The sequence below is a fragment of the Stegodyphus dumicola genome, chromosome 8 (assembly GCF_044657685.1).
Source record: "Stegodyphus dumicola isolate Sdum_Otavi_A_Nest chromosome 8, ASM4465768v1".
Lineage (NCBI taxonomy): Eukaryota > Metazoa > Arthropoda > Arachnida > Araneae > Eresidae > Stegodyphus > Stegodyphus dumicola.
Window position 1 is genome coordinate 13,618,007 of NC_140775.1, and position 144,179 is coordinate 13,762,185.

A 144,179-nucleotide genomic window follows, 5' to 3' on the forward strand; every position below is an offset into this window, starting at 1 on the left:
AGTTCTCGAAAATGCATAGAAAGTTTCTAAAATGCAAACTTATATATACAATTATGGGAAAATGGAACACTTATTTGGGTGTAATTTTATATACTAAAGGGGTTATTCCTCATTAAATGGATACTAGTAAGGAATATTTAACTGATATAATGAGTATTTATGAATACATTTCTGTATTCGAGATGGATGTAAGTTAAAATATTCGAAAATATAGCGGAGGTTTTGGTAAAATATCTCTAACTGTTTCTTTCTTTGGTTCCTTGCTTAACTATGCGTACGTTTGTAATGATATATGTTGTGTAAAGGTATGGTAGTGTTTCACAAGATTTCGTTCATAGGAGAATAAATTGGTAAATAAATTAACAAAAACTGACACTTACGAAAGAAAATCCTACTATAAGAAACTAAAAAATAGACTATATATGCAATGCCTAGGGAAATTTTAGTTGGAACTTAACTAGGTTCAAAGAAATGTGTTAACATTATGCGCTAGAAATAAAACTATATCAATAAAAAAAATTTTCAAGAGCTGAAATGATAACCCATAGGTAAAATAGATGGTCATTCATCTCTGATTCGATACTAGAAATGTTTATCTTGGGAATTTCTTTTATACGTGTAACGTAAATAATCGTTAATTTCACATGAAAGTTGCAAATGAACCTAGAAATATCCGTACTTAGTGCAGGAAAAGATAATAAAGTGAAAATTTGCATAGTCGGGACATTGAAAGTGATGTAGGATGCAGTCAGTTAGCAAAATATATTGAATTAAACGATATTTATGCGTTCAAAATAATAAGAAAGATTTCTGTATGAGTACATGAAACAAGCGAATATTGCTCTAAAATTATGAATGAAAGTTGAAATTTCATTCTGAAAATTCGTAATCTATCAAAATAAGTTAATGAGAATCGAGATTCAAAACCGAACATTGGTAACACTGAAGAGCCTAAAAGTATGCGTCCAGGTATAAATGATGTAAAAACTTTAAGATAATACCAGAATATGAAAGAAATATTAAAGTTAGAAAATGTGAATGAGGTTAATAATGGTGTAAAATAGAAGAATTAGTCATGGTAACAATACTGATAAATTGTAGAATTTCCAAATTAAAATAGTAGTATAAAATATAGACTAAGTAACGGCTATTCATGCATTGAATATATATTGGTGCGTGCGTACGGGTTCGTTATGAAATGAATGCACAAATCCGATGAAAAATGAACAAAAAATTTATTATTATCACAACAGAAATGCTTAAATTTTCTCAAATTATCATGCAGTATCACAATATCTCACAGTAGTTATCTTTTAACTACTTAAATGTACAATAGAACGTAATTCAAAACAGCTAAAGAACGCTAATCCGCGAATTCGCTATAATAAACAACGGCAGTTTTCTAAACAACAACAAACTAAGCAGCTACTAGAAACTGAGATGTTTTCCTCCTTTTATAAGATTTTACAATCACGCGCTAGAATTTTCCAGTACTTTCTCGAAATCAAAAAGAGATATTTATTTATTTAATGCACGCGCTCTTGTATTTTCAATTTTCCGGCTTAGCTTTCTTTTAATATTCGTCACGCGCTGCACTGCGCGAGAAATAAAACCATTTAATTTATAATTAAACTAACATTAGCTTTTTAAATACCAAATTCGTAACACTGCCCCCTTCCCAAGGACTGCACGTCCCGGGCAGTACAATCCCTGGACAGGAAGCTAAACTTACAACTGTGGCATAAAAATTACATTACAATATAAAACAACATGAACAATAAATGCAATAACTAACTTAAACAAATCAAATGCTATCAAATACTAAATACAAAACAAATACTAAATACAAATCAAATACTAAATGCAAACCAAATACTAAATACAAATCAAATCAAATACACATTTAAAAACAAAAAGGACCATGGTCTGATACTATTTACAATTATTTACATTACGTACTATGGCCATAGCAATGAGCTAACCTGTCGTAATGAACGACTTTAGGTTTAGAGTTCGAAGACTTACGAATCATGACGTCATTCAGTCTCTTCAGGACTGTATATGGACCATCCGAAGGTGACTGTAATTTAGGACTGAGTTCTCTTCGTTGAATCGGGTTCCACAACCACATCTTGTCTCCTTGTTTGAATTTATGTCCAGTAGCTCTCGTGTCGTATGTGGTCTTCACCTTCTCCGTCGCCAAGTTCACTCGCTTTCGTGCGGAACGGTGCATAACTTCAAAACGGGCCTGGACATCTTGGATGTGTTCCTCAGGCGATGAAGGAGCATCCGTACGGCGATCAAACAGGCGGTCACAAGGCAGACGAAGGTCTCGACCGAAGAGCATCTGGGATGGAGAATAGCTGGTAGTCTTGCGTTTCTTTTTGGCCCTAGTACGATTTCGGCAGCTTCCTGAGCTGGGTCTTTCGGACAAGGCGTCGGCATTTCTAGGTGAGGATCCCTTTTGAGGATGGATAGTCATGCCATCAGATGCTGAAAGCAGTTTGTTGTTTTTCAAGTCTAGGGGAAAATTGTATTTCCTTAAAAAGTCCAATCCGAGTATGCATGGATCTGTGATATCCGCCACATAAGCGGTGTGATGGTAGGCGGCACTTCCAAACGTGATGTTCACGTTTAACTTCCCAGCTATCTCGATCTTGTCACCAGACGCAGTCTGAAGCGTAACACAGGATGGCGTCCAAATAAGTTTATCTTTAAACTGTTCAGCTAAATCTTTCCTAATGATGGTAACATTAGATCCTGTGTCAATGATCATATTGCAAGGAACTCCATCGATATTCCCATTGATGGACAGTCCGTTATTGTTGCCACTCACTATAGAGATCTTGAGCGCTTTAAAACAGGGTTTTTCATTATCTAGCAACCTCCGTTCCTTGATATGGTCATTAATTTGTTTCCTGCGTTGTTGCTCAGAAATTGTCTCAATTTTCGTACCCTGGGGTGTTCTGCAATTCTTTGGTACGTGGCCTTCAGCTCCACAGTTCCAGCACTTTGGTTTCTTGTCAGTCCTTTTCCTTCCCGTGGCATTTAATTGTTTGTTTAAATCGTATGCCTTATTTTCCGTGCTCTGGGGAGTTCTGCAGTTCCTTCGTAGGTGGCCTTCAACACCGCAATTCCAGCACTTTAGGGTCGGTTTCGTTTCACCACTATTCCGTCTTAAAGCATTCACTGGTCTTGTCAACTCATCCGTTTTATTATCCGTGCCCCGGGGTGTTCTGCAATGCCGTCGTAGGTGACCTTCAGAACCACATCTCCAACATCTTACAGCCACTTTGTTCTCATTGCTACTTCGTATCAAAGCATCGACTTGTCTGGATAAATCATCTAAACGAGCCATCAATTGGTTCCCTGGGTCGTGGACTCGCACAGCTCTGACTGGGTAGCGATCTCTAAGAGTTGCTTGCTGGGCTGCCTCCAATTTCATAGCATACACTAAAGCGCTTTTCAGATCTTTAACATCCGCCATTCGCAGTGCTTTCTGTATTTCAGGGTCCCGGATGCCATCGATGAAATATTGCAGGGACAGGATTTCCCTTGTTTCTGTCGGGCACTCCGAAAAGGCGTGATGTGACAGCCTTTCAACATCCGTGGCGAGCTCCTGAAGCGTTTCGGTGAGCTTCTGTTGACGAGATTTTAATTGGAGCCTGCTGTAGTCTTTTAAACATTTCTCGCCGAAGCGCAGCTCCAAAGCGCCGGATAGAGCTTCGAAATCTAGCCTTTGATTTTCGGGAAGCGTCTGTAGGATATCCGCTGCGTCTGCTCTCAGAGAAGCGGCGAGATGACACCCCTTAGCTTGGGAATCCCATCCATTCGCATCCGCAACGATAGAAAATTGTGTCCTATACACCTGCCAGGAGGTCTTCCCATCATATGAAATAGTTTCAGAACGGAACGAGCAGGCATCGATAAAAATTTGAAACCTTCAGAATTGTTTCCTACCGTCGCTATGCACTTCTTTAGGCTGTCAACTTCTTTGGCGACGGCAGAAACTCTCTCTTCTATATGTTCTTTTACAGAAGAAATTCTTTCTTCTACTTGTTCTTTTACCGAAGAAACTCTTTCTTCTATTTGTCCAACTTTAGTTTCAACCGCGTCTATTCTGCCTTCCATAGCCTCAAATTTATTTTCTATTACGCAGGTAATTTCTCTTTTCATTTCGTCCTGACCTGCTTTCATCTCATTTTTAAGAGATTTCATCTCTTCCTTAACGGATTCCTGGCCCAATTTCATTTCTCCTTTAACGGATTTTTGACCAGCATCCATTTTCTCTTTAATTTCTTCTTTAAAAGATGTTTGGCCAGCTTCCATCTTTTCTTGTACAGCTTTTATATCTTCCTTAACGGAGTTGACGGCTCCTTCCATCTTTTCTTGGAAAGCAGCAAATGCAGTCATCATTTGCCTGAATTGTTCTTCCATCGCTCTTGTTATTGGCATTCAAATCCCACTTCTGACACCAAAAATTGTTGCGTGCGTACGGGTTCGTTATGAAATGAATGCACAAATCCGATGAAAAATGAACAAAAAATTTATTATTATCACAACAGAAATGCTTAAATTTTCTCAAATTATCATGCAGTATCACAATATCTCACAGTAGTTATCTTTTAACTACTTAAATGTACAATAGAACGTAATTCAAAACAGCTAAAGAGCGCCAATCAGCGAATTCGCTATAATCAACAACGGCAGTTTTCTAAACAACAACAAACTAAGCAACTACTACAAACTGAGATGTTTTCCTCCTTTTATAAGATTTTACAATCACGCGCTAGAATTTTCCAGTACTTTCTCGAAATCAAAAAGAGATATTTATTTATTTAATGCACGCGCTCTTGTATTTTCAATTTTCCGGCTTAGCTTTCTTTTAATATTCGTCACGCGCTGCACTGCGCGAGAAATAAAACCATTTAATTTATAATTAAACTAACATTAGCTTTTTAAATACCAAATTCGTAACAATATAATAGTTATTCGGTTGTAAAATAAAATGCTTAATTGTAAACTCTCTCTCTAAAATACTAAGTGTAAATCTCTATGTTTAAGACATTTAAATACGTAAATTTAGCTGAACTAGTAAAATCAAATGCGTGATTACAATCGGAAATTATAAAAAAGAGTTAAAATTTAGAGTATGTTGGAAACTGGGAAGAGAAAAAGTGTCAGAGAAGTATTAAAATTACATCTAAAATTAATTGAAGTTCATGTATATGGTAGGAAAATATAATAAGCAAGTTCAAAATTAGAGTACTTTACAAATTATGAAGGTTTGAAATGTACGGTTTTGTTTGGTTTATTTAATTATGGCAAAGCACACTAGGGCTATCTGCCTAAGGGGAGGGATGCCTTCGTGGAGGACTTTCTAAGGAAAACTAGCTCGTATACACGCACTGTAAAAAAAAATCTGTAAGTTACTAAGAAAAGTCGTGGAAATTGGGATGCCATGGACTATTTGAGTAATCAAAACAGGAATATTCTTAGTAACTTTACAGAGAGTATACCTGTAATGGTTACAGATGTTTGACTTGTAATGTTACAGGAAGATATTCTGTAGGCATAACAAAGTCGTGTAAGTATAACATGGTTTTCATATGTGATTTACCAATGTATACATCTGTAAAGATTACAGGAAATAATAGTGTAAGTAGATCGTAATTTTTGTATGTGGATTACTAAAGGGAATATTTGTAGATTACAATTGCTGTATTATACTTAATGGTTTTTTGGCTATAAATTAGTAATGTTCTAGAATTCGTCCTTTTCTCCCGCTGAACACTGGTAGTTCGGTCCGAGGTTCAAATCCCGCGAATGGGCTGGTTGCATGGGCATTTTCGTGGTTTTCACCATGTGTAACGTGTATATAAGCAAGTTTCCCTTCGAAAGTCCTCCACAAAGGCATTCTTTCTCTTAGGCAGATAGCCCAAGTGTGCTTTGCCATACTTAAATAAACTAAACCAAACCATTCTCCTTTTCCCCAACTGTGTAATATAAAGAGACTGCAATTGGATATGATTACTGTTTTGCACAGGCACTACACTATAATTCAATAAACTCAGGAACAATGGACTGTATTATATCTCACTTTAATTCTCATTAATTTACATCGTTCATGGCCACTCGAAGCCACGAATTCTCTCACACGCTCTTAGCTCACAATCTCGTGTCACAAACTCCAAGAGCTCAAGACGCATGCGCCGACGCTAGTAATGAAATGCGCGCGCAGGCGCAACATACCGCCCGCCTTGACATGATGTAATCATTCAAAATTAGATCTTACAATAAAAAATTACACAGAGTGACAATACGAAATACAGGTAAATAATTGTAAACATCAAATAATAACATCAACAAAATCAAACTACTATAATAAGAAAATGCAATAATTAATTACAAACATACTTTTTGTTTAATTTGGCATAGGTAAAAGACAAATTTTATTAATTGATCTCTTAAAAATACCTCCTTTCGTTTTCACTGAAACTACTCTAACCTTATTGTCTTTACCTAAGAATATCTCTACGATTCTGCCAAGAGGCCAATTACATACAGGAACATTATCAGTCTTTAAAATTACCATAGTTCCAACCTTGACATTGTCTTTTTCAAAGAACCATTTAGTTCTTCCTTGCATTGCACTCAAATAGTTATTTCTCCAATACTTCCAAATTGTTTGCACTATTTTAGTCAATTTTTTCCAGCTCTTTAATCTATTATCGTTAACGTTTAAAATATTAGGTTCTGCAATAGCCGTGATAGGTCTGCCTATCAGGAAGTGACCTGGTGTCAAGATATCAAAATCCTCTGGTTCACATGATAAAGGTTGCAAGGGCCTAGAATTCAAAATGCCTTCAATTTGAGCAATTACTGTAAGAAACTCCTCATAGGTTAGTTTCAAATTGCCTACTGCGCGTTTCAAATGAAACTTAACAGATTTGACACCTGCCTCCCAAAGACCTCCATGATTGGGAGCTCTAGGGGGAATGAACGACCAATCAATACTCTCACTCGATAAATAATTACCTAATTCATCATCTGGTTTGCTGACTAGCCTATTCAATTTCTTTAATTCTGCGTTACTACCAACAAAATTGGTTGCGTTATCTGAAAATATGCGTGCACACTTGCCTCTCCTGCTGAAAAAACGCTTTCAGGTTGCAATAAATGCTTGACTAGACAGGTCTGTTACCAACTCAAGATGACAAGCTTTGGTAACAAAACAAACGAAAATGCACACATACACCTTGTTAAGGCGACCTTTTCTCTGATGTGGGTATTTTATAAAATAATGACCAAAAAAATCAACTCCAACACAATTGAATGGAAAATTCGGGCTGACTCTTTCTTGAGGGAGTTGACCCATAAGTTGTTGACAGGGCACTGGTTTTGCTTTGAAACATACGACACACTCATGTACTATTTTTCTACAAGTGTTACGCCCGTTTAAGGGCCAAAACCCTTGTCTAACAATAGACAGTAAGCCTTGTGGACCAATATGCATGTATTTCTTATGAAACATCACAATAATTAGATTAGTCAACTTATGATTCTTTGGTAAGATTATAGGAAATTTTATATCAAAATTCAACTTACAATTAGCTAATCTGCCTCCAACTCTTAAAATTCCATATTGATCTAAAAATGGAAAAACACTTCTTACCTTGCTATCTGGAGGTACCTTACCCTCCTTTTCAAGGCTTGAAATTTCTTTTTTAAATTCACTATCTTGAATTAGCTTAATCAGTTTAAGTTCAGCTAATTTTAATTCTGAGCTCTGAAGAGGACCTGAAACCTTATCCTTCCCCTTGCAGTTGTTTACAAACCTAAAAATAAAACTTAAAACACGAATAATTTTAGTGTAATTGTTACTTAAATTTAAGAAATCCTCAATGAAAGGGTTAGCTTTCACATTAAGAAAAATATTAGAGTCACTAAGGATTTTAAGTTCGTCTGGAAAGTCCTTCACAATGACTTCCACCGGAATCTCTCTATTTGGGTAGTCGTCGTATCTCAGGAACAGAGGGCCTTTCCACCACATATCATTTTGTAGAAGTTTACTTTGATCCAAGCCTCGGGATATAAGGTGACTCGGATTCTCCTTTGATGACACATGACGCCATTGATGACCATTAGTCAACTCTTGAATTGTTGTCACTCGATTTGCAACAAATGTCTTCAACTGGTAAGGCTCCTTTTGTATCCATGAAAGCACGATCATGGAGTCACTCCACAGATAAACGTTGTTCACAGAAATCTCTAATGCAGATATTACTCTAACCATCAACCTTGCAAGTAGGACTGCCGCACAAAGCTCCAGTCTCGGAATAGTAACTCGTTTAATAGGCGAGACTCTGGATTTACTCGTCACTAGCCTTGTCTTCACTTCTCCATCTCTCGAACGGCACTTGCAATATATGGTTGCTCCGTATGCTACCTCAGAGGCATCTGCAAATCCATGAAGTTCCACATAGTCTACTTCTGCAATAAGAATAAACCTTCCAATTTCTATTTTACTTAAAACTTCCAGTTCAGTAGAGAACTTCTTCCACTCATCAGCTTCCTTTTTTGGTAGTGATTCATCCCAATTCAGCTTTAACAACCACAACCGTTGGAGGAATATTTTGGCTTTACTTATGATTGGCCCTAGTAAACCAATCGGGTCAAACAATCTTGCAATTGTGGACAATATTTGTCGTTTGGTAACAACTATGTCATTATCGAGTTTCACTCTAAAACAGAAACAGTCTCTTCTAGACCTCCAAGACACTCCAAGTGTTGTAGATTCTGCTTCATTAGGAAAGGAATAGGAGTGATCTTCCGCAAGTTCAGCATGATTACTGCACCACTTGTGCAGTGTCATTCCTGCACTCTTCAGTATTGCAGTTAACTGAAATTTAAGTTCCTTAGCTGTACTCAAAGATTCCGCTCCACTAAGCACATCATCCATATAAAAGTTTTTAAGTAAGACTGGCGCAGCTAATGGAAATTTTGGACCTTCATCAATCGACAATTGTTTAAGAGTTCTCATAGCTAAGTATGGCGCACTAACTGTACCGTAAGTCACAGTATTAAGCTCGTAGATTTTCACAGGTGCATCATTTTCTTTTTTCCACAGGATTCGCTGCAAGCATCTCTGTTCAGGGTTAATTTTAATCATTCTATACATTCTTCTAATATCCGCCGTAAATGCGAATGGGTACTTTCTAAATCTAAGCATGATTGAAAAGAGATCATCTTGAATAACCCCTCCATTACGTTGTAAAGAATTTAGCGAAATTCCATTTGATGTTAAACATGATGCATTAAACACTGTTCTCAATTTAGTTGTTGTTTTTTGAGGTCGGTATATCCCATGATGTGGCATATAGTACACTACCCTAGGCTCATTTTTCTCTTCAACCTCAGTCATATGCCCTAGCTCTTCATATTCCTTTAAAAAATCCTGATACAGACTCAAATATTCAGGGTCTTTAACTAATCTTTTCCATAGGGAATTTAATCTCTCAAGGGCAACATCTTTTGAATTTCCTAAGCAAATAGGATCTTCCTTTAGTGGCATTGTTACAATGTATCTCCCTTCTTCATTCTGCTTATGAGTTTGCACATAATGTTCTTCACATATTGCTGTTCCTTTATTTTTTGGAATGGCTGTTTCAACATTCTCTATTTCCCAAAATTTTCTCATTGTTTGTTCTAAGTCATTAGATGATTTCATTAACCCACAATGTACGCGGCTCTGTTCTGATGTAACGCTTCCCGACACTATAAACCCGAACACGCTGTTTTGTAAAATAAGACCCGTGTTTTCATAGCGAATTTGTTCAGATTTTAATATCTCAAAGAAAACCTCAGCTCCTAAAAGCATCTCTATACGTTCTGGAACATTAAAATTCTCATCAGCTAATTTTATGTTACAAAAATCCTGCATTTTAATATCAATTTTCCTTGAAGGAATCAAGTCTTGCGTGATTTTTGGTACTACTAATAAGTCTAAATGTCTCATGTAACTTTTATCTTTATTGCTAATGCATGCCGAAACTCTTTTTCGAATTGTAAACAAGGAATCATTTAATCCGGAAATCGCAATGTTTACCTTCTCATAATCAAAGTTGAATTTATTCGCACAGTCTCTGCTTATAAACGATGAAGTACTGCCGCCATCAAGTAATGTTTTGACTGGATGTAGCTTACCCATACTATCACTAATAAAGCAAATAGCCGTGCTCAGAAGAACACTTTTTTTGGATCTGTTTACACTAGTCGCTGTAAGTAGAGTATTACCGCTGTTAGGCAGAAAGTCTGGCGCTAGGGGGGAAAGCACACTGGAACTACTCGCTGTTTCGTTTTTATTTTTTTCCTTCTCTTTCGATGATTTATTTTCTACCGGAAAATGCAATGTCATGTGGTGTCTTTTCCCACAAACGGAACACGAAAACTTTGATTTGCAGTTTTTGACGGAATGATTTAATGCTAGGCAATTAAAGCATAATTTATGACTTTTGATGATTTCAACCCGATCATTCACCGGTTGTCTCAAGAAATTTGGGCATTTTGCCAAAAAAATGATTTTCCTCACAAAGAACACACTTTAATCCTTTTACATCGGCAAGGAATACCTTTGAAACATTTTTCGACGTTTTGTAATTGTTGCGAGGTTTTTGAAAACTGTCCACACTTGCGGCAAGGGACTTTCCGCGAGATGTGAAAAATAAATCTGCTTCCTTTGCCATTTGTTGAGGCGGAAACCAACTTTCAGCTTGCCTTATAGAAATATGGGCTGACGTTTCTCGATCTAATGTTTCAAACAACTTGTCTGATATTATTAACTGCTTCAAAGTTTCAAAATCAGACACTTTCCTCAATTTTAAGTAATATTCGAAGTTTGTGGTTAATCGCGACACGAACTGCACATGGGACTCATTTAGGCGTTGAGCCTTTTTAAAATTTTCTAAAACAATTTGTGGTGTAGGTTCGAATTCTTTTAAAATAATAGCTTTTACTTTTTCATAGTCACTTAGCTCCTCATCTCTAATATACACGATAATGTTCGAAGCCCGTTCCCCTAACAAGTTTAACAATATTTCCGCTTTAGATTTCTCAGGCACATTTTTTGTTGCGAAAGCTCTTTCTAAAGACGAGAAAAAATAACTCCAGTTTTCAGGTTTACTCGGAACCTTCAATGTTAGTGTTCTTATACTTTTAATAAGAGAATCTAAGGAATCGGAACTTTCTCTTTTATTTTCGTTTTGATCGTTATTAACACTTTTGGTTTCAGCTCGCAATCGAGCAATTTCAAGTTCTGTTTTACATCTCTCTAATTTAATTTGTTCTAACTCTAATACTTTAGCTTCTTCAGATTTACGATGCTCTACTATGGAATTACCCAACTCTATTACCGAATTTGGATCGGATTTAAAAGCTTCACTACTTTTAATCGCTAAATTTAAATCTGTAACAGTTATCTTTTCACTTAATTCTATATTCAGTTCTAAAGCCAATAGCTTTAAATCCTCTTTAAGTGCACCTTTTATCAACATTGTACTCTTAATGAAATAACACAACATAATAAGTAATTCTTCTCAATTACTTAAACACAGTAACACAGTATATAAATTTTCTCAAAACTCTTACACAGTATCTCAAAATAACAAAATGGCACTTTATTCTTAAATCGAAACTGCTGACTTACTTATTACTTGTATATAACTCATAATCCATAGATCTCTGGTTTATGACGGACCACGATGTTTTGCACAGGCACTACACTATAATTCAATAAACTCAGGAACAATGGACTGTATTATATCTCACTTTAATTCTCATTAATTTACATCGTTCATGGCCACTCGAAGCCACGAATTCTCTCACACGCTCTTAGCTCACAATCTCGTGTCACAAACTCCAAGAGCTCAAGACGCATGCGCCGACGCTAGTAATGAAATGCGCGCGCAGGCGCAACAATTACAGTAAAAAATATTTTAATGAAATTGTTTCAATAAACAATTCTAAATAAATATTTTTTCAAATTCTAAAGAAAATTACAGATAACAATGAACTTAAATTCAGTTATTACAAGCTATCCAAAATTAATTATTTTCATGCTTAATTGCGTTATTAATTTAAATTACAACATATAATTCTTTTAGGCATAAATTCTTTTTAATCTCTTCTGGTACTCACCATTAATTGAAATAATAGATTAATTCATCGAAGTAATAGATGACAGTTGTGCAGGCATTCTGCCAGATTTAAAACTTAATTATTAATAAATTACATCCTTCTCATTGAATACAAAATTGCAGAATTAGTCCTAAATTTAATTTTTCAAGTATTCCTTCTACTAAAACATTTATTGCCTACTGGCAGCCAGACAGTAAGCTGAACACTAGCATTTGGCTCTAGATTCAAATCCTAGAGAATGGGCTGCCTGTGTAAATGTTTGTGTAACATGAAGTTTTCCTTAAAATATTCCTTTCCTTGGACAGATGGCCTTCTCTTGCTTTGTCATATTTCAAATAATCAATTCAAGCATTTAATATAGGTATGACTTCATAACTTCGTCCCAAATTCTAACTGAAAAATTGAACAGAATCCCTTGATACTGTGTCTATAATACATGATGAATATAGAATGATCTTAAAAATGTAAGGAAGAAAATATAACTTATTTGGAAATGCCTTGATTCCTATAATTATATTTTTCTCTGCTATGCCTAGAAAATTAAGAAAAGTAAACTTAAGAGTGTAAAAACTGAAGATAAAGAATTCAAGCATTATTAATTGATATGACAGTATTAATAAACTAACAATTTTTAATGAAAAATTGCTGATGCATAATGGTTCCCTAAAATTTTAATTTTCTATCCTACTGTTAATTTACAAACATAATGGAACTAATTTATCACTATAATCAAAATGACTCGGATTTTCTTCCTTTAACTGATGTCAAAAATACGATGATTATTTCAAAATTCCTGTGGATGATTTAATTGTTCTCAAAATTTTCTGTTCATTTATTAAATGCTTCATGAAGAAATAAATGAGCCTAAATAGATTGTAATATCAATGAACATTTTTAATGACAGAGAGTAACTTAAACATAGTTGCGTACAGCAGAGAAAAAAAGGCGAAAAAGTAAGAATAGTTTACATATACATACATACGTAATAAACAGTTACGTCATCATTCACCGCGCGGATAAACGCGAACGGCGCATGCGTCAGGAGAAGCTCTCTTAAGCTAAACGTCGTATTATAATTTATGATACAACAATCCCCCTTTCGACGTTTGGCGGCTGAAAAAAAATAAACATTAATCATTTATAGTTATTCCAATTAATTTACAGCACTTAGAATGTTTCGAAGCAGTCAATGTTTTTGTCAGTACATCAGCAGGCATTTTCTCTGTTGGCACATATTTAACGTCTATTTCATTTCTTTCATAAATTTCACGAATGAAATGATGTCTAATATCTATGTGTTTAGTGCGTGAGAGATAAACAGCATTTTTCATAAGCTCCTGTGCACCTTGATTATCACAATATATAATGGTTGGATAATCAGCAGTAAAATTTAATTCTTTAAGAAAACGACGTAAATAAACTGCTTCTTTGGCACTTTCTGAAAGACTGATGTACTCTGCTTCAGTACTTGATAATGCAACAGTTTGTTGCTTTCGTGATTCCCATGTTATCGGATTTCCAGCTAGCTTGAATAGGTAACCTGTATACGATTTTCTAGTATTAACATCAGACGCCCAGTCGGCATCGGTATATCCAATAAGTGCTTTTCCAGTCTTTCGAAATTTTAAACAATAATTTTTAGTTCCTTTTAAGTATCGAAGAACGCGCTTTGCAGCCAACCAGTGTAATTTTCCAGGATTGTTATTAAATTGGCTCAGGTGACTGACGGCATATGTAATATCCGGCCTAGTAAACACAGAAAGATACATAAGCGAACCAATTAGACGGCGATAAGGTACATTGTTCATTTCTTCCTTTTCAATTTCAGAAGGACGCATTTCTTTACTTAATTTTACACTAGGATCTAAAGGAGTTGCTACTGGTTTTGCATCTTGCATACTAAACCTTCGTAGAATATTATCAACATATTTCTGCTGAGATAAACTAATAGAATTATTATTTACATCTTGATTAAATTCTAGTCCAAGACAACAATGAAGTTTGCCTAAATCTTTAACATGAAATTCTTTAGAAAGATAACCTTTAAGTTCAGCATATAAATCACAGCTATTTGTTGCTATTCTTAAGTCATCCGTATATAAAATTAGAATTAACTCACCTTGAGATGTTTTCATCCTGTATACACACTTATCTGATTGTAATGGTTGTAATCCAAAGTTTTTGAGTTTTTTGTCTAATTTTTCATACCACTGTCGTCCACTTTGTTTCAAGACTTTTTAAGACATAAAGAGACTTTTGCAAAGCATAAACATAATCAGGATTATTTGGGTCTTCAAAACCTTTAGCTTGTTCCATGAAAATTTCTTCTTTTAAATCTCCGTTAACATAAGCCATAACAAAATCTAGTTGATATAACATAAGGTCTTGTTCAGCACTGTATGCAATCACAGTTCTTATAGAACTTGCTCTGGCTACTGGAGCAAAGGTTTCATTAAAATCAATTCCAGGTTCCTGTGCAAATCCTCTAGCAACCAATCGAGCTTTTCTCTTTTGAACTGTTCCATCTGCATTATATTTCGTTCTAAGAACACAGCGACATCCTATTACCTTTTTGTTGTGTGGTCGCTTTACTAATTTCCATGCACCATTTTTAACAAGTGCTTCATACTCACTTTGCATAGCCTTATGCCATTCTTCAGCATAACTTCCATTTAATGCTTCTTCTAATGTCCGATTTGTATCTTCTTCAGCAATTTGTGCTTCTTCCTTTTCTATGTTTATATTGTGGTACTCCTTTTTTGGTCTTCCTGGCTTCCCAGTGTTGACTTTCTTTGGACGACCTGGCCCCCTTTTAATCTGCATTTCAGGTAGTGCTTCGGAATCAGAATCTTCATTATCAGATGATTCAGCAGATGCTTCTGCCATATTTGAGGGGTCTTCTGTTATTTCATCAGCCGATATCTGCTTTACATTCAGAGGTTCTTCCTTCTTTTTATCAGGAATATTTTCGAGAAATAAAACTTCTAAATCTTTATCATAATTAGTACAGTTTTCAAATTCATCAATGAATCTAACATCTCGGCTTATAACGATTTTTCTGGAATTTTTATTCCACAGCCTGTATGCTTTCGATTCATTTGAGTATCCTACAAATATATGTTCTTCTGAACGAGGATCGAATTTCCCTTTAGACCTTTTATTAAGTACAAAAACATTTCTGTCCGAATACTTTGAAGTGAGATACAGTTGGCTTGATGCCAAAAAATAACTCATAAAGTGCTTTGTTTACTCCCAGGCTTCGATTCGGGCAACGATTACGAATATAAACAGCACAGTTCAAGGCTTCAGCCCAAAATGATTGGGGAAGATTACTTTGTAGTAACAAACATTTGGCCATTTCAGTTAAAGTGCGGTTCATGCGTTCAGCTCTCGAATTCTGTTGAGGAGTCATTGGTGCAGAGAATTCTCGTTTAATCCCGCATTCTTGAATATATTTATTAAATTCTTCCAGCGATATTCGAGACCGTTATCAGTCCGAAGGATTTTTATTTTCTTTCCTAGACGATTTTCGACCGCAGCTTTGTATTTAATGAATGCATTTTTCACTTCATCTTTAGTTTTAAGAAAACTGACTTCGACATAACGCGATTTGTCGTCTATGAAAGTAACAAAATAACGCGAACCAGCATGGGATGGGACTCTCATAGGTCCACACAAATCTGAGTGAATCAAGTTCAGTAATTCATCACTTTGAAATTTTGATTCTTTTTGAAAAGGTTGCACAGTTTGTTTACCTCTGATACAGACTTTGCAGTCTTTTAGAGATTCAGTGTTATTAAAATTTAAATTTCTAACCATGTTATCAGACCTAAGTCTTTTCAAATCAGACTCATTTATATGACCTAATTTTAGATGCCACTTTACAAAATCACTTACCTGTGCTATTGCAGCTGTTTCAGTGCTTGGATGTATATAATAAAGATCACCATGACGAATAGCCTGCACTAGTATAGATCCATTTGGTTCTATTATTCTAGCATGTTGTTCTGTAAAAATCACTGAACGATTATTTGCAGTAGCTTTAGATGTTGACAGCAAATTACATTTTAATTCCGGAACACATAACACATTTTTGAGCGTAATTTTAATTGTCTTATTTCCGTTAGGTACTGTTATAAGGGCAGTTCCAATTCCTGTAATTTTTGCTGTTTTGTTAACTGCTAACTTTATGGTTGAATTCGTTCGAGGGTGAAATTCTGAAAATAACCTTCTGTCATTGCACATGTGAGATGTACAGCCACTATCTAAGCACCATGAGGAGGTCTTCTGATAAGCATTGTTTACTGCTAAACTAATCTGCTCTTCATAATTAGAAGCCATCATAGAACCTTGATTTCCCTTATTTGATTGCGCATATTTTCTATCAGCTATTTTCTTTCTGCATTCAGATGCCTTGTGCCCAATTTTCGAGCAGTAATTACACTTCAAGTTTCGAAAATTTCTTTCAGCTGGAAAATTTTTGTTTGAATTTACCTTCCATTTTTCATTTTTCTTCTGTTCTTGATTTCTTCTTTTATAATCAGTATAGTATGCCTTCTGTGAATCTTGAGACGTTTTCCCTTTTCTTGCTTCCCATTCCTCTAACATTTTGATTTTCAAAGATTCGGGACTAGGTAACTGATCTCTTGATTCGATGGCGCATCTAAAATTTTCAAAATTTTCTGGAATACTATAGAGCAGAAGAATCGATAATAAATCATCAGCTATGTCAATTTCCATTTGTTTAAGCTTATCAACTATTTCGAAGAAATTATTCAAATGTTCAGACATTGTTTCGCTTTCCACCATTTTTCTAAATAAAAGCTGTTTTAATAATGTAGCCTTCTTCGCAGGTCCTTTCGATTCATATACGGCTTTGAGTTTATTCCACACAGCATTTGATGTCACACAATGCTTTATATGACACAATTCACTAGGATTAATAGCAAGAATTATATCTGCGCGAGCTTTTTGATCAGCTTGGAGCCATTTCTTTTCGTCCTCGGTTCCTTCAGCAGGTTTTAGCGCTTTACCGGTTACATAATCCCAATGGTCGTTTTTAATCAATACTGCTTCTATTTGTAATTTCCAACTGTCAAAATTATCTTTTCCGAGCTTTTCTATAGTAGTCAAATGCGACATAATGTAATACAGTCTCTTACAGCCAGAAAAACAAGATTGAGCGCTATAAAAATAGGCTTAACTGAACGCTGATCAGTTCTTACCGTTGATTAGACGTAACAGTTCTTGCACTGAATTAGGCTTAAGAGTTCAATGCTCGAAAACTTCAAAATGTTCATTTTAAAATAGGTATTTTGCTAATTAAGCACAGATGAAACGTTCCTGGGCCCATAACCATTGAAGAAATAAATGAGCCTAAATAGATTGTAATATCAATGAACATTTTTAATGACAGAGACTAACTTAAACATAGTTGCGTACAGCAGAGAAAAAAAGGCGAAAAAGTAAGAATAGTTTACATATACATACATACGTAATAAACAGTTACGTCATCATTCACCGCGCGGATAAACGCGAACGGCGCATGCGTCAGGAGAAGCTCTCTTAAGCTAAACGTCGTATTATAATTTATGATACAACACTTCAGATTAATGTTTTTGTTATCATCATTTCAAACTACTTTTTAAATCTTCGCGAAAAATGTTTAAATCTTCATTCTACAGAATTACATTTTTAGATAGATTTTTATGGAATAAAAAATTCTGTAAGATAATATTCATTCACACAAGATATTAACTTAGTATTTGCTCACGACTTTACAAGTATTCGATGAAGCCTTTTAGTGTAACATACAGGTTACACAAGAAAGCATTTAATTTTAATGTAATATTCCATAATCATATACTTTATTTCAAAAAATATCGTATTCTGAAAATAGATGAAAATATTGGATATTGCAAAGTATTTCACTCTTAACATAATACAGCTGGCGTGAAGATCTATAATTAACACTCAATTCATAATAATAAATTTCGTTATACATAACTACATATTGCAAGATTACATTTAGACGACAAAAACTATTAAAGATAATATAAAAGATCTATTTGGTTCCAGCAATTTAATGCAGAAATGAAAATACTTTTAATACCATATAGTAGTGGTTCTCAACCATTTTACCTTTGCTAGATCATGCCTCTCCTTCTTACCCAACTTGAAAAACAGAAAAGGTATGGAAAATGTTGATATATACAAAAACAGATCTTATGTTTAAAATAAACAGGAAAAAAAAAAGTCTTATCCAAATGCTACAATGAATCTTCTATTGTAGATCTTGAAAATTGTACACACTGTGAAAAATGAATGTGACAAACAAAAATTGATTTAATTTTGAACACAATTCTTTTACATGCATATCAGTGAACACTAGGGGGGGGGGGGAACTCTTTATTCCAATACCCAGAATATAGAAACAAAAATAGGTTTATTTTTATTTGAAAACTATCCAAAAGGAAAATAAAATAAAAAAATATGTAAAATTTATAGATTATTCTTGTTATTTTTAATTAATCATAGTTGTGAAGGAGCAGTCCTCTTCTTCTTAGGATTCAAAGCATGGCTCCTAAATAAAGAAAAAAAATCACATTCGTTAGAAGTACATAACATATTCTAAATTTGTTATGTGACATTTTAATTCTGAATCTCTTCATAATAATTACATTTGCAAATGCATTTGCACATATTCCAAATGATTTAAATCTTTTTTAAAATTAAATTTCAAACAAGATTCCTTTTGGTCCTTTCATGAAATCATAAATTGCATGTATCATCCATTTTCGAAGCAAAAGCAGTACAAATTTAAATATTTCATTTTGCAGAAAATAATTTGAGATTTATTAGATATTTACTATATTTATTTGTAATATAAAATAAATCTTTAAAGTAGTTCTAATAATGATCAGATTTTTTTTTAAGATTAATTTCTCTAGAAATTGAAATGTATTAAGGTAGCATTTCTCAACCTGTGGATCATTCAGCTTGCCCTTGTGGTCCTCCGAAGTTTCCAAAGGAGACAAAAAATTTAGTTCAAAAATCTCAGAGTTTAAAAATTACATATGACAATCATCTATCACCTTTCCTCGTCAGATAGACATTTTATGAAATTTATTATTGGTTGCCCTACCTACAGACTTCACACTCAGTCTTAGCAATAAAAGATGGATTTAAAGCACCATAACTGTGGTACTTCTTACCATCATATATCCAAACATAGAACAGCCATGCAAGAATTGCAACTCATCCTTCGCATTAATAACCTTGAAATATTAGAAATATAACTTTTTTTCAATGGACTTAAGTATAAAATATAACGGATTTTAATTATATATTAAAAATATAAGTGTACTAGTAGTAATATATGTTAAAAAAATGCTTTCGAAGGGAACAGCAGCAAGGTGATTCACAAATTATGATAATTCACATAACCTCTATTCGAAAAAAGTTTGAGAAATGCTGACACATGAAAATTAATTAAATTATGGTTAATACTGGTAATTTCAGCCGTATGCTTCAAGCTTGATCAACATTAAAAAATTCTCAGAAAGTGTTAGATATAAAACGACTTTTCCACATAATATGAATTTATACGTAACAGCATTTAATACTTAGCTCACTTGGAAAATATACAAAATTTTGAAATGCATGTATATGTTTTTGCATCTAATGGTTCTGTGAGACTAAAGGTGCATCCAAGAGATAATAAGAGGTTTTGTTAACAATAACAACATTTATTTACAAGAAAATATACGAAAATTTCAATCAATTAGAGATATATTATTAGGCATCTCTGCCTTCCATGTCCTACACCTTTAGTATCCTGCCTGCCACTGACTATTAGGACGAACGCAGCGCCCTCTAGTCAGAATGACTCCGGAAATACGTAATACTCCCCACCTGAACTCACTTGAGTTCACTTACCATTGAATTTTAACTAAATTTACATTCAGGAACCATTTAAAATTACAAGAATAAAAATATAAATAGCATATTATATCAAATACAAAGCTTCAAAATTATTCAGTGACTTAACATACAAAAACCAATTACACTTTTAACTTCCAAAGAAAATTGTTCAAATATCAAGCATTAAAATATAAGCACAATTAAACTATAATTAATACACAGATAGAACATTAACAGGTTGCAACTCAATTAAACTAACACAATTAAGGATTAATTTCCAAATTATACACAAGTTGTACTGAGCGTTTTATTTGTCCTTTAGGAGTCTGAATAAGAAGAGAACGAACTTTTCCATCTCTTCCTGGATATAGCTCTAAAATTTTCCCCATCATCCACATATTTCTGGGATAACGCTCATCATTAATCAAAACAATATCATTCACTTTAAATGAAACTATTTTACCTGGTTGTGGAGAAATATAAGCTGGTCTTAGATTAAGTAAATATTCCTTTCTCCACCTGTTCCAGAAGTGATTCAAAAGTGTTTGCTGATATTTATATTTCTTTACCAAAGAATTCCTATTAACATTTAAATTTTCATTTTTATGTTTTATTACAGGTAAAGACACCAACCTTTTACCAATAAGAAAATGAGATGGGGTGAGTGGAGAGGGTTCTGAGGGTTCGTTGTACAGATACGTGATAGGCCTGGAATTAACCAGAGCTTAAATTTCCGAAAAAACAGTTTCCAATTCCTTCAAAGAGAGAGAGGATCGTCCAACAATTTTAAGCAGGTTTTAACCGTCCGTATCTGTCTCTCCCAGAAACCTCCCCACCATGGACTTTTTTCAACTATAAAATTCCAAACTATACCTTTAGAAGCAAACAAATTTTTAACTTGATCATTATCTATCTGATTCCACCATTTTTTCAATTCACTATTTGCTTTTTTAAAAGCTTTGGCGTTATCAGAATATATAGTGGAACATAATCCTCGACGAGAAACAAATCGTCGGAATCCTAACAAAAAAGAATCAGCACTTATGTTAAGAATTACTTCTAAGTGGATAGATCTTGTTACTGCACAGCTGAATATAAGTAAATAACACTTTGAATTAAAATCACGAACAAAAAATGGTCCGGCAAAATCCACACCGCATACATCAAATGATGGATGCTCTTGAATTCTATCAGGCGGTAAAGGGGCAACCACCTGCATTCCAGATTTCACTCTGAATCGTCTACAAATCAAACAGTTATTTAACACTTTTTTCACAAATTGACGACCTTTAACAATCCAGAATTGTTCTCGTAAATGTGTTAAAGTTGCATCAACACCTAAATGGCACATTTTAGTATGAGAATCACAGATAAGTAGTTCAACAAATTTATCATTAGATGGAAGAAGCCAAGGATGTTTGGCTCGCATATCGTTACTTGAAAACTGTAAACGTCCCTTTAAACAAAGTAAGTTATTATCATCAAGTTCAGGATTCAAATTAAATATGCGTGAACTCTTATCGATAGTTCCTTTAGAAAGAAGTTGGGTAACTTCTGTACTATAATGCTTGAATTGAGTAGCTTTGATCCAAAAACGCAAAGCTTGCTCGAGTTCTGGAGCACATATAGGTCCATTTAATTTTGTAGAATTAGGTTTAGAATTGTGCACAAACCTTTTAATCCAAGCAGTAACACGTAGTAATCTACTTAATTCGCTGAAGTCATTAACGTCCAGTAACGACGACATAGGTAAGTTTCCATTAGCTGAACTGGTTACCATGGAATTAACCAGTGCAGTCCGTCGCTCTTTCACTATAACGCGTTCATCACAGATGTCATTAAAATGTTGTAGCGATTCTTGAAGAGGCCACGAGTAAAGCGGTTTAGACAACCAAACAGGGCCTGACCACCACAGAGAACCTGTAAGAAATCTCCTAGCCGATTCTCCTCTAGTAGTAAGGTCCGCGGGATTGTCGGAGCCACTGCAATGGTTCCAACACTCTGGTAGAGTCAGCGACTGCACTTGAGCTACTCTGTTGGCGACAAATGGTTTCCATTGTTTAGAAGATCCTTTCAACCAATGAAGGACGATTTGGAGTCGCTCCAAAAGAAAATTTGTTTCGCGAAATTAGGAAATAGACCTTGTAAATAATTTCCTAAACGTGCAGCGAGGAGAGCTGCCATTAACTCTAATCTTGCAAGAGTCAAAGTTTTTAAAGGAACAACTTTACTTTTTGACATTATAAAGCTCACTTTGATTTGGCCATTGTAATTCACGTACCTTAGGAAAGCAACAGCCCCATATGCCTTGGGACTGGCGTCACAAAACACATGAGGAGAAACTTCACTTATTTCTACACTTTCAAAAAACCTTCTTTCAATAGATACTGATTCAAGTTCACAAAGTTCAGAACACCAGGTTTTCCATTTATTTTGGAGGTCACTTGGCAAATCTTCGTCCCATTGCAGACCACGTTCCCACATCTCTTGTAGAAGAATTTTCACAGTGATTACAAAGGGACTGATCAGTCCACATGAATCAAATATCTTTGAAATAACTCTCAAAACGTGACGCTTGGTGATTCTAGCATCTATGGAATCCCTAACATCTCTTAAATCTAATTTAATTTTATCCTCAATCGGATCCCACTTCAATCCCAATAAACCTGTTCCTTGCCCGAAGTCAGTATTTTCCTCATATCAGTTTTCATTCCAAAGTTTATACAATTCCGGACAATTAGTTTTTAATTTCCTCAAATGAAATCCCGCTGCTTTTAATATCTCTGTTGCCGTAGACGTCAAATGATAAGCATCTTGAACGGTATTGGCTCCATAGCAGAGATCATCAACATAAAGAAAAGAATTTAACATGTCATAACATTTTGGATGATGTTCCTTAAATTTCTTAATGTGAAATTTCAAAACGCAAACCAAGGAAAATGGCGAAGTAGTTAAACCGAATGGGAGACGATTTAAATGAAGAGTTTCGGTTGAATCACCTACCTCTTCGGGAAACCACAAAAATTTAAGGTATTTTCTATCTTCCTCCGCAATCTCTATCATAAGAAAAGCTTTCTCTAAATCTCCGCAAAATGCAACTTGATATTCTCGAAATTTAAGAATCATGTCCAATAAATTTGCATAAAGATTTACTCCTGATTCTAGAGACTCTTTAAGAGATTTATTATTTTCATTAGCCTTACTGCTACAGTCATAAACAATTCTAACTCGAGTTGTTTCCTTGTCATCCCTAATTACCGCTCTGTAGGGCATATAATATCCTGAATTTTTATCTTCATTAACACATTTTCCCACAATCTCACATTCTAACTGATCTGATATAATTTGTTTATACTGGTCATAAATTTCTTGATTTTTATTTAGTTTTTGCTTTAACGAATCAAAACGCTTTTTCGCAACCTCATAATTAGAATTCAACCCAACTGCAGGTCCCAAGTTTTCCTTCCACATCAATCTACAAACGTACCTTTCCCCATTAAATTCCAGAGAATTTTCAAATTTTTCAATCAATTGCTTGTCCCATTCAGAAAAGTTTTGTTTGTCTGACTGAAATTCTTCTATTTCCCAAAATTTTTTCAAATCGCACAAAATGGAAGAAGAGTCCATGACTAAACATACATTTTCATAATTATTAGTCAATTTATTATTTCCTTCCACTCCCGCTAGTAACCAACCGAAACAAGAATTTATCGCAGTAATGTTTTCATTTAACTTTACTCTATCGTCATAAACAATATCCCAAAATGAATCGCATCCGATAAGTATTTCCGTCTGACAGTCGCCAGAAAATGAATCAGCCAAAGGTAAACCTCTTTTCTTCAACGCATTGCGAATAGATACATCAGGAATTTTCAAGGACAAATTAGATATATAATCCGTTATGACAGCTTCTAACTCGTACGATTTCGAACTTTGATCCCTTTTGCGCAACGTCAATGAAACGATACCGTATTCCTTCTCACGTGCTATTTTGTCTCCGAAAGCAAAAAATCTATTCTTTCGTAGCGTATTGGCTTTAATTTTAATTCTTTAACTAATCGAGATGAAATAAAACTTCGATGACTACCATTGTCTAAAATAACATTAGTTAAGACTGAATTTTTATCCGAACAGGCTAAAACTGTACATGTTTGTAAAAAGGGCTTATTTTTGGTACATATATTACTATGAGACACAGAAATATTCTCGGCGTTTTTATTAGATTTAGATTGTGAGTCATTCAAAACAGTTTCGCTTTCCACTTGCTTCTCACAACCTCTCGTCTTAACATTAACGGGGTTATTTTTTCTACACACAGACTCATGATGAAAATTGCTTAAACAATTTTTACACGATATTTTTGCCCTACATACGCGAGACACGTGATATTTTTGAAAACAACACCAGCATCTAGCTTCAGTCCTAAGCTTATTTATTTTTTGTTCTACATCCAATTTTTTACAACTTACGGAATCGTGATGACCGTCACAGAATAAACAAGCATTTTTTATTTGTGTATTTAACGCTGAAGCGGTTGATATATTTTTAGGCTTTGAATAGTTTTTCTGATAAGTTTGACCACTTTGATGATTTTGGGAAAAGGATCGTTTTGTTTCGTAACTTTTTAGGGGGCTCATCACAGTTTCGGCAATTTCCCTAGATTCGACTTCATTCCTCAAAAACGTAATAATTTCCGAAACCTCACAATTCACTTCCCTGTTTCGTTTTCGGTGAAAATCTAACACCAAATCTTGTGGTAGCAACTTCAATAATATTGGATTCAATAAATGCCCATATGAACCCTCAGTTACATTTAGTGAACGCAAATTTCTTATATTAACTTCTATTTCATCGTATAATTTACGCAGACCCTTAACATTAGACGAACTTCTCACGGTTTCTAGGCTTAATAATTTAGTCATGTAAGAATTTATAATAGAATCAGTTCTACCATATCTTTGTTTTAAAAGCTCAAGACATGAGTCATAGTTTTTCTCATTTAATTCAAAACCCGCAACAACGTTATATGCAGGACCAGAAAGAAGAGATTTTAAATACTGGAATTTTTCAGTTTTCGTAAGTGAATTGTTTGAACCGATTGCGCTATCAAAACAGTTTAAGAATTCCATAAATTTGCCAGAATCACCATAGAATCGCGAAATTTCTAACTGTGGTAATTTTAAAGCCGTAACAGTGTTTTCCGAAACACTAGATGTGTTAAGAACTGAAGAAGTCCGCTGAACATTTTCTGCTGCTAATTCTTTAATTTTGCTCTTTAGTTTAATCTTAGCTAACAATATTTTGTCCTCGTATTCTTCCGAAGCTTTTAATTCACCTTTAAATTTTTCCGGATCGTCTATGAGTGCTTCCACCTCTAAATCATGGCTTTTCAAGATCTGCTCTTTTGTTTCTAATAGTTCCAATAGTTCTGATAATGAACTTACGTCTTCGACGGCTTCATCAAGCTTCTGCACTCTTTTAACTAGTTTAGTAACACTAGCGCGAACGTTACTTCTTTTTTCAATTATTTTCTAAAGCTTATCCATATTAACTCAGAATTTGTGAGTTCAAAAGATCTTACCTCCACAGTCCAGTATGCAATGTTACGTATCCAAAAGCGTGCGTAAAGTATCCAAACTTCTCAGAAATATAATCCAGTAATGATGACTAATTACTTCCGGTATTCCACATTCGCGGACAAGATGCACCAATTTTGCATCTAATGGTTCTGTGAGACTAAAGGTGCATCCAAGAGATAATAAGAGGTTTTGTTAACAATAACAACATTTATTTACAAGAAAATATACGAAAATTTCAATCAATTAGAGATATATTATTAGGCATCTCTGCCTTCCATGTCCTACACCTTTAGTATCCTGCCTGCCACTGACTATTAGGACGAACGCAGCGCCCTCTAGTCAGAATGACTCCGGAAACACGTAATATATGTATCAGGCCAATAATCAATGAACATCAATTAATACATGAACTTCAAAACTTACACAATTAACACATGAACAATGATGTTACATGCATTCATCCTCTGAATTAACTAGTCAGTTTGGGTATTTTCTGTCTTAGATGTCGCAAAAATTGATTGTGGATTTCATATTTTAAATGTTCCTCTCATAGACATTTTAATACTTGTATTTTTTTAGATAGAGTATCATCTTTAGTTTTACAGATATTCATCTGTTCACTAATTACGATTAAGTTTTACAGCCAAAACAGATGATACCTGATTATATTAAGTGGTATTTAAGACAGAAACTTACTTACTGGTAATTAACACAGTTGCTAGAAAAATATTACATAGTGAAAGACAGGGTACAAAGTCAGAATCTGAAAGCTTATTGACTTACTAAGTTATTTAATGCTTGAAATATTTATGATTAGATAATATCTTTTACATCACCGATATCTAACACTGATATGATATACTTTAAGTATAAATATACAGTAAAACCTCTCTATAACCTTCCATAATTTTATACAATTTTGATATTTAATGGAGGTGGTTACTTCACAAAGCATGATTCTCAGTGATAATTAATATGATAATTAATATCAATGTTTGTATCACCAGAATACTTGATATAGTCACTTAAAGAGGTATAGTTGCTGAGGAAGGCTTTTCTGTACTTCAAACAATGATTTACATATTTTAAAAAGTATATTTTTCAGACACTGTTATTTAAAAAGTTTATAACTTTTACTCTAAATAAAAATTTGATATTTTTATGCTTAAGAGTCATTCATTTAGTTGTAACTTACAAGAAGATATCTTAAATGCCTAAAATGTTTTAATTTATGAAAATATCGATACAAAATGAAGGGTGCCCCCTGTATTATCAAGGGAGCGCAAGTTTGTGCAATTCTCTGATGTTTTCTTAAGTGAAAATAGATTCTTTGGTTCCACACTCTGTTCGCTCCAAGGAGGTTAGAATAGAAGGAGGGAGGGTTCGCAGTTTCCTCCACTATCGGGGAATGAAACTCCACGGAACAAGCGGCGTCCATGTTTGTTACTTCAAAACATTGCAATACGGTAGTGAAACGTACGTGTTTGTAAGCTGTTCTATGCATGAATTTTCCAGTAAAAATATGTTAAATTTGTAATGAAATGCTTCGCTATTGTTAGTTTTTTGTTTTAAAGTTATAAAGATGATATTTGTAATTTACTAAGTACAGAAAATCATTAAGAAATATTTCGAAATCTAAATGCATGTGCATAACATTAAAGCCTTTACAAATTATGTTTCTGCATAATTTCAAGAATTTGTTTAGGTTTTATTAGCAACTTCTCTGGTATACTTTCCAATTGTTTCTTTAAGAAGTGATATTTCTGATTTATTCGCAATATTATTATAATTTATTAAAGAATCATTTTTACCTGAAATTAATAGCAGATAATTATCTAAAAAAATGGTAACATGTTGCTTTTTTTTTAAATGAAAGTTTTAAATAGATTCTTTTCACAATCAACAATCTTATATCAACAAGAAAATAAATATTAATAAAATGAAACAGATTTATGTGAATTCAATGATTTCAGTTTATGCGCGTTTTATATTTATGAATCTCAAAGAAATTACCTTGAATTAAGCTGAATTACAGAAATATACCTATATAAATTTTTGGATATATCTTTTCACATGTTCAATTGTGTAAATATTTTACTTACGTTTATCGCTATACTGCCCAGAAATTTGTAAGCTTATGCAAAAACATTTAACAACAGAACAGTTTATCTTGATCAAATGCACAAATTATATTCGTAACAGTTCACAAAACTTAAGAATGAATAATAATTAATACATAAAGAAAAGCGTTGCTTTATTTAACACCTTTACAATTCATGAAAATAGTAACAATTGATTTCTTACTTTTCATGAAAATTATAAAACGAATTATCTAAGCGTTAAAATTATACAGCAAGCATATAATCCTAGCATATATCATTGTATGTTAAGGAACGAAGATACCAGCTGTAAGCAAAAACATTAAAATGTATTGTATTTAACATGTTTCGATTATTATTAAGTCTTTTTTGTCACATCTGGAAAGAAAACAACATGACATTGTGACATTTTTTTAACATATTTATGAAATTACATAAAAAAAAAAAAAAAAAAAAAAAAAAAAAAAAAAAAAAATACGAGTGAACAGTAATCCCAGGAATATTTTTCGAAAATCTATTTGTGCATCCATATGCAATATAAGCAGACATGCTTCAAAAAGAAAAGGAAAAAAAAAAAAAAAAATGTTACAATTACAGACTTCCTTGCACAAGTCACAGTGATAACAGTAACATGGCCGCCAAGCTTCACCGTTTGAGTTGAACCTTCCCTCCTTCTATTCTAACCTCCTTGGTTCGCTCGCAGTATGTCATTTCCGGTTTTGGGAAGGAATCTCAAATGATAGAATAGCTAGTAAACGGAAATCCTCGTATTGCAATTTTCGTAGTCGAGTGTTTACAAGCTAATTTGATCAAACATCTCTGATCACTTTAAAACAAAACGGTCCTTTCACTTTAAATAAAGGGCCCTTTTCAGAGCCAAGTGTTCAATCTGATGAAAAAAATCAAACTAATTCGGATATTTCTACGCATATGATTACATCAAACAAGTTTTTATGCGGGCGTGGGAAATTCTTTTTTTTTTTTTTTTCAAATTTAATTTGAAGAGGCATGTAATAAAATGCCATCCAACGGATGAACACATAATTGCAGTCTCTAAATTTAAAAGTATGTGAAACATCCAAACTCAAAATATGTGACTCTAGTTGTAATGGTGATCACATTTCAACTAAGAGACAGTATAAATGTCTTTTGTGTAAAGGAGATTTTGAAAATGAGTTGATAAATGAACACTTTTTACAAGTTCATGATGTAAAACTTGAAGCATCAGAATTAAAATTTGAATCCTATGAAAGTTTTCTTGAATGGAAAGATGATTTAGAAAATAAAACAAAGTCGAAATTTATAATACATGTATCTGAAAACCAAATGCCACTGGTACAGTTACATATTTTACATGTCACCGTTCAGGGCATTTTCATTCACAGAGTTCTGGAAGGCGACACATAAAGCTACTGGGCAGTAAAAAAATTAATGCTTATTGTCCTGCGAAAATAAAATTGGTCAAATCAAACGAGAGGAATACTATGCATATTTCCACGGAACACATGTAGGCCATGAAAATGATATGGATCACCTTTTTCATTCAAGTAAGGATAGAACCTTTATTGCATCAAAAATAGCATCAAAAGTACCATTTGAAGCAATTTTGGGTGAAATTCACGATTCCATATCTGATTCTGGCCTCGAACGATTGCATCTAATAACAAAAAAAGATCTGAAAAGTATTGAACGAAGTTTTGATTTAGCTTCCCGTGCAGTAAAGCATAGTAATGGTGTTGGCGTATTTTATTATGCCAAAGCACACGAGGGCTATCTGCCTAAGGGAAGGGATGCCTTTGTGGAGGACTTTCTAAGGGATACTGGCTCGTATACACGTTACACATGGGGAAAACCACGAAAACGCCCATGCAGCCAGCCCGTTCGCGGGATTCGAACTTCGGACCGAACTACCAGGGTTCAGCGACTTTACTGCTCGACCGCTGGTTGGCTAAAGCATAGTAATGACTATGTGAGGGTTGACATGTGGGTGAATGAAATACTTAGTTCACAGAATTCATGCGTGTTATATTATAAGGCACAGTGTGTACCCAGGCAGCACGTCTCCAAAAATATACGTATAATTTTGGTGAAATAAGGGTATGGTATTTTTTGCACGTTACTTTTACGAAATTTATACGAATGAAAAAGACTGAAGTTACTGTTGACTCTTGATCGTTATTTTCCACACGTTATTTTTACGAAAATTATACGAATCCGAATGTACTATAGGTTTTACAGGTTTTGGCTTCCCTGTTCCGAGAACTAGCTCACTACAGGTCGACTCTGCCTTCGGGCACGTCGTGGAGGTTCAACCATAGACCTGTTATATACTAGACGGAGCATCGCCATTCAAAACCGGGTGAAAAAGTGGCACAGGAATGAGCTGCAGGAGTTTGGGCATGAAATGGAACTGAATCCAGACTTTGGCGTACTATCGCCATGGCTGGCGATTTTTTCCTCTCTTTTCTCTCAATTCGAAATGCGAACTTGGAAAGACGTCATTTCGCAGAAGCTGCCGTTGAATTTGCAGAAGAGGTTAGATCGATAAACACCAGCCAAAATTAATAATTTCCCTAAAATTGGACACTTTATTTTAAAATTTAACTTTATTTTAAATTTTAATTTTAAAAATTTAAATAATTTTCATGCTGTAGAATAATATTTTGCAATATGTCCATCGGCGTCTACAAAATTTAAAATAAAATTTAAAAAAAACTGGAGAGAACAAACTAAATAATAAATAATAAACTAATAGCAAACTAAAAAATAAATAAGTAAAATAAATAAATAAAAAAAGAAGGCCTTTTTAGTACTTAGGACAGAATAAAAAATAAAAAAATAGATAACATAAGAAGAATGAGTGAAAACAGAAAATAGTACAAAAAAGAAAATTTAATATTAATACGAAAAGGAAATTTAATATTAATACGAAAAGGAAATTTAATGTTAATACGGAAAGGAAATTTAATGTTAATACGGTGTATTACAGAGAACTACAGAGTAGGCAAATCAAAGTGAGAAAGATTAAATAAAATGAACTAAAAATGAATGTCAATATAGCAGATATAAGTTAAAAGAAAGAGAAAGAGTGGTAAATAATTAAATTATGAAACAAAAAGGTGGTAAATTAAGACTTCCTTTTACTAGCAAATATATATATATATATATATATGCACGTTGCACAATGTAGTCGCACTTATTTTAAATAATTTTAGAAGGTAAAATTTAAATAATGTTCATTATTTTTAAAAAGAAACTTAAAACTATTAAAGTTTTGAAATTTAACTGCTATATAATTGCTATTTTCTGAATACTTAATTCTTAATATTTGAATAAATGCCAGAAACATGATATAAGAAAGAAAATACGTGACTGAAGGTAAACAAATTTGTTATATTTGGATGCAAGAAAAGGGGATAAAATAAAGTCATTCATGTCCCCCCCAAAAAAAACATAATTTTATGCAGTTCTTATACAGTGTTACATTAACATTACCAAGTATTAAATACATACATTACTACTTCGCACATGTCCGCATGAGCAAACGCATACAAAGAATATATAAACAAACGCGTTCAAAGCAGTCTGTTGGCGTATAAAAAATGTCGCCAAAGCAGAATACTAAACTAATTAAAATTATATTGCATTACTAAAATTTTAACATTTTTTTCAGAAAACAGTTATTAGAAACATACATATATATTAAGATACTTTTATTTAAAAGTTATTTCAAGTATGCATATATTATATAAAATTAGAAAATCTATTTTTTATTAGAAAAAGACAAGTAGAGTGGATAAAAAAACCTCTACATTTTATAAAATTAGGTTTTAAAACATTAGAAAAAGCTCAGTTGTGAAATGTTACTCCCCCATCTTTCACATATCTGGAATTACATCCATATGCGGAGCACGAAAGTATCATTTTTGAAGTCCGAAACAATGCGCTTACACGCAAAACACTTGCTTCTCACAAATTCTCCATAGAACTGTAATGGTAAGGAAGATCCGCGGGAAATACGATTTGGGAAATGTTCCAAATGTCACGTGGTTCGCATTCCTGTTCCCCTTCAGGGTTGCCGTTTCTCTCTCTAATACATTACAGCTCTAAGGGTTCAACCTCCACTATTACCCTCCAGCAGAGCCGCGCGCCACCTGGATACGTCACCAGGCAGCACCGGTCGTCAATTGCTCCTGCCAGTCGCTCGGGCGAGCCCGTCGCAGCGGGACAATACCCAGCGACCCCGGGGGAAATCCCCACGGGTTACTAGCACCACGCTGCGCTAGGACGTGCCAGACTCCGAGGCCGGCCAATAAGTGACCTTTCCCAGAGCCTTCAGAACCACCAAGTTCATAAATTTTATACCCCCGTGGCCGAGACTGCCTAGGTACAGAACCTAGCCAGTAGCTTCGCAGAGTTCTCTACGTCGACCCCCGGGGGGGAATCCGAATGTACTGATAAAACTACCGCCATGATGGTATATTTTATTCGTCACTTTTACGCATATTATACGAATCCGAATGTTCTGAAAGAAACTACTGCCTTTATGGTATATTTCATTCGCCACTTTTACGGATATTATACGAAGTCTAAAAAGATTGAAAATGAAGTTTATTAATTCAAAATATTTAGTGTATTTCTGGCATTTCACTTTGTTTTCCTTGTCACGAACATGAAAAAAGGGGCATTCATATATGAGGCTAAAATTTTTCTATAAATTTTAACATGTGAGCTAAATCTTTACGTGCATTTTTACAAAAAATTATATTTTCTTAATTCAAACATCTTCAAAATAACTTATTTATTTTCTTATATCAAATTTGTTATTTTTATTCATATCAACACTTACATTAATTTACACAATTTAATTTCTTTTATGAAAATCCTATTACCCATTTAACTGGAATAAGCTGTATATTAAATTTGTGTATTTACTGAGTTTGGTATAATACTCGCCTTATTTGATTTAGCAAATGTGGGCAATTAAATTGGAATAAGACTAGCAAATCTTTCATGTCGAGGAATAGAATAATAAATACAGCAGAAGATGCTCGAAAACGTTTAACTTCTTGAACAATAGTTTAATGTAGACCAAAGGATCATTAATTATAATCAAAGGTATACTAATATTTTTATTTAATAATAATAATAATAACTCTACGAAATTGCAAGCTGAATCCTGATATTTTATATATATTTCAGTTCCTTTAATCTTTGTTATAAAAATCATATGAGGCTAATTTTTTTTTATTTTGTTTAATGTACGGATAAAATGATATAGCGATTTTAGTAATTTTTATATGAGGAAAAAATTAATAAATAATGTAAATAAATAATTATATTACATTTTATATTTTTCCTGAAACAGTTAAAGACATTCTTAATATGGAGATCTACAGAATAAGTACAAGGGTCCAGTTAAATGAACTCAAAATTTGCATAGTTAATTTTACGCTAACTTTTAAAAATTAACCGGATTTACGATTATACACTGAGCATGCGCATACACAGACATTTCTATTTTTCGTAGAAAAATTTAATTATTACTTTAATACAGAGATGCTGTGAATATAAATTTATATAATGCAAAAGTAAGTTTATTTCATATGCTAATTTAGAGGCTTAATATGTTTAATTATAAAGAAAAAAAAAGCGTTGCAATTCTTGTTCACTGACCAATGGCAAAGCAGACACTTTCTACCACCAAAGAATCTGTCTGTTACTTACAGATTCTTTGCTTTCTACTTCCGGTTGTGGCGGGATATTTGTGAAGTCAGCACTCAGCAATGGCGGTCGAAAAGAATGGTAAAGTCGCAAAGAATACTGTGTGTTCGTGGATTGGCGTTTGTGACTGAATCCATCGAAGTTACTAATTATTTGAAGAAAGTAAGTGAATATTTTATATTTTCAGTGTTTAATACTCGTACTTTCTTCACCTATATAAAATTTTATAAATAACGTCTGTGTAGGAAATGCGATTTTCCATGTGTTGTTCTTTTGTGTACGTGCCTAATGATTCATTTTCAGGATTTGGTACTGTTAAATTTTGCACTAGTCTGTTTCTTACTGTTTGTGTCACTCCTTTTTGTATGTGTCTCACCTTTTTATAGTTATATTATTTTTACTCAAACGTTTTAATATTTATCTTAAAGCATACTGTAATTAAGCAGGAAATAGCTTTTAATGGAAAAAGAAAGGCAATATTAACATGACTAATTGTTCAGAAATCTGTTATGGAAATGTTATCTACCTTATGCCAAAAAATAAAGCATGTAACTTTCATTTATTTATGAAATTCAAAATTTTTTATTTGCTTAGTGTTTTCCCTAAAAATAATTTAATTTCTTATTTTTGAATTTAGTTTTATAAATTTGCTTTAATATATAATCTTTAACTCAAAAATATTGTGCTATTAAAAAAGGAAATTTTATGCCATAGAAACACAGGTACTTTGTTCCAAATCTGTGTTCATTTTTTTTTTATAAATATACTGAATTTTTATGCACTTGTAATTACTGAAATATATCCTTTCATGAATAATAAATAAGTCCTAAGTCCTTTCATGAATGCATTTCTTTTTTGTTTGTTTGATTTTGTTGTTTTAAAAGATCTCCATACTTAAAGAAAGAAAATAAATTAAGAATGCTTTACTTTCAGTTTTGAATAAATTTATTACTATTTACTGCAGCTTCAAGTTTCTCTAAACATAATTTTCGAAGTCAAAACTTGATAGTTATGTTGATTATTAGACTTGCATGAAAAAATTAGTATTTGATCTAAAATACCTTAAATTATTTGAATTATATTTTACTAAATCATATATTTTGATATAACTAGATAGTTAAAAAAATTAAAATTGTAAATGTGCAGAAATGCTTATATAAAACCAAGAAATTGTTTATATTTTTGTTGCATTTTCCCTTGTAAATTAATTATATATATATGTAGTGCCGATCGCTTGGAGCTGTGATGAAAACCAGATGCCGTGACGTCATTCTCTCTACGAGCTGCGAAGGCGCCAAGCAAAAATTAGGGAAATTACCGTTTTGAGATGATAGACGATTGACGTGAAAGCAGAGACGCTGCTTCTGTTCAAAAAAGAACTTTGACGAATCATTACTTGTTTAATTCTCTTAAATGTTAAATTTATGTAATAATCGTTTGTCTAATTAAAATGTCTTTCGTTAATTAATTTGTTCATCGTTTAAAATCCCCACAAAAATTTTCTCAGAAGTGGGATAGCAATTAAGCACTCGAATGAACTGTAGTTTTACCTGCTTTCCTGGATTACTACCGGTTTTGAAGAATAACTGTTGCTGTGCTGGACTGTTTTACGATGTATAATCAACTATGCTTCGAACAAAAACCTCATCAAGCTCCTAGGAATGTATGCTGATTTACCTGAACTGAAACTGCGTAATAGTGAGTAAATAGTGTGCGGCTCTATTAAGGACTGGAATTAATTTTAATAATACTGAATGTCAAGTGTCAAGACGTGAATTGTGGCCAAAAATCCATCGGACATAACCTGTTTCTACTCGCCTTTTGTCGACACCATTTGTGATCCATTGGATGGTATGGAAGTAATTTGTTTCGTTTCTGTTTCCGGATTATAGAGCCAGGAACATCGTGGATTACCATTATATGAAGTGAGTGATTTTCTCAATTTTATTAACTATGTTTCTAATTGATGTGCCGGGAATGGAAGATGTCCTGAAAAGTGAAAAAGCGCATAATATAAAATTATTACACAAAATAATATTTAACGATGTGGGCGACAGAAATAATCGAAAAAGGTTAAGACAATTTAATGGTTTCTCTTTAGCAGAGAATAGTAAAGAACTTAATGAAAAACTCGAAAAAATCAAACAAGATTTTCAGGCTTATGAATTAATTTCCATTGCCAATGTTTTATGCATTGATAGCTCTGGCGCACAAGATGACTTAGCAACCCGAATTGTTTCTTATCTGAATAATTTAGAATTGCTTAAAAATAATGTAATTTTAGAAGAAAGTGAAAACGAAAGTGATTTAGAGGGTGTGGATGGTGGGGATAAAAATGAAGTAGATGATAATGTTCGAGATGAAACGAAACTAAGAAACAATTCTGGTGCCACAGTGAGACAACTTCCTTCCCAATGTGCTAATGATAATATTCTTAGTACAATTGAAAACAAGTCGAATGTATTTCATAACTGTAGTATAAATGTTACTATTGAAGACATCAAATCTTTTGTTGCTCAATTTGATGGCCAAAGCCACGAAAATGTCAGTAGTTGGGTCGAAAGTTTTGAAGATGCAGCTACCATTCTTCAGTTAAGTGATTTACAAAAACTGATTTTTGCTAAACGCCTGATGACAGGCAAAGCAAAACTATTTGTTCTTAGTGAACCAAAGTTGAACTCATGGCAAGTTTTTAAGAATGCTATTCTTGATGAATTCCGGTCTAGCTGCAATTCGGCCGAACTGCATGAGTTATTATCAAAACAAAAAATGAAGAGCAATGAAACATTTGATGAGTATTTTTTAAATATGAAAAGAATTGCTAAAAATGGTCAAATTGAAGATGTTGCTTTAATACGATATGTTATAGATGGTATACCAGGCTCCGCGTTTAAAAAATCTTGCTTGTATGGGTCACAAACATTAACTGATTTTAAGAACAAATTGAAGCTTTATCAACAGATATGTGATGATGAAGAAAAGTCGCGAACGTCAAAAACAAAATCTGAAAGTAAACAAAAAATTGAATCTAGACATAAATATGACACAAAAAATTTTGTTAACCAAACAAAGCGTAACGTAACCGATAGTCGAGGAACAATTCCTGAAATTAAACGTAATACAACCTGTTTCAACTGCGGTGAAAGCGGTCATATTTCCAAGCAATGTGTTCATAAAGATAAGGGAGTCAAGTGTTTTAAATGTGAAGAATTTGGGCACCAAAGTTTCGAATGCTCAAATACGAATTCGAAACCAGAAGTATCAACCGTGAATATTGATGTAGTCTCGAAGTTGACCAAAGAAGTAAAAATTAATGATGTATATATAACCGCGTTAATAGACACAGGAAGTCAAACTACTTTGTTATGTAGATCGACTTTTGATAAACTGAATATCGAAGGCCTCGTGCCCGTAAGTTCAACGCTGAGTGGGTTGGGTAAATGTCAAGTAAAACCTCTAGGTTTCTTTAAAGGTAATATTAAAATTAATGATTTCCAGTGTACTGCAGATATTTGTGTTGTAGACAACAATGTAATGACACATGAAGCCATTTTAGGCTTAAACGTAATATTAAAAGGTGAAATATTAATAAATGAAAATGGGGTTACCATAAAAAGTAAGTCACAGAGTGTAGAGAAAGTAAATATTGTATCTGTTTTACCTGTTGACCTAGCTAGTAACGAAGAAGAAATAAACATTGCACCTAGTGTTCCAAACTACTTTAAAGAGACTGTTCAACAGCTAGTTTCGAACTATATGCCATGTAAGACCAAATCTACGGACATACAGTTAAAAATTTTCGTTAAAAATAACGAACCAGTATCGCATCAACCGCGTAAATTACCGTTTGCGGAAAAGAAAATTGTTGAAACCCAAATATCCGAGTGGCTAAAGTCAGGAATTATAGAACAGAGTTCTTCGGAATATTCCAGCCCATTGGTCATCGTTAAAAAGAAAGACGGGACACCAAGAGTTTGCGTTGATTATCGTCGTTTAAACAAAGTTGTCGTAAAGGATAGATTTCCCCTTCCCCTGATTGAGGATATCCTAGACCGCCTTCAAGAAGCACGTGTTTTCAGCACTATTGATCTCAAAAATGGCTTTTTTCACGTGGACGTCGAAAAGGAAAGTCGGAAGTACACATCATTTGTTACGCATGAAGGACAGTACCAGTTTTTGAAAGTGCCGTTTGGACTCTGTAACTCACCAGCTGTATTCCAGAGATTCATAAATACCATTTTTCGACCGTTAGTTAACGATGGCATCGTTTTGCCGTACATGGACGATATCATCATTTTGTCCGCCTCATACGAAGAGGGAATCGAGAGGCTGAGTCAAGTTTTAAATCTAGCGAGTGAATACGGATTGGAAATAAATTTTAAAAAATCGCAATTCTTAAAGAAACGAATTGACTTTTTAGGTCATGTCATAGAAGAGGGTAAAATTTTCCCATCCACTTTGAAGACGCAAGCTGTTATAAATTTCCCTGAACCATCTAATTTAAAACAGATCGAAAGTTTTCTTGGGCTGACAGGGTATTTCAGAAAATTTATTAATAAATACTCTATAATTGCCAAGCCACTTAGTGACCTGCTAAAAAAGGGTAATAAGTTCGAATTCGGTGAAGAACAAAAGATCGCATTCAATCGTTTGAAATCAGCGCTAGCTGAGAAGCCTGTACTTGAAATTTATAACCCTAATTATGAAACCGAACTACACACAGACTCCAGTATAGAAGGATATGGGGCGATTCTAATGCAGAAACCCCCAGGTGATAGCAGTTTTCACCCCACTTATTTTATGAGTAGGAAAACCTCTGATGCAGAGAAAAAGTACTCAAGTTACGAGTTGGAGGTCCTCGCGATCGTAGAAGCACTGAAAAGGTTCCGTGTTTACCTTTTGGGAATTTCATTTAAGATAGTGACGGACTGTTCAGCATTTCAACGGACGATGGAAAAAAGAGATTTAGCGACGCGTGTTGCTCGTTGGGCTCTGTTGTTACAAGAATTCGATTATGTTATAGAGCATCGTAAAGGTGTTAGAATGCCACATGTAGATGCTCTAAGTAGAGCTCCTGTAAACGTCTTATGCATTTCTATTGAAAATATCTTACCTAAATTAAAACTTGCTCAAGAAAATGACACTGAAATAAAAACCATTAAGGAATTATTGAAAACCTCAAGTTATGAAAATTATTGTAATAGAAATGGCGTACTATACAAGTTTATTGACGGTAAAGAATTGATAGTCGTACCGGAAAGTATGCAGACTGAAATCATAAAAGATGCTCACGAGAAAGGGCACACCGGTATCAAACATACAGAGAAACACCTGGATGAATACTATTTCATTCCCAAACTTCGGCAGAAGATAGAAAACGTTATCGCAAATTGCGTTCATTGCATCTTAATAAATCGCAAAGCAGGGAAAAAGGAAGGATTTTTACATCCGCGATTCAAAGAGGACATTCCGTTGCATACTTATCATATAGATCACTTGGGTCCTCTGGAAAGTACCCATAAAAACTACAAACACCTATTAGTAGTGGTCGACGCCTTTACTAAATTTACTTGGATTTATCCAACAAAATCTACGACCTCAGCCGAGGTGATAGCGAAGTTAGAGAATCAGAAGGCCATTTTTGGAAGCCCTTGTCAGATCATTTCTGATAGAGGAACGGCTTTCACATCCAGTGAGTTTTCTGACTACTGTGCTAAAGAAGATATTAAACATCATCTGATCACCACAGGCCTGCCGAGAGCAAATGGACAAGTCGAACGAATCAACCAAGTCATTATATCAGTATTAGCGAAACTGTCCTTAAAAAAACCAACCGAATGGTATAAACACACACACGAAGTTCAGAGGACGCTTAACTCAACATATCAAAGAAGCATTAACACCACTCCGTTCGAATTACTCTTCGGTACTAAAATGAACAGTAAGGGCACCGATCAGCTTAAAGAGCTGATAGAAAGTGAGTTTCAATCTCAATTCGAGTCTCAAAGAGAAGAATTACGAAAGCAAGCCAAGAGGCAAATTTTCCAAGTCCAACAGGAAAATAAAAAGACATATAATGCCAAAAGAAGACAAGCACAGCCGTACAAAGTTGGTGACTTAGTGGCAATCAAAAGGACTCAATTCGGACCACACTTAAAATTAAGAGCGAAGTATTTCGGACCTTATAAGATCAAAAAAGTTAAGGGTGGTAACACCTATGACGTAATAAAGGAAGGATGCCATGAGGAGCCCATACGCACTACCACATGTGCCGAATTCCTCAAGAAATGGACGGCACCTTAAAATGTTTCACGAACACTTATTTCTGTTATTGTATATTCTTGCTTGTTGCTTTGTTTGTTTGTTTTTTTTTTTGTTTGAATTTTGCAGTGTCCTGGAGGGCCAGTCCACCCTCGGATGGCCGAAATGTAGTGCCGATCGCTTGGAGCTGTGATGAAAACCAGATGCCGTGACGTCATTCTCTCTACGAGCTGCGAAGGCGCCAAGCAAAAATTAGGGAAATTACCGTTTTGAGATGATAGACGATTGACGTAAAAGCAGAGACGCTGCTTCTGTTCAAAAAAGAACTTTGACGAATCATTACTTGTTTAATTCTCTTAAATGTTAAATTTATGTAATAATCGTTTGTCTAATTAAAATGTCTTTCGTTAATTAATTTGTTCATCGTTTAAAATCCCCACAAAAATTTTCTCAGAAGTGGGATAGCAATTAAGCACTCGAATGAACTGTAGTTTTACCTGCTTTCCTGGATTACTACCGGTTTTGAAGAATAACTGTTGCTGTGCTGGACTGTTTTACGATGTATAATCAACTATGCTTCGAACAAAAACCTCATCAAGCTCCTAGGAATGTATGCTGATTTACCTGAACTGAAACTGCGTAATAGTGAGTAAATAGTGTGCGGCTCTATTAAGGACTGGAATTAATTTTAATAATACTGAATGTCAAGTGTCAAGACGTGAATTGTGGCCAAAAATCCATCGGACATAACCTGTTTCTACTCGCCTTTTGTCGACACCATTTGTGATCCATTGGATGGTATGGAAGTAATTTGTTTCGTTTCTGTTTCCGGATTATAGAGCCAGGAACATCGTGGATTACCATTATATGAAGTGAGTGATTTTCTCAATTTTATTAACTATGTTTCTAATTGATGTGCCGGGAATGGAAGATGTCCTGAAAAGTGAAAAAGCGCATAATATAAAATTATTACACAAAATAATATTTAACGATGTGGGCGACAGAAATAATCGAAAAAGGTTAAGACAATTTAATGGTTTCTCTTTAGCAGAGAATAGTAAAGAACTTAATGAAAAACTCGAAAAAATCAAACAAGATTTTCAGGCTTATGAATTAATTTCCATTGCCAATGTTTTATGCATTGATAGCTCTGGCGCACAAGATGACTTAGCAACCCGAATTGTTTCTTATCTGAATAATTTAGAATTGCTTAAAAATAATGTAATTTTAGAAGAAAGTGAAAACGAAAGTGATTTAGAGGGTGTGGATGGTGGGGATAAAAATGAAGTAGATGATAATGTTCGAGATGAAACGAAACTAAGAAACAATTCTGGTGCCACAGTGAGACAACTTCCTTCCCAATGTGCTAATGATAATATTCTTAGTACAATTGAAAACAAGTCGAATGTATTTCATAACTGTAGTATAAATGTTACTATTGAAGACATCAAATCTTTTGTTGCTCAATTTGATGGCCAAAGCCACGAAAATGTCAGTAGTTGGGTCGAAAGTTTTGAAGATGCAGCTACCATTCTTCAGTTAAGTGATTTACAAAAACTGATTTTTGCTAAACGCCTGATGACAGGCAAAGCAAAACTATTTGTTCTTAGTGAACCAAAGTTGAACTCATGGCAAGTTTTTAAGAATGCTATTCTTGATGAATTCCGGTCTAGCTGCAATTCGGCCGAACTGCATGAGTTATTATCAAAACAAAAAATGAAGAGCAATGAAACATTTGATGAGTATTTTTTAAATATGAAAAGAATTGCTAAAAATGGTCAAATTGAAGATGTTGCTTTAATACGATATGTTATAGATGGTATACCAGGCTCCGCGTTTAAAAAATCTTGCTTGTATGGGTCACAAACATTAACTGATTTTAAGAACAAATTGAAGCTTTATCAACAGATATGTGATGATGAAGAAAAGTCGCGAACGTCAAAAACAAAATCTGAAAGTAAACAAAAAATTGAATCTAGACATAAATATGACACAAAAAATTTTGTTAACCAAACAAAGCGTAACGTAACCGATAGTCGAGGAACAATTCCTGAAATTAAACGTAATACAACCTGTTTCAACTGCGGTGAAAGCGGTCATATTTCCAAGCAATGTGTTCATAAAGATAAGGGAGTCAAGTGTTTTAAATGTGAAGAATTTGGGCACCAAAGTTTCGAATGCTCAAATACGAATTCGAAACCAGAAGTATCAACCGTGAATATTGATGTAGTCTCGAAGTTGACCAAAGAAGTAAAAATTAATGATGTATATATAACCGCGTTAATAGACACAGGAAGTCAAACTACTTTGTTATGTAGATCGACTTTTGATAAACTGAATATCGAAGGCCTCGTGCCCGTAAGTTCAACGCTGAGTGGGTTGGGTAAATGTCAAGTAAAACCTCTAGGTTTCTTTAAAGGTAATATTAAAATTAATGATTTCCAGTGTACTGCAGATATTTGTGTTGTAGACAACAATGTAATGACACATGAAGCCATTTTAGGCTTAAACGTAATATTAAAAGGTGAAATATTAATAAATGAAAATGGGGTTACCATAAAAAGTAAGTCACAGAGTGTAGAGAAAGTAAATATTGTATCTGTTTTACCTGTTGACCTAGCTAGTAACGAAGAAGAAATAAACATTGCACCTAGTGTTCCAAACTACTTTAAAGAGACTGTTCAACAGCTAGTTTCGAACTATATGCCATGTAAGACCAAATCTACGGACATACAGTTAAAAATTTTCGTTAAAAATAACGAACCAGTATCGCATCAACCGCGTAAATTACCGTTTGCGGAAAAGAAAATTGTTGAAACCCAAATATCCGAGTGGCTAAAGTCAGGAATTATAGAACAGAGTTCTTCGGAATATTCCAGCCCATTGGTCATCGTTAAAAAGAAAGACGGGACACCAAGAGTTTGCGTTGATTATCGTCGTTTAAACAAAGTTGTCGTAAAGGATAGATTTCCCCTTCCCCTGATTGAGGATATCCTAGACCGCCTTCAAGAAGCACGTGTTTTCAGCACTATTGATCTCAAAAATGGCTTTTTTCACGTGGACGTCGAAAAGGAAAGTCGGAAGTACACATCATTTGTTACGCATGAAGGACAGTACCAGTTTTTGAAAGTGCCGTTTGGACTCTGTAACTCACCAGCTGTATTCCAGAGATTCATAAATACCATTTTTCGACCGTTAGTTAACGATGGCATCGTTTTGCCGTACATGGACGATATCATCATTTTGTCCGCCTCATACGAAGAGGGAATCGAGAGGCTGAGTCAAGTTTTAAATCTAGCGAGTGAATACGGATTGGAAATAAATTTTAAAAAATCGCAATTCTTAAAGAAACGAATTGACTTTTTAGGTCATGTCATAGAAGAGGGTAAAATTTTCCCATCCACTTTGAAGACGCAAGCTGTTATAAATTTCCCTGAACCATCTAATTTAAAACAGATCGAAAGTTTTCTTGGGCTGACAGGGTATTTCAGAAAATTTATTAATAAATACTCTATAATTGCCAAGCCACTTAGTGACCTGCTAAAAAAGGGTAATAAGTTCGAATTCGGTGAAGAACAAAAGATCGCATTCAATCGTTTGAAATCAGCGCTAGCTGAGAAGCCTGTACTTGCAATTTATAACCCTAATTATGAAACCGAACTACACACAGACTCCAGTATAGAAGGATATGGGGCGATTCTAATGCAGAAACCCCCAGGTGATAGCAGTTTTCACCCCACTTATTTTATGAGTAGGAAAACCTCTGATGCAGAGAAAAAGTACTCAAGTTACGAGTTGGAGGTCCTCGCGATCGTAGAAGCACTGAAAAGGTTCCGTGTTTACCTTTTGGGAATTTCATTTAAGATAGTGACGGACTGTTCAGCATTTCAACGGACGATGGAAAAAAGAGATTTAGCGACGCGTGTTGCTCGTTGGGCTCTGTTGTTACAAGAATTCGATTATGTTATAGAGCATCGTAAAGGTGTTAGAATGCCACATGTAGATGCTCTAAGTAGAGCTCCTGTAAACGTCTTATGCATTTCTATTGAAAATATCTTACCTAAATTAAAACTTGCTCAAGAAAATGACACTGAAATTAAAACCATTAAGGAATTATTGAAAACCTCAAGTTATGAAAATTATTGTAATAGAAATGGCGTACTATACAAGTTTATTGACGGTAAAGAATTGATAGTCGTACCGGAAAGTATGCAGACTGAAATCATAAAAGATGCTCACGAGAAAGGGCACACCGGTATCAAACATACAGAGAAACACCTGGATGAATACTATTTCATTCCCAAACTTCGGCAGAAGATAGAAAACGTTATCGCAAATTGCGTTCATTGCATCTTAATAAATCGCAAAGATGGGAAAAAGGAAGGATTTTTACATCCGCGATTCAAAGAGGACATTCCGTTGCATACTTATCATATAGATCACTTGGGTCCTCTGGAAAGTACCCATAAAAACTACAAACACCTATTAGTAGTGGTCGACGCCTTTACTAAATTTACTTGGATTTATTCAACAAAATCTACGACCTCAGCCGAGGTGATAGCGAAGTTAGAGAATCAGAAGGCCATTTTTGGAAGCCCTTGTCAGATCATTTCTGATAGAGGAACGGCTTTCACATCCAGTGAGTTTTCTGACTACTGTGCTAAAGAAGATATTAAACATCATCTAATCACCACAGGCCTGCCGAGAGCAAATGGACAAGTCGAACGAATCAACCAAGTCATTATATCAGTATTAGCGAAACTGTCCTTAAAAAAACCAACCGAATGGTATAAACACACACACGAAGTTCAGAGGACGCTTAACTCAACATATCAAAGAAGCATTAACACCACTCCGTTCGAATTACTCTTCGGTACTAAAATGAACAGTAAGGGCACCGATCAGCTTAAAGAGCTGATAGAAAGTGAGTTTCAATCTCAATTCGAGTCTCAAAGAGAAGAATTACGAAAGCAAGCCAAGAGGCAAATTTTCCAAGTCCAACAGGAAAATAAAAAGACATATAATGCCAAAAGAAGACAAGCACAGCCGTACAAAGTTGGTGACTTAGTGGCAATCAAAAGGACTCAATTCGGACCACACTTAAAATTAAGAGCGAAGTATTTCGGACCTTATAAGATCAAGAAAGTTAAGGGTGGTAACACCTATGACGTAATAAAGGAAGGATGCCATGAGGAGCCCATATGCACTACCACATGTGCCGAATTCCTCAAGAAATGGACGGCACCTTAAAATTTTTCACGAACACTTATTTCTGTTATTGTATATTCTTGCTTGTTGCTTTGTTTTTTTTTTTTTTTTTTTTTGTTTGAATTTTGCAGTGTCCTGGAGGGCCAGTCCACCCTCGGATGGCCGAAATGTAGTGCCGATCGCTTGGAGCTGTGATGAAAACCAGATGCCGTGACGTCATTCTCTCTACGAGCTGCGAAGGCGCCAAGCAAAAATTACGGAAATTACCGTTTTCAGATGATAGACGATTGACGTGAAAGCAGAGACGCTGCTTCTGTTCAAAAAAGAACTTTGACGAATCATTACTTGTTTAATTCTCTTAAATGTTAAATTTATGTAATAATCGTTTGTCTAATTAAAATGTCTTTCGTTAATTAATTTGTTCATCGTTTAAAATCCCCACAAAAATTTTCTCAGAAGTGGGATAGCAATTAAGCACTCGAATGAACTGTAGTTTTACCTGCTTTCCTGGATTACTACCGGTTTTGAAGAATAACTGTTGCTGTGCTGGACTGTTTTACGATGTATAATCAACTATGCTTCGAACAAAAACCTCATCAAGCTCCTAGGAATGTATGCTGATTTACCTGAACTGAAACTGCGTAATAGTGAGTAAATAGTGTGCGGCTCTATTAAGGACTGGAATTAATTTTAATAATACTGAATGTCAAGTGTCAAGACGTGAATTGTGGCCAAAAATCCATCGGACATAACCTGTTTCTACTCGCCTTTTGTCGACACCATTTGTGATCCATTGGATGGTATGGAAGTAATTTGTTTCGTTTCTGTTTCCGGATTATAGAGCCAGGAACATCGTGGATTACCATTATATGAAGTGAGTGATTTTCTCAATTTTATTAACTATGTTTCTAATTGATGTGCCGGGAATGGAAGATGTCCTGAAAAGTGAAAAAGCGCATAATATAAAATTATTACACAAAATAATATTTAACGATGTGGGCGACAGAAATAATCGAAAAAGGTTAAGACAATTTAATGGTTTCTCTTTAGCAGAGAATAGTAAAGAACTTAATGAAAAACTCGAAAAAATCAAACAAGATTTTCAGGCTTATGAATTAATTTCCATTGCCAATGTTTTATGCATTGATAGCTCTGGCGCACAAGATGACTTAGCAACCCGAATTGTTTCTTATCTGAATAATTTAGAATTGCTTAAAAATAATGTAATTTTAGAAGAAAGTGAAAACGAAAGTGATTTAGAGGGTGTGGATGGTGGGGATAAAAATGAAGTAGATGATAATGTTCGAGATGAAACGAAACTAAGAAACAATTCTGGTGCCACAGTGAGACAACTTCCTTCCCAATGTGCTAATGATAATATTCTTAGTACAATTGAAAACAAGTCGAATGTATTTCATAACTGTAGTATAAATGTTACTATTGAAGACATCAAATCTTTTGTTGCTCAATTTGATGGCCAAAGCCACGAAAATGTCAGTAGTTGGGTCGAAAGTTTTGAAGATGCAGCTACCATTCTTCAGTTAAGTGATTTACAAAAACTGATTTTTGCTAAACGCCTGATGACAGGCAAAGCAAAACTATTTGTTCTTAGTGAACCAAAGTTGAACTCATGGCAAGTTTTTAAGAATGCTATTCTTGATGAATTCCGGTCTAGCTGCAATTCGGCCGAACTGCATGAGTTATTATCAAAACAAAAAATGAAGAGCAATGAAACATTTGATGAGTATTTTTTAAATATGAAAAGAATTGCTAAAAATGGTCAAATTGAAGATGTTGCTTTAATACGATATGTTATAGATGGTATACCAGGCTCCGCGTTTAAAAAATCTTGCTTGTATGGGTCACAAACATTAACTGATTTTAAGAACAAATTGAAGCTTTATCAACAGATATGTGATGATGAAGAAAAGTCGCGAACGTCAAAAACAAAATCTGAAAGTAAACAAAAAATTGAATCTAGACATAAATATGACACAAAAAATTTTGTTAACCAAACAAAGCGTAACGTAACCGATAGTCGAGGAACAATTCCTGAAATTAAACGTAATACAACCTGTTTCAACTGCGGTGAAAGCGGTCATATTTCCAAGCAATGTGTTCATAAAGATAAGGGAGTCAAGTGTTTTAAATGTGAAGAATTTGGGCACCAAAGTTTCGAATGCTCAAATACGAATTCGAAACCAGAAGTATCAACCGTGAATATTGATGTAGTCTCGAAGTTGACCAAAGAAGTAAAAATTAATGATGTATATATAACCGCGTTAATAGACACAGGAAGTCAAACTACTTTGTTATGTAGATCGACTTTTGATAAACTGAATATCGAAGGCCTCGTGCCCGTAAGTTCAACGCTGAGTGGGTTGGGTAAATGTCAAGTAAAACCTCTAGGTTTCTTTAAAGGTAATATTAAAATTAATGATTTCCAGTGTACTGCAGATATTTGTGTTGTAGACAACAATGTAATGACACATGAAGCCATTTTAGGCTTAAACGTAATATTAAAAGGTGAAATATTAATAAATGAAAATGGGGTTACCATAAAAAGTAAGTCACAGAGTGTAGAGAAAGTAAATATTGTATCTGTTTTACCTGTTGACCTAGCTAGTAACGAAGAAGAAATAAACATTGCACCTAGTGTTCCAAACTACTTTAAAGAGACTGTTCAACAGCTAGTTTCGAACTATATGCCATGTAAGACCAAATCTACGGACATACAGTTAAAAATTTTCGTTAAAAATAACGAACCAGTATCGCATCAACCGCGTAAATTACCGTTTGCGGAAAAGAAAATTGTTGAAACCCAAATATCCGAGTGGCTAAAGTCAGGAATTATAGAACAGAGTTCTTCGGAATATTCCAGCCCATTGGTCATCGTTAAAAAGAAAGACGGGACACCAAGAGTTTGCGTTGATTATCGTCGTTTAAACAAAGTTGTCGTAAAGGATAGATTTCCCCTTCCCCTGATTGAGGATATCCTAGACCGCCTTCAAGAAGCACGTGTTTTCAGCACTATTGATCTCAAAAATGGCTTTTTTCACGTGGACGTCGAAAAGGAAAGTCGGAAGTACACATCATTTGTTACGCATGAAGGACAGTACCAGTTTTTGAAAGTGCCGTTTGGACTCTGTAACTCACCAGCTGTATTCCAGAGATTCATAAATACCATTTTTCGACCGTTAGTTAACGATGGCATCGTTTTGCCGTACATGGACGATATCATCATTTTGTCCGCCTCATACGAAGAGGGAATCGAGAGGCTGAGTCAAGTTTTAAATCTAGCGAGTGAATACGGATTGGAAATAAATTTTAAAAAATCGCAATTCTTAAAGAAACGAATTGACTTTTTAGGTCATGTCATAGAAGAGGGTAAAATTTTCCCATCCACTTTGAAGACGCAAGCTGTTATAAATTTCCCTGAACCATCTAATTTAAAACAGATCGAAAGTTTTCTTGGGCTGACAGGGTATTTCAGAAAATTTATTAATAAATACTCTATAATTGCCAAGCCACTTAGTGACCTGCTAAAAAAGGGTAATAAGTTCGAATTCGGTGAAGAACAAAAGATCGCATTCAATCGTTTGAAATCAGCGCTAGCTGAGAAGCCTGTACTTGCAATTTATAACCCTAATTATGAAACCGAACTACACACAGACTCCAGTATAGAAGGATATGGGGCGATTCTAATGCAGAAACCCCCAGGTGATAGCAGTTTTCACCCCACTTATTTTATGAGTAGGAAAACCTCTGATGCAGAGAAAAAGTACTCAAGTTACGAGTTGGAGGTCCTCGCGATCGTAGAAGCACTGAAAAGGTTCCGTGTTTACCTTTTGGGAATTTCATTTAAGATAGTGACGGACTGTTCAGCATTTCAACGGACGATGGAAAAAAGAGATTTAGCGACGCGTGTTGCTCGTTGGGCTCTGTTGTTACAAGAATTCGATTATGTTATAGAGCATCGTAAAGGTGTTAGAATGCCACATGTAGATGCTCTAAGTAGAGCTCCTGTAAACGTCTTATGCATTTCTATTGAAAATATCTTACCTAAATTAAAACTTGCTCAAGAAAATGACACTGAAATAAAAACCATTAAGGAATTATTGAAAACCTCAAGTTATGAAAATTATTGTAATAGAAATGGCGTACTATACAAGTTTATTGACGGTAAAGAATTGATAGTCGTACCGGAAAGTATGCAGACTGAAATCATAAAAGATGCTCACGAGAAAGGGCACACCGGTATCAAACATACAGAGAAACACCTGGATGAATACTATTTCATTCCCAAACTTCGGCAGAAGATAGAAAACGTTATCGCAAATTGCGTTCATTGCATCTTAATAAATCGCAAAGCAGGGAAAAAGGAAGGATTTTTACATCCGCGATTCAAAGAGGACATTCCGTTGCATACTTATCATATAGATCACTTGGGTCCTCTGGAAAGTACCCATAAAAACTACAAACACCTATTAGTAGTGGTCGACGCCTTTACTAAATTTACTTGGATTTATCCAACAAAATCTACGACCTCAGCCGAGGTGATAGCGAAGTTAGAGAATCAGAAGGCCATTTTTGGAAGCCCTTGTCAGATCATTTCTGATAGAGGAACGGCTTTCACATCCAGTGAGTTTTCTGACTACTGTGCTAAAGAAGATATTAAACATCATCTGATCACCACAGGCCTGCCGAGAGCAAATGGACAAGTCGAACGAATCAACCAAGTCATTATATCAGTATTAGCGAAACTGTCCTTAAAAAAACCAACCGAATGGTATAAACACACACACGAAGTTCAGAGGACGCTTAACTCAACATATCAAAGAAGCATTAACACCACTCCGTTCGAATTACTCTTCGGTACTAAAATGAACAGTAAGGGCACCGATCAGCTTAAAGAGCTGATAGAAAGTGAGTTTCAATCTCAATTCGAGTCTCAAAGAGAAGAATTACGAAAGCAAGCCAAGAGGCAAATTTTCCAAGTCCAACAGGAAAATAAAAAGACATATAATGCCAAAAGAAGACAAGCACAGCCGTACAAAGTTGGTGACTTAGTGGCAATCAAAAGGACTCAATTCGGACCACACTTAAAATTAAGAGCGAAGTATTTCGGACCTTATAAGATCAAGAAAGTTAAGGGTGGTAACACCTATGACGTAATAAAGGAAGGATGCCATGAGGAGCCCATATGCACTACCACATGTGCCGAATTCCTCAAGAAATGGACGGCACCTTAAAATTTTTCACGAACACTTATTTCTGTTATTGTATATTCTTGCTTGTTGCTTTGTTTTTTTTTTTTTTTTTTTTTTTTTTTTGTTTGAATTTTGCAGTGTCCTGGAGGGCCAGTCCACCCTCGGATGGCCGAAATGTAGTGCCGATCGCTTGGAGCTGTGATGAAAACCAGATGCCGTGACGTCATTCTCTCTACGAGCTGCGAAGGCGCCAAGCAAAAATTAGGGAAATTACCGTTTTGAGATGATAGACGATTGACGTGAAAGCAGAGACGCTGCTTCTGTTCAAAAAAGAACTTTGACGAATCATTACTTGTTTAATTCTCTTAAATGTTAAATTTATGTAATAATCGTTTGTCTAATTAAAATGTCTTTCGTTAATTAATTTGTTCATCGTTTAAAATCCCCACAAAAATTTTCTCAGAAGTGGGATAGCAATTAAGCACTCGAATGAACTGTAGTTTTACCTGCTTTCCTGGATTACTACCGGTTTTGAAGAATAACTGTTGCTGTGCTGGACTGTTTTACGATGTATAATCAACTATGCTTCGAACAAAAACCTCATCAAGCTCCTAGGAATGTATGCTGATTTACCTAAACTGAAACTGCGTAATAGTGAGTAAATAGTGTGCGGCTCTATTAAGGACTGGAATTAATTTTAATAATACTGAATGTCAAGTGTCAAGACGTGAATTGTGGCCAAAAATCCATCGGACATAACCTGTTTCTACTCGCCTTTTGTCGACACCATTTGTGATCCATTGGATGGTATGGAAGTAATTTGTTTCGTTTCTGTTTCCGGATTATAGAGCCAGGAACATCGTGGATTACCATTATATGAAGTGAGTGATTTTCTCAATTTTATTAACTATGTTTCTAATTGATGTGCCGGGAATGGAAGATGTCCTGAAAAGTGAAAAAGCGCATAATATAAAATTATTACACAAAATAATATTTAACGATGTGGGCGACAGAAATAATCGAAAAAGGTTAAGACAATTTAATGGTTTCTCTTTAGCAGAGAATAGTAAAGAACTTAATGAAAAACTCGAAAAAATCAAACAAGATTTTCAGGCTTATGAATTAATTTCCATTGCCAATGTTTTATGCATTGATAGCTCTGGCGCACAAGATGACTTAGCAACCCGAATTGTTTCTTATCTGAATAATTTAGAATTGCTTAAAAATAATGTAATTTTAGAAGAAAGTGAAAACGAAAGTGATTTAGAGGGTGTGGATGGTGGGGATAAAAATGAAGTAGATGATAATGTTCGAGATGAAACGAAACTAAGAAACAATTCTGGTGCCACAGTGAGACAACTTCCTTCCCAATGTGCTAATGATAATATTCTTAGTACAATTGAAAACAAGTCGAATGTATTTCATAACTGTAGTATAAATGTTACTATTGAAGACATCAAATCTTTTGTTGCTCAATTTGATGGCCAAAGCCACGAAAATGTCAGTAGTTGGGTCGAAAGTTTTGAAGATGCAGCTACCATTCTTCAGTTAAGTGATTTACAAAAACTGATTTTTGCTAAACGCCTGATGACAGGCAAAGCAAAACTATTTGTTCTTAGTGAACCAAAGTTGAACTCATGGCAAGTTTTTAAGAATGCTATTCTTGATGAATTCCGGTCTAGCTGCAATTCGGCCGAACTGCATGAGTTATTATCAAAACAAAAAATGAAGAGCAATGAAACATTTGATGAGTATTTTTTAAATATGAAAAGAATTGCTAAAAATGGTCAAATTGAAGATGTTGCTTTAATACGATATGTTATAGATGGTATACCAGGCTCCGCGTTTAAAAAATCTTGCTTGTATGGGTCACAAACATTAACTGATTTTAAGAACAAATTGAAGCTTTATCAACAGATATGTGATGATGAAGAAAAGTCGCGAACGTCAAAAACAAAATCTGAAAGTAAACAAAAAATTGAATCTAGACATAAATATGACACAAAAAATTTTGTTAACCAAACAAAGCGTAACGTAACCGATAGTCGAGGAACAATTCCTGAAATTAAACGTAATACAACCTGTTTCAACTGCGGTGAAAGCGGTCATATTTCCAAGCAATGTGTTCATAAAGATAAGGGAGTCAAGTGTTTTAAATGTGAAGAATTTGGGCACCAAAGTTTCGAATGCTCAAATACGAATTCGAAACCAGAAGTATCAACCGTGAATATTGATGTAGTCTCGAAGTTGACCAAAGAAGTAAAAATTAATGATGTATATATAACCGCGTTAATAGACACAGGAAGTCAAACTACTTTGTTATGTAGATCGACTTTTGATAAACTGAATATCGAAGGCCTCGTGCCCGTAAGTTCAACGCTGAGTGGGTTGGGTAAATGTCAAGTAAAACCTCTAGGTTTCTTTAAAGGTAATATTAAAATTAATGATTTCCAGTGTACTGCAGATATTTGTGTTGTAGACAACAATGTAATGACACATGAAGCCATTTTAGGCTTAAACGTAATATTAAAAGGTGAAATATTAATAAATGAAAATGGGGTTACCATAAAAAGTAAGTCACAGAGTGTAGAGAAAGTAAATATTGTATCTGTTTTACCTGTTGACCTAGCTAGTAACGAAGAAGAAATAAACATTGCACCTAGTGTTCCAAACTACTTTAAAGAGACTGTTCAACAGCTAGTTTCGAACTATATGCCATGTAAGACCAAATCTACGGACATACAGTTAAAAATTTTCGTTAAAAATAACGAACCAGTATCGCATCAACCGCGTAAATTACCGTTTGCGGAAAAGAAAATTGTTGAAACCCAAATATCCGAGTGGCTAAAGTCAGGAATTATAGAACAGAGTTCTTCGGAATATTCCAGCCCATTGGTCATCGTTAAAAAGAAAGACGGGACACCAAGAGTTTGCGTTGATTATCGTCGTTTAAACAAAGTTGTCGTAAAGGATAGATTTCCCCTTCCCCTGATTGAGGATATCCTAGACCGCCTTCAAGAAGCACGTGTTTTCAGCACTATTGATCTCAAAAATGGCTTTTTTCACGTGGACGTCGAAAAGGAAAGTCGGAAGTACACATCATTTGTTACGCATGAAGGACAGTACCAGTTTTTGAAAGTGCCGTTTGGACTCTGTAACTCACCAGCTGTATTCCAGAGATTCATAAATACCATTTTTCGACCGTTAGTTAACGATGGCATCGTTTTGCCGTACATGGACGATATCATCATTTTGTCCGCCTCATACGAAGAGGGAATCGAGAGGCTGAGTCAAGTTTTAAATCTAGCGAGTGAATACGGATTGGAAATAAATTTTAAAAAATCGCAATTCTTAAAGAAACGAATTGACTTTTTAGGTCATGTCATAGAAGAGGGTAAAATTTTCCCATCCACTTTGAAGACGCAAGCTGTTATAAATTTCCCTGAACCATCTAATTTAAAACAGATCGAAAGTTTTCTTGGGCTGACAGGGTATTTCAGAAAATTTATTAATAAATACTCTATAATTGCCAAGCCACTTAGTGACCTGCTAAAAAAGGGTAATAAGTTCGAATTCGGTGAAGAACAAAAGATCGCATTCAATCGTTTGAAATCAGCGCTAGCTGAGAAGCCTGTACTTGCAATTTATAACCCTAATTATGAAACCGAACTACACACAGACTCCAGTATAGAAGGATATGGGGCGATTCTAATGCAGAAACCCCCAGGTGATAGCAGTTTTCACCCCACTTATTTTATGAGTAGGAAAACCTCTGATGCAGAGAAAAAGTACTCAAGTTACGAGTTGGAGGTCCTCGCGATCGTAGAAGCACTGAAAAGGTTCCGTGTTTACCTTTTGGGAATTTCATTTAAGATAGTGACGGACTGTTCAGCATTTCAACGGACGATGGAAAAAAGAGATTTAGCGACGCGTGTTGCTCGTTGGGCTCTGTTGTTACAAGAATTCGATTATGTTATAGAGCATCGTAAAGGTGTTAGAATGCCACATGTAGATGCTCTAAGTAGAGCTCCTGTAAACGTCTTATGCATTTCTATTGAAAATATCTTACCTAAATTAAAACTTGCTCAAGAAAATGACACTGAAATAAAAACCATTAAGGAATTATTGAAAACCTCAAGTTATGAAAATTATTGTAATAGAAATGGCGTACTATACAAGTTTATTGACGGTAAAGAATTGATAGTCGTACCGGAAAGTATGCAGACTGAAATCATAAAAGATGCTCACGAGAAAGGGCACACCGGTATCAAACATACAGAGAAACACCTGGATGAATACTATTTCATTCCCAAACTTCGGCAGAAGATAGAAAACGTTATCGCAAATTGCGTTCATTGCATCTTAATAAATCGCAAAGCAGGGAAAAAGGAAGGATTTTTACATCCGCGATTCAAAGAGGACATTCCGTTGCATACTTATCATATAGATCACTTGGGTCCTCTGGAAAGTACCCATAAAAACTACAAACACCTATTAGTAGTGGTCGACGCCTTTACTAAATTTACTTGGATTTATCCAACAAAATCTACGACCTCAGCCGAGGTGATAGCGAAGTTAGAGAATCAGAAGGCCATTTTTGGAAGCCCTTGTCAGATCATTTCTGATAGAGGAACGGCTTTCACATCCAGTGAGTTTTCTGACTACTGTGCTAAAGAAGATATTAAACATCATCTGATCACCACAGGCCTGCCGAGAGCAAATGGACAAGTCGAACGAATCAACCAAGTCATTATATCAGTATTAGCGAAACTGTCCTTAAAAAAACCAACCGAATGGTATAAACACACACACGAAGTTCAGAGGACGCTTAACTCAACATATCAAAGAAGCATTAACACCACTCCGTTCGAATTACTCTTCGGTACTAAAATGAACAGTAAGGGCACCGATCAGCTTAAAGAGCTGATAGAAAGTGAGTTTCAATCTCAATTCGAGTCTCAAAGAGAAGAATTACGAAAGCAAGCCAAGAGGCAAATTTTCCAAGTCCAACAGGAAAATAAAAAGACATATAATGCCAAAAGAAGACAAGCACAGCCGTACAAAGTTGGTGACTTAGTGGCAATCAAAAGGACTCAATTCGGACCACACTTAAAATTAAGAGCGAAGTATTTCGGACCTTATAAGATCAAGAAAGTTAAGGGTGGTAACACCTATGACGTAATAAAGGAAGGATGCCATGAGGAGCCCATATGCACTACCACATGTGCCGAATTCCTCAAGAAATGGACGGCACCTTAAAATTTTTCACGAACACTTATTTCTGTTATTGTATATTCTTGCTTGTTGCTTTGTTTTTTTTTTTTTTTTTTTTTGTTTGTTTGAATTTTGCAGTGTCCTGGAGGGCCAGTCCACCCTCGGATGGCCGAAATGTAGTGCCGATCGCTTGGAGCTGTGATGAAAACCAGATGCCGTGACGTCATTCTCTCTACGAGCTGCGAAGGCGCCAAGCAAAAATTAGGGAAATTACCGTTTTGAGATGATAGACGATTGACGTGAAAGCAGAGACGCTGCTTCTGTTCAAAAAAGAACTTTGACGAATCATTACTTGTTTAATTCTCTTAAATGTTAAATTTATGTAATAATCGTTTGTCTAATTAAAATGTCTTTCGTTAATTAATTTGTTCATCGTTTAAAATCCCCACAAAAATTTTCTCAGAAGTGGGATAGCAATTAAGCACTCGAATGAACTGTAGTTTTACCTGCTTTCCTGGATTACTACCGGTTTTGAAGAATAACTGTTGCTGTGCTGGACTGTTTTACGATGTATAATCAACTATGCTTCGAACAAAAACCTCATCAAGCTCCTAGGAATGTATGCTGATTTACCTGAACTGAAACTGCGTAATAGTGAGTAAATAGTGTGCGGCTCTATTAAGGACTGGAATTAATTTTAATAATACTGAATGTCAAGTGTCAAGACGTGAATTGTGGCCAAAAATCCATCGGACATAACCTGTTTCTACTCGCCTTTTGTCGACACCATTTGTGATCCATTGGATGGTATGGAAGTAATTTGTTTCGTTTCTGTTTCCGGATTATAGAGCCAGGAACATCGTGGATTACCATTATATGAAGTGAGTGATTTTCTCAATTTTATTAACTATGTTTCTAATTGATGTGCCGGGAATGGAAGATGTCCTGAAAAGTGAAAAAGCGCATAATATAAAATTATTACACAAAATAATATTTAACGATGTGGGCGACAGAAATAATCGAAAAAGGTTAAGACAATTTAATGGTTTCTCTTTAGCAGAGAATAGTAAAGAACTTAATGAAAAACTCGAAAAAATCAAACAAGATTTTCAGGCTTATGAATTAATTTCCATTGCCAATGTTTTATGCATTGATAGCTCTGGCGCACAAGATGACTTAGCAACCCGAATTGTTTCTTATCTGAATAATTTAGAATTGCTTAAAAATAATGTAATTTTAGAAGAAAGTGAAAACGAAAGTGATTTAGAGGGTGTGGATGGTGGGGATAAAAATGAAGTAGATGATAATGTTCGAGATGAAACGAAACTAAGAAACAATTCTGGTGCCACAGTGAGACAACTTCCTTCCCAATGTGCTAATGATAATATTCTTAGTACAATTGAAAACAAGTCGAATGTATTTCATAACTGTAGTATAAATGTTACTATTGAAGACATCAAATCTTTTGTTGCTCAATTTGATGGCCAAAGCCACGAAAATGTCAGTAGTTGGGTCGAAAGTTTTGAAGATGCAGCTACCATTCTTCAGTTAAGTGATTTACAAAAACTGATTTTTGCTAAACGCCTGATGACAGGCAAAGCAAAACTATTTGTTCTTAGTGAACCAAAGTTGAACTCATGGCAAGTTTTTAAGAATGCTATTCTTGATGAATTCCGGTCTAGCTGCAATTCGGCCGAACTGCATGAGTTATTATCAAAACAAAAAATGAAGAGCAATGAAACATTTGATGAGTATTTTTTAAATATGAAAAGAATTGCTAAAAATGGTCAAATTGAAGATGTTGCTTTAATACGATATGTTATAGATGGTATACCAGGCTCCGCGTTTAAAAAATCTTGCTTGTATGGGTCACAAACATTAACTGATTTTAAGAACAAATTGAAGCTTTATCAACAGATATGTGATGATGAAGAAAAGTCGCGAACGTCAAAAACAAAATCTGAAAGTAAACAAAAAATTGAATCTAGACATAAATATGACACAAAAAATTTTGTTAACCAAACAAAGCGTAACGTAACCGATAGTCGAGGAACAATTCCTGAAATTAAACGTAATACAACCTGTTTCAACTGCGGTGAAAGCGGTCATATTTCCAAGCAATGTGTTCATAAAGATAAGGGAGTCAAGTGTTTTAAATGTGAAGAATTTGGGCACCAAAGTTTCGAATGCTCAAATACGAATTCGAAACCAGAAGTATCAACCGTGAATATTGATGTAGTCTCGAAGTTGACCAAAGAAGTAAAAATTAATGATGTATATATAACCGCGTTAATAGACACAGGAAGTCAAACTACTTTGTTATGTAGATCGACTTTTGATAAACTGAATATCGAAGGCCTCGTGCCCGTAAGTTCAACGCTGAGTGGGTTGGGTAAATGTCAAGTAAAACCTCTAGGTTTCTTTAAAGGTAATATTAAAATTAATGATTTCCAGTGTACTGCAGATATTTGTGTTGTAGACAACAATGTAATGACACATGAAGCCATTTTAGGCTTAAACGTAATATTAAAAGGTGAAATATTAATAAATGAAAATGGGGTTACCATAAAAAGTAAGTCACAGAGTGTAGAGAAAGTAAATATTGTATCTGTTTTACCTGTTGACCTAGCTAGTAACGAAGAAGAAATAAACATTGCACCTAGTGTTCCAAACTACTTTAAAGAGACTGTTCAACAGCTAGTTTCGAACTATATGCCATGTAAGACCAAATCTACGGACATACAGTTAAAAATTTTCGTTAAAAATAACGAACCAGTATCGCATCAACCGCGTAAATTACCGTTTGCGGAAAAGAAAATTGTTGAAACCCAAATATCCGAGTGGCTAAAGTCAGGAATTATAGAACAGAGTTCTTCGGAATATTCCAGCCCATTGGTCATCGTTAAAAAGAAAGACGGGACACCAAGAGTTTGCGTTGATTATCGTCGTTTAAACAAAGTTGTCGTAAAGGATAGATTTCCCCTTCCCCTGATTGAGGATATCCTAGACCGCCTTCAAGAAGCACGTGTTTTCAGCACTATTGATCTCAAAAATGGCTTTTTTCACGTGGACGTCGAAAAGGAAAGTCGGAAGTACACATCATTTGTTACGCATGAAGGACAGTACCAGTTTTTGAAAGTGCCGTTTGGACTCTGTAACTCACCAGCTGTATTCCAGAGATTCATAAATACCATTTTTCGACCGTTAGTTAACGATGGCATCGTTTTGCCGTACATGGACGATATCATCATTTTGTCCGCCTCATACGAAGAGGGAATCGAGAGGCTGAGTCAAGTTTTAAATCTAGCGAGTGAATACGGATTGGAAATAAATTTTAAAAAATCGCAATTCTTAAAGAAACGAATTGACTTTTTAGGTCATGTCATAGAAGAGGGTAAAATTTTCCCATCCACTTTGAAGACGCAAGCTGTTATAAATTTCCCTGAACCATCTAATTTAAAACAGATCGAAAGTTTTCTTGGGCTGACAGGGTATTTCAGAAAATTTATTAATAAATACTCTATAATTGCCAAGCCACTTAGTGACCTGCTAAAAAAGGGTAATAAGTTCGAATTCGGTGAAGAACAAAAGATCGCATTCAATCGTTTGAAATCAGCGCTAGCTGAGAAGCCTGTACTTGAAATTTATAACCCTAATTATGAAACCGAACTACACACAGACTCCAGTATAGAAGGATATGGGGCGATTCTAATGCAGAAACCCCCAGGTGATAGCAGTTTTCACCCCACTTATTTTATGAGTAGGAAAACCTCTGATGCAGAGAAAAAGTACTCAAGTTACGAGTTGGAGGTCCTCGCGATCGTAGAAGCACTGAAAAGGTTCCGTGTTTACCTTTTGGGAATTTCATTTAAGATAGTGACGGACTGTTCAGCATTTCAACGGACGATGGAAAAAAGAGATTTAGCGACGCGTGTTGCTCGTTGGGCTCTGTTGTTACAAGAATTCGATTATGTTATAGAGCATCGTAAAGGTGTTAGAATGCCACATGTAGATGCTCTAAGTAGAGCTCCTGTAAACGTCTTATGCATTTCTATTGAAAATATCTTACCTAAATTAAAACTTGCTCAAGAAAATGACACTGAAATAAAAACCATTAAGGAATTATTGAAAACCTCAAGTTATGAAAATTATTGTAATAGAAATGGCGTACTATACAAGTTTATTGACGGTAAAGAATTGATAGTCGTACCGGAAAGTATGCAGACTGAAATCATAAAAGATGCTCACGAGAAAGGGCACACCGGTATCAAACATACAGAGAAACACCTGGATGAATACTATTTCATTCCCAAACTTCGGCAGAAGATAGAAAACGTTATCGCAAATTGCGTTCATTGCATCTTAATAAATCGCAAAGCAGGGAAAAAGGAAGGATTTTTACATCCGCGATTCAAAGAGGACATTCCGTTGCATACTTATCATATAGATCACTTGGGTCCTCTGGAAAGTACCCATAAAAACTACAAACACCTATTAGTAGTGGTCGACGCCTTTACTAAATTTACTTGGATTTATCCAACAAAATCTACGACCTCAGCCGAGGTGATAGCGAAGTTAGAGAATCAGAAGGCCATTTTTGGAAGCCCTTGTCAGATCATTTCTGATAGAGGAACGGCTTTCACATCCAGTGAGTTTTCTGACTACTGTGCTAAAGAAGATATTAAACATCATCTGATCACCACAGGCCTGCCGAGAGCAAATGGACAAGTCGAACGAATCAACCAAGTCATTATATCAGTATTAGCGAAACTGTCCTTAAAAAAACCAACCGAATGGTATAAACACACACACGAAGTTCAGAGGACGCTTAACTCAACATATCAAAGAAGCATTAACACCACTCCGTTCGAATTACTCTTCGGTACTAAAATGAACAGTAAGGGCACCGATCAGCTTAAAGAGCTGATAGAAAGTGAGTTTCAATCTCAATTCGAGTCTCAAAGAGAAGAATTACGAAAGCAAGCCAAGAGGCAAATTTTCCAAGTCCAACAGGAAAATAAAAAGACATATAATGCCAAAAGAAGACAAGCACAGCCGTACAAAGTTGGTGACTTAGTGGCAATCAAAAGGACTCAATTCGGACCACACTTAAAATTAAGAGCGAAGTATTTCGGACCTTATAAGATCAAGAAAGTTAAGGGTGGTAACACCTATGACGTAATAAAGGAAGGATGCCATGAGGAGCCCATATGCACTACCACATGTGCCGAATTCCTCAAGAAATGGACGGCACCTTAAAATTTTTCACGAACACTTATTTCTGTTATTGTATATTCTTGCTTGTTGCTTTGTTTTTTTTTTTTTTTTTTTTTTGTTTGTTTGAATTTTGCAGTGTCCTGGAGGGCCAGTCCACCCTCGGATGGCCGAAATGTAGTGCCGATCGCTTGGAGCTGTGATGAAAACCAGATGCCGTGACGTCATTCTCTCTACGAGCTGCGAAGGCGCCAAGCAAAAATTAGGGAAATTACCGTTTTGAGATGATAGACGATTGACGTGAAAGCAGAGACGCTGCTTCTGTTCAAAAAAGAACTTTGACGAATCATTACTTGTTTAATTCTCTTAAATGTTAAATTTATGTAATAATCGTTTGTCTAATTAAAATGTCTTTCGTTAATTAATTTGTTCATCGTTTAAAATCCCCACAAAAATTTTCTCAGAAGTGGGATAGCAATTAAGCACTCGAATGAACTGTAGTTTTACCTGCTTTCCTGGATTACTACCGGTTTTGAAGAATAACTGTTGCTGTGCTGGACTGTTTTACGATGTATAATCAACTATGCTTCGAACAAAAACCTCATCAAGCTCCTAGGAATGTATGCTGATTTACCTGAACTGAAACTGCGTAATAGTGAGTAAATAGTGTGCGGCTCTATTAAGGACTGGAATTAATTTTAATAATACTGAATGTCAAGTGTCAAGACGTGAATTGTGGCCAAAAATCCATCGGACATAACCTGTTTCTACTCGCCTTTTGTCGACACCATTTGTGATCCATTGGATGGTATGGAAGTAATTTGTTTCGTTTCTGTTTCCGGATTATAGAGCCAGGAACATCGTGGATTACCATTATATGAAGTGAGTGATTTTCTCAATTTTATTAACTATGTTTCTAATTGATGTGCCGGGAATGGAAGATGTCCTGAAAAGTGAAAAAGCGCATAATATAAAATTATTACACAAAATAATATTTAACGATGTGGGCGACAGAAATAATCGAAAAAGGTTAAGACAATTTAATGGTTTCTCTTTAGCAGAGAATAGTAAAGAACTTAATGAAAAACTCGAAAAAATCAAACAAGATTTTCAGGCTTATGAATTAATTTCCATTGCCAATGTTTTATGCATTGATAGCTCTGGCGCACAAGATGACTTAGCAACCCGAATTGTTTCTTATCTGAATAATTTAGAATTGCTTAAAAATAATGTAATTTTAGAAGAAAGTGAAAACGAAAGTGATTTAGAGGGTGTGGATGGTGGGGATAAAAATGAAGTAGATGATAATGTTCGAGATGAAACGAAACTAAGAAACAATTCTGGTGCCACAGTGAGACAACTTCCTTCCCAATGTGCTAATGATAATATTCTTAGTACAATTGAAAACAAGTCGAATGTATTTCATAACTGTAGTATAAATGTTACTATTGAAGACATCAAATCTTTTGTTGCTCAATTTGATGGCCAAAGCCACGAAAATGTCAGTAGTTGGGTCGAAAGTTTTGAAGATGCAGCTACCATTCTTCAGTTAAGTGATTTACAAAAACTGATTTTTGCTAAACGCCTGATGACAGGCAAAGCAAAACTATTTGTTCTTAGTGAACCAAAGTTGAACTCATGGCAAGTTTTTAAGAATGCTATTCTTGATGAATTCCGGTCTAGCTGCAATTCGGCCGAACTGCATGAGTTATTATCAAAACAAAAAATGAAGAGCAATGAAACATTTGATGAGTATTTTTTAAATATGAAAAGAATTGCTAAAAATGGTCAAATTGAAGATGTTGCTTTAATACGATATGTTATAGATGGTATACCAGGCTCCGCGTTTAAAAAATCTTGCTTGTATGGGTCACAAACATTAACTGATTTTAAGAACAAATTGAAGCTTTATCAACAGATATGTGATGATGAAGAAAAGTCGCGAACGTCAAAAACAAAATCTGAAAGTAAACAAAAAATTGAATCTAGACATAAATATGACACAAAAAATTTTGTTAACCAAACAAAGCGTAACGTAACCGATAGTCGAGGAACAATTCCTGAAATTAAACGTAATACAACCTGTTTCAACTGCGGTGAAAGCGGTCATATTTCCAAGCAATGTGTTCATAAAGATAAGGGAGTCAAGTGTTTTAAATGTGAAGAATTTGGGCACCAAAGTTTCGAATGCTCAAATACGAATTCGAAACCAGAAGTATCAACCGTGAATATTGATGTAGTCTCGAAGTTGACCAAAGAAGTAAAAATTAATGATGTATATATAACCGCGTTAATAGACACAGGAAGTCAAACTACTTTGTTATGTAGATCGACTTTTGATAAACTGAATATCGAAGGCCTCGTGCCCGTAAGTTCAACGCTGAGTGGGTTGGGTAAATGTCAAGTAAAACCTCTAGGTTTCTTTAAAGGTAATATTAAAATTAATGATTTCCAGTGTACTGCAGATATTTGTGTTGTAGACAACAATGTAATGACACATGAAGCCATTTTAGGCTTAAACGTAATATTAAAAGGTGAAATATTAATAAATGAAAATGGGGTTACCATAAAAAGTAAGTCACAGAGTGTAGAGAAAGTAAATATTGTATCTGTTTTACCTGTTGACCTAGCTAGTAACGAAGAAGAAATAAACATTGCACCTAGTGTTCCAAACTACTTTAAAGAGACTGTTCAACAGCTAGTTTCGAACTATATGCCATGTAAGACCAAATCTACGGACATACAGTTAAAAATTTTCGTTAAAAATAACGAACCAGTATCGCATCAACCGCGTAAATTACCGTTTGCGGAAAAGAAAATTGTTGAAACCCAAATATCCGAGTGGCTAAAGTCAGGAATTATAGAACAGAGTTCTTCGGAATATTCCAGCCCATTGGTCATCGTTAAAAAGAAAGACGGGACACCAAGAGTTTGCGTTGATTATCGTCGTTTAAACAAAGTTGTCGTAAAGGATAGATTTCCCCTTCCCCTGATTGAGGATATCCTAGACCGCCTTCAAGAAGCACGTGTTTTCAGCACTATTGATCTCAAAAATGGCTTTTTTCACGTGGACGTCGAAAAGGAAAGTCGGAAGTACACATCATTTGTTACGCATGAAGGACAGTACCAGTTTTTGAAAGTGCCGTTTGGACTCTGTAACTCACCAGCTGTATTCCAGAGATTCATAAATACCATTTTTCGACCGTTAGTTAACGATGGCATCGTTTTGCCGTACATGGACGATATCATCATTTTGTCCGCCTCATACGAAGAGGGAATCGAGAGGCTGAGTCAAGTTTTAAATCTAGCGAGTGAATACGGATTGGAAATAAATTTTAAAAAATCGCAATTCTTAAAGAAACGAATTGACTTTTTAGGTCATGTCATAGAAGAGGGTAAAATTTTCCCATCCACTTTGAAGACGCAAGCTGTTATAAATTTCCCTGAACCATCTAATTTAAAACAGATCGAAAGTTTTCTTGGGCTGACAGGGTATTTCAGAAAATTTATTAATAAATACTCTATAATTGCCAAGCCACTTAGTGACCTGCTAAAAAAGGGTAATAAGTTCGAATTCGGTGAAGAACAAAAGATCGCATTCAATCGTTTGAAATCAGCGCTAGCTGAGAAGCCTGTACTTGCAATTTATAACCCTAATTATGAAACCGAACTACACACAGACTCCAGTATAGAAGGATATGGGGCGATTCTAATGCAGAAACCCCCAGGTGATAGCAGTTTTCACCCCACTTATTTTATGAGTAGGAAAACCTCTGATGCAGAGAAAAAGTACTCAAGTTACGAGTTGGAGGTCCTCGCGATCGTAGAAGCACTGAAAAGGTTCCGTGTTTACCTTTTGGGAATTTCATTTAAGATAGTGACGGACTGTTCAGCATTTCAACGGACGATGGAAAAAAGAGATTTAGCGACGCGTGTTGCTCGTTGGGCTCTGTTGTTACAAGAATTCGATTATGTTATAGAGCATCGTAAAGGTGTTAGAATGCCACATGTAGATGCTCTAAGTAGAGCTCCTGTAAACGTCTTATGCATTTCTATTGAAAATATCTTACCTAAATTAAAACTTGCTCAAGAAAATGACACTGAAATAAAAACCATTAAGGAATTATTGAAAACCTCAAGTTATGAAAATTATTGTAATAGAAATGGCGTACTATACAAGTTTATTGACGGTAAAGAATTGATAGTCGTACCGGAAAGTATGCAGACTGAAATCATAAAAGATGCTCACGAGAAAGGGCACACCGGTATCAAACATACAGAGAAACACCTGGATGAATACTATTTCATTCCCAAACTTCGGCAGAAGATAGAAAACGTTATCGCAAATTGCGTTCATTGCATCTTAATAAATCGCAAAGCAGGGAAAAAGGAAGGATTTTTACATCCGCGATTCAAAGAGGACATTCCGTTGCATACTTATCATATAGATCACTTGGGTCCTCTGGAAAGTACCCATAAAAACTACAAACACCTATTAGTAGTGGTCGACGCCTTTACTAAATTTACTTGGATTTATTCAACAAAATCTACGACCTCAGCCGAGGTGATAGCGAAGTTAGAGAATCAGAAGGCCATTTTTGGAAGCCCTTGTCAGATCATTTCTGATAGAGGAACGGCTTTCACATCCAGTGAGTTTTCTGACTACTGTGCTAAAGAAGATATTAAACATCATCTGATCACCACAGGCCTGCCGAGAGCAAATGGACAAGTCGAACGAATCAACCAAGTCATTATATCAGTATTAGCGAAACTGTCCTTAAAAAAACCAACCGAATGGTATAAACACACACACGAAGTTCAGAGGACGCTTAACTCAACATATCAAAGAAGCATTAACACCACTCCGTTCGAATTACTCTTCGGTACTAAAATGAACAGTAAGGGCACCGATCAGCTTAAAGAGCTGATAGAAAGTGAGTTTCAATCTCAATTCGAGTCTCAAAGAGAAGAATTACGAAAGCAAGCCAAGAGGCAAATTTTCCAAGTCCAACAGGAAAATAAAAAGACATATAATGCCAAAAGAAGACAAGCACAGCCGTACAAAGTTGGTGACTTAGTGGCAATCAAAAGGACTCAATTCGGACCACACTTAAAATTAAGAGCGAAGTATTTCGGACCTTATAAGATCAAGAAAGTTAAGGGTGGTAACACCTATGACGTAATAAAGGAAGGATGCCATGAGGAGCCCATATGCACTACCACATGTGCCGAATTCCTCAAGAAATGGACGGCACCTTAAAATTTTTCACGAACACTTATTTCTGTTATTGTATATTCTTGCTTGTTGCTTTGTTTTTTTTTTTTTTTTTTTTTTTTTTTGTTTGAATTTTGCAGTGTCCTGGAGGGCCAGTCCACCCTCGGATGGCCGAAATGTAGTGCCGATCGCTTGGAGCTGTGATGAAAACCAGATGCCGTGACGTCATTCTCTCTACGAGCTGCGAAGGCGCCAAGCAAAAATTAGGGAAATTACCGTTTTCAGATGATAGACGATTGACGTGAAAGCAGAGACGCTGCTTCTGTTCAAAAAAGAACTTTGACGAATCATTACTTGTTTAATTCTCTTAAATGTTAAATTTATGTAATAATCGTTTGTCTAATTAAAATGTCTTTCGTTAATTAATTTGTTCATCGTTTAAAATCCCCACAAAAATTTTCTCAGAAGTGGGATAGCAATTAAGCACTCGAATGAACTGTAGTTTTACCTGCTTTCCTGGATTACTACCGGTTTTGAAGAATAACTGTTGCTGTGCTGGACTGTTTTACGATGTATAATCAACTATGCTTCGAACAAAAACCTCATCAAGCTCCTAGGAATGTATGCTGATTTACCTAAACTGAAACTGCGTAATAGTGAGTAAATAGTGTGCGGCTCTATTAAGGACTGGAATTAATTTTAATAATACTGAATGTCAAGTGTCAAGACGTGAATTGTGGCCAAAAATCCATCGGACATAACCTGTTTCTACTCGCCTTTTGTCGACACCATTTGTTATCCATTGGATGGTATGGAAGTAATTTGTTTCGTTTCTGTTTCCGGATTATAGAGCCAGGAACATCGTGGATTACCATTATATGAAGTGAGTGATTTTCTCAATTTTATTAACTATGTTTCTAATTGATGTGCCGGGAATGGAAGATGTCCTGAAAAGTGAAAAAGCGCATAATATAAAATTATTACACAAAATAATATTTAACGATGTGGGCGACAGAAATAATCGAAAAAGGTTAAGACAATTTAATGGTTTCTCTTTAGCAGAGAATAGTAAAGAACTTAATGAAAAACTCGAAAAAATCAAACAAGATTTTCAGGCTTATGAATTAATTTCCATTGCCAATGTTTTATGCATTGATAGCTCTGGCGCACAAGATGACTTAGCAACCCGAATTGTTTCTTATCTGAATAATTTAGAATTGCTTAAAAATAATGTAATTTTAGAAGAAAGTGAAAACGAAAGTGATTTAGAGGGTGTGGATGGTGGGGATAAAAATGAAGTAGATGATAATGTTCGAGATGAAACGAAACTAAGAAACAATTCTGGTGCCACAGTGAGACAACTTCCTTCCCAATGTGCTAATGATAATATTCTTAGTACAATTGAAAACAAGTCGAATGTATTTCATAACTGTAGTATAAATGTTACTATTGAAGACATCAAATCTTTTGTTGCTCAATTTGATGGCCAAAGCCACGAAAATGTCAGTAGTTGGGTCGAAAGTTTTGAAGATGCAGCTACCATTCTTCAGTTAAGTGATTTACAAAAACTGATTTTTGCTAAACGCCTGATGACAGGCAAAGCAAAACTATTTGTTCTTAGTGAACCAAAGTTGAACTCATGGCAAGTTTTTAAGAATGCTATTCTTGATGAATTCCGGTCTAGCTGCAATTCGGCCGAACTGCATGAGTTATTATCAAAACAAAAAATGAAGAGCAATGAAACATTTGATGAGTATTTTTTAAATATGAAAAGAATTGCTAAAAATGGTCAAATTGAAGATGTTGCTTTAATACGATATGTTATAGATGGTATACCAGGCTCCGCGTTTAAAAAATCTTGCTTGTATGGGTCACAAACATTAACTGATTTTAAGAACAAATTGAAGCTTTATCAACAGATATGTGATGATGAAGAAAAGTCGCGAACGTCAAAAACAAAATCTGAAAGTAAACAAAAAATTGAATCTAGACATAAATATGACACAAAAAATTTTGTTAACCAAACAAAGCGTAACGTAACCGATAGTCGAGGAACAATTCCTGAAATTAAACGTAATACAACCTGTTTCAACTGCGGTGAAAGCGGTCATATTTCCAAGCAATGTGTTCATAAAGATAAGGGAGTCAAGTGTTTTAAATGTGAAGAATTTGGGCACCAAAGTTTCGAATGCTCAAATACGAATTCGAAACCAGAAGTATCAACCGTGAATATTGATGTAGTCTCGAAGTTGACCAAAGAAGTAAAAATTAATGATGTATATATAACCGCGTTAATAGACACAGGAAGTCAAACTACTTTGTTATGTAGATCGACTTTTGATAAACTGAATATCGAAGGCCTCGTGCCCGTAAGTTCAACGCTGAGTGGGTTGGGTAAATGTCAAGTAAAACCTCTAGGTTTCTTTAAAGGTAATATTAAAATTAATGATTTCCAGTGTACTGCAGATATTTGTGTTGTAGACAACAATGTAATGACACATGAAGCCATTTTAGGCTTAAACGTAATATTAAAAGGTGAAATATTAATAAATGAAAATGGGGTTACCATAAAAAGTAAGTCACAGAGTGTAGAGAAAGTAAATATTGTATCTGTTTTACCTGTTGACCTAGCTAGTAACGAAGAAGAAATAAACATTGCACCTAGTGTTCCAAACTACTTTAAAGAGACTGTTCAACAGCTAGTTTCGAACTATATGCCATGTAAGACCAAATCTACGGACATACAGTTAAAAATTTTCGTTAAAAATAACGAACCAGTATCGCATCAACCGCGTAAATTACCGTTTGCGGAAAAGAAAATTGTTGAAACCCAAATATCCGAGTGGCTAAAGTCAGGAATTATAGAACAGAGTTCTTCGGAATATTCCAGCCCATTGGTCATCGTTAAAAAGAAAGACGGGACACCAAGAGTTTGCGTTGATTATCGTCGTTTAAACAAAGTTGTCGTAAAGGATAGATTTCCCCTTCCCCTGATTGAGGATATCCTAGACCGCCTTCAAGAAGCACGTGTTTTCAGCACTATTGATCTCAAAAATGGCTTTTTTCACGTGGACGTCGAAAAGGAAAGTCGGAAGTACACATCATTTGTTACGCATGAAGGACAGTACCAGTTTTTGAAAGTGCCGTTTGGACTCTGTAACTCACCAGCTGTATTCCAGAGATTCATAAATACCATTTTTCGACCGTTAGTTAACGATGGCATCGTTTTGCCGTACATGGACGATATCATCATTTTGTCCGCCTCATACGAAGAGGGAATCGAGAGGCTGAGTCAAGTTTTAAATCTAGCGAGTGAATACGGATTGGAAATAAATTTTAAAAAATCGCAATTCTTAAAGAAACGAATTGACTTTTTAGGTCATGTCATAGAAGAGGGTAAAATTTTCCCATCCACTTTGAAGACGCAAGCTGTTATAAATTTCCCTGAACCATCTAATTTAAAACAGATCGAAAGTTTTCTTGGGCTGACAGGGTATTTCAGAAAATTTATTAATAAATACTCTATAATTGCCAAGCCACTTAGTGACCTGCTAAAAAAGGGTAATAAGTTCGAATTCGGTGAAGAACAAAAGATCGCATTCAATCGTTTGAAATCAGCGCTAGCTGAGAAGCCTGTACTTGCAATTTATAACCCTAATTATGAAACCGAACTACACACAGACTCCAGTATAGAAGGATATGGGGCGATTCTAATGCAGAAACCCCCAGGTGATAGCAGTTTTCACCCCACTTATTTTATGAGTAGGAAAACCTCTGATGCAGAGAAAAAGTACTCAAGTTACGAGTTGGAGGTCCTCGCGATCGTAGAAGCACTGAAAAGGTTCCGTGTTTACCTTTTGGGAATTTCATTTAAGATAGTGACGGACTGTTCAGCATTTCAACGGACGATGGAAAAAAGAGATTTAGCGACGCGTGTTGCTCGTTGGGCTCTGTTGTTACAAGAATTCGATTATGTTATAGAGCATCGTAAAGGTGTTAGAATGCCACATGTAGATGCTCTAAGTAGAGCTCCTGTAAACGTCTTATGCATTTCTATTGAAAATATCTTACCTAAATTAAAACTTGCTCAAGAAAATGACACTGAAATAAAAACCATTAAGGAATTATTGAAAACCTCAAGTTATGAAAATTATTGTAATAGAAATGGCGTACTATACAAGTTTATTGACGGTAAAGAATTGATAGTCGTACCGGAAAGTATGCAGACTGAAATCATAAAAGATGCTCACGAGAAAGGGCACACCGGTATCAAACATACAGAGAAACACCTGGATGAATACTATTTCATTCCCAAACTTCGGCAGAAGATAGAAAACGTTATCGCAAATTGCGTTCTTTGCATCTTAATAAATCGCAAAGATGGGAAAAAGGAAGGATTTTTACATCCGCGATTCAAAGAGGACATTCCGTTGCATACTTATCATATAGATCACTTGGGTCCTCTGGAAAGTACCCATAAAAACTACAAACACCTATTAGTAGTGGTCGACGCCTTTACTAAATTTACTTGGATTTATTCAACAAAATCTACGACCTCAGCCGAGGTGATAGCGAAGTTAGAGAATCAGAAGGCCATTTTTGGAAGCCCTTGTCAGATCATTTCTGATAGAGGAACGGCTTTCACATCCAGTGAGTTTTCTGACTACTGTGCTAAAGAAGATATTAAACATCATCTAATCACCACGGGCCTGCCGAGAGCAAATGGACAAGTCGAACGAATCAACCAAGTCATTATATCAGTATTAGCGAAACTGTCCTTAAAAAAACCAACCGAATGGTATAAACACACACACGAAGTTCAGAGGACGCTTAACTCAACATATCAAAGAAGCATTAACACCACTCCGTTCGAATTACTCTTCGGTACTAAAATGAACAGTAAGGGCACCGATCAGCTTAAAGAGCTGATAGAAAGTGAGTTTCAATCTCAATTCGAGTCTCAAAGAGAAGAATTACGAAAGCAAGCCAAGAGGCAAATTTTCCAAGTCCAACAGGAAAATAAAAAGACATATAATGCCAAAAGAAGACAAGCACAGCCGTACAAAGTTGGTGACTTAGTGGCAATCAAAAGGACTCAATTCGGACCACACTTAAAATTAAGAGCGAAGTATTTCGGACCTTATAAGATCAAGAAAGTTAAGGGTGGTAACACCTATGACGTAATAAAGGAAGGATGCCATGAGGAGCCCATATGCACTACCACATGTGCCGAATTCCTCAAGAAATGGACGGCACCTTAAAATTTTTCACGAACACTTATTTCTGTTATTGTATATTCTTGCTTGTTGCTTTGTTTTTTTTTTTTTGTTTTGTTTGTTTGAATTTTGCAGTGTCCTGGAGGGCCAGTCCACCCTCGGATGGCCGAAATGTAGTGCCGATCGCTTGGAGCTGTGATGAAAACCAGATGCCGTGACGTCATTCTCTCTACGAGCTGCGAAGGCGCCAAGCAAAAATTAGGGAAATTACCGTTTTCAGATGATAGACGATTGACGTGAAAGCAGAGACGCTGCTTCTGTTCAAAAAAGAACTTTGACGAATCATTACTTGTTTAATTCTCTTAAATGTTAAATTTATGTAATAATCGTTTGTCTAATTAAAATGTCTTTCGTTAATTAATTTGTTCATCGTTTAAAATCCCCACAAAAATTTTCTCAGAAGTGGGATAGCAATTAAGCACTCGAATGAACTGTAGTTTTACCTGCTTTCCTGGATTACTACCGGTTTTGAAGAATAACTGTTGCTGTGCTGGACTGTTTTACGATGTATAATCAACTATGCTTCGAACAAAAACCTCATCAAGCTCCTAGGAATGTATGCTGATTTACCTAAACTGAAACTGCGTAATAGTGAGTAAATAGTGTGCGGCTCTATTAAGGACTGGAATTAATTTTAATAATACTGAATGTCAAGTGTCAAGACGTGAATTGTGGCCAAAAATCCATCGGACATAACCTGTTTCTACTCGCCTTTTGTCGACACCATTTGTTATCCATTGGATGGTATGGAAGTAATTTGTTTCGTTTCTGTTTCCGGATTATAGAGCCAGGAACATCGTGGATTACCATTATATGAAGTGAGTGATTTTCTCAATTTTATTAACTATGTTTCTAATTGATGTGCCGGGAATGGAAGATGTCCTGAAAAGTGAAAAAGCGCATAATATAAAATTATTACACAAAATAATATTTAACGATGTGGGCGACAGAAATAATCGAAAAAGGTTAAGACAATTTAATGGTTTCTCTTTAGCAGAGAATAGTAAAGAACTTAATGAAAAACTCGAAAAAATCAAACAAGATTTTCAGGCTTATGAATTAATTTCCATTGCCAATGTTTTATGCATTGATAGCTCTGGCGCACAAGATGACTTAGCAACCCGAATTGTTTCTTATCTGAATAATTTAGAATTGCTTAAAAATAATGTAATTTTAGAAGAAAGTGAAAACGAAAGTGATTTAGAGGGTGTGGATGGTGGGGATAAAAATGAAGTAGATGATAATGTTCGAGATGAAACGAAACTAAGAAACAATTCTGGTGCCACAGTGAGACAACTTCCTTCCCAATGTGCTAATGATAATATTCTTAGTACAATTGAAAACAAGTCGAATGTATTTCATAACTGTAGTATAAATGTTACTATTGAAGACATCAAATCTTTTGTTGCTCAATTTGATGGCCAAAGCCACGAAAATGTCAGTAGTTGGGTCGAAAGTTTTGAAGATGCAGCTACCATTCTTCAGTTAAGTGATTTACAAAAACTGATTTTTGCTAAACGCCTGATGACAGGCAAAGCAAAACTATTTGTTCTTAGTGAACCAAAGTTGAACTCATGGCAAGTTTTTAAGAATGCTATTCTTGATGAATTCCGGTCTAGCTGCAATTCGGCCGAACTGCATGAGTTATTATCAAAACAAAAAATGAAGAGCAATGAAACATTTGATGAGTATTTTTTAAATATGAAAAGAATTGCTAAAAATGGTCAAATTGAAGATGTTGCTTTAATACGATATGTTATAGATGGTATACCAGGCTCCGCGTTTAAAAAATCTTGCTTGTATGGGTCACAAACATTAACTGATTTTAAGAACAAATTGAAGCTTTATCAACAGATATGTGATGATGAAGAAAAGTCGCGAACGTCAAAAACAAAATCTGAAAGTAAACAAAAAATTGAATCTAGACATAAATATGACACAAAAAATTTTGTTAACCAAACAAAGCGTAACGTAACCGATAGTCGAGGAACAATTCCTGAAATTAAACGTAATACAACCTGTTTCAACTGCGGTGAAAGCGGTCATATTTCCAAGCAATGTGTTCATAAAGATAAGGGAGTCAAGTGTTTTAAATGTGAAGAATTTGGGCACCAAAGTTTCGAATGCTCAAATACGAATTCGAAACCAGAAGTATCAACCGTGAATATTGATGTAGTCTCGAAGTTGACCAAAGAAGTAAAAATTAATGATGTATATATAACCGCGTTAATAGACACAGGAAGTCAAACTACTTTGTTATGTAGATCGACTTTTGATAAACTGAATATCGAAGGCCTCGTGCCCGTAAGTTCAACGCTGAGTGGGTTGGGTAAATGTCAAGTAAAACCTCTAGGTTTCTTTAAAGGTAATATTAAAATTAATGATTTCCAGTGTACTGCAGATATTTGTGTTGTAGACAACAATGTAATGACACATGAAGCCATTTTAGGCTTAAACGTAATATTAAAAGGTGAAATATTAATAAATGAAAATGGGGTTACCATAAAAAGTAAGTCACAGAGTGTAGAGAAAGTAAATATTGTATCTGTTTTACCTGTTGACCTAGCTAGTAACGAAGAAGAAATAAACATTGCACCTAGTGTTCCAAACTACTTTAAAGAGACTGTTCAACAGCTAGTTTCGAACTATATGCCATGTAAGACCAAATCTACGGACATACAGTTAAAAATTTTCGTTAAAAATAACGAACCAGTATCGCATCAACCGCGTAAATTACCGTTTGCGGAAAAGAAAATTGTTGAAACCCAAATATCCGAGTGGCTAAAGTCAGGAATTATAGAACAGAGTTCTTCGGAATATTCCAGTCCATTGGTCATCGTTAAAAAGAAAGACGGGACACCAAGAGTTTGCGTTGATTATCGTCGTTTAAACAAAGTTGTCGTAAAGGATAGATTTCCCCTTCCCCTGATTGAGGATATCCTAGACCGCCTTCAAGAAGCACGTGTTTTCAGCACTATTGATCTCAAAAATGGCTTTTTTCACGTGGACGTCGAAAAGGAAAGTCGGAAGTACACATCATTTGTTACGCATGAAGGACAGTACCAGTTTTTGAAAGTGCCGTTTGGACTCTGTAACTCACCAGCTGTATTCCAGAGATTCATAAATACCATTTTTCGACCGTTAGTTAACGATGGCATCGTTTTGCCGTACATGGACGATATCATCATTTTGTCCGCCTCATACGAAGAGGGAATCGAGAGGCTGAGTCAAGTTTTAAATCTAGCGAGTGAATACGGATTGGAAATAAATTTTAAAAAATCGCAATTCTTAAAGAAACGAATTGACTTTTTAGGTCATGTCATAGAAGAGGGTAAAATTTTCCCATCCACTTTGAAGACGCAAGCTGTTATAAATTTCCCTGAACCATCTAATTTAAAACAGATCGAAAGTTTTCTTGAGCTGACAGGGTATTTCAGAAAATTTATTAATAAATACTCTATAATTGCCAAGCCACTTAGTGACCTGCTAAAAAAGGGTAATAAGTTCGAATTCGGTGAAGAACAAAAGATCGCATTCAATCGTTTGAAATCAGCGCTAGCTGAGAAGCCTGTACTTGAAATTTATAACCCTAATTATGAAACCGAACTACACACAGACTCCAGTATAGAAGGATATGGGGCGATTCTAATGCAGAAACCCCCAGGTGATAGCAGTTTTCACCCCACTTATTTTATGAGTAGGAAAACCTCTGATGCAGAGAAAAAGTACTCAAGTTACGAGTTGGAGGTCCTCGCGATCGTAGAAGCACTGAAAAGGTTCCGTGTTTACCTTTTGGGAATTTCATTTAAGATAGTGACGGACTGTTCAGCATTTCAACGGACGATGGAAAAAAGAGATTTAGCGACGCGTGTTGCTCGTTGGGCTCTGTTGTTACAAGAATTCGATTATGTTATAGAGCATCGTAAAGGTGTTAGAATGCCACATGTAGATGCTCTAAGTAGAGCTCCTGTAAACGTCTTATGCATTTCTATTGAAAATATCTTACCTAAATTAAAACTTGCTCAAGAAAATGACACTGAAATAAAAACCATTAAGGAATTATTGAAAACCTCAAGTTATGAAAATTATTGTAATAGAAATGGCGTACTATACAAGTTTATTGACGGTAAAGAATTGATAGTCGTACCGGAAAGTATGCAGACTGAAATCATAAAAGATGCTCACGAGAAAGGGCACACCGGTATCAAACATACAGAGAAACACCTGGATGAATACTATTTCATTCCCAAACTTCGGCAGAAGATAGAAAACGTTATCGCAAATTGCGTTCATTGCATCTTAATAAATCGCAAAGCAGGGAAAAAGGAAGGATTTTTACATCCGCGATTCAAAGAGGACATTCCGTTGCATACTTATCATATAGATCACTTGGGTCCTCTGGAAAGTACCCATAAAAACTACAAACACCTATTAGTAGTGGTCGACGCCTTTACTAAATTTACTTGGATTTATTCAACAAAATCTACGACCTCAGCCGAGGTGATAGCGAAGTTAGAGAATCAGAAGGCCATTTTTGGAAGCCCTTGTCAGATCATTTCTGATAGAGGAACGGCTTTCACATCCAGTGAGTTTTCTGACTACTGTGCTAAAGAAGATATTAAACATCATCTGATCACCACAGGCCTGCCGAGAGCAAATGGACAAGTCGAACGAATCAACCAAGTCATTATATCAGTATTAGCGAAACTGTCCTTAAAAAAACCAACCGAATGGTATAAACACACACACGAAGTTCAGAGGACGCTTAACTCAACATATCAAAGAAGCATTAACACCACTCCGTTCGAATTACTCTTCGGTACTAAAATGAACAGTAAGGGCACCGATCAGCTTAAAGAGCTGATAGAAAGTGAGTTTCAATCTCAATTCGAGTCTCAAAGAGAAGAATTACGAAAGCAAGCCAAGAGGCAAATTTTCCAAGTCCAACAGGAAAATAAAAAGACATATAATGCCAAAAGAAGACAAGCACAGCCGTACAAAGTTGGTGACTTAGTGGCAATCAAAAGGACTCAATTCGGACCACACTTAAAATTAAGAGCGAAGTATTTCGGACCTTATAAGATCAAGAAAGTTAAGGGTGGTAACACCTATGACGTAATAAAGGAAGGATGCCATGAGGAGCCCATATGCACTACCACATGTGCCGAATTCCTCAAGAAATGGACGGCACCTTAAAATTTTTCACGAACACTTATTTCTGTTATTGTATATTCTTGCTTGTTGCTTTGTTTTTTTTTTTTTTTTTTTTTTTTTGAATTTTGCAGTGTCCTGGAGGGCCAGTCCACCCTCGGATGGCGGAAATGTAGTGCCGATCGCTTGGAGCTGTGATGAAAACCAGATGCCGTGACGTCATTCTCTCTACGAGCTGCGAAGGCGCCAAGCAAAAATTAGGGAAATTACCGTTTTGAGATGATAGACGATTGACGTGAAAGCAGAGACGCTGCTTCTGTTCAAAAAAGAACTTTGACGAATCATTACTTGTTTAATTCTCTTAAATGTTAAATTTATGTAATAATCGTTTGTCTAATTAAAATGTCTTTCGTTAATTAATTTGTTCATCGTTTAAAATCCCCACATATATTACAGTCTGGGGAGTCAGCACCCTGCTGAATTGTAGTAAACGAGACGTCCAATCTACTAGACCATCAAAGATGCAGATTTGGATTTTCTATTTCATAGTTATTGAAATCATAATGGTATGTTTGTTTAAATTAGTACTGTTTATGAATGTGATAAAAATAAATTCTGATAAGCTAAGAAATGATTTATTTTCTATTAATTATGAACTGTAAATAATGTAACCAATTTTCTTCATAGTATTTACTAAAAATTTTTTTTAAAAAAAGGGAGGTAGTCTTATTTATACAATTCTTGCAGAGATACTAAGAAATAAAACATTTCAGGAATTTTCACTCAGTATATCTTGATGTGTAAAATCGTGTTGTTCAATGCCATATTATTTTTTCACAGGAAAGTAATTTTATTCATCTAACATCTGCATAAATCAAACTTTTTTAAGAATGATTACAGTTTCTAAGCTAACTTAAAATTTTCAGATTTAGAAAATGCATGTTTAATGTAGCCTTAGTTTTCCATGGAATAGAAAAGGTTTTCAAAATGTTCAGTTGTTAGAAGCAAATAATATAAATGAGATTGTCCTGATACAGTTTCAGCTGGAAATGAAACTGAATTTTCGGATAGTGAAGATTTCATTTAAGAATTCTAATAAAACTGATTAATGTAAATCCTCTGCATTTAAAAATTCTAATAAAACTGATTAATGTAAATCCTATGATTCATGTAGGTGTTCTGTTATCAGGACCAGATTCAGAAATGTGTGTTTATATGCATGCATTTTTAAATGTAGGTGCTCGTGTGTGCATGTGTATATTCTTTATGTATGTATGTGTATACTTATACACATATATGTGCATACATGCATATACATATGCTTAATATCTACAGTGGAACCCCGAGATGAGTTTAATTCGTTCCAGCATTCAACTGGTATAGCGAATTTCTCGTATCTAGAAACAAGCTTCCCCATTGAAAATAATGGAAATTCAGTTAACCCGTTCCACACCCCAAAAAATATCAACATTTTAATATCAAGTCAATTTTTCCTAATAAATAACACTGGTAAATAATATAACAATAGTTTAACTTTGTTACCAACATTTTAACTCCTTCTCATTAATCCACACCAACAACAGCTTCTCAACATCTAGGAGTACTTTTATGGTGCTTGGAAGAAACGATAATTCCTTTGGCTACATCAGGTTTCTTAATTTCTTCCTGCTTCTTCAGAATAGTATAGATTTTCGATGTTGAAAGGCCACAAGTCTTCGCCAATTCCATCACCATGCTTATGTTCATCTATGATTTCTTTCTTAATACCGATGGCCATGGCCTCCTTATTTTTCTTTGCAGCACTATCTGAGGCAGCAATCTTCTTGCGAGGCATCTTGAAATAATTATTTTCACGTTAAATGTCAAAACAATTAACTTACAAGTGCACAAACACGTATATAAAAGAACACTGAGTGATCTGTCGAGGGATTCCCCGAGTTGAGCCAGATAGGGAAATGGTGCCACCCGTACCAACAGCCTGGCTCATTGCTCGTTACTCGAATTAATGCTCGTATTTTGCTCATACTTTCCTCGTATCTCGAGGTTTCATTGTACATTTCTGAATCCCGTCCTAATAACAGAGGAGTACCTTTGCCAGTATTGCAACAGAGCTAGAATGAATTATTGTGTTAAATATGTGGAAAATGCATGCTTAAAGTACTGTTATTTTCTAAAAATATTCTGTATGTCTATTTTTTACAAGAAGAAAAAATAGCTAAAAGCTGTTAATTTACTCGTATTTATTAGTCCAAAGGAGCTTTGTCCCTAAAGAACTATTGTTTTTGTTTTGCATTGGTTCACTATAAATATCTGTTTCACTTTTCAAACTGTTCCTACCAAATGTTAGTCCCTTGTGTGGGATTAATACTCCCTATCTTAGTGCCCTCTATAACCTATGTTAGGGTTAACCTGTATAACCTACAAGGATTGCCAGTTTAGGCAAGATATCTAGGTAGTCATCATAATACGTACCTTATTTTTTATTATTTTAAAATTAAATTGAAAGTAATAAACTAGTTTTCAAGAATGGAGTTAAACTAGATTTGCATTCAACTCTGGTTTATTGTGTTAATGATGTTTTGCTGTAACAAATATGAATTTTTTGTTTAAGTATAATAATTTAAAATGTTTTTTCTAGAGAATGAAGTACTGCCATTAAGGTAAAGGTGCTAACTTGCAAGGTAATTTTCTATTCTACATTAACTCAATCTTTATGTCCTGTTACAGATATATTGGCAGAAATAATGAAAACCTGACATTCAAAAAGAAAAATAATAACGTTGAATGTAGTATATTAGATGGTTAACTGCGGTTTGGCAGCTCATTAATAATCTTACACATATTGAGTATGAATAACTTTGACAATTACCGGTATTTTCAATAGTATAAAATTAGGCAAGAAAGCAGCTTTAGCTTAGCACCGATTTTAAATACAACTCTCTTACCAATATTGGTTTGACGAAGGTAAAATATAATTGAATTTAATAAGTTGGAAATACTGTCTGTCTTTCCATGAGTTAAAAAATAATTTCAAATAAAATTTCTTTTTTCAATTTTTCATGTTATTTGTTTAATGTTATTGTAGTCTGATTTATCATATTTAGTCACATATTCCATCCCTCTTTGCACTATAGTATATAATTCAAAGGACTTATCAGTTTCAGCAATATTTTTTTTACCAGTATACATTTTTACCATAACTCTGTTTCTAAATCATATCCTGAAAAATTAAGGAGTAAAGTACACAAACAAGGAAGATATGCAAGTAAATAATGGCATTTAGTGTTGCTTATGTGTCTAATATTTGTACTAGATTGTAAAAGTTATAAAATTCTATTAGCTTTTTTAAATTGAGATGCTTCTTTGCACTCAAATGGTTAAAGCCCTAGTGTGACTTTGGTACTTTGATCTAACTTCTATTCCTAATAAATAATCCAGCTGCATACAGTTTACTCAATTTCTGCCATGTGTAAGGTAAACAATATTAGTTTTTTTTTAATATATCTTTTACAACTATTCCATCAGGTAGACTTTCATATTTTGCCTTAATTGAGTCATCCTGTTAATTAAGAATTTATTAAAGTTAATATGTTAAGTTTTTGTGTGTATAATTCATTTTAAGTATGTGCAAGCAAATGCATACATTAACAGTTACGTAGAATTATGTTTTGGGTATCAAATTCAGAAATTTTGGGGCTGTTTTTAGAAGATTTATTAATGATTTATACTATATTAATATTGGTAAAAAAATTCTGTGGCTTTTATATGAGAGTATATATTTTAAAATAGCTGCATGATATGGTAGAGGTAAAAAGCTTCATGTGGATCATAAATTAATATTATGTGGGAATTTTTCATTTATTTAATAAAGAAAATATTCAAGCCACAATTAAAATTTTTTCACTGGATTATTTGCATACAAAGTTTGCAGCAAATATTTCCTGCAACAGAAGTGACAATTTTTATTTTGCCAAGACAGGAAATTTAGTTAGTGTAAGCAGTAACTCTATTTTGAGATGTTAAACAGGAAGGGAAATTTTTGAATTTAAATTGATTTTTGAAGGAAGACTTTATTTAGTCTTGCTATCATTCTACGTGGCTCTTAACTTTTTTATGGTATTTATAATTTTATTGTTATTCAGCTTTCTGTTTGCTTTTAGAATGCACATGAATGTAGACTTGAAATATTTTATATTGCAAACTGAGATGCCATTGTTATCATAATTAAAGATTTTTGCTCTGATTTTGGAGGAATTTACTGATAATACTTTTGATTGTGTATTGGTTTCTGGTTTATTGAAATGTGTAAAATAGCCTGTTAATGCATATACGTATGTTAATGACATGTATATGTTTATGAAGTATTCTGTTATATGTATATAGTGTTGTGATTAGTTTTCTGCTTACTCTTTATTTAAGAAAAAGTTATCTGTAAGAAAGCGAATATTCTTTACTATATGTAGGAGTAAAATTGAAAAGGTTAATGCAATATAATTAATACAAAATTAAGTTTTTTCTCATGTACTTAAATACAAACATAGCCATTAAAGACTTTCTCAACCTTGCAGTTCTAAACAAATCTTAAGTATTTTTTACTTGAAATTATAGGCATTGTGTAAGGTATATAATTGAAGCTTACTGTGCGATGGTATGAAATTAAATTTTTAGTTACTGAAATGTAAATTTTTAAATATGAAATACTCAGTGCATTTTATATGCATCTTTTAATACTTCAACTATATTTTAAAACTGAAAACATCTGAAGTGTGAAATTATTACAAATTTTTCTTTTTCTTGTTTAGGAGCTGTTCTCAAAACATTGGGTGACAAAGAATTCACTTTTACAAAAATCGAGCAGGATATTAAAGACAGCGAACTATAGAACAAATATGGCGAAGCTGCATGAAGTCTATGTGGAATTTTATTATTGAAAAAATATGCTCTTCAGATTTAATGTTAGTTTTTATTGTTTAACAGTAATTGCAGTTTTCGAATACCTGTAAAATAAACCTTATTCTTAAATTAATTTCATGTGTATTTCTTTTGCAAGTATTACAGTTCATAATACTTCAAACAACTTGAAATTTTATACTTGTTAATTTATGTGGGATATGTTCATAATAATTTTATAATTTAAATAATTCATTGTCATCATATGAGCATAATCTAAAATGCACAGCATTTGACAACAAACTAATAAAAAATTAGCCAACTTCTAATTGCTTTCTTTTGTCCAGTTGCCTCTTTTTAAATCATTTAATACCATAAAGCTATTTGATGAAAAAAAAAAAATTGGTATGTGCACATCAACATGTACATTTATAATGATGTTATAGAAAAAGTCACATGAGATAAATATTTAAAAACTTAAATATTCCTAAACAAATTAACTTTTTAAAATTTTATCTGGTATATAAGATAAAATAAAGAACATATTTAGGTAATTTTGAATTTGCATAATTTTATGAACTTATTTATGAAATTAACAGTTACATTGTAAAAGGGAACTTTTTAAAAATACCCCAATAAAGCATTTCTTTTGTAGAGGTGAACTTTTAGTACTGATCTAATATATTTATAAGATTTTAAACTGAAAAAGACAACAATAATAGATTACAATACATTGCAAGATTGACTGATAAATGTAAAATTTTTACATATCATAATTATGTGTGTAATTAAAACAGAAGTTACTCGATTAACTTGCATGCAAATTAATATTTTCTTTAACATGTTTGGGATAAACTGAATTTTAATAAATAAATATGTATAGATTTGTGTATTATCTGAAGATATGAATGAAATATTTGTGACATTAAACATTCATCTTCAAGGAAAATAACAAAGTCAACTTGGTAAACTATTGGAAAAGGTAAGTTTTCTACAATTTCCTGGTCTATATTTAACAATTTTAAAATTTAGCACACTCATTCAAATAATCTAAACGTATGATGTTTTCTTTTGTGCTACATTCGTTTACTGAATTTGTTAATTAACTATATTGTACTTTAGATAGAAATTAACGTAGATATTCCCTGTATTTTACGGTACAAAAACTTATATATTTGGTAAAAATTTAGTCCGATGTCTTCTCCTCTTTACTGTGTATAAGTGCACATTCCTGGTAAAAAATTTGCATAAATCTCCAATTACCTATTTACTGCATTTTTCGTAAAATGTGCTTATTTTAATCTCTTATTTTTTATATAAATCTATGCAAAAATGTTCTGCATATTATGATTAAAAGATAAAATTAATATCAAATTTTTACATATCCACCTTCTAGGTATGTACAGCAATATGGAATATATATAACTGGAAAATTTAAATGCAAAAAAATTAATTTCTATTCAAAAATTACATAACACTAAAAGGCTGAAAATCACTTTTAATATTTCATTTCAAAGTGACTACAAAATATGCAATAAATTTTGTAAACCTGAGTTCTATGTTTTAAATCAATGCTATCGTTCATTTACATGGCATAAGAAAATGTCCTTCAGAAAAGCAAATAATTTATTTAAAGTGTTATTTAGTAAACAACTGTTTGCTATAGTTTTTTACTAAATTTAAATTTATGAAATGAATTTAGTAAACAAAGACGCAAATGAACGATGGCATTAATTGATTTAAAACACAGAATTGATGTTTACTAAATTTATTGCATATTTTGTAGTCACTTTGAAATGTAATATTAAAAGTCATTTTCAGCCTTTAAGTGTTACATAATTTTTTAATAGAATTTTTTTTTTTTTTTTTTTTTTTTTTTTTTTTTTTTTTTTTTTTTGCATTTACTAGTGCATTTAAATTTTCCAGTTATATTTATTCCATATTGCTGTACATAACTAAAAGGCAGATATGTAAGAATTTGATATAAAAATTATTTTATCTTTTAATCATAGCATACAGAAAGTTTTTGCATAGATTTATATAAAAAATATGAGATTAAAATAAGTACATTTTATGAAAAATGCAGTGAAAAGGTAATTGGAGATTTATGCAAATTTTTTACCAAAAAATGTGCATTTATACACAGTAAAGTGGAGAATATATCGGATTAAATTTTTACCAGTCATTTGCATATGCAAAGAAAACATAGGGAAGATTTAGGTCAATTACTATCAAATATATACGTTTTTGTACCGTAAATTACGGGAAATATGTACGTTAATTTCTATCAAATATATACGTTTTTGTACCGTAAAATACGGGGAATATCTACCTTAATTTTTACCTAATATATACGTTTATATACAGTAAAAAATCGGGGAAATTTACGTAAATTTTTACTAAATATATATGCATACGTGAAGCAAAAATTTGAGATTTACGTATATGCGATAAGTATACGTAAATTTTTACTAAAAATATACGTAAATCCCTGAAATTTACGTATATTATACGTAAAAATTGCAAATGAACAGTAGTCTGTCACGTAAATATACCTAAATTTTACGTAAAAGTTACGTATAGTATAACGTAAAAATATACGTAAATATTTAGTAATTGCCACTGGACACTTTTTATGATATTTTTACGTTCAACTTGAACGTTTTTTATACGAAAGGCCATTCGTAAATTGCACGTATTTTTCTCGTGCAATTTACGAATGCATGCTGCCTGGGTAGTATCTCCAACGCATACATTCCTTAACGATGAAGATTTTATTCTCATCATAATGACAAATATGATGACAATAATCACAAAGTGAAATGCTAAAAAAATTTAGTTCAGACTGCATACAGTTAGCTACAAAAGTCTGTGCACAGACTAAATTTTAAATTAAAAAAAACACTTAAAGCATAGAAAAATGTATTTTAATCATTGCATTTTTTTCTTCTGTTAGCTAAAATTGTAAGCTTAAATAAAAGTAAATAATATCAGTGTAATACTTTTTACATTTTTTTCAAAAAAACTCAGAAATTCCATCCAATAAGTCTGCGTACACTTTCAAAAAAAAAAAAAAAAAAAAAAAAAGCAAAATATAAGTTTTTTACATTACTTCAATACTTTGTAGGCTATCCTTTATTCTTCAAAACAGCTTGCAGACGTCTGGGCATTGACTGAACTAGTTTTTCAGTGTCTCCGACATAAATTTCGCCCAATTGTTTCTGCAATTTACTAATTAGCTCATTTCGCGATGTAATATTGTGTTTTCGAATTCGTTTCTCCAGTTTTGCCCACAAATGTTCGATTGGATTGAGGTCTAGTGACTGTGGAGGAGTACGCAATTGTCTTGAGTGTGATAGAGGAGATATTCCTTCACAATTTTAGCTGTATGGTTCGGGTCGTTGTCTTGTTGAAAAATAAAGGTATTAGAAAGGTTTAAATTTCGGGCACTGTCTCGTAGATTTTTCTTCAGAATATCCAGATAAACATACTTATCCATGACTTTATCAATAATGTGAAAATTTCCATCTCCTTTCGACGACATACACCCCCATACCATTACACCGCCAGCTCCATGTTTGACAGTTGGATTTAAATTTCTCAGATTCAGTTCTGTTCCTGGTTTTCTCCATACAATAGGGTGGCCATTAACTTTAAATATTGGAAATTTACTTTCATCTGACCGAATTACATTGTTCCAGAAGTCCTGCAAAAAAGTTTAAATATGTTTTGGTAAAAGCAATTCTTTTCTTTCTATTTGTCTCGGAAATGTATGGCTTAGACCTAGGTTTGTGTCCATGATAATCGGCCTTTCGCAGCACTTTTTGTACAGTTTCAGGAGAAATTTCCTTGTTGCTAGTTAAAAAAATGTCTTTTGCAATGCTTGCAGCAGAAAGTTTAGGATTTTGTTTAATTTTTAAAAGAATTTTTCTTTCTTCTCTCTGCGTTAGCTTCTCTGGTCTCCCACATCTTGGTTTTACAGCAAGACTATCAGTGTCAAGATAGTTTTGAATAACTCTTTGCACACTAGAAAATGGTTTTCCAATGGTTTTACCAATATAACGAAGAGTTTTACCTTCATCTCTCAATTTGATAATTAGTTGTCTCGTAACTAAAGCAATTTCTTTATTAGTTGTCATTTTCGTCAAAGAAAACAGAAATAACAACTTCCAATCAACGTGAAATTTGCTTCGGAAGTCAATGACCTTGAAAGTGTAACCTTCTTTGCATTCTCAAGTTTGAAGTTTAAAAGTTAGATAAGAAATACCCCGCCTCCTTCACGCTGTACGTAAACTTTATTGGCTTTGATTTCTGGCCACTTATCTTTTAAAAATTAGTGTGCATAAATTATTAGATATGAAAATATTACAGTTAAATAATTTCAAGGTCTCTTATTGAAACTAAATATTTAAAAAATAAAACTTTAAGAAACTACTATTTTCGCACCTTAAAATTTGGATTTGATATTACTTTTCTTGATGTACGCAGACTTTATTGACTAACAGTATGTATCGATGGCACTCATGGCATGAATGCATATGGCTTTGAGCTTATAACTTTATTAACTGTCAACAATTTAAGAGAAGGATTTCCTTGTGCATTTTTAATTTCGAATCGAAGTGACCAACCAGTTTTGTCTATATTCTTCTCAATAATCAAGCAAAGGATTGGCACATTACAAACGAAAGTTTTCATGTCAGATATGGCTGATACTTTTTTAATGCATGGGTTTCAGAGATGGGCACACGTGAAAAACGCCTCTTTTGTGCATGGCATGTTGACCGTGCATGGCGAAGGAATTTTATAAAAATCAGTGGTACAGAAAAACAAGCCCAAGAGTATCAAGTTCTCCGCACTTTTTTACAAGAATGTGTATACAGAGTTTTAATACTGCAGCAGAAGCTGTGTTAAATTACTTGAAGAATGATCCCAATACACTTGATTTTGCTAATTATTTTTCGACACATTATTTAAAAGATGCAACTACTTGGGCTTATCGTCACAGAGTTCATTGTGGATTAAGTACAAATATGCATATTGAAAGAATGCATCGAACGTTGAAGTATATATATTTATTTACATGGAAAAAATGTTAAAAGATTTAATAAGGCTGTGCATGCAATTATGAAATTTATTAGGGATAAAATGTTTGATAGAATAATTACATCAAATAAAGGAAAATTGACAAGTAAAATTAGAGACTTGAGAAACAGATATAAAACCAGCTAACACTGTCATCGCAAATTGTACAAAATGAAAGTGGCTGGATTATTTCACCAGAAAACAATTTAGATTTGTATACCATACAAAAAGTGATCAGTGAGGGTAACTGTGAATTGAAGTGTACTGAATGTAATGTATGCATACACACATATATGTGCACATGTATAGATTCTTCAATTAAGTGGAATATGTGTAAGCATAGTCATTATTTATGCCAGATGCAGAAAAACAGTCCAGCAGATAAAGTTCATGATTCCTGTAATGATCCTTCATTGATAATAGGTGACACAAATGATATAATAGTAAATGATTTAATGCAAAGTACATCACAAACTTTGACATTAGCAGAAAGAAAAATAGCACTGTTGAATAAATTTACAAGCTTACTAAACTCAATAACAACACCTAATGAAGTAACTAAAATGGAGAAAATTTATAAATCTGCAATAAATACGAGCATACCACACTTTGAACCTCCAACTGTAAACATACCAGCTAATAAAAAAATTTTACAGCAAAGAACCTTTAAACAAACAAAAAGAAGAAAAATAATGAAAAATTTAATTCAGACATCAGTACAAAATTTTCCTCTCACAGTTATGATAAATAACAAGACAAATATTCAGGGGCAACATTCTTCTTAAAATTTTCATTGTTTAAAAATTACATTATATTGAAAATTCATTTGATGACCTAAGTCTTAGTAATATTAACTTATATTAATTTTTACTATTACTTTACATGTACAGGACTCTGGTATTTTTTCCTCTTTGTAGAACTCATATTCAGTAAATTTCCAGCTATATACATTTTAAACAATTTTAGAGATTTTAAATGTTCTCACTCTGCGGGTAACTGTTTACACGATATGAATGAATTACAAAATATTTCAGAAAATTAAACCGAAAGTATTAAAATTACAATGGAACAAATGTTCAGAAAACATTTTCAATAGTCCTGCCCCCTAGTAGCAATATTTCCTACATGCATGGTGGGACAAATTTGTCCTACCTTTTCATTTCAACCATTTTTAATTAATATATATATGAATTCAAATAATACTTTTTATCTGCAAGATAAAAAATATTCGTTCTAATACCAAAAGTTGTCCAAATGATTTAAATTGCATAAGAAATTAAAACAAAAAATACTTCAAAATTAGACCTGCAAAGAATTTTTTCCTACATGATTTCTATGAATTACTACGGCCACCATTTGTTATATATTTAGGAAACTGAAAGGTATTATTGTATGTATTTTAAACAGAATTTTTCAGCTGTCATCTTGGAGATAAAAACTGATAAAAAAAAAAGCCGTCCCGCCGCCCATCAAAGGGTTAAATGCTTCATGGACCTCTTTTTTTTTATCTTCTTATTTTAAAATTTTGATTTCAATGCTGTGTCCACGAAATCAAACAGTAGCACACACACACACACACACACACACACAAAAAAAAAAAAAAAAAAAAAAAAAAGGAGTATGTGTGTATTGTAGAAAAAATGAAAAGAAACAGGTGGCACTGGATGCATCATTAAAATAGACACAAAAGTACTCAAATAAACATCTCTCTCCAAAGTTGGCAACAAATTTATAAATTTTGGTGGTGGTAGGGTGTGATAATTAGAAATTACCTAAAAAAGTAAAGGGATGAAATGCTCCTTTTCAGGAAGGTTATTGTTGACAAACTTAGTAGCATGAATAATGCCAGAGTGATGACTAGGTTCTGTCAAAATTTCTTCTCTTAGTTTCATTTGTTTCTTTGCTTTGCCTTATGTGCTATACTGCTAAGCTTAAGAAAGAGCTTTCAATGATAGGGAAAATGAACAATTTTTCAAAAGAATTTGGAATGGACACTTTTATTGATACATAAGCACCAGAAAAACCACTAAGTGCTCAAAAATTTTTATTTTGTAGCATAGCACAAACATACAATTAAGAGGAAGTGTAATGCCAATGAAACAACAAAACATTTACTAGTGTTTACAGCTGCATGTCATGTCATAAGTAGTTCATGAATGATTTGAATTGAATGACATTTTGGAAAGTTAAAAGTCCATCTGCAAAAAGATATTTTGAAAGTGATAAATTCCCTATAAATCTATTTTAAGAAGGACATATTGACATACTGCTTACATTGGTGCAGTTTAGGATATTCAAAGTGTGATTTTGGACAGCAATTCATTTTCATGAATAAATGCTGTGGTAAAATTCATATGTAACATTGCAACTAAAACCTTACACCCTAGAATATCGGATATATTCCTCCTGATAGCAGATGTAGAAAGAAACCAACAGTATCAGTATATCTCAAGTTTCATCAATAGAATTTATTTCGTCTTAATAGAAGTAAACATGACTATGCCATTCTTTTCCTGAATGATGAGATGTATAAAAAAGGTGAGGCATTTACAGGGTTGTTTCTCAAAATACTGTATCTAAAATGTACACCTTGTACACCTTGCCGAAAAGTTTCATGAATTGTTCACAGACAATTGCAAACTTATTTCTAATGTAAAAAGGATGTTTTTAGAATTACCTGCTAGAGCGAAAGTCTTTAGAGAAATTGCAGTTGATATATTAATGCCTTTAAATCCAGTTTTGAAAAAGTGAGGAATATGGTAGAGTGAGCTTGCTATTTTGCCGAGCAGTAGCGGTTTTAAGAGGTGGAGGTAGGGTGATTGCACAGAATGCCAAATGCTGAAGTTTTGGTTTTAGATTTCTTTGTGAAATGTTCTATCTTTATTCAGTTATTTCTGTGTATGCTTTCGTGGGCAGAAAATACAGTAAGGTTGGCCCTAATGACTAATATTTTGTCAAAACCACAGATGCTGTCAATATTTTTTATGTTCTTCGATTAAAATGCTTAGGCGTTATTTAAATAAGAGTCTCACATTTATAGCTTCATATTTCTCTCAAATACAAACTTCCCTGGAGAAACAGAATCTAAATTTAGTGGCCACTTTGTATGCATTTGATGTGTCTCAATATTTACGTTGAAAAAGGTGTAGGTTCAAGCATTGTGAAAACATGTTTGATATTGCTACGAATCCTGTGAATCTCTATGTTTTAAATATGTACCTGTCGCATCAGCAGATGATTGTTTTCCTGCCTCAGAGGCATTTTAACAGATACAACTTGTCAGTGGAGTATCTGAAGAAAATGCCTGTGATATTGACACAAGTGAACAATGTGTTACATGGCAATATTCCTTTCTTATGTGTCAAGGTAGGGAATCCTTTTTTTTCCTGTTTGTTTACGTAATTCTTGACCATGGTATTTATTATTCATTAGCATATTTTCTCTGGAATTCATGGAAAATACTAATATTTTAATGATATGTAGGAATATGTTTTTATGTACTTTGTTTATCGATATTAAGAAAACTTTATCTTTATCAGTGCTAGTTATAGTACATGAAGTGGGTTAATGAATTTACAACTTAACACAGTTAACATATTCATTTTTCCCAAACTATATTTTAAAGACATTTTCCTTTATATATTTACCTACCGCTTTCAGCATTTTAGTTTGAAAGAACTGCCTGTCCTTATTCATAACATACTTAACAATACCACAGATTTTAAATAGCATTTAAATTCCTTAGAACATCATTATAAATAAAATAGAAAAATTACACATTTTGTTATTTTTATGCAATTTGAAGTCATTTGAATTTAGATTACACCACACCAGTTTGTTAATTTTGGTGACTCTGGGAGTGCATAAAACTTCTCAGTCATCTCACAGAGCCAATAAAATGATAATAATCTTTATTTTACTGAAATCATTTATTGGGTGCAACACCTAACATCTTGTGAAAGGTAAATATTAAAAAAAAAAATATATTATTCGAAATATATTATTTCATTATAATGTTACTCATAAAATCTTATCTGCTTAATATTATAGGTAACATTATAACAACAGAAGTAAAAAAACACTACTTCGTCAACCATTTAAAATGTATATTTTGAGGGCACACGATATTTAAGAGATGCATGGAATAATATGGCCTCTGGGAAAGACGACAACCACGTTAGCTTTGCTTCACCCCCCTCCCAACTTATTTACATCTTCTCAAACGGAAGTGACGTCTGGCGAGCAACCGAGAGTGTGGAGCTCTGGGGTAGATGAGAACCCAATGTCTAGGCGCTTGTGGTGCGAGAGATCCTCCTTTTTTATGTGCCCCTTATCTCCGGTGACCTCGAAAGTTTTCCAGAGGGGCCTTCTGGAGCATTCGACTGGCCACTGGAATGTGGGGAGAAATGTGGTACTAACACGTGAGTTTAGAACACACGTTTTCTAAAGAAAGTGGGGGTAACAAGAATGGGTCATTGGCCCAGTAAACCTATCGTGGTTGTTTTGTATTTTGGGGCAGGCTAGAAAGTGCTCTAGCAAACATTCTTGTTTGTGCACCACAGTGTTGGTTGTCCAACAAGATTTCCGCTTACATTGCAAACTGGGTTTAATTAGTATTATAAGAGATTACGGGTAAAGTTTCTGTCCACTTTCTGCACTTCTGTTTATCTGATGGCGGATTAGATAACATGTAGGTGTGTTTGCATATGCAAGCAATTTTGTTTTTCTTGTAACACGTTTAAATCATAATGTGTTACGTGGAAAGCATATTCGGCGAAACTCTTAAAAATTAATCAGATTCTCGATTAAACCGAGTGATTGCGGTCAGGGTTCTGGCAATCCGTTTGCTAGAGTAATCCATTTCGTATTAACAAATGATTACGTAGATAGATAAAAAATTTTCAACCTGATATACTTCTAAAAAAAAGTATAGAAAATTTTTATAGTTTATTTTTTGACATTATCTTCTTTCTCTTGATACACTTTTCATATATTTGAATGAACAGTTCTGTGCCTCTGAAAAAGCAATATGAAGCTTAATTCTCAAAATGCTCCATAAATTCTAGACGTTATCATTACATCTCTGCAAATCAAATTTACGTTTAGAGAACAGATAAGATTCACTTGGAGCTAAATCTGGACTGTAAGGCAAGAGGATAAACTCCATATACCCACACTGCTGTTTCTGAAATGCCCTGATGTTTAACATTTGCTCAAAGAAGTCAGGATACCCATCTTGCAGAGACTGTGTAGAAAGGGCAAAAATGTTGTTTTAGGTAGGTATAATTTTGCAGCTATATACGACTCAATTCTAAAAGGCGCTGCACAAATCAAGACGTTGTTTACTAATGGCTTGGATAGAGTTTTTATGACGTAATGTTGGCTACACCTCTTGCTAGAAATAAGTTATAGTTATGCTATAGCTTACAATGTATTTCTCCCGCCTTCGTGGTGTAGTGGTCAGCACGCTCGAAGCGTATTCGAGAGCTCCGTGGTATGAATCCCTGCGAGGGCATTGCTCATATTTCATGCTTCCAAAAAAATCCTAATGTATCTACAGTGGCGTCCGAACTAAAAAAAAGGTGGTGGATGATGATTCTCCACCACCAGGATTTGACGATTGGGTTCCCTAATCCCCCCTTGAAAAGGGAAAGTATTATACAAGGTATTTGTCCCGCCTTCTTAGCATGTCTTCGTGGTCTATTGGCCAGAACACTCGACGCGTATTCGAGAGGTCCGAGGTTCGAGTCAAGGAGAGGGCATCCTACATTTCTTCACATCTCTTGCTTCAAAATGTTACTGCGTGAGTTTTTTTATTATAAATTTTCTTTTTGTGTGTTGTGTGCCATTATTAACATTTAACACAGCGAGTTAGCTCTCAAAACTGCATTGTTAAGATTTATCAAATAATTGAAAATACTGAAATAATTTAAAATTTTTAACCGTAAATGCTAAAAACAAAAGGACTTTGACTCAAAGATTTATTTCGTAAATTTGTCGGATGTCGGTGTTTCCGCAGTATAAATGAAAAGTTGAAATTTGATTTCTTTTTTTTAATCAATTAGACCGAAAGAGGGGGAAAAATGAATGAGAGGAGAAAATGTTGATTGCAAGGTCATATAGGTGTCCAAATTGTGAAACGAATATGAAACTAGTAGAGCGAAAGAACTATAGACATGGTTTTAAGAAGATGTATAGAGTTACGCGAGACGAATGTAAACATGGAACTACAGGGTCTGTTCGAAAGGATTCGTGGTTTGCGAAGCAAATTGAGAGTGAGAAGTTTTTGCGAATTACGTATACGTATGTGGGTAAGAACAGGAATGATTTTATACAATCTGAGCTAAGAATAATTAAAAAAATTGTCACAGATCGGTTGAAGCCACGAGTTCCGATTCATTTTTAGAAATAATTAAAGCAAATGCTTTGCACGGATCACTTGTGATTCTCGCCTGCTGGAAAGCGTTTAGCTGTCTCGAGGCCGAAGGATATAAGCACTATCATTTGAAAATGAAAAACAGCTTGCACGTCGAAAATACATTCTGGGCACAAGTAAATAAATTCTGGGCACAAATACATTCGGTCGAAGTTGAGGACTAAATGTAATTTTTATTTACTTTCTAAAGCAAAATAGCGGATTCACGCCAAATTTGGTGATTTCATTATTAGGTAATGAATGATATTATTATTATATAGCTTTATTTTCGTCCTTGCATCATTTTTCTGGAAATGCTCCGTTTTTTAGGACTCGAATCAATATATAATATTTCTCTCTAGGTCATTTGTTAATTGCTATTTGTTACTTTATTGCTATTTATCTGATTGATTTACATAAAACGGCCTATTTTTAAAAGGCTAAAACGAAGATATTTTAATTACACTGGAGTGTTTGTTGAGGTTGCAACTGTTGTAGGGATATTGTGATCACGACTGGTGCTTGTGCGCGATGCCAATCTGTGCAATCCTCTGATGCTTTTTAAGCGAAAGCAGATCGCTGTGTATATGGGGAGAAAAACAGTATTATATCTTGCATTATGTGCAAAGTATTATTTTTGTATTTTTAATTTATATATTTATATTAACTGTAAACTGTATTTTTAATCATCATTGTGTTTTAAATTATATATTTCATTGTTTTCTTTTTGAGATGTTTATAATGTTTTTCCGTTAACAATAAATATCGATAGTTTGACGAACTTAAAGCCAAAAGTCGAGTCGCGAAAATCGCAAACTTGCATTCGATAAGTAACTTTTACATATTAAAATAATAATGCAAAAATTATAAGGTATTTCTCCCGCCTTCTTAGAATGCCTTCGTGGTGTAGTAGTCAGCATACTCGACGCGTATTCGAGAGGTCCTTGGTTCGAGTCCCGGCGAAGGCATTGATCGTTTTTCATCTCTCCTGCTTCGAAATAGCCTAATGTCTCTACAGTGGCACCCGAACTAAAAAGTGGTGAATGATGATTCTTCCCACCAGGATTTAGCGATTGGGTACCCCTAATCCCCTGTCGCCCTCTAAAAGGGGCATGCATAAGGTATTTCTGCGGCCTTCCTAGCATGCCTTCGTAGTGTAGTGGTCAGCAAATTCAACGCTTATTCGAGAGGTACGTGGTTCGAGTTCCGGCGAGAGCATTGCTGATTTTTCATCTCTCCTGCTTCCAAAAAACCTAATGACTCTACAGAGTTACTTATCGGGTTATTTACAATAACAGGCATTATGTATTAGAATAATTACATGATATTTGCTATTGTAATTGCACTTGGTTTCATATTTTCCACTTGAAATATTGCTCATTGTTATAAATTTGTGGGTTTTAATTTCCTGTCTTTCTTGTGAGGACTTAGGTATTTGCCAGTTATTGATGTATGGAATACTAATATGAGCAAAGACATTATAATGTTATTTAGGAATCTAAAAAATAGTGAAATGAATGCTACGCATGATGTTCATTTGCAGTAAAAAATCCTTTTTCTCTTTTCATTAATACATTCATTTCTTACATATTTTTATATTACTATAATGAATGTTGTCTACTTAACAGTATATAAGGAATTTTGTGTGGCAATAAAACAATTTGTGAAAAACGGTACAATTAATCTGATTCTGTATCTTTTTAATTTGATTGATTTACATAAAAAGGCATTTAATTACTGATATATCTAATTAAAAGCATTCAATGCTTTTATAGAATGACGTTATATATTTTTTCACTTTTTTATATACAGAAAATGTATAACGTTCTCATGTTAGTCTAAATGTCTATTCGTCTAGCATACTAAAAATGCTTCGCTATTCCACCTGAGGCGTCTTTGATGATAATCTCTGCTGATAAACCCAATTAAACATTAAAACAGAACTTGTAGGGGACCGTGAAAATCTGAATCCTTTCAGATAATTTCTTTTTCTTTGTTTCTTCTTTTCAATTCATCATATAAGTGTTAAATTTTATTTGTAAAATGAGTTACGCAATTGTTTTTTTGTATTTTTAGTATTAACTTTTAGTCTTCTTATTTATTAAACATCACTTTTTTTACCACTTACGCGTAAGTGGCGTCGTACATTTTTACCACTTACACTTTTTTTTTACCACTAATACAATTCATAAAAGAGATCTCCACAGTTTTATTTTTAGTTCCATATGATCAAGAATGTGGTGAGAGCTGAAAAAAAAAAATTTTTTTTTAATTTTTTAATACAGTAAATCAAAACAATGTTCTTAAAAAGTTTCTTTCTCTCACTCTCTCCTTTTAACATAACTTTATTTTATACTTCTTAGTCTAGAGAATACGGAAGAAAATTACAGCCTCCTATAATAAGATATTTATATCTTCTAATCAGAGCAGTATACTTGTATGTGATACCATTTATTTTTCCATTTCCTTTGATCTGTCTGATAGCTAGAATTTACATTCTGTTCATTTAAATTTTCGTTTCATTTAGAAATCTGTCATGACATTTAAATCATGGCTTTGCTACCAATGAAGGATTAAATCTTTTGATTTAAAAATCCATAATTATTCACAGCTGAAAAAAAAAAAAAAAATCGAACGATTTTTGAAGGGGGAAAAAAAAAAAAAAAAGAGAAGACTAGAATAGAGCAAGTAATTAATTATGTTGTGAATTTCCAACAATAAGGTAAATAATTATATTGGGAATTACCAACAATTTTCATTTGTAAAATTGTTTTCTGAACAATCTAATGAAGAAAAAAAAAAAAATTGTGGTGATTCATTTGAGCCTTAAACAAAATTATGTAAGACAAATTCCATGCTGAAAAAGAGAAAAGGTCAAACTTTTTCAAGTGCGAAACACGGCTGGAGGAAAAATCCAGAAATTCTTTCACAAATCAGCCTTTTTTTGACCTCCCGATTTTCCTAAAACATATATCTAGAAATCAGAATTATTTCTTCATTTGATATACTTCTGATCTTCCCCCCCCCCCAAGAAAAACAGTTTCGTGATTTGTAAAGCTGGATTAAAAAGCTTCATGTGTCAACTTAACTTAAAAATCCATGAATATTTAGAGAATGCGGGATACTTTCCGGAAGATATCCTGAGGCGTGACACTGCATTGAAATGAGGAATTATTCAGCTTTATCCGGAATGTCTCCTCATTTTAGTTTCGACAGATGTTGCAGAAGTCTGTGATAAAGAATTGGAAATAAGATGCACGAGTACGATTTTATAAGAGAAATTCTTCGAACTCTCCGCATTTCATTTTCGGTAACCTAATTCTTGGGTCTAAGACTATTCATCTGCCTTACCTTGTCTGCACTTTCCTTTTCCCAAATTCCTAATTTTTTACTTAGTCTTACGGCAGAGATGATTCCTTTATTTTTTTCAATTGATGATCTGTCTAAAGTCTTTCAATCTGTCTAAAAAAGGTTTGCCTTCATGGACTACTTTCTAAGGGAAATTGGTTTACAATGGCATTACACATCGAAAACACCACAAAAATGCCTAAACAGTTACCCATTTGTCGATATTCCGAACCCGGATTTTGCCAATGGCTCAGCGATTTTAATCATTGGTCCAGTGGCTGGCCTTGGATGGGGACGAACAAAATGTGCTTGTATATGTTGTCCCTAGCTGTGACATTTAAACATACACTTACGTACACCCCCCCCCAAAAGTGAAACTGCAATTAGACTAGTTCGCTGAAGATTATAATAAAGGAAAATACATGGGTATTACTTCTCTCCCCCCAATCGTTTTTGCTTGTTCACTTTATTGTAGAATATTGCTTTGTGTTCAAATAAAATGCTTAATGCTTGGAACTAAATTTCATTTTCTGTGCAGTAAACAGCATAATATTTCAAGAACAATTTATTTTTATTTTTATTTTTATTTTTTTATTTTTTCTTTCTTTCTTTTTTTTTTTTTTAGTGAAAATCAGTTATCAGGACCCATCGATTATGCGATTAGTTATATCTAATTCAGAAAACGAGGCTGTGATGCGTATTGTTACGTGCGTAAGGGTTCATAGTGGACTGAATGCCCACAGAACCGACGATAACTAGATTAAATAATATTTTCCCGAAAGAAACACTTTACAGTTCTGGAACTTTTCACAAAAATACTCATACAGCTCTTGTCCGTGTGATCCTAATTAGTAATTACTACTTCAAACTACTAAGAACGTTAAACATAACTTAATGCAAAGCGCATCTAAAGAGCGAAGCTCGCACGGAAATCTCTCACTACTACGAACTCAACTCTAACTTAAAAACTGATAACTGGTGCTCTCTGCGGTGTTATATAGTTTTCACCAGGCCGCAGAGAAATTTCTAGTACCTTCTATTTCTTGAAATTGCTAGAAGGCATATACAGTTACAGTTACATGTAGGGATCAGACCAATTAGACTTACACAATGTTCGAGTCAAAATGTCGCAAGTTTTGGTGATTTTTGACGATCTCCCGCCAAATTTGGCGACAAAAATTAGTCGCCTGAACCAACGCCAGCTTGATTGGTGATATAGTAGCCATTTACTTCAATATTAAATGGGGCCTGCCCCTGTAATCTGAATTTTCCGGCGGATTTTATCATTCTCGAGTCATTTGATGCTATTTTATACAAGAGATAGTATAATTGCACTAAAATTACTTGCATCTCTGCAGAATTCGTAACTATATATAAAAGGAAAGCGCATATGTGAGTCTCGCTAAAATGTCGTTTAGAGAGAGCAAAATGATAAGAAATTTGAATACGATAAAGTAACTTAATCTTAAAGTTACAGATCAGTAAAGGGTGCTTACGTATTATCGCAAACGCTGTAGCGCAATTTGGCGAATTTAGCGGAAGAAAAAGAACAATTACTTTTAATATAAAAAAAATATATATTACGTACATATTCTACATTTCAACTACATACTTATTCCTCAAGGCTATCAGTAAACCTTGTAACAAAGAGTTTTTTGTTTTTGTTGCGATGCAAATTCGAAGCATTGTTCCTTTAGTGATTTGGCGGCAAAGTTGTCTATTCCTACAGAAATTTCAAGTCTCTTTCTTATTTTAAAGAAAAATCCTAGAAGCACAAATTTTAAAAACGAGTTTAAGACAAAATAAATAAATAAATAAATAAATAAAAGTAATATATATAAATAAATAAAATATAATTATATATATATATAATATAAATAAATAAATAAAAATAATAAAGTTTTTTTTATAAAAGCTGTTAGAACTTGGAATACGACACACACACACACACACACACACACACAAAAAAAAAAAAAAAAAAAAAAAAAAAAATTGCATAAGAAATTGGTGGCGTTAGAAACTGAATATTTGTAATACGCATGGTTGCCTGAATAATTGTTATGCGCGTGATTACTACAGTTTGGTGTATTTCGAAATTTTGGCGGTTTTTACTAAGGTGATTGCGATAATATGTAAGTACCCAGTAAAGCACTAAATTCTTAGTGAAAAATTCAAAAGCAATTATAGGAATTAGTCAGGTTAAAAAAAATCAACATGAAGTTTGCCCTTAAAAGTAAAGCAAGGGTGAATAAATAGGCAAAAATAACCCAACTAAAAAGTAAATGAAGAAATAGACATATAATTTGAGAGAAAAATAATAAAAAATTCTGCAATAAGATCAAAATCGGGGAGCAATGTGCCGTCAAATAAATGGAAACCGAATTGGAATTTCCAATAGTAGCAGAGAATACAGTTTAATCGTAGTTGATGGTAAAATAAGCCAAAATTAAGTAGTTATGTCCACAAGGTTACATATTTAATACGTCAGAGGAAATACAATTAAAAAAATGTTATATGTTATAAACTGATTAAAGGAAAAATTTATTCAACAAATGTATTCGCAAGTAAAATAATTGCAAAAATGAAAATAACATAAAACTGTGAAGAAGAGTTATGGTAAAATAATGCAAATGAGCCCGAAAATAAGAAAGAAAATAAAAACGAAAGCGCAAATTATTCATTTTTCGTATATGTATGTATACTTGTATGACATGATTTGTTTTCCCGAAGTCGATAGGCGAATCTTTTTATATGGTAATTTTACGATGCTTTGTTGCTTGGCAGTTATTTACTGCTTACCCAAAATGATAAGAAAGTAATAGTAAACGAAATCTCCTTGTTTTAAGAGAAAGTCGGATTCATGTAAGTTAAAATTTACATTTCGAAATTCGAAAAAGCTTGTTTATGGGCTTAAATTATGCGTTAAAAAAAAAAAAAAGAGAGAGAGAGAGAGAGAAAAGGAAATACGAAGTGCAGAATGTCTCGTACAGTAAACAAAACTGTTAATGACATATTTTCATGCCATATCTCGGAATTCCAATCAGTATTCATGTTGTTCTTTCATATAATTATCACGATAATTGAAATACTGAAGAAATTATGCAAATAGATCTTTTTTATCCATACCATTTACCTTTTATTTTACTCGAGGACATAAAAACGTATCTCATGTTTAACTTATACAATTAGAATAATATCTTTTGATGTTCGTAAATATAATGAGTTTAGCAACAGTTACAGGATAAAATAACTTCACACAAAAATGCTGTGTAAGATATACGATAGTTTATGCTTTATCTATTTGTTGATTACATTACACATAAAAGGTTTAGCAGTCGTGAACGAGGCTCAAACTTTATCATGGAGTGAATGTCTGCGATTATTCCATAAATTTCGTGGGATCTTCTAAGATTTCACGAATATCGAATAAATACACGCAGTTCCGATTTTTCTACAATTTTTTCTTTTAATTTCCATTGCCATTTTTATGTTAGATTATTTTTACACTTCGTGAAGTTCGTTTAATCTTAATTTAACCAGTTATTATGATTCAGATCTTTACTGTCACTTCTCCCTTCCGTTTTCATACCAGAATGCAAAAGGATACTGTTGGATGGTAAGACAGTCACTTGGACTTGTCAGTTTAAACACGTCATGGTAAAAGCCTGTAGTATCGCCAACCGACCCTCTGTATTTCTAAGAAATTTACTCTGGACTGTCTCTCAATAAAAAGAGAAGGATATACCTACGCATTATGAGACTAATTCAGTGCTACACACTTGCAGCCTGGGCGTCAGTCTCAAAGGCAAACCTCGACAAACTTCACTTAGTACATAATAAAATTGAACTTTGAAACTAGTACTTTGAGAAGAATTGTAAATCATCATTACCTGACAAGAAACAAACTGGTCCACGATAACTTGAAAATCGATTCTGTAGCATTAATTTAAAACTGGTCATAGCTGTGATGCAGCAAATTTTTCAGAAGTTCTTAGTTATCAAATCATTCCAGAAGACCAGAGCTTAAATTGCGCTGGAGCCCACCGGAGCCCAACTCCGGTACTTCTTAGTTTTTGGGATAAATCATAATTCTAGCCGGATCCCTAAATAAGAAGACTTCGGCAGTTTTTTAATGTAACTGAGCAACAATTTCCGTAGAAATCTGATTTCGAAAATTTTACTTTTAATGATAAAATTATATTAAAAATCGATTCTAACTTCTGAATGCATGCTTCTCTTTTCTTGGGAAACAAATCCTTGGATGGAGGTCCAGACTTTTAAGGAAAGAGAAGCGCCTACCCGTGTGTCAAAGATTTATTCTCCAAACAATACAGTGAATTTAAGACAGCGGGTAAATTTTTCTTTCTAATGCTAGTGTTTTCCCGCGGGAAAGAGCACCTGCAGATTTTTTGGAATGATATAACTAAAGAAGGGGGGAGGGTAAAATTGCCACTTGTTACTTCTTTCAGCTAATCCTCGGATTCGGTGAAAATTTGTTCCCCTGTAATATTCTGCTTGACAACTAGAATTATATTGAGAGGAAATAGTGGTCAGAAAAATGTTGGACTCTTCTTTTTGTTTTCGTACATACAGGTCTTCCGTTAAAATTTTCTTCATATTGTCTTACTGTTTATAGCATTCTGTATATTTTTATTAATGACGCTTTAACCATTTTAACGTTTTTTATTGGTGTGGTGGAAAAAGAATGGTGTCCCACTTTTACCTCACTTTTCTTGAAAGTTCTTGAAGTTTCGTCTACTAGCTCGTCGAAGTCCTGTGGCCTGTAATAAATTTTCTTACCTATTTATTAAGGCCCCTTCTGAGGCAACATAAACAACTTCATAATTCGTAACCGTGTCATCTTGTAAGACAGAGCGTGTTCTACTTCTCGAGACCACTTTACTAGGTTTTTGCTAGCTCAGAATAATATTTCGTTCTTCAGCTTTACATTATAGTGCCGACTTTTTAATACTTAAGCCGATTAGATTTGTAAGCCAGTTTTAAAACTTTCTGAAGACTTTGTAGTTATGTCCAGACATAGCGATAATTCGATTAACGTCTGTTAAGAGTTTGCTACTAGCTTATGCTAGCAAAGCAAATTAAATTTTATAACTTAAATAATTTTTAATCTATGTTCAGGTAGAATTGCTGTAAAAATGACAAGTAATTCAATTTTAAAATCAAAAGTACATACTATTTTTCTCCAGATGCGAAGTAGTATATTTAAATTATTTCATTTACTGTTATTTTATGTTTTAAGAAATTCTACATTGTAGCGAACCATATTATTAAATAAACGTTCATTTAAAACTGGTCTTAGCGTGAGAGAAATGCAAAATGTGATTTGGTTAATTTTTCTTTTTCTTTTTTTTTTTTTTAATTTCTGTCTCTTTTTTTTCCTTTTTCCTTTCCCTTATCTCTTTTTACTTCCTTGTACGAAGTAAAAAGAAGGTATTGTAATCACGAAAAGTTTCAGGCATATTTCAACGCAAATATCCATTTTCACCGCTATCGAATGCAATTTAACGATGTTTTTGCGTGACATCTATACGTAAGGACAGGATAAAGGACTCTTTTCGCCCAAAAAAATTGTAAAACTAATTTTAAATGAATTCTGAAGAGAATTTGTCGTGGCGTCTGTGCGTACGTACGTATCTCACATAACTCAAAAACGAGTAGGCTCACAACGTTAAAATTTTGTATATAGGACTGCTATAACATGTAGATGTGCACCTCGTATTTAGGTTGCAATCGGCCGCACCAAAAGTATATAAATATATGTATACATATATATATATATATATATCCACTCTGTTACTCGGCTCAGTGATCTAAGTTTCTTTAGTCTTATATGTTTGTAAATTGTGCCCTTTTTTGCTTTAAAAATGATTGAATTATGTTGTTCTTATCTTTCGGTTAAGGTTTCTATGCCTTTAGTAAATCTGCATCCAATATTTGTAGAATTATCAACAATTTAAAAGGTGTTTAAGAGCAGCTAAGCCTAATAATTTTTTCCATGGCAGCCATTGCTTGTTTACATTTGAAGCAACAGAATAGTAGATTTGTGGCCAATGTAGAGAAAGTAGGCTTTGCAATAACAAAGATAACGCCTCTTTTATTATTGCGAATTTAATCATGCGATCTATTCTGGAATTTATTCGAGGAAATAAATGTTTAAGACTTACTTCATAATTTTCAATGCAGACATCTTGAATTTTAATGTATTTTTGCTTTGTCGCGAAGTGAGAACTGAAATAATTAAATGAGAAGTACTCAATCGTCTACGTAAACCTAGCGCCGGAGTGTCGCTATGGTAAACAAATATAGTGAATTTTAAAGAGTGCATTTATTCTATTGTGGTTTATGCAGTATCATACAAATCATACAATCCCATACAAATAAATAGTTATTGCTCAGTACAGTAGCTTTGCTTCATTTCAATTTACGAAAGGTTTTAAAGCAGTCTTAAGTTTTCGTAAGTTGGATTTCAGACATAGCTTCCTTGAATTTACCTGATTTCGAAATTTCTTAATATTTCTAGCAGTTAGTAACAACAAGAATGTTCATTATCTTCTACCTTTACTTCGGATTTCTGTGAAAACTTCATTTAATCTGAATGACAATGGCTTTCTTAACCATCAAGTTGTCCTTCACGAAAGAAAATATTGCACGGGTCATGCGATCAGTTTCATCAATTTAGCCATTTATTGAGTTCGCTTGCTTTTCAAGAGAAATTATTAGCAATTACGTGAGTATAGATGTCACTTTAATAAATCTTTAAGTTTACATAGACGTTTATGTTAACTGCCAGTTTTAAAAAATTGCTTTTTGCCATTGTTTACTTCTAGACAAGTTTCATGCTTTCTTTAGGCATGAAGAAATTTTTAACAGGAAACTTAAAATTTTAACAGTTGAAGAAAGAAATGATACATATCTTAAATTGCAATGTACCCACGACGGTCATGATCGTGAGCATAAATATGCATGTATAATCGGGACTAATGTATTACCAAACAGGATGGAATGTGGCCCCTGATGATTTTTAATTCCCCTTCTCAAATTATAGTTTTGAAAGAAATTATTCGCCAAATAATATAATAAATCGTAATATGTATTGGTTCGCGCGTAGTCGATAAATATGTGCGACTCCAAAATTATGAATGTTCCTTTTTTTTTTTTTTTTTGTACATTTAAAGTTTCTCATATAGCACTGGCGCTCGTTCACAAGTTTCCTGAATAGGAATTAGAGGCATTATTCACTTTTATTGTTTCTAATCTCTTGAACAGAAAGGATCTTCCGATTATCTCTACGTCCAGTGTGGTCAGAATCTGACCCATTGCTTATCTGTTACCGTACTGGTTTTTGACTGGTATCAGACCGTATTTTTTGTCAGAGAACCTGACGCTCGGTTGGAGAAAAATCATACTGAGATTCGTGATTGTATCATTCCGGTTAGCAGTCTTGTAGTCTTCAATGATCGCTTTAATTTTTCGATTTAATCTGTTGCTCTCACTAAATGATTTGAAAGCAATAAACGTGGTTCTTCATCACATTATCATTAATTACTAGCTGGACTAAAGAATTATACTAGCTAGATTCACTAAAATAATTATTCCTTCTTTTAGTAACTATTTTACGCGGCTGACCGCGCAAGCATCTGGTAGTTGTAAACATTTGAGTTTCTGCTACAAGTGCTTATATGAGGCGTGATTTAGACCATCCGCCTGTTACGCTCGTTCTGTACAAATTTTTCGGTAGCAATTAATCACTCTGAATCTCAAATAACTGAGTACAGAACGGCATTTGTCTATGAGTCTCCGTTCAAACGAGGGTATAAATGTCATAACAAGTTTAAGTCAAGCTTCGTTGCTAGGTAACTAGACTTTGCTACATCACAAAAACTACTTTAGGGGCTTTGACATAAAGTTCAAAGTTTCCAGCTTTATGCCGACTTGGTATAAGATTCGACCAATCAGAGCGAACGCGCGAGACCTGAACGGGAAACAGAGAGGGACATCCGGGGCCGTTTGTGCAAATTTAGCTTCTCTAATTGTCTATGGCTTATACCCTGTCTCGCAGGGGTAAACAGAACTCTCGCAATGACTAAGCCTCTATGGCATTTATACCACCGTCTGAAGAGCTTAAAGTGCTTTTGTGATACAGTGGTTAGCGCATCCAGATAGCAACTGGAATATCTCTAACTAGTAGATGCTTGTCGACGGCATAGTTAATTTTTCCCGTTCGCCCCTTTAAAAGTCAAGTAGAGGAGTCCAAACTAAAATAGAATGAATGTAAAGTCTTTACTACTTTGCCCGATATCTATTCTTCCGATAGTCCTTTTAATGTAATGAATTAGACTTCTATATTTAAGATATAATGATTTCACATCCAGCTAGCCCTGGAATATACGTGGTTTGGTTCCCTGAAAGGGCATAGTTGTTTAAAAAAAATTCGCTCCGAAAATTTTGTAGTTGGACAACAACTGAAGTAAAATTAAAAAAAAAAAAAAAAAAATGCTCATATCTTGCTTTTTAATAAAGCCTACGATACTGAAATAATCATCTGGCGCTTAAATGCCAAGGCCAGTCCTGTTATCTCTAATTCTCCCAAAACAATAAAAGAATCCTCTCGCTTATTCTTTCAGTGAATACGGATATTATCATAAGAAAGAAAGTTAGGGAAACTCTGGTATCAAAGAAAGAATCTAAATAGTATTAATCAAAGCTCAATAACAAAAATAAAGACTGTAATCAAAGACTGCATAAATTACGGTAATATTGCTCACCCTGCTCTGAACTACTTAATGCTATCGACGTAAGGTCATGGTCAGGCAATTTAAATACCAGAAAATTCTTTGAAGAGGGCAAAACTAGTCATTAAAATGCAGTACATGATGCGAAGATTAAACTCAAATTGTCCTGAGTAGAGAGATTCACTAAAATAGGAATACTTCAGGAATACTCGATTAATTCAGTAGAAAGATCGTGATAAAAGAGGACGGAAACACGGAAAGAGGTATGAATATCCATGAGGAAGTGTCTCGTTATTTTCCATTTACCTTGCACATTATAAAAAGGCTTCCTCTCCAGTTCGCGAAGAATAGCTGATTATTGTCGGCATTCAGAAGAAACCTACATATTATCTGCCCACGAATAGCACACCCTTCCGTAGATAGAAAGTGATTAGTTCTTTTGTAAAAAGACTAAGCTGTTATGTAGAAGTGCCGGTTATACTCTTACAGGATTTGGTTTGGTTTATTTAATTATGGCAAAGCACTAGAGGACTATCTACCCAAGGGGAGGGATGCCTTCATGGAGGACTTTCTGAATACTCTTAGGGAAGCCAAAGTCTCAAAAGTAGAGAGGACATCACGTACAGAATAACTCCTGTCGACTGCAGTAAACTTATGAACTTATGGCATCGATCTTCAGATCTTCGAAGCGTGTTTTAAAGTGTTTAAAGATTTTGAATCTTACATCGTAGGAAGTAAAATAATTTTTTATCTTTTCAGAATTCGCAGTGAATTTTCTTTTAATGCGTCGACAATACACTTGAAATGATAAACATAAACTCGCAGTTGCAACGGTAAAAATAATAAATGATCACACGTTGCCTCTCAGGTAAATAGGGAACTTCAAAAGCAGTATTCGTTGAATTATGGCCTAAAATTTCACTAACACTGACAACCAGTGCAAAATCCAATAAAAAAAATCACAGTAAAAAAATCCACGCGCTGCGGTTGTTCATGAAAAAGCCGAAAAATTACTCAAAAAATATTTTTGCTAATAATTTTATTAGTTGCTAAAAATTCCTGATACACAACCCTACGACAGTAGAAGAAAGCAGTCAATAATTCTTTGATATTTGATTGCGTAAAGGTAATCTTTGCGGTCTTTTTTTACCTTTCGAGCACCTTTCACTAAATACTGAACTGTTTCAAAATTTGAACTTCTTGATGAGTAGATTCGTATTTCTGGTAATAGTGGTTTATTACTGTACGCCAATTGATTTAGGCGCTACCGGTTTGGGATATCATCTCGGCAGTTGCTCTAACATTCTTATTCAGCGATTAGACCGCTTTCTATATTTTTCTCGGGGCCATTTGTCCATACAAACAAAAATTACAAGAATCCTGATTAACAGAGTATTGTTAGTAATTATCTTATCCTATGTAGTAAACACTATATACGATATATACAACATTTTTCCGGTAATAGTATGTTTTAAGGACTTCTTTTAAAATGAATCAGAGACGAAAACGTCGCGGCAGACACATCGCGAGTGAAAACTCGAGCAGTAAACAGCGCAATAGGTAAATAGCGGGGGAGAAAAGAAAGGCAAGGAGAAAGCAGCCCAATTCTAAAACTTAGTATTATCATCGTAGAAAATATTTCGTAAAAATTATTTTTCATGCCCTATTCCTGAAGCTGGTTAAGGTTCTTACCCCTGACTTATCCCATTCGGGACGTTTTCGGAAAAAATATTCATTTCTCGTTCATGTTTTCCATACTCAGACATTTTTTCCCCTTCTTATAGGTTATATTTCACTATTGCTCTTTGGCTTGGTAGGAAGTTTTTTTATGGATATTGCACACTTCTCCTGTGCGTCTGCGGCTGTTCTAATAAATTACATTACGAACTAGTGTAAATAATATCTCTAGATATATAGTAATCTCTTCAATGTTTGCTTAATACGTAAATTTGTGAAGCATTTCTGTTTGAATACTTGCATTTGAATTTTTCTTTTTGAAATTAATTCATACTAAAATGTATTAAAGGTTCATTTAAGTTACCAACGTTGGACCATAATATGGAGTTCATGTCAATATTATATGTTTTGTACGGTACTTATGCAAAAATATTTCTCATATCTGTGAAAAATTAAATAGCAGATGTACTCAAAGAGCCGTAAGAACTCTAAGTAAAGTAATGTCAGTTTGAAATGCGTATCTTCAGTTAAATTGAATATATTGAAGTTGTATACGTTGTATTATTATTTGGAAATTCATGTCAATATTCCCTGTTATGTAGGATTTTATTTGCTATGTATCATAACTTAAATCATTCTGAAAAAGCTGTAAGAGTTCAGTGTTTGTCAATTTGAAGTGCATATCTTAAGTTAGAAGGAATATATTAAAAAGCTTTGAGACTTGTAAAAATAATGATCGAAAATATGTTTATATATTACAAATAAATTTTATTATTACAAATAAAGTATATTCCTAGCTGAGAAATTTTTATATTCTAAGTTGGGAAAAAGATGACAAAGTTTCACTTCCGTTACTTAACATTAATTCCATGTTCAGACATCCTTTCTTTTTAGATGTTTTACACAAATATGGCTCTATAGTGAATTTAAAATATTACATTACAATGTGGATATTCTTCTCTGTAGTTAAACATTCTGTAGCTTGTTAAAAAATAATATCTGTGTTAAGTTCAAATATAGCAGTGTTTATGAAGGTCTGCGGTAAATGGTGGGATCACATTAAGAATTCGAGTGAAGTTTTCCCATGATAGAAATCAAAATTTAACGTATGTTCGGTGATTTAAATGCAAAGTGTACAAGAAAATCCAAGATATTTTTGTAAAATATTTCAAAGAGTCAATCTGTGTAAGTAATATATCTGAAACCTCCTGCTCAATTAAAAGGAGTGTTCTGAATATATTCATGTAAAATGTCTGTAATGTAAAATAATTGGAAATTTAATGCTGTTGGTACGTATTAAACTGGGGTAGACAATAATAAGAAATTTCATATTGTTTCGTATGTATTTGAACTAAACTGGCTAGAGATGTGCATATATTAGCTCAAGTAGATTTTATGTTGTGAACTTTTTTTTTTTTTTTTTTTTTTTTTTTTTTTTTTTTTTTTTCTGAATTAGAAGTTTTAATTCAAAGTCAGTAGATCTTTAAAAAATCCGTATAAGTCTGTATTTATTTTTAGGAAAAAAGAATCAGAAATATTAAAAGAGATATGTTTTAAAAACATGGTAAAGGTTAACATGAGAAATTATTAGACTATAGATAGAACATTAATTTGTTTCTCTTTCGAAATATGAGCAGTTTAACTGCATACACCTGCAGATGTAACGAATAACAGTTGTTGTTTTTTACTAAATGGAACACAAGCTCTGTGATTTGAATTCTATCGCATTCAACACAGGTTTATTTAGGAGTACTAGAATTATAAGCTAAACATTAAAAGAATTTAATTATAGATAGTGTAAAAAACATAAATACATTACATAAAATTAATGAAATACGCCCCCATAGCACAAAACATCCTCAGGATGTCCTATTTAAGTCGCAATATCCCGGGACATACTTAGGATGTCCTGAGTATGTTGATTCTCAAATGTCCTGAGGACATCGTAATTTAACATCCTGAGGATGTCTTATTTAAGTCGCTATGTCCCGGGATATGAGAGGATGTCCTGAGGACTTCACCAATTTCACATCCTGAGGACATTCATACTGTATTGTCCAGGGGACTTCGGTTGTCAAAAAAATTATTTTTAAAAATAAATTAAAAATTATTTTTATGAAAAGATTTTTTTCAATGGATTAGCATTTTCTAGAATATTTGCTAAATTCCAAATAACATATATTTTTTTATAAAAAATGTATAAATTACTTACAGATTACAAACCCTACTATAAATACAGGTAAAACTGGAATTTTTTTTTTTTTTTTTTTTTTTTTTAAATTACGGAAACGAATTTTTTTAATTAGGGTGTAAAGACATTAGGTATTTTTTTGGAAGCGGGGAAGATAAAAAATTAGCAACTGTCTTCGCCAGGAATCGAACCACGGACCTCTGGAATACCACTACACCACAAAGGCACACTAGGAAAGCGGAAGAAATACCTTATATTACTCCCCTTTTTAAAGAGGGACTTTTTTTAAAGGGGGACCCAATCGCTAAATTCTGGGTATGGATATATCTCTTCCAACACCCTTTTAGTTCGGGCGCCACTGTAGAGACATTAGAATTTTTTTGGAGTGCCGGAGAGATGAAAAATTAGCAACCGCCTTCGCCGGGAGTCGAACCACGGACCTCTGAATTACCGGGCCAGTGGGCAGAACCACTACACCACGAAGGCACTCTAGGAAAACGGGAGAAATACCTTATAAGCGTAAAAAAATTTTCCCCTAATTACAGGACTGAAAATGTTTTTCAACCGCGCGATCTGTTATTGATATTGAATTACAGTCGTGCGATAATTTCGCAGTAAAAATAATTTTCTGATGATTATCCAAGATTCTAGAAGCTTTGGTCTTAATGCTTAATATCAATATTTATTTATAATCTTAGAACTATTGGTCACTTTCAGAAGTGGTCGTTTGAGAGGCGATATTCTATATATTTATTTACTGATACTCTCAGATTCTCAGATATTTGTTTATATTCTCAGAAATATTGGGTAGAAGGTGGTCGTCACATACATGCAAAATTTTACATTTCATTAAAAATGAATTCGGCATTATTTAACTATTTCCCTATTAATTAATTAATGAGATAAAGAAAAAATTATGAAATAGTACTGTTTATTACGGAATAATGTAGGAAGTTCTGCAGAACTGTATTCTTTTGCGTCATTGCACATTGTATCCGGCAAACTACTAGTTCCTCGTATTCTTCCGCAAATCCGTAAACGTCTGTGTGATTTGAAACGAAATCCAAAATGGCTGTGCCATGAGGTTTACTTGTATGGATGGATATCTTTTGTTGCATGAAAGGTAAGTTCAGTTGCAATACTTGTATGTTTACTTTTTTTGCTTTTCGAATATATGTTATTTATGTCATTTTGACAGTTAAATGTTTCACAGCTTTATGAATTGTTACCATTCTGTCGTGAATTACGTGTATCTCAATGGTTGGCTGTCTTTTCAAATATCTAATTTGCCCTGCTATCCAAATGTTTATGACTGAATTTTTTTAGTCTAGTTTATGCATTCAGTTTCAAAATAATATGTGTGATCAAATTGCTTATTATTTTATTGCAACAATAAATTTATGTTAAATAGTTTGAATAATTGTATAACAAGAGTTTGCATTGTTCTGTCCAAAATATGTATGGTTGAAACATTATCTTAATCTAGTTTGTAATTCAATTTTAAAACATAGAGAATTAGAAGTTTTAAGTTTTTTGGGGGGTACTGTTCTGTTATCGGGACCAGAATCGGAAATGTATGAACCTGTGTTTGTAAGTATGTGCATAGATGTGTATATGTAGACACACACACATACAAATATACAAGCATACATAAATACATTTCTGAACCCAGTCCTGATAACAGAACAGTACCTTTTTTTAACTTTTTTGGGAACAGCTTTAGTATAGCCCACCTTCAAAGTTTGGCGAATTTGGTTTGGCGCCAAAGCACATGAAATACGTTGTTTTGAAAAATGGTTGCCATCCAGATTTTCGACGAAACTCCGTGTTTAAAAAAATGGTAGCCATCTTGATTTCACCAGAAATCGTGGATAATAGAAATAAGTTTATGACTATTATACACGGTTTTAAGAGAAAGAAATATTAAGAAATGATTAATAAAAATGATTAAGGTTAAAAGGATGTAATTTTAAAAACAATACCGGAAACCTTTAGCTATTTCACCTTTAATAAATAATTTGGTGTGACGTCACAATGTATTCTCCATGCTACGCGTAATTTGTATTTTCTCTTTAAAAAAAATAATGAATTGTTTATTATTGTAAATTAACATCAAATTCTTTAAATTTACATTTCTGAGCTTAGGCGTAACTGAAAATAAGTATAATAAATTGTTTATATTTAAAATTATCATGGTACAGTAAGCGAATTCTACCAGTTATTACAACGATAAAGAACGTCGCAGTCTCTCATACTTGTATTTCATACAGCTTCCATATTTTCAAAGATTTTTAAGCTTTAGCATTTATACAAATAAAAAAAAAGTTTTTTTAATTAATACTCTGGAACATATCAATTTTATTATATTTACAAATTAACATTTTGCTACGTAACAACATAATCCCTTATATACCAGTAAGTAGACAATTTTTATTATTTTCTAAAAATTTTGAACTTCACATTAATGAAAAACAGGTTCTTAAATTTCTAAATCACATTATATTCTCTGTAGGCAGGCATAATAGAATTCTACACATAAATAAATAAAAAATTTAATTTCTCGCAATGAAAGAAAATATTATAAGAAAATAAATACTACAAATTAGGAACACTAAGCAATGCTTCACATACACACACACATACAGTGTCTCACAAAAGTGATGGGACACTTGTGCTTTACAAAAGGAAACTGTAGTAAAATAAATTTAAAAAAAAACATGTAAAAATTTTTTGTGGGTGTGTTTCATAATTAAATTTAGTAACAATTACTACATAACATACATTTTCTCAAAATATTAAAATATCAATTTAATAAAAATACAATTGTTTAGAACGGAGCAAAAAATGGCTCACATAAGTGATGGGACACTTACTTTTCCATCAAATATTTATCCAAAAATTTTACTTTATAAAAGGTTTTAATATTTTTTTGGATTTCCTTTTACTTTTAAAACATGATTTAATCTTCTTGGGATGGATTCGACTAATTTTTTTGCGATTTCTGGAGTGATTTTACCCTATTCTTCTTGAAGCACCGATTTTAATTAATTGTCTTTCCTTGGTTTTCTCCACACCAAGATTTTACCGTCAGAATCAAATATATTAAATTTACTCTCATCAGCAAATATAACTTCATTCCAGTAATCAGAATTCTTATTTATGTTGGATTTTGCGAAAGCCAGTCTGAGGTTTCTATTCTTTTCACTCACGAAGAATTTTTTCCTGGCTGCTCTACCGTGATATCCAGCAAATCGAATTACTCTTCCAATAGTCTCAGGATTAATAATTACTCCATATAATGCTTGTAAATCAGCAGCAACTTTGGGAGCACTCATTCTTGGATTTTTTTTAATATTTCGAACGATAATTCGCTTTAGTCCATTGGATAGCTTTGATGGTCGGCCAGGTATTCTTTATCCTGAATCATATGATTCTTTTTATATCGTTTAATGATATTAAAACCTGTTGAATGACTCAAGTTAACGGTTTCAGCAGTTTCTCTAATAGAATTTCCACGTTCAATATGCAACTTAATAACTAATTTTCGAATTTCAGGCAAAGTTTCTTTTCGTTTAGCCTTCATGGCTGCACAGAGATAAAAAACACAAAAATTCCAAAACAAACTGGAGAGAAATACTGCAGACGATTGCGATAAATTATTGCCAATTGCTTTGAGTAAAAATACAAACCCCAAAAAATATTTTTATTGCTTACTTCAGACGATTTTTGTTGCATAGTACGTAGTAGTATCTAATGGTGTCCCATCACTTATGTGAACCATTTTTTGCTCCGTTCTAAACAATTGTATTTTTATTAAATTAATATTTTGAGAAAATGTATGTGATGTAATAATTGTTACTAAATTTAAGTATGAAACACACCCACAAAAACTTTTTACATGTTTTTTTTAATTTATTTTATTACAGTTTCCTTTTGTAAAGCACAAGGTGTCCCATCACTTTTGTGAGACACTGTATTATCAAAGAACTCATATTATCAAGTGCGATTACGATTGCAAACACTACGTATTATAATAATGAGGTAAAAGTTACTTATAGGGTCAAAGTTTACAGTTTTGCTACTGTTGAGTAGATCGTCGGGCTATCGATATGTATCGTAAGTCGGAAAGCATTATAAACATATCAAAACCAAAACATTAAAATACAATTTAAATGAAAAATGATGTCTTAAATATAATTCACAATTAAAACAACAATACAAATTTAAAATACACAAACGATATGTTAAACATTGCATATAAAATACATAACATTACAGCTTGTCATCACACATTATCTCGTTTTCCTTTGTAAACAACGATCCGTATTCGCCCGAAAAACATCAAAGCTCGGTGTCCATGTACACATCCATCTATTTCCACCTTAAAAATATCAGAGAATTACACAACCTCGGCATTGCGCACTACATTGGCTCTGCCCATGTACACATCGATCTATTTTCACTTAAAAAAACATCCTATAATTGCACAAACTAGGCGCCGCGCACAACCTCGGTATTGCGCACTACATTGGCTTTGCCCATGTACACATCGATCTATTTTCACTTAAAAAACATCCTAGAATTGCACAAATTAGGCACCGCGCACAACCTCGGCATTGAGCACTACATTGGCTTTGCCCATGTACACATCGATCGATTTTCACTTAAAAAAACATCCTAGAATTGCACAAACTAGGCACCGCGCACAACCTCGGCATTGAGCACTACATTGGCTTTGCCCATGTGCACATCGATCGATTTTCACTTAAAAAAAATCCTAGAATTGCACAAACTAGGCACCGCGCACAACCTCGGCATTGAGCACTACATTGGCTTTGCCCATGTACACATCGATCGATTTTCACTTAAAAAAACATCCTAGAATTGCACAAACTAGGCACCGCGCACAACCTCGGCATTGAGCACTAGATTGGCTTTGCCCATGTACACATCGATCGATTTTCACTTAAAAAAACATCCTAGAATTGCACAAACTAGGCATCGCGCACAACCTCGGCATTGCGCACTACAACTGGCTCTGCCCATGTACACATCGATCTATTTTCACTTAAAAAAACATCCTAGAATTGCACAAACTAGGCACGTGCACAACCTCGGCATTGCGCACTGCATTGGCTTTGCCCATGTATATAGCGATCTCTTTTTACTTAAAAATCAGAAATTGAATAAACTCTGCATTGCTCATATACTAAGAAATCTTCTTTCACTTAAAAGAAATCGGAGAATTGCAGAAATTCGCGCTTAAGCAACTCTATTGATTCGCGTTGGGGAAAAAAAAAAAAGTTTCTAGAAAAATTGAGCTTACTACAGGTGAATCAAGATCTTAGCCTAATTGATTTCTCAGCCGTACATTTCTTGCAAATACTACCATTCGATGACTTTTTCTGACTAACTAATCAGCATGGTATCTTACATTTTTCACAGAAAACGTTATCCTTCAATAATCGACAATCCATCAAAAACCCTCTAAAAAGTTCATACTCTATTGTTAATTCATACATAAAATACTTGTTCCCAAAATTTTACGCTTGTTTGAAAACTCCCACCTTAAATTTTCCTTTATAATCTCCTGATATTTAATTAAAACATCACTAACAGCAGTTTTAGAGCAAGCAATAACTAAACGCAAAAATATCACCTCAAGTAGCCAAAAATATATATACAAAATAGTATTCACGGTATCTGAGCGTTAAACAATCGCCAATAACAATGTTACGAATTGTGTATTTAGATATTAATTTTAGTAGAATTCTAATTTAAAATGTTGTATTTCCTCCTACAACGCAGCGTGAGACAAATTTTAAGAGAAATCTATACCGGAAAAGTAAGAATACAGGGCACGTGCATTAAACTTTGAGTAAACGGATATGTCGGTAATTTGTATCGAAATTGAATAAATGTGACTGACTACTAAATTAGCTGTAACCGTAATTCCATCCTCTTGTTTACATTGCGTTTGGCGAATAGTATGGGTTACCAGATCATATCATTTATCGCCGCTCTTGGTGATATTTTTTTGTTTAAAATTCCAGGTGGGCTATACTAAAGCTGTGCCCTTTTTTGAATATTTTATAAAAGGAAGCATTTTTCAAACTGCATACAATTTTAAGATTCGACTTGCAGCTGATCTTTAGAATATGGTAACTGGTAGTTTGGCGACATTTTGGAGGCGATAAAGGTTACTACGTGGGACTTTGGTAATGTGAGCAGTAAATACTTGGGATATGTCATGTGATATTAATGGACGAATTACGGTTCTTTAATCGGGAAAGGGGGGAAATCGGGAAAAAAATCTCGAAATTTTGTATTTGGCTTTATTCTGTGTTGTGTGAAACAGTGTTCGTTAATTTTTGGATCCCATGGCCCTAACTAAAGTGAATTCGAAATGGGTATTTAGTGGGATTGAAAGGGGTAGTAATAAGTGTTTCTTTAAGGTTGTGCGAGATAGAAGTAAGATGTTTTATTAAGTTATTTATTTTACTTGGTACCTTGCTGTGAACTATAAGTATGATTTTAAAGATCCTGAAACAGGCGCACATACGCTTGCTTTTTATTTAGCGGATGAAATAAGAAAAGTTTATCGGACACGTAATCAAGATTCTGAAGAAGATTAGGTAAGTTAGTATTTTTAATTATTTGAGGATATTATTTTTATGCATTGTTCTAAATGTAAGGTGGAAGTAAAGTAATTTGGTATTATTGGGAAAATTGTTATTAGCAATGATTTAGTTTAAAGTAATTAGGATTGTAAGCTAATTTTTATTAATTTAATGTATGTGCTTATTTATATTTTAAGTAGTGTTTTTGAATTTAATTATATTTTAATTAAATGATAGTTATTTTGTGAATTTTATGTTTGTAGGAATTTGGTATACGTTTTAGTTGAAGTAAACGTGCATGGAAATAATTTAAATATTTTACACTAAGTACTTGTAATGTTTGCGGTATGAATTCGTTGGTGACGTTTATAATATAATAGATGATTTAGAGGTAAAAGTTTTTGGATATTTTATTTATTTTATATGTGGAAATGTTCATATTTGGAAAGGGTATATACTTTTTCGTTATTAGGTAATTTCATATATGTTCTTTTTAACGGGTTTAAAGATTCAGAAAATTGTCATGCATTTTCGTGAAATTTTTCTAATTTATGAGAAAAAAGGAGTGTACATGGATATGGTGAAGAGTGTGCGCAATGCCATTTTTGTGCAATTCTGGGAATTTTTGTTTTAAGTAAAAATAAGTCAACGTGTACATGGTTTAGTGATATTTTAATTAAATGATAGTTATTTTGTGAATTTTATATTTGTAGGAATTTGGTATACGTTTTAGTTGAAGTAAACGTGCATGGAAATAATTTAAATATTTTACACTAAGTATTTGTTAGGCTTGCGGTATGAATTCGTTGGTGACGTTTATAATATAATAGATGATTTAGAGGTAAAAGTTTTTGGATATTTTATTTATTTTATATGTGGAATTGTTCATATTTGGAAAGGGTATATACTTTTTCGCGATCAGGTAATTTCATATATGTTCTTTTTACCGGGTTTAAAGATTCAGAAAATTGTCATGTATTTTCGTGAAAGTTTTCTAATTTATGAGAAAAAAGCAGTGTACATGGATATAGTGAAGAGTGTGCGCAATGCCATTTTTGTGTAATTCTGGGATGTTTTTTTAAGTAAAAATAAGTCGACGTGTACATGGTTTATGTGTATGTGTTATTTTGAAAAACGCGTAATAGATGGAAATATAAATTCTATCCAGAAAAGTGAATTCTTTTTGCCTGAAATAACAAACTGTACTAAATGATTAATGTTTATATCATTTTAAAAATGCCAATATTAAAGTTTCTCCCCCTTCTCTTCTTTGATTTTGAAATAATTTATAATAATATATGCATAAGTGTAATTAATGTAAAGTATCATTCAATAATATAATTTATTTTTACTGTATGGTATGGTATGGTATTGTGCACTTTTTCCCAATTTTGCAGTGAATATTTGTCATGATTAAGCAGTTTTGTTAGATAAAATTTCTAGCATAAGTGTAATTCGGCTAGTAGATTGTTGGAAGAAGTGTTCAGTAGATAAAAAGAAAAGAAACATGTCTTTACTTCGTGAAGACAAAATGGCGCAGGGGAAAAAAAAATAGAGGGTTGCTGTAGGAGAGTTGGTCGCCAAAAAATCGCCAAGTTACCATAATGTAAAGATCAACCTTTATAAAAGGAAGCATTTTTCAAACTGCATATCATTTTAAGATTCGACTTGCAGGAAGACAAAATATGGTCATTCAATCAAATGCTTATGATTGCTTTTAACATTTTCTCATAAATATTGTTTGCATTTTTATTGTATTTTAGATATTTTAGTTATGTAAAGTGAACATGAGAATATTAGGAAAGCTGAAGAATATGAATAGCTACCATAATACATGTATTTTTTTATCCAGCCCATTGTTTTAGAAACCAATGCACCATTATTATATGCTGGCTTATTTTATAGTTCTTTGCAGTTTAATTTTATGTTCATGTTACTGTAGTTTTGTCATTATAATAAAAGTATTGATAATTTTTGTTGACTCTTGCAAGTTGCCTAGCATTCAGAATTGAATAGATGGAAATATAAATGCTATCCAGAAAAGTGAATTCTTTTTGCCTGAAATAACAAACTGTACTAAATGATTAATGTTTATATCATTTTAAAAATGCCAATATTAAAGTTTCTCCCCCTTCTCTTCTTTGATTTTGAAGTAATTTATAATAAAATAATATATGCATAAGTGTAATTAATGTAAAGTATCATTCAATAATATAATTTATTTTTACTGATTTTTTTATATTTCTTATCTGGGCTTTCTTTTGGTGTTAGAAGTAGGAAAAGACTGTAATGTTTTAATTAAGGAAATAATTAAAACATTACAGTATTTTAAATAACACAATTACAGTAATGTTTATTGAAGCAATCAGTACTATGTGATCGCCAGTGATTGAATAATGTTAAAATGCATTGTTCATAAGAAAATTTCCTTATCTTTGTGTTATAGTTTTTATTTTGACACAAGCTGAAATTTGAATTATTGGAAGCACTTTGAAAACCCGAATTATTTCCTGAATCATTAATCAGGCCAATATATAACATACAAATTTTCATACAAAATTATTTCTTTGAGCATGTTATAAAGAACTCATTTAATTTTATTATTTGTACAAATTTTAGACAAAAGTAGCATGTAACAGTTAAAGATTTATTGAAGACTACTTGTTACTTGTGGTAACAAAGAAGTGTGAAACATATTGTCACATTAACGAACATTACGATCATTGATGCTTAGTTTAGTAATTTAATAATATACGGAGAAATGCTGGGAACTTTCAGATGTGGACATTTCGGAAATGATGGGCTTCATAAGAAATTTACATGGTTTTATTATTTATTTTTTAGTTAAGAATGGATTTTAATGTTCATGTGAAGGAATTCTGTTTAATTATATGTGAAAGAATTGTTAAAGTTTGGCATTTAAAAAAATGAATTAATAGTATGCAATTATCTTTTTATTATACATATATTACTATATATTTCTAATGCACTATGTAAATGTCAGTGCTAAACAATTGAGATACTATTGTCAGGGCAATCTTTTCTTATACATGAAAAATTCTGATACCACTTTCTGATCATCTGCCCTCACAGCTTCAACTTGTGCTAAAACTGCAAGAGTATGTACAGGATAATAGCAAACTATGAATATGCATACCACACACATGTATTTACATGCTTTATATTTAATCTTTATTTCTGAATACTATTCCATTGGATGAAAAATATGTGAATATTGACCCAATATATATATTTTTGGGTGTGTGCATCCTAAAGTTTCTTGTTTCTTATAAAATCCTTATTTGAATTACTACTTGTGAACAGAGCAGTAGATATGAACTATAAACTAACCATTTTGCCAATTTTCACAGCTTTGCAGATAGTCAGAAAGCACCAAAATTTGTAATAATGTTAAGTTTAAATGATGTTCTATACTTTTGTGTTAATTTTTCTATTCTATTAATTCTATTATTGTGTTATCAAACTTTCTGTAGGAATTTCAACTGGTTAAGATACATGTGGAGAAGAATTTGGTTTTCAAGTTTGTAAAAATTGCAGCTAAAGGATTTTGTAGAAGGTCAGTCAAACTGGTTTTAGTTAATCATAATTTAATATTGGGTGAAGAATTCTCAAATTTATTTATCATAAGTGTCTAAAGGTCTTCTAAATTAAATTCTGCTTGTTTTTGAAATTTTTCATGACATTCATTCTTTGATGATGATTATTATTATTATTTTTTAATTTACTAACTTATGTCCAGGCACATAATGTTGCATTTAATGCCATACCTTAAATATTGTAAAATGTTAAAATAATACATTTTACTTAAAAATGTGGTTGTGACAGTAAATTTTCTGTTACATTTAATCATATCTATAAACACTGGTATACATCATTTTTCAATAATCTATATATTATTTTGCGCATTTCTTTTACAACCAAGATCTGGCATATGACTTGCTTTTCAAACTGAAAACATGGTGTAATAATGTAATCTAATGGTTAAAGTTTAGTATGGAACGGGCCAAATTTAATAAATTATTCTTTGATAGAAATTTATTCATGTGTTCAGTGTGTCTCATCTCTTTAAATTGCTAAAGTAAATTTTATGAACTTGCATTTAGGAATTTTGACTGTATCAGAGGAATTTTGTTTCAGTTATTATAACATGCAAGGGAAAAAATTCATACATAGCTCCGTATTTAAAATTAGTTAAAATCCTTAATAAAGAGGGACGTTTTGTTGTTTTTAAAGTTGATAGAGTTTAATTCAAAAATATGCCACATTAAGAGTTACTTTTTAACCCAATTTAAAATTTTCATTATTTTAACATTACCAATAATTGTTATTTTGAATGTTATTTTAACTCAGATATTGTAATAATGTCAAAATTCCTTACTTTTTATAGGTAATCCAAATGTAAAACAAGAAAATAAAAAATTAAAATGTAGAAGTATATTTATTTCATACCTCTAACAAACAAAAACGACACGAGCACTTTTTACTGTCTATCTGCTTAGTGTGGCATGTCCTGTAAGATTGAGATTTGTATGGTCAAATCCATGTTTCAGTTAAAGGAAATGCATGTACAGTCTTCTCATTTTCACTTCGATTAAGGATTCTGTATATACTAGCATAAGAAACGTATTAGTTAATGCAGTGTTATACATCAATATTTATAGACAATTATAGTAGCTATGTTTATTATAATCTTATTCACTGTAATGGCTGGAGTGCCTAAACCATCATGCTGTGTAAACAAAATTCAGATCTTCATCTCTGCATACTGCTCCACTAGTGTTTAAACCACTGAAATGGTGATTATGGTAGAACATCTTTGGTAAAAATTTACTCTACTGTAACCCTTGGCGAATCGTTTCTTTTTTTATATCAAGATCGTCACCTGAGAGGATCGGCACCAATTTCAAGATGGCCGCTACACAAAACCAAAATAAGAAGACATACACAAACTCGGTGTCCATGTACACATCGACCTATTTTAACTTAAAAAAAAAAAAAGAAAAAAAAAAAAGAACTGCACAAACTAGGCATTGTGCACTGCCTTAACTTTGTCCATGTTTTGTCCATGTACACATTGATCTATTTTCGCCTTAAGAAAATCAGAAAGTTAAAAACATCATGTTTACCAGAAAAAATTCGCCACTGTCTTAACATACAGAGACAACCAAAAATACACAAGCAGAGAGGAATAAGTTACCAAAAATACATATTTCCTAACATAAAAACATTAAACAACAAATCTATAACAAAAATTAACACACAGAGACGAATAAATAAATGAAACGTCATTTTTTTAACATACCTTTTTTTCACATGCATACGTTTAGGCTTCCCACCACCATCTCCTCCATCCTCCAGGTAAGCAATTCAATTAAATATTTCGTCTCTTAGTCACCTCAGACATACTCAAATGATAGTACCCACACCAAAATAATAGCATGTTCAAAATACAAGACCATACCACTTTCATGCAACCAAACACAGCAATTGAAAAGAATGATAAGAACCAAAAACCTGGGTCCATACAAAAGGTTTACTATTACAAAAACAATAGCCCAAAATTAAATTTATCACAACACGTTGGTAATATTTGCAGAAATAACTCCTTTTTATTGACCAAAAAAAAAAGTGGTTTTTTTTTTTTTTTTTTTTTTTTTTTTTTTCCCCAAAGGCTACTTTTGCCAACATTAGGGTTACCGAAAAACTTATTTGACGCAATGGCCCTTCCACATTTCACAAACAACCAATACCACTTTACGATTTTTTTTAAGACAGAAACCAAGGTGTACCCTACAGTAAAGATTAGCCACATCTTCATTTACTACTGTTACAACATAAAATATACTTCTTTGGTAGATTTCTGCAGTTAAATTCAAAAGATTAAAATTGCATATTCCTTATCATGATCAGATTTTATTTTCTGCATGTAGCTAACAATTACTTATTTGTTGTCACATAAATGTTACCAGATGCAGTTAATTATTTTTTACTTGCCAGTCTCATGAGACAAGTTTTTTTTGCTCCTGCAAGACAATTTTACTTTGTGTTGCTAAATAAATAAATTCTCACTCTTTTTGGACTTGCCTACACATTAAATTTAAAATAATTTTATGATTAGGTAAGATGTCATTATCATAATTTCGTTTCTGTCTTTATCTTGGCACCTTTATATATTGATTCGGTATCCAGGTTTACCTACCAGTGGCTGATTGATAAAACTGCTCATATGTTCAGCTGGTGGTTTGAGTTTATTTTCTCACATAAAAAATTTTAAAAGGCATCCCCCATGTTTATTTTACTATAATTGAAAAATCAAATAATTACTACTCTGTTTATACTTACTAAATGTTAAAATATTTTAAATGCTTCCTTTAATTTGCATTCTAATAGTCATTTGTTTAAATTTAATTATGAATTATATTCACATATAGTAATTGTGAGTGTTTTTTTATTTTAGGTGCTGTGAAAGGCAATGGCAGAGATCCATTTTATCAAAAGTTCTTATATACATAAGAATACATGGATATAAGATTGTTTTTCAGGAATTCAAATGAAATGTGATAAATTGAATTAATAAAAACTATTTTGAATTTTGAAAAGTGTTTTTCGTCTGTTAATCATAATATAGTGCCATAAATTTCTGAATGTGTTTATTTTTCATCCAAATAAATAGGTTTACAAAAATTTGTCATATTAATAGATATTGCAGGATTTAGCATTATTATAAATATTTATTATAGCAGATTTATCTGAACTACTTTTTTAGTCTCTGCAGATGAAGGCACAAAGGTAAGTGGTTAGATATTTTTCTGTATTTACCATGAAGTAATTTTATCTGGTAAATTACCATTACTTATATACTAAAGATGAAAGAATAAGCTTTCTTGAAAATACAAAAATTTGTAGACATTTAAAAAAATTGGTATACGTAAAAAAGTTCTCAAATTGCCACATATGCGAAACTGAAAATGTTATATATGAAATAGTTCAGAAATATAAATATTTTCACTATTTTTTAACTATAATTCACTGCATTTGTTATATATAATCACAGTTTAAGGTAGCAATGCTTTTCTCACTGTGATTTCTCATGTATTTTGATTTCTCTTTTGAGACCGAATAAAAAATGAACTAAACATTCTCGTTGACATTGAGAATTGAATAAAAGCTCACCTCAAAATAAAATTAATCAATAAATGTATGGAAAATTTTACACAGCATATATTGAGCAGAAAGAGTAAACTGAATATACTTAGAAGTATTAATAATTGGTAGAGTTGATTGCAGAATAAAATGCCTTAATTGCATGGTAAACAGTAGATCTTTTGGAGTTTTTCTATGTTGCGTAAAATGCAGATATAAATTTCTGATATTGATTGTCATATAAATGGCAATTACTGTTTTATTTTGCTCTGAAATGAATGGTTAGTAATAAATTTCTGGATGAGATAACCTTTAACATGTGCTAGAATTTACAAAGTTTAATTTGGTGCTGAATTTTACATAAAATAATACCAATGAACCATTGCAAATTATTTTCAGAACTTTTTTTTTAATCCAAAAGAGCGATTAGTCTCGAAATGTGACTTCATATCGTAAATCGTAAACTTGTTTCGCTTTTCATTCAAGTCTTGCCATTTGGCAAAATTTAACATATTTACCTTTAAAATCTTAATCTCTTATCGATTAACAAGCCAAGTTATTTAAAAGCAATACACACAGTTCTTAACAATGTATTTTTTTTACTTTTTAATCTGATTGGTTTAAAATGCATTTAGTTCATGATATATCTAATTGAAAACATTTAATATTTTTATACAATTACATGATATAGTTCATCACTTTTCAAATATATAGAAGATATTTAACTTTCTGGTGTCAGTATCTTATAAAATGTTTTGCTATTTTCACTGCCCCATCTGTATTGATAATCTATGCACTCATAAACTTTGCGCCCTTTTGAGTGACTGGTAAAATCTGAGGGCCTTTAAGATTTTTTTTTTTTTTAATTCTGGGATCAGAAAGATAGAATTTTAGAAGAGCTTCTTGAGTTACTTTTTGAATGATATAAAGAATTGTTAACATAATGTCAAATTTTTACAACTAAATGTTAAATATATAAAAAAGCCTGCAGCATTCTCATGTTATGAAAACATATTTATTTATTCTGAGGCTAGGAATTGATTTAGTTTTAAAAATACAATTTATTCCTTTTAACAATTTCCCAACAGTGTCATCAAAACACTATAAATTCTTTACATGTTTTAAAGAAAGATGATTCATTTATGTAAAAATTTTTAAATAACTAATTTTATTATTGACTTTTTTAATACAAATTAACTGAAATTAGAAACTGATTTTGTAAAATAATTTAATTATGAATAATTCAATTTGGGGGCTATTGGATGTTTAAAAATGATCGAAAGATTTTTAATGTCTTAAAAATAAAAACAAAATTTTCAGTTTTAATATTTTGTATTAATAATTCATTTTAATTTCCTTGCTCAGTTTTAATATATTCACAAATTCAGATTTAAAAACAAAATAAGTTGTATAAATATTTTCAACATATCTGATTTTTCCATAGTAACCATAGGAGAAGGATTTGAGAGTGTCTGTGTAAAATAAGTAGGTTTTAGATCATCACACCTTCACATACTTTCACTGGAGGTTTCCTCTGTATATATACTGAGATGTGAAACTAAGCAGTTGAGAGTATGTATTTAAGAGGTTAAAGGGACATTGTAACTAGTATTTCAAATCCTGATAACATCCCATACGCTGTGGGTGGGACCTAGATAGGATGTCCTAACGATATACTGGGATGTAACATTAACAACTCAGGAGGATGAGTTTAGGAGCAAATTGGGATATTACAAGATGTCCTGAGGATGTAGTAAGTTGCACTTTAAATCCTAATAACATCCCATACGCTGTCGATGGGACATAGATAGGATGTTTTTAGGATATAATGGGATGTGTTTAGGAGGTTTGTGGGATATCCCGGGATGTCCTAAGGATGTAGTAAGCAGGAGTTCATATCCTAATAACATCCCGCACGCTGTCGATGGGACTTAGTTAGGATGTCCGGAGGATATCCTGGGATGTGACATTAAGCACTCTGGAGGTGTTTAGGAGGTTTGCGGGATATTCCGGGACGTCCTGAGCATGTGCGCATATCCCACGACCAACATCCTTGGGATATCCCAAGGATGTTTTTGTGCTATGTGGGGACACGTCAAACACTGATTCCGAACTTACCTCGACAGTATGACACCATAGCAAAAATACAAGGCTAACATGGGGACTATCGTTCAACTCTCCCGCTAAAACGCTTTTTTCACCTTCTTCCTGATTGGTTCTTCTCTCTCAGCTGTTTTAAGCCACATGATCACACGCTACGGACAACATGAAAGCAAAACTTCTTGAAAAATTCCTATCCCACATAGCACAAAAACATCCTTAGGATATCCCAAGGATGTTGCTCGCGGGATATGCGCACATGCTCAGGACATCCCGGAATATCCCGCGAACCTCCTAAACACCTCCTCCCGAGTGCTTAATGTCACATCCCGGGATATCCTCAGGACATCCTAACCAAGTCCCATTGACAGCGTGCGGGATGTTATTAGGATATGAACTCCTACTTATTACATCCTCAGGACATCCCGGGATATCCCACAAACCTCCTAAGCACATCCCATTATATCCTAAACACATCCTATCTATGTCCCATCGACAGCATATGGGATGTTATTAGGATTTAAAGTCCTACTTACTACATCCTCAGGACATCCCGTAATATCCCAATTTCCTCCTAAACTCATCCTCCTGAGCGCTTAATGTCACATCCCAGTATATCCTTAGGACATCCTATCTACGTCCCACCCACAGCGTATGGGATGTTATCAGGATTTGAAACACTAGTTACAATATCCCTTTAACCTCTTAAATACATACTCTCAACTGCTTAGTGTCACATCCCAGTATATATACAAAGGAAAATTCCAGTGAAAGTATGTGAAGATGTGATGATCTAAAACCTACTTTTTTTTTTACACGGATAGTCTCAAATCGTTCTCCTATGGTTACTATGGAAAAATCAGAAATGTTGAAAATATTTATACAACTTATTTTGTTTTAAAATCTGAATTTGTGAATATATTAAAACTGAGCAAGGAAATTAAAATGAATTATTAATACAAAATATTAAAAGTGAAAATTTTGCTTTTATTTTTAAGAAATTAAACATCTTTTGATCATTTTTAAACATTCAATAGCCCCCAAATTGAATTATTCATAATTAAATTATTTTACAAAATCAGTTTCTAATTTCAGTTAATTTGTATTAAAAATTGAATAATAAAATTACCCATTTAATAATCTTTACATAAATGAATCATCTTTCTTTAAAACATGTAAGGAATTTATAGTGTTTTGATGACACTGTTGGGAAACTGTTAAGAGGAATAAATTATATTTTTAAAACTAAATCAATTCCTAGCCTCAGAATAAATAAATATGTTTTCGTAACATGAGAATGCTGCAGGCTTTTTTATATATTTAATATTTAGTTGTAAAAATTTGACATTATGTTAACAATTCTTTATATCATTCAAAAGGTAACTCAAGAAGTTCTTCTAAAATTCTATCTTTCTGCTCACACAATTAAAAAAAAATCTGAAAGGCCTCAGATTTTAGCAGTCACTCAAAGAGGCTAAAAGTTTATGAATGCATAGATTATCAATATAGATGGGGCAGTGGAAATAGCAAAACATTTTATAAGATACTGACACCAGAAAGTTATATATCTTCTATATATTTGAAAAATGAAGAAATATATCATGTTATTATGTAGAAATATTAAAATGTTTTCAATTAGATATATCATGAATTAAATGCATTTTAAATCAATCAGAATAAAAATTAAAAAAAAAGCATTGTTAACAGCTGTGTGTAATGCTTTTAAATAGCTTGGCTTGTTAATCGATAAGAGATTAAGATTTTAAAGGTAAATATGTTAAATTTTGCCAAATGGCAAGACTTGAATGAAAAGCGAAACAAGTTTACGATTTACGATATGAAGTCACATTTCGAGACTAATCGCTCTTTTGGATTAAAAAAAAAGTTCTGAAAATAATTTGCAATGGTTCATTGGTATTATTTTACGCAAAATTCAGTAAAATGAATTTTACCCGTTGAAATCAGCACCAAATTAAACTTTGTAAATTCTAGAGCATGTTAAAGGTTGTCTCATCCAGAATTTTATTACTAATCATTCATTTCAGAGCAAAATAAAACAGTAATTTCTATTTATATGACAATCAATATCAAAAATTTAAATCTGCATTTTACGCAACATAGAAAAACTTCAAAAGATCTACTGTTTACCATGCAATAAAGGCATTTTATTCTGCTATCAACTCTACCAATTATTAATTCTATTAAGTATATTCAGTTTACTCTTTCTGCTCAATATATGCAATGTAAAATTTTCCATAAATTTATTAATTCATTTTATTTTGAGGTGAGCTTTTATTCAACTCTCAATGTCAAGGAGAATGTTTAGTTCATTTTTTTATTCGGTCTCAAAAGAGAAATCAAAATACGTGGATTTATGTACGTGTATTTATGAATCAAAATACATGAGAAATCACAGTGAGAAAAGCACTGCTACCTTAAACTGTGATTATATATAACAAATGCAGTGAATTATAGTTAAAAAATAGTGAAAATATTTATATTTCTGAACTATTTCATATATAACATTTTCAGTTTCGCATATGTGACAATTTAAGAACTTTACGTATACCAATTTTTTGAAATATCTGCAAATTTTTGTATCTTCAAGGAAAGCTTATTCTTTCACCTTTAGTATATAAGTAATGGTAATTTACCAGATAAAATTACTTAATGGGGAATACAGAAAAGTATCTAACCACTTACCTTTGTGACTTCATCTGCAAAGAGACTAAAAACGTAGTTCAGCTAAATCTGCTATAATAAATATTTATAATAATGCTAAATTATGCAATATGTATTAATATGATAAATTTTTGTAAAGCTATTTATTTGGATGAAAAATAAACACATTCAGAAATTTATGGCACTATATTATGATTAACAGAGGAAAAACACATTTCAAAATTCAAAATAGTTTTTATTAATCCAATTTATCACATTTTATTTGAATTCATGAAAAACAATCTCATATCCATGTATTCTTATGTATATAAGAACTCTTGATAAATTGGATCTCTGTCATTGCCTTTCACAGCACCTAAAATAAAAAAACACTCACAATTACTATATGTGAATATAATTCATAATTAAATTTAAACAAATGACTATTAGAATGCAAATTAAAGGAAGCATTTAAAATATTTAAACATTTAGTACCTATAAACAGAGTGCAATTATTTGATTTTTCGATTATAGTAAAATAAACATGGGGGATGCCTTTTAAAATTTTTTATGTCAGAAAATAAACTCAAACCGCCAGCTGAACATATGAGCAGTTTTATCAATCAGCCACTGGTAGGTAACCTGGATACTGAATCAACATATAAAGTTGCCATGATAAAGAGAGAAACAAAATTATGATAATCACATCTTACCTATTCATAAAACTATTTTAAATTTAATGTGTAGGCAAGTCCAGAAAGAGTAAGAATGAATTTATTTTGCAACACAAAGTAAAGTCTTGCAGGAGCAAAAAAAAAAACTTGTCTCATGAGATTGGCAAGTAAAAAATAATTAACTGCATCTGGTAACATTTATCTGACAACACATAAGTAATTGTTAGCTACGTGCAGAAAATAAAATCTGATCAGGGGCGTAGCTAGAGGGGGGCAAGGGGGGCATCTGTCCCCGGGTGCAGAATCCAAGGGGCGCCAAACTGATGTTAGAACATTTTAGAATTAAATGTTTTCCATCCTTGGCAAGCAGTAGGGGGCGCGAAATCTTCAGTTGTCCCTGAGTGTTGAAAACCCTAGCTATGACTCTGAATCTGATCATGTTAATGCAATTTTACACTTTTGAATTTAACTGCAGAAATTTACCAAAGAAGTACTTGTAACAGTAGTAAATGAAGATGTGGCTAATCTTTACTGTATGGTACACCTTGGTTTCTGTCTGAAAAAAAATCGCAAAGTTGTATTGGTTGTTTGTGAAATGTGGAAGCCCATTGCGTCAAATAAGTTTTTCGGTAACCCTAAACTTGATAATGTTGGCGAAAGTAGCCTTTGTTTTTTTTTTTTTTTTTTTTTTTTTTTGGTCAATAAAAAGGAGTTATTTCTGCAAATATTGCCAACGTGCAGTAATAAATTTAGTTTTGGGCTACTTTTTTTAATAGTAAACCTTTTGTACGGTCCCAGGTTTTTGGTTCTTACCATTCTTTTCAATTGCTGTGTTTGGTTGCAAGGAAGTGGTATGGTCTTGTATTTTGAACATGCTATTATTTTGGTGTGGGTACCATCGTTTGAGTATGTCTGAGGTGACACAAAATAATATACAGATTATTGAAAAATGATGTATACCAATGTTTATAGATATGATTAAATGTAACAGAAAATTTACTGTCAGAACCATATTTTTAAGTGAAATGTATTATTTTAACATTTTACAATATTTAAGGTATGGCATTAAATGCAACATTATGTGCCTGGACATAAGTTAGTAAATTAAAAAATAATAATAATCATCATCATCAAAGAATGAATGTCATGAAAAATTTCAAAAACAAGCAGAATTTAATTTAGAAGACCTTTAGACACTTATGATAAATAAATTTGAGAATTCTTCACCCAAAATTAAATTATAATTAACTAAAACCAGTTTGACTGACCTTCCACAAAATCCTTCAGCTGCAATTTTTTCTAGCTTGAGAACCAAATTCTTCTCCACATGGTAATAACATCTTAACCAGTTGAAATTCCTGCAGAAAGTTTTATAACACAGTAATAGAATTAATAGAATAGAAAAATTAACACAAAAGTATAGAACATCATTTAAACTTAACATTATTACAAATTTTGGTGCTTTCTGACTATCTGCAAAGCTGTGAAAATTGGTAAAATGGTTAGTTTATGGTTCATATCTACTGCTCTGTTCACAAGTAGTAATTCAAATAAGCACTTTATAAGAAACAAGAAATTTTAGGATGCACACACACAAAAATATATACATTGGGTCAATATTCACATATTTTTCATCCAATGAATACTATTCAGAAATAAAGATTAAACATAAAGCATGTGAATACATGCATGTGGTATGCATATTCATAGTTTGCTATTATCTTGTGTATACTCTTGCTGTTTTAGCATAAGTTGAAGCTGTGAGGGCAGATGATAAGAAAGTATCAGAATTTTTCATGTATAAGAAAAGATTGCCCTGACAATAGTATCTCAATTGTTTAGCACTGACATTTACATAGCGCATTAGAAATATATAGTAATATATATGTATAATAAAAAGATAATTGCATATTATTGATTCATTTTTTTAAATGCCAAACTTTAACAATTCTTTCACATATAATTAAACAGAATTCTTTCACATGAACATCTAAAATCCATTCTTAACTAAAGAATAAATAATAAAACCATGTAAATTTCTTATCAAGCCCATCATTTCCAAAATGTCTACTTCTGAAAGTTCCCAGCATTTCTCAATATATTATTAAATTACTAAACTAAGCATCAATGATCGTCATGTTCGCTAATGTGGCAATATCTTTCACACTTCTTTGTTACCACAAGTAACAAGTAGGCTTCAATAAATCTTTAACTGTTACATGCAACTTTTGTCTAAAATTTGTACAAATAATAAAATTAAATGAGCTCTTTATAATGTGCTCAAAGAAATAATTTTGTATGAAAATTTGTATGTTATATATTGGCCTGATTAATGATTCAGGAAATAATTCGGGTTTTCAAAGTGCTTCCAATAATTCAAATTTCAGCTTGTGTCAAAATAAAATCTATAACACAAAGATAAGCAAATTTCCTTATGAACAATGCATTTTAACATTATTCAATCACTGGCAATCACACAGTACTGATTGCTTCAATAAACATTACTGTAACTGTGTTATTTAAAAGACTGTAATGTTTTAATTATTTCCTTAATTAAAACATTACAGTCTTTTCCTCCTTCTAACACCAAAAGAAAACCCAGATAAGAAATATAACAATATCAGTAAAAATAAATTATATTATTGAATGACACTTTACATTAATTACACTTATGCATATATTATTTTATTATAAATTATTTCAAAATCAAAGAAGAGAAGGGGGAGAAACTTTAATATTGACATTTCTAAAATTATATAAACATTAATCATTTAACATTAAACATTAACAAGTTTGTTATTTCAGGCAAAAAGAATTCACTTTTCTGGAGAGCATTTATATTTTCATCTCACTTTCAATGAAACATTAAGAGAAATGCATATAATTTAAACACCAGTTTATTTTATTTATCAGACAGATTATGTCAACTCGAAAAAAACCTATCAGTAAAATTCGGTAGTAATAATTCTGAATGTTAGGCAACTTGCAAGATTCAACAAAAATTATCAATACTTTTATTATAATGACAACACTACAGTAACATGAACATAAAATAAAACTGCATATAACTATAAAATAAGCCAGCATATAATAATGGTGCATTGGTTTCTAAAACAATGGGCTCGATGAAAAAATACATGTACAGTCAAAAGTCGTTAATTCGGACACCCATAATTCGGAATGATCTATAATCCGGACATAAAAACTAAAAACTTTCTGCGCATGCGCCGCGTTGACACATGCGCAGAGGCGTTCACGCGTGCGCGTAAGACCTTTTACGACTGCGCATATGAGTGTGCGCAAGTGCAGAATACGTTTTCGCGTGCGCATTTTATGTATAATGGACGTATAAGCTAAAATGATCTAATTATCTATTTCAGTTAATGTTGATGATTGCGTTGTTCCTTAATTTTCGAATTGCATCCGGCTTATTATTTTTTGCAGACTGTAAGAGCAATTTTATAAAAGTAAGCTTAAACTTTCGATTATATCAAATAGAATTTCCGATATATATTTGTTAATATGTAAAGGATCTAAAGCGAAAGTGTGTTTTGAAATCCGAAATCTGTTTATCAATTTCACGCTGCTCGGCGGCGGGCGCGTAATGAATTGGAAGTTGATTTGTCAGCACTATCCTTATCTTCAGCGCAGATGTTTTTATTTTATTTGGCTTATAATTCCTTACCAAATGTAGTATTTCATCTCGATATGCTCCGTCTTTGATATGATTTAAAACAAGTTCCTCGTCATTATAATTCGCTTCCGATAGCGAAGAAAAGTGACAGAGGTTATTGAAAACAAAAAAATTTCGATTGACAAATTAGTCGGTGTTCTTGACACAGCAATTATAGGACTTCAACGGCGGAACTTTGTAACTGAACAAGAAATTATGTCTGTTTAATAGAATTAAAGAGAAAGTATCATCACATGAAACGAAGCAAAACTTAAACAACTTACATTGAAAGAAATGTTTAATAAAGTAAACAAATAAATATTAAGCTTTTTCTTTTTGCAAATTTTGATACCCTTTAGATCATAATTGTTCTTTATTTCATAAATTACGGTTTCATATTTTTAATTTTAGAATTTCTGCATGCCATCTTACGAGATTTAAACTGATGATCTATAATCCGGAAAAATCGATAATCCGGAATCACCGAAGTCCCGACGAGTCCGGATTAACGACTTTTGTATTATGTTACCTATTCATATTCTTCAGCTTTCCTAATATTCTCATGTTCACTTTACATAACTAAAGTATCTAAAACACAATAAAAATGCAAACAATATTTATGACAAAATGTTAAAAGCAATCATAAGCATTTGATTGAATGACCATATTTTGTCTTCCTGCAAGTTGAATCTTAAAATGATATGCAGTTTGAAAAATGCTTAATCCTTTTATAAAATATTCAAAAAAGATTAAAAAAAGGTACTGTTCTGTTATCAGGATCGGGTTCAGAATTGTATTTATGTAGCCTTGTATATTTGTATGTCTACATATACACATCTATGCACATACTTACGAACACAGGTTCATACATTTCCAATTTTGGTCCCAATAACAGAACAGTACCCTCCAAAAAACTTGAATTACAAACTAGATTAAGATAATGTTTCAACCATACATATTTTGGACAAAACAATGCAAACTCTTATTTTTATACAATTGTTCAAACTATTTAACATAAATTTATTCCTGCAATAAAATAATAAGCAATCTGATCACACATATTATTTTGAAACTGAATGCATAAACTAGAGTAAAAAAAATTCAGTCATAAACATTTGGATAGCAGGGCAAATTAGATATTTGAAAAGACAGCCAACCATTGAGATACACGTAATTGACGACAGAATGGTAACAATTCATAAAGCTGTGAAACATTTAACTGTCAAAATGACATTAATAACATAAATTCGAAAAGCAAAAAAATTAAACATACAAGTATTGCAACTGAACTTACCTTTCATGCAACAAAAAGTATCCATAGAAGTTAACCTCATGGCGCAGCCATTTTGGATATCGTTTCAAATCAGACAAATGTTTACGGATTTGCGGAAGAATACGAGGAACTAGTAGTTTGCCGGATACAATGCGCAATGACGCGAAAGAATATAGTTCTGTAGAACTTCCTACATTATTCCGTAATAAACAGTACTATTTCCTAATTTTTTCTTTGTCTAATTAATTAATTAATAGGGAAATAGTTAAATAATGCCGAATTCATTTTTAATGAAATGTCAAATTTTGCATGTATGGGACGACCACCTTCCGTCTAATATTTCTGAGAATATAAACAAATTTTGGAATCTGAGAGTATCAGTAAATAAATATATAGAATATCGCCTCTCAAACGACCGCTTCTGAAAGTGACCGATAGTTCTGAGATTATAAATAAATATTGATATTAAGCATTATTTCTATAAGACGACCATCTCTATATAAGACCAAAGTTTCTAGAATCTTGGATAGTCGTCAGAGATGTATCTTTACTGCGAAATTATCGCACGACTGTAATTCAATATCAGTAACAGATCGCGCGATTGAAAAACATTTTCTGTCCTGTAATTAGAGGGAAAAAAATTTCCTTATGAGGTATTTCTCCCGCTTTCATAACGTGCCTTCGTGGTGTAATAGTTCTGCACGCTGGGCCGGTATTTCAGAGGTCCGTGGTTCGATTCACGGCGAAGGCGGTTGCTAATTTTTCATCTCTACGGCTTCCCAAAAAAATCCTAATGTCTCTACAGTGGCGCCCGAATTAAAAAGGTGTTGGATGAGGTATATCCACACCCAGGATTTAGTGATTGGATCCCCTTAAAAAAAAGTCGGCCTTTAAAAAGAGAAGTAATATAAGGTATTTCTCCCGCTTTCCTATCTTCGGCCCACCAGCGGCCGAGCGGTAAAGTCGCTGAACCCTGGTAGTGCGATCCGAGGTTCGAATCCCGCGAACGGGCTGGCTGCATGGGTGTTTTCGTGGTTTTCCCCAAGTGTAACGTGTATACGAGCCAGTTTCCCTTAGAAAGTCCTCCACGAAGACATCCTTCCCTTAGGCAGATAGCCCTAGTGTGCTTTGCCATAATTAAATACACCACCACCACACCTAGCGTGTCTTCGTGGTGTAGTGGTTCTGCACACTGGGCCGGTATTCCAGAGGTCCGTCCTTCGATTCCCGGCGAAGGCAGTTGCTAATTTTTCATGTTTCCTGCTTCCAAAAAAATACATAATGTCTCTATACCCAAATTTTAAAAAAAAATTCGTTTCCGTAATTAAATATATCTATATATAATTTTACCTATATTTGTAGTAGGGTTTGTAATCTGTAAGTAATTATACATGTAATTTATACATTTTTTATAAAAAAAATATATGTTATTTAGAATTTTGCAAATATTCTAGAAAATGCTAATCCATTGAAAAAAATCTTTTCCATGACTAAATAAATTTTTAAAAACGTCAGAAAAAATAGCAGTTAAAATTAATAACAAAATAACAAGAATAAATCATCAATCATATCAATATTTTTAATGTACAGCATTTAGAAACAACTTAGTAAAATACATATGAAAAATAAAATAATGTGCAAGTTTCAGATGTGCAATGTCAAAAAATTAAAACTGGTAAATTTGAGAACAAATATCCTCAAAATGTTTGACAACGAAAGTCCTCCGGACAATGCAGAATGAATGTCCTCAGGATGTGAAATTGGTGAACTCCTCAGGACATATGAGAATCAACATCTTCAGGACATCCTGTCATATCCCGGGACATAGCGACTTAAATAAGACATCCTCAGGATGTTAAATTACGATCTCCCTCAGGACATCTGAGAATCAACATCCTTAGGACATCCTAAGTATGTCCCGGGATATTGCGACTTAAATAGGACATCCTGAGGATGTTTTGTGCTATGGGGGGTAGAGTTTACAGTTTGGTTCGGTTTTGTGTTCGTTACAGGTATTTCCTTCGTAATTGCTCGCATTTCTGTAACTATACAAGACTTTTGTCTGTAGACTTCGAGGTTTTTTTTTTTTTTTACAGTGCGTTACACATGGGGTAAAACCGCGAAAACGCCCATGCAGCCAGTCCGTTTGCGGGATTCGAACTTCGGACCGATTTTGAAATGTAGTTAAAAATAGTATCTAAAATTAAATAAATCCCATATATATGGTAAGGAAAATCGAGGAATTAAGCTAAAGTTAGGAGTCTGTTTGAAATTACGAAGGTTAAAACCTATGAAAATAAAAAAAAATAAATGAAAATCATGTACATAGTGTGAAAGTATAGCAAATTAGTTAAACTCAGAGTATGTTGGAAACTACAAACGTTAAAAAATAGAAAAGAAGCTAAAATTTACATCTAAACTTAAGTAAAAGTTAGGTATATGATAAGAAAATATGATGAATAAGTTAAAAAAGTTATGAATTAAAAATGTACGAAACAAGTTAAAAATTATATCTATGAATAAATAAAGTTCATGTATATGGTCAGAAAATGGAGGAATTGAGCTAAACGTAAGAGCACGTTTGAAATTACGAAGGTTAAAACGTATGAAATTAGTTAAAAATGAAGTAAAGTTCATCTGATCAGAAAATACATGAAATAAAATACAGAATAGGTTGAAGATCACTAACGTTAAAGAGAACGAAAAAATTTTTAAATTATATCTAACTTTGAATAATATAATACACAAAAACGCGTGATTTAGGAATTACACGCGTAAAATATAACAAATAAGTTAAAAGTATAGGCTAACTAGTATGAAAAAACTCTGGGGAAAATTAATTTAATAATAAAAATGAGTAGTGTAGTTAAGATTACATAATGTACTAGTATTACCCACATAGCACAAAAACATCCTTGGGATATCCCGAGGATGTTGCTCGCGGGATATGCGCACATCCTCAGGACATCCCGGAATATCCCGTGAACCTCCTAAACACCTCCTCCCGAGTGCTTAATGTCACATCCCGGGATATCCTCAGGACATCTTAACTAAGTCCCATTGACAGCGTGCGGGATGTTATTAGGATATGAACTCCTACTTACTACATCCTCAGGACATCCCGGGATATCCCACTAACCTCCTAAACACAGGCCATTATATCCTAAAAACATCCTATCTATATCCCATCGACAGTGTATGGGATGTTATTAGGATTTAAAGTCCTACTTACTACATCCTCAGGACATCCCGTAATAACCCAGTTTCCTCCTAAACTCATCCTCCCGAGTGCTTAATGTCACATCCCAGTATATCCTTAGGACATCCTATCTAGGTCCCACCGACAGCGTATGGGATGTTATCAGGATTTGAAATACTAGTTACAATATCCCTTTAACCTCTTAAATACATACTCTCAACTGCTTAATGTTACATCCCAGTATATCCCCAGAAATCTTCTTTATATTCCAGTGAAAGTGTGTGAAGGTGTTGTGATAACCTGAAACTTGCTTATTTTCCACAGACAGTCTCAGGTCCTCCATCTGTGGTTACTATGGAAAAATAAGAAATTTTAAGAATATTTATACAATTTATTTTCTAATTTGAATTTCAATTTATTTAATAATTTGTAAATATATCTAAAACTGAGCAAGAGACTTGAAATGAATTATTAATACAAAATATTATAAGAGAAAATTTTGCTTTAAAATATTAAAAATCTTTCGATCATTTTTAACCATTCAATAGCCCAAAACTGAATTCTTCGATATATTCATAATTAAATTATTCTACAAATTCAGTTCTGACTTCAATTAATTTGTATTCAAAATTCAATAGTAAAATTAAGCATTTAATAACCTTTAAGTAGTGGACCAGATGTGTGTAGATTTTGAAATTCTGAACTTAAGTCGGTTACGTTGATTGAATCATTATTCATGGCTACAGTATGATTAAACAGTTCATGAGTTCGTCTTGCTATTTGCTGTAATGGAGCGGAAGATTTTCTAATCAATTTTTTATAGAAGATATATAGCTTTCAAATTTAAATGCACTGTAATTATCTAACGGTCCAATCATTTTTACATCTTCGCAAATATGCAGTAGGCCGTGAACATTATGAGCAATATACTGTTTTTCATAATAAAGCACAAAATTTACTACGAAGAGTTTTAATAGAGACTGTTCGTATTCATCAATTGCCGTCTGATTCTGTATTTTGCATAAGAGTCTAATCGAAATATGAAGTAGTAAAAAATGATCATGTAGCTTTTTGTTAAATTAAAAAAAATAATAATAAATAAGTGGACTAGTGTACAGTAAAAATTGACGGTATTCTGTAGCTTTCCAGTGTTTCAATTCTTTTAGAGTTGGTTCCTTGGTTTTCTTGCAAATTCAATTGGTACATAAGGCTTTAAAAACTGGTCATTTAAAAAAAAATTAGTTCAACATTTTTATGTGGTAATCGTCCTTGTAAGGTGCTTCCGCCTATCCTAATAGTAATCATTTTTTGTACTACTCCTAAGCACACAAGGGACATAGTCTAACGGAATATTTATTAGTCCTATATTTGGAATATTCCTTAAAATGGGATAATCGTTTTGGTAATCGTCATCAGTCAGTTCTTCTTGAGACATAAAAGTTCATATTTCGAATCATAGTTTGAAATGGAACTTAAAGAATATTTGCTAGCGCGAAAATTCAACACAGTCCTTTTTCATAATTAAATACTACTTCATCTTCTGACGAATCCGATAATATACGTTGATTTATTCTGCTGTAAATCCGTCTTTTAGATATCTGAGATAATTTTTTTTTAGTTCTGATCATTTTTGTAGAATAAAGGAAACATTCAGAAACTTTTCACACTCTGTCAATGTAACGCTTGCAAGCGTCAGCAAGTCAGTTCGTAACTGAAAGAGAATTTGGAACGACGGCTATTAACGTTTAGCAGAATAGCTGAATTCTGGAAATCAGAAATTAAGTACGTGTAGTTTCCACTTTGTGGGGTTCTTCAAGGATATCACTATTACGGAGCAATTAAAACCGTTGGGGGTGTTCTACGTCCTTTGTTGTGAATGGATGTGAAGGGATTTTTCCCTTGTAGGGGGATACAAAAGAAGGAAAGGTTTGACACATAAATCTGCCACGTTAACAAAAGAGAAATCTTCTTGGGGCACATCGGCTACAGAAAAAGTGCTCAGAGGTGTTACATTCTGAGCGGAGCTCGGTTTCTCAAAAGCAAAGAAAATTTGAGAAGCAGTTTTACGGACAATGACAATGATGGAAACGAAACTTTAAGATTTTCAACTTCAATTGTTATTTATAGTATAAAATAAAGTAATAAAAGTGCTGAGTTTAAAGAACGCGTTTAATTTAAAAATTAAATCATTTTAATTTAAAGTTTGAACATCTATTTAATCCATTATCTAATTTTGAGTTTTCATAACAACATTTAACTTTGTGTTATATACCTTGAAGAAACGTGTTTACTGCATTTTCTGGATGTTACAAATAAATTAATAAAGCAGCAATTATTGTTAAATTATGAGGAGTCATGTAGCATTGTCGGCATAACGTATAAGACTGCAGAGCGCTGGATATATTTTTTTCGCGCTTTGTTTAGCAAAGACCGAATATTTGTATGGTTAAAGAGGTAGCAAAGTGAGGTTTGAGGAGAGTAAGAACTTAATGTTAGTTCTTCCCATTCTCAAACCTTATTTTCCTATTACAGAGAGGTAAAAAATAAGTTACTTCTTACCTCAGTCGCTTTGAAAGACTAATTCTCATTATTAAAGAACTTACCAGAAAATGAACGAAGAAACTGCAATGAAATTTTTAGCCCAATAAAATTATTCTTCTGTTTATAAATTATTTTTATTTTTATAAATTCAAATTAAAGGAGGTTAAACCTCGTACAGACTAGTTTTTAACTGCGTCTGTAAACTAAAATTTGGTTTGTTAAAAAAAAAAAAAAAAAAAAATATATTGTTACTTATTACTGCACAGCACTAAACATCATTCATTACTAATATAATAGTGTAACAGATCAAAAAGTATTTTTTTTTCTTTTGCAGTTTCAATGTATAGTTATTTCTATGCTAAGAACTATCGATGAATTTAATAGAATACTTTTCTAACTTAATACTTCTGATTAGTGCCTCAGAGACGGGTAAGTGATTATAGTGACTGATTGCCGTACAGAAGGGCTCAAGTTCGAATGCCATATAAGGCATGGATGCACATCATGCCCATCTGTTCATAGGATAAATGTCTTCGTAAAAGATTTTCTGAGTTAACATCGTAAATAATATTTGTGTTCAAAGATATTAGAAAAGTATCTAAAATAATGTTTACAAAATATATTATGTAGCAATTAGAATTTAATCGTAAACACACTTTCAATATGAAACTCAAAACGGATGTAAACACGTGCCTATAATTTGTAAGAAAGTACTCTGATCAATAGGCACTGTGAAACAACAACAAAAATTTGGAAATATTATTACTTAATACTTACAGCCAACATATACGAAAACCAGTGTAAGCATAACAATTAAATTTTCATATGCAGAATAGGTAATCCATAGAGTAAGATTTCGATTCTTATAACATGACTTGCGTGTGCTACAAGGTTACTTTAATATTTTCAGATATGAGCTTCCATAAAAAGTAAGTACCGAAGATATCTGAGAAACAACATCCTCAGGAGATCTTCATATATCCCGGGACATTACGACTTGAACAGGACATCCTTAAGATGTTGATTTACGAACTCCTCAGGATATCTGAAAATCAACATTCTGAGGAGATCTTCATATATCCCGGGACATTGAGACTTGAATAGGATATCCTCAGGATGTTGACTTAAGAAGTCCTCAGGATATCTGAGAATCAACATCCTTAGGATATCCTAACTGCTTCCCGGGACATTGCGACTTAAATAGGATATCCTGAGGATGTCTTGTGTTATGGGGATATGAACAGAAGATTTAAGAAATTAAGTAAACTTCTGACTATATTGGAAATTATATAGCTGAAAATACACAGAAACATAAAAAAATTTACATGTAAAATTAAGGCCTTCTGAATCAGTCATTAAATTCGAAAACCTGGGAAATAACCATCATATACGTAGTAAAAATGTAAAAGAAACGTACAAAGGGGGAAAATTGGTTAACAAACCTCAGGTAAATCAATCAAAGATAATCTCTTTATCAAAGTGTGACGTCCTCTTATCTGTTGCTACAGTGTAGAGGGGGAAATCAGGATTTTAGGCGGGTTCTATGCAAAAAATCAGTTTTCAGGGGGTGCCATGTTAAAAGTATAGCAACCGCTGTCCTGGAACTCTCAAGAGTAATACACAGCATGCATTTAAACTTAAAGCTATTACATAAAATATACCACACATAAATATATTCTACTTTTATGAAATATATGTGAAACCTTATTGTATTAAGTACTCTTCCAGGAAATGCTAATTACATAATAGCTAGAGTATGGTAAATACATGTAAAATTTAATGCATAAACAGGCATTAAGGCCATAAACACCTAATACTTCAACATCATATACATAACCTTACCATTTAAATATTTAGAACACATTTATATACATCTAAATTATTATACTGTTATAGTAATAGAATGTCAAAAGTGCCCATTTTAAATATTATAAGTATGTCTGCATTCCCATTGTCATGAGCTAAAAATTAGCTGAAATGTTAACATAAATTATAATATACTCAAGCCTCATCATATCTTGATTTTTTATTTTTAAAATACTAGATTCCCTAAGGATCCTATAATGCGAAAGAAGTGGATTACATTGCGTCATCGAGCAGATAAGTTCAATCCCAGTACAAGTTACATTTGCTGTGATCATTTTCTTGTTACGGATTTTGAGCGGGATATGAAAAATGAGTTACTGGGACTGGGAAGAAGAAGATTAATACAAAATGCATTTCCTTCTCTAAAGATTAAGCCAGAGAGAACATTTGCCATGGCTAATGAACGCTCACAAAAGGATGCAACTAAAGGAACAAAAAGAAGTGTGTATATGTTTGATAATTATGTATTTCAAAATATCTCAACAGAGATCTTCAAATCAAATTTATGTATTAATTTGTGAAACTATTTATTATTGTAAATGAAACCTTTTTTAATATTTTTCTTATAATTTTAATGCATAGGTCTAGAAAAGGTGTCTTGAAGATGCAATGCAATTTGCTGAATCTACTAGCAGTGCTGCTTCCTCAGGTGAAAGAATTGAGCCCCTTCCAACTGAATGAAACCCGGAACCTGATTACAGGCAGTTGTATCATGAGCTCCAGCAACGCTGTATAAAAGTGAAAACAGAATTAGCCTTGAAAAATACTGAGTTGGGAAATCTTAGGAAAACTCAAACACTTAAAAAAAGAGAAAAACCAAAACTAAAATCTCTTATTGAAGAATTAAATTCTTACAAAATACAGCTTAAAAAAGCTGAAAAATTATCCAAATCCAGACTCAGAAGTCTTAGGGTGGAAGCAAATAAGACACTGCAAACAATTTTCACTTAGAACCAAATTAAGATTCTTACTGGTAAACAAAAGTATGTTCACTGGACTAATGACGAAATATCAAATGCATTCGCCTTAAGATACCTGAGTAGGAAGGCATACCTTTTTGTTAGGAATAAACTGCAGTACCCACTGTCAGGTTTGTTCAAGTCCAGTTTCTTAATTTTTGTATTGATAACTATTTTCTAGTTCTAATCATTCTTTCTTAATGTTTTGAAATTAGCAACTAGATGCAACCTTATCAGTTGTGAGTTATTACGTAATCATATATAATTATCAATGGTATTTTAATATTGATATAAAATAAGTAATATTTTCCTCACTGCTGCAAAACTAATTATATAAAAATGTAATAGCATATGATAGATTTTTTATAATTTTCCAGGTGTGAGCTCCTTGAGAAGATGGGCAAGAACAATCGAAATGAGGCATGGTTTGCTATCAAGCATTCTTCGTATTATGGAAGTTACTGGTGAAAATCTGGACAATTTTCAAAGGCTGACAGATATCTGTCACTTGATGAAATTAAAGTTGAAAATACTTTAGAATATGATGCAATAAATGATGAAATTGGGACTTTCTCACAAATGCAAATTGTAATAGCACGTAGATTAAACGGTAAATGGAAACAGCCAGTTTTTGTTGATTTTGATTAAAAAATGACTCAACAGATATTAAATAATATCATATCTGCTTTGAATGATATAAGTAAAGTTGTGGCATGTGTTAGTGATTGTGGAGGTGAGAACCTTGGTCTAGTTAAAGACTTTGGACTTACATATGAAAACCCCCAGTTTCAGGCATAGCTTGGAATATAGTATATTCGATACGGGCCGCGTAATCGCAGACCGCACATTGAGTTGAACAGTGTTAAACGAATGTCGCATACTGCGCTTGTCCAGAAACAAATTTGGCGTAATTATTATTGTTTGATATAAAATGCGATGAGTTACGAGAGATAATTGGCGCTGGTTCCAAAATAAAACGAACTAAGTTAGGCCACACAAACATTTAATTATTTACATAATGTACAAGGTTACAAGTTAGGTGCTCCATTAGCAAAGACAAAGTGGAACGAACGAACGCACCATAGGTCCGCTGCGTACCTTCTTCAACAACCAACTCAACTAAATTTGGCTCCTCTCACAAGAAGGCGCTGATCCTAGAGGGCGCGATATTAAACCGAACATTCCGGCCCCCATTGAAACAAGTTTCAATAATGCCGTAAAAGTTTTACAATCAAATTCAAATTTAGACATACATATGAAATACACAATGAAATGCAATTTAACACTAGTTATTTCAGTTACAATTAACTTCAATATCATATAATATAAAAAATAAAAATATTATACTTGCAATACAAATACATACAAATTATACACATACAAATATTATACTTGCACTAAATGAATAATGTAATAATGTCCATTCATAATATAAAAATTTTATATCTGATAGTTGTCTGGTATGGGCAAAATACTTAATTTTGTGACAAGCCTTTTAAAGAGACCCTTTGCCGTGCATACACTTGTAAGGTTTATATTTATTTTAACTAACATTTATTTTAAGCTACCTTTCCTGTCAGGCCTTTACTTTTCCCTAGAATTGCCAATGCTAGATTATCTAAATTGTAGTAGAGCGCGCAGTATATTCAAATTTAGCAGATGTAAGTTGAGTTTAAATAGAAGGAAAACGAGTTTGTATGTGTGCTTCTAGAATCGCGAACGTGAAGGTTGCTAGGTAGAAATTTAAGAACCGCGCGTTTCGGCCTGTGTGCCTATCTCGGCAGTTTTTGCTGAATCCTTCAACTGCTTAATTAGGAAGCTCGCGGAATCTCAGCTGTATTTTAGAACGCGGTTAGGTTAGTTAAGATCTCAGAGCCTCGTAGGTAGTGATCTAGCTATTTTTTCATCCAGTCATTATTCTTCAGTTTTACATTCTGTATCTGTTAAACCGCCGGGTCGGCGTAGTTTGTGAGCTTCAAGTGGACGCAGCTGTTATTTTTAAAGTTGAATAAAAAGGGCTTTAAACCCTTCTTACGTGTTTGTGTAAATTTACATTTCGTAACAGTCACTACCACAGTTGCTAACAAGTTGGGGCCACACGTTACTACACACTAACTACTCTAACTCTTTTATCGAATCCGGGTATAATTTCTTCAACTCGACCTAAAATCCAGTGACAAATAGGCAAATTGTCTTCCTTCACGAGCACCATAGTTCCTGATTTAACGTTATCTTTTTTAAACTGCCATTTCGTTGGCTCATGAAGTTACGATAAATAATCCCGTTGCCACTTTTCCAAATATTTTGAGTCATTTTGGTGATCTATTGTCACCCATTATTTGATTTACTGGTATAGGTCTGTGTTTGAAACACTGTACCCATTCATGTACTATTTTTCTAGCAAGATTCCTGCCGCTGATGGGCCAAAACTTTTGTCTAACAGTACTCAATAGAGCTTCTGGTCCAAGATGCAAATATTTCAGATGATAATAGCGCATGATCAAATAAGTCAATCTATGTCTAACTGGCAAAATGATTGGATATTTACAATCATAACTTACCTGAGATTATGCAAGTCTGCTACCGACGCGTAAGATTCCATCATTATTGATGAATGGATTTAACGACTTAAGCTTGCTCCTACGTGGTACTTGGCTATCCCTCTTAAGTGACTCAATATCAGAATAAAACTCACCTTTCTGCACTTCCCGAATCAATGTTAACTCGGCCCCTTTCCGTTCCTTTAAGGATATAGGCCCTGAAACCCTTTCCTTATTCTTAATGATTCTGAAGAACCTAAAAATAAAACTACAAATTTCGATTA

The 144,179-nt window shown here is 33.4% G+C and overlaps 1 long non-coding RNA gene across 1 annotated transcript; it reads left to right on the plus strand.

Moving 5' to 3' along the window:
• The first annotated feature begins 33,608 nt into the window (after positions 1-33,608).
• On the plus strand, positions 33,609-81,290 carry LOC146995664 (uncharacterized). The gene is made up of 3 exons (XR_015042829.1): positions 33,609-33,682; positions 76,726-76,835; positions 81,072-81,290. It is a non-coding gene; the product is annotated as an uncharacterized LOC146995664 (long non-coding RNA).
• Positions 81,291-144,179: the final 62,889 nt, after the last annotated feature.